The sequence below is a fragment of the Anoplopoma fimbria genome, chromosome 15 (assembly GCF_027596085.1).
Source record: "Anoplopoma fimbria isolate UVic2021 breed Golden Eagle Sablefish chromosome 15, Afim_UVic_2022, whole genome shotgun sequence".
Classification (NCBI taxonomy): Eukaryota; Metazoa; Chordata; class Actinopteri; order Perciformes; family Anoplopomatidae; genus Anoplopoma; species Anoplopoma fimbria.
In genome coordinates this window covers 5,013,570-5,133,757 of record NC_072463.1, presented here as the reverse complement: position 1 = coordinate 5,133,757, position 120,188 = coordinate 5,013,570, and the positions used below count along the sequence as shown (strand labels likewise).

General features: G+C 37.6%; 5 protein-coding genes across 11 annotated transcripts in view; 1 reads left to right on the top strand and 4 right to left on the bottom strand.

Moving 5' to 3' along the window:
- The window catches only part of zfyve21 (zinc finger, FYVE domain containing 21), a 12,155-nt gene extending 10,220 nt beyond the window's left edge, over positions 1 to 1,935 (bottom strand). The window contains exon 1 of the mRNA XM_054614423.1: positions 1,748 to 1,935. Coding sequence (XP_054470398.1) covers positions 1,748 to 1,873 — 126 coding nt within the window. The 5' untranslated portion in view covers positions 1,874 to 1,935. The remainder of the gene's footprint in view (positions 1 to 1,747) is intronic.
- Positions 1,936 to 9,465: 7,530 nt separating this feature from the next.
- Positions 9,466 to 52,191, bottom strand: klc1a (kinesin light chain 1a). 4 transcript variants are annotated; one of them, XM_054613364.1, is made up of 16 exons: positions 51,771 to 52,191; positions 44,496 to 44,763; positions 42,375 to 42,605; positions 41,746 to 41,824; positions 36,764 to 36,992; positions 35,590 to 35,677; positions 32,428 to 32,529; positions 28,572 to 28,745; positions 28,018 to 28,117; positions 27,589 to 27,641; positions 26,965 to 27,032; positions 25,939 to 26,047; positions 24,194 to 24,355; positions 15,200 to 15,333; positions 11,900 to 11,966; positions 9,466 to 9,723 (listed from the first exon to the last, which is right to left on the bottom strand). In XM_054613364.1, exons 2-16 carry the CDS (start codon positions 44,760 to 44,762, stop codon positions 9,658 to 9,660), a joined length of 1,929 nt encoding a protein of 642 aa, XP_054469339.1. In that variant the 5' UTR covers position 44,763; positions 51,771 to 52,191; the 3' UTR covers positions 9,466 to 9,657. The 4 variants fall into 4 exon arrangements, with proteins under 4 accessions (XP_054469339.1, XP_054469340.1, XP_054469341.1 ...); XM_054613365.1 differs by lacking the exon at positions 51,771 to 52,191 and adding an exon at positions 47,654 to 47,660; XM_054613366.1 differs by lacking the exon at positions 11,900 to 11,966 and having other exon boundaries at positions 9,641 to 9,723.
- A 1,392-nt stretch (positions 52,192 to 53,583) lies between these two features.
- Positions 53,584 to 61,281, bottom strand: LOC129103115 (cytochrome c oxidase assembly factor 8). Its single transcript, XM_054613395.1, has 5 exons — positions 60,982 to 61,281; positions 58,668 to 58,865; positions 56,164 to 56,227; positions 55,139 to 55,229; positions 53,584 to 53,814 (listed from the first exon to the last, which is right to left on the bottom strand). Exons 1-5 carry the CDS (start codon positions 61,123 to 61,125, stop codon positions 53,691 to 53,693), a joined length of 621 nt encoding a protein of 206 aa, XP_054469370.1. The 5' UTR covers positions 61,126 to 61,281; the 3' UTR covers positions 53,584 to 53,690.
- On the top strand, positions 59,698 to 72,594 carry bag5 (BCL2 associated athanogene 5). Of its 4 annotated transcripts, XM_054613392.1 has the most exons (4): positions 59,698 to 59,755; positions 63,793 to 63,836; positions 69,176 to 70,075; positions 71,725 to 72,594. In XM_054613392.1, exons 2-4 carry the CDS (start codon positions 63,805 to 63,807, stop codon positions 72,263 to 72,265), a joined length of 1,473 nt encoding a protein of 490 aa, XP_054469367.1. In that variant the 5' UTR covers positions 59,698 to 59,755; positions 63,793 to 63,804; the 3' UTR covers positions 72,266 to 72,594. The 4 variants fall into 4 exon arrangements, with proteins under 4 accessions (XP_054469367.1, XP_054469369.1, XP_054469368.1 ...); XM_054613394.1 differs by lacking the exon at positions 63,793 to 63,836; XM_054613393.1 differs by lacking the exons at positions 59,698 to 59,755; positions 63,793 to 63,836 and adding an exon at positions 63,019 to 63,357.
- A 27,714-nt stretch (positions 72,595 to 100,308) lies between these two features.
- Positions 100,309 to 119,944, bottom strand: trmt61a (tRNA methyltransferase 61A). The gene is made up of 4 exons (XM_054613352.1): positions 119,796 to 119,944; positions 117,440 to 117,786; positions 108,399 to 108,665; positions 100,309 to 101,001 (listed from the first exon to the last, which is right to left on the bottom strand). Exons 2-4 carry the CDS (start codon positions 117,768 to 117,770, stop codon positions 100,706 to 100,708), a joined length of 894 nt encoding a protein of 297 aa, XP_054469327.1. The 5' UTR covers positions 117,771 to 117,786; positions 119,796 to 119,944; the 3' UTR covers positions 100,309 to 100,705.
- Between the last annotated feature and the right edge of the window lie 244 nt (positions 119,945 to 120,188).

The following is a 120,188-nucleotide window of genomic DNA, read 5'->3' as shown; positions in this document are numbered from 1 at the left end:
TATTTGATGTTGGTATTACTACTTTAACTTGTGTAAAGGACTTGAATACTTCTTCTAATACTGTATAACCCATAACTTATCACCAAGCACTAAATAATGTATATTCACATTGAGAAGACTACATTACATTACAGTCATTTAGTGGACGCTTTTATCCAAATAAAAAATGTTTAAGTGTGTTTTGATGTGTTTTTAATTTTCTGAAAGACACATTTTCCATGCAGGACAATAGAGAATAGCACTAAACTTAAACATACACAATGCACCACTTTTAGATCAGGAATATAAGAAAGGCATGATGTAGAATAAGTGTTTTACAAACTTTTTTCTTTATGCACGTCTGACTTTTTTCTTAAATAATATTCTGAATGCAGGACTTTTACTTGCATAGTGTTTTTTTTTTTTATTTTGACATTGCTAAAGGCCATTAATATTTATTCTCCCACTTTACACACAGTTATAATCATGCATATTCCTCTTATACCCTGGTTACATGTTTGTCTTTGAGCAGAGATCATTAACTTTAGCTGGCAGTGGTTCAGTGTCAGTCTGTGTTTGTCTCTCTGAGCCTCCTCCTGCAGCTTTACTGCACTGACACAAACAAACACAAAGCTATTAGCATAACAGCTAGCTACAATAAGAGAAGCTAAGTGAAGCTAGCTGTGAGCTAACAAACTAACTAACAGCTGTTTTGTCACTTTAAGTATTTTAATTGGAGATATGACATCATAACTGCTTCTGACAGATAGTTGTAGCAGTTAACTAGTTGGTTATGTAAACAGGTTAAGTGTTAGCAGCAAGGCTGGCCGTGCAACGCCCAGTCCTGGGGCCAGCTAGCTCCACATCCAGCTAGCCACAGTTAGCACAGAGGACACCGGATGTTAGGAGGCTTTACAAAATAAGAGCGCCTCACACACAGCACCTTCATGAGGAGTCACAAACCATCAGAGAGGGAAAGCAACAAAGCACAGTACCAGTCAAACGTTTGGACACACCTTCTCATTCTATGGTTTTTCTTTATTTTTATTTTTTTATACATTTTAGATTTTAGATTCTTCAAAGTAGTTGAATGAGAAGGTGTGTCCAAACTTTTGACTGGTACTGTACATATCCAAATAAACTCTCTAATATAGTCAAATCAAGGTGTTTAATGACGTGATAAAAGAAAAAGTAAAAAGGGATGATTAATATTACAATTTGTATGTTTAAATAAAAAAATACAGGCTCTTATACATAAAAAATGAGTTAAATTATACAGGAAAAATATGTTTATAGCCAAGGTGCTTCCTTATATACAGTGGGTACGGAAAGTATTCAGACCCCTTTAAATTTTTCACTCTTTGTTTCATTGCAGCCATTTGCTAAAATCGAAAAAGTTCATTTTTTTTCGCATTAATGTACACTCAGCAACCCATCTTGACAGAAAAAACCAGAAATGTAGAATTTTTTGCAAATTTATTAAAAAAGAAAAACTGAAATATCACATGTGGCTTTATAGAACAATCATTTAAAAATATAAATACTTAAAAGTCAAAAAAGAACCACATAATGTTTATTTAAGATCACTGTTGCATTATAATTTTGTTGTTTTTTAACTGAATTTTGTTATAAAGTTGTTTCAGTTCACAAACTTTTATTTTGAAAATCTCAACCGGACCAGCTGTGTGTGACGTCATAGCTAGCTTCTCGCTAGCTCCGGTAGCTCCTCGCTGTCAAACTCCCCCCCCACCTCCCCGCACCGCCTCACCTCTTTATCCGGGACCCACTGCGGCTCATCCAGGGAGAAGGGGCTGTTAAAGGCGCCGTTCTCGGGCACCATGCGCAGACCGCTGGGGCTCCGGACGAGCTTCTTCCCATCAGGCACCGCGGACATGTTTCCCCCGCTAGCAGCTGACTCTCCTCCCGCTACGGACTCAGCCACCAACTCCTGTCTGGACACGCCCCTCCATGAATGATTGACAGGGCGTTGGACGAATCAGAGCTCGGAGCTGATGTCACGTGGTCACTTTGGGTTCGGAGCATACGGTCTGGAGGCAAATGGAGTGTTTTGGTTTTTACAACACTGGAGAGAGGGAGAGGATTACAATTTATTTTTCATTATTTTTAAAAATAATGAAAATATATATATTTGTACAAAATGTTAAATATATATATATATATACAAAATATTTTTTTTAAATTATTTTTTTAAATAAAAAAAATATATTTGTACAAAATGTTAAATATATATATATATATATATTTGTACAAAATATTTTTTTGCAATTATTTTTTAAAATAAAAAAATATATATTTGTACAAAATGTTAAATATATATATATATTTGTACAAAATATTTTTTTAATTATTTTTTAAAATAAAGAAATATATATTTGTACAAAATGTTAAATATATATATATATAAATATATATATATATATAACATTTTGTAAAAAATACATTTTTTAATTATTTTCTCATTTAAGTTACTTTTTTATATTTTTTATTTATTCTTTCTTCCTCATTTTGCTATGTTTTATACTGTAATATCTGATACTCTATTATATTATATCTATAGCTGTCATAAATGCATTGGAATAAAAAGTACAATAGCTGATGTCACGTGGTCACTTTGGGTTCGGAGCATACGGTCTGGAGGCAAATGGAGTGTTTTGGTTTTTACAACTCCCCCAAAATAAACACTGGAGAGAGGGAGAGGATTACGATTTATTCATTATTATTTATGCAAATTTTAAACTTTTTTTTTTTTTTTTTTTTTTTAATAATGACAATATATATATTTGTACAAAATAAATATATATTTATTTGTACAAAATTTAAATATATATATATATTTGTACAAAATTTAAATATATATATATATTTGTACAAAATATTTTGTACAAATATATTTTTTGATTATTTTAAAAATAATAAAAATATATATATTTGTACAAAATGTTAAATATATATATATATATATATATATATATATATATATATATATATATATTTGTACAAAATATATTTTTTAATTATTTTTAAATACTTAAAGAAAAATATTTGTACAAAATGTTAAATATATATATATATATTAATAATTTACATTTTTTATATATATATATATATATATATATATATATTTGTACAAAATATATTTTAACATTAAATAAAGAGAATGAAACATTAAATAAAGAAAATAAAACATTAAATGAAGAGAATAAAACATTAAATAAAGAAAATAAAACATTAAATAAAGAGAATCAAACATTAAAAATTAAAATTAAAATTAAAATTAAAATGTGCATACCGCCATCTAGTGTGCACTGAAACTTAAGCTCAACTACAGAGAAACAGATAATAAAATATTAAATAAAGATGATAAAACATTAAATAAAGATAATAAAATATTAAATAAAGAAAATAAAACATTAAATAAAGATAATAAAACATTAAATAAAGATAATAAAATATATAAATAAAGATATAAAACCATTAAATAAAGAGAATGAAACATTAAATAAAGAGAATAAAACATTAAATAAAGAGAAAATAAAACATTAAATAAAGAGAATGAAACATTAAAAATAAAATAATAAAATATTAAATAAAGAAAATAAAACATTAAATAAAGATAATGAAACATTAAATAAAGAATAAAACATTAAATAAAGATAATAAACATTAAATAAAAGAATGAAACATTAAATAAAGTGAATGAAACATTAAATAAAGATGATAAAACATTAAATAAAGAGAATGAAACATTAAATAAAGAAAATAAAACATTAAATAAAGATAATAAAATATATAAATAAAGAGAATGAAACATTAAATAAAGAAAATAAAACATTAAATAAAGAAAATGAAACATTAAATAAAGAGAATCAAACATTAAAAATTAAAAAAAATTAAAATAAAAAATAAAATGTGCATACCGCCATCTAGTGTGCACTGAAACTTAAGCTCAACTACAGAGAAACAGATAATAAAATATTAAATAAAGATGATAAAACATTAAATAAAGATAATAAAATATTAAATAAAGAAAATAAAACATTAAATAAAGAAAATAAAACATTAAATAAAGATAAAACATAAATATTAAATAAAGAAAATAAAACATTAAATAAAGAGAATGAAACATTAAATAAAGAAACCGCCATCTAGTGTGCACTGAAACTTAAGCTCAACTACAGAGAAATAAAACATTAAATAAAGATGATAAAACATTAAATAAAGATAATAAAATATTGAATAAAGAAAATAAAACATTAGATAAAGAAAATAAAACATTAAATGAAGATAAGAAAATATTAAATAAAGAAAATAAAACATTAAATAAAGAAAATAAAACATTAAATAAAGAGAATGAAACATTAAATAAAGATAATAAAACATTAAATAAAGAAAATGTATATGTATGAACAAATGTCTCAATAAAGTTATTGAGGAAAAAATAATCCATCCTACTCTAAAGAACCCTGTGTTCAGTGCTCTCAGGGACTGCACTACCTTCCCACCTACACATACAGAGACTATAATATGCACCAGGGTCAGTTTAAGTGAGTTAAATACGGACATTGTTTTTTCGAGTAGGAGGGAGGTCAACGTAACAGACTGTTAGAGAACGAGCAGCTTTATCATCAATGAGTAGATGGTGAGTTCCCACACACAGAGTAAGAAAAAAAAGTAACAAAAAAAATTTGGCAGTACATTTTTATCTCTCTGCATTGTACTGAACTGTGTTTTATTTGCATCATGAATAAAAGCTTTCACAGAGCACCTTCCCAATTACAACATTTTCTCTTCAAAAATATGTATCTGGTAATTGGTTCTTGTATATGTGGGGCAGATGGACACCCAGCCGTTTCCATAAATTATTCCATGAATAATACAACAGGTTGAATGGTGTTTAAAGATGAGGGTTGGGAGTAAACAGATCAATATCTGATTAAACCGCCCAGGATGCTGCATTCCCTTCTGGGTTTACGCTGCTTAGAAATCCATCAACCAACACCAAAAACCTTAACCTCTTGTATAACAAACACACAATTTGCAGCCAGGAAATGACCAATTATGCGGTTTATGATTCACATTTTTCATGTCTGAAACATTTGGGAATTTATTGTGATCTGACTTGTTTGATCAGCCTGTCTTCACATATTAGTTGGGCATGAATTGAATATTCCTTTCAAGGAGGAACGTTAGCTTTTTTATTTACTCTATTATATTCTATCTATAGCTGTCATAAATGCATTGGATTAAAAAGTACAATATCTGCTTCTGAAATAAATAAGAAGAAGAAATATGAAATATCTTAAAACTCAAATAGAAGTACCTCATAATTGTTGTGGCTTGAGTTCAGAACAATAAGTTCCCCATCAGATCAAATATCAATAATCACAGTACAAAACGTCATAAATTTGAGCGTTTTATTTAAACACAGAGGAAAACCAAAAAGAACATCAGTTTGCAGACAAACGTCCTCACAATTACAATGAAGTTAAAGAGTGAAAAACAATATTTTGTACAGGTTTCTGGTGAAACGTTGCAGCTTTTATCAGTTTCTCCTGAAATGCTGATGCTCTGTTTTACTATTATTACTCTCTAACAACACCACAATAGGAGGAATGTGCAGTCAGCCCACACGTCTGGGAGGACGAGTCATGAAGGCCAGTTTCATCCAGGAACATTTTCTGAATTTGAGAGATTTACAAGCTATTGAACACGGAGGGATACGAGGCTGCCTTTCAGGAAGCAAAACGTCCTTAAAATGATTTCATCTCACACACAAAAACAAAAACAAAATCAAAACAAAGGAGGACAACTTGACATTCAATCTTGTGCCTCGTTATTGTGCCCGTAAAAATGTAGATTAAATAAACCGGACGTCACTGTGTGGAGCGGTGCATGAGGAAAGCTGCAGAATCCAATATGTTGCCATGGTAACCAGGCTGATAAATAAATACCTATGTGGATTTATTATGTGATCTCATATGCAACCAAACAGTCCACAGACAGAGAGGAGAAACAAAACAAACGCAACAAACAGGACGGACTGAGCGGTTTTTTTTACCTTCAAGAAACACATAAAGATCCATAAACTCTTCATTGATTCCTGCAATTCCATAAAGCCATTAAATTTACATTCACGTCATCATTATCATTCAGAAAAACAAAAGTCTCGTTTGTTTATTGAAAACTGATTAGAAGTAATTTTAAGTTCTTATAGTACAGTACATTATATACACACAAACACACACACATGAGATATTGAAGATAAAAAAAAGACTTTGACCAGATGATGGATTTTATCATTTTATAAGTTTCCTATTGAGAGCAAATTGTAAAATACTTTGAAATCAATAAAATGTAAAAAAAAAAAGAAGTCCTATTTTTTGTCTGAATATGAAATTATTACCCCAAACAGTAAATTGCATGAAATAACTACGGAAGCAAAAAAAGGACAAAATAATTTGAATCTGTAAAGCAACTTATTTAAATTTAGTCAACTGAATATTTAATGTGTGAATTTTCATATCACAGAATTATAGCATTTAAAGTTGTTTAAGTTTTTTTGGGACATATATATTTATAATTTATATAAACGTATGTGGTTTTTATGTGGAATTCTAAACATTGAAATTTCCAAAAGGTAATTTCAAGTTAAAAACATGATTTTATTCACCAATTCAGATAGAAAATGCATCCAAATATTTATAATAAAACTATATTCAAGTTTCCCAATTTGAATTTTTCACTTTTTTCTATAATTTAGTAAAAAAGTAATTTATATACTATTTCAACAACTGTTCAATTCCACATATTTATTATTTCGGCCGTTCTTTGCTTCCATATAAAACTATTTTGCATTTTATTCGTGTGTAAACTACATTCAGAACATCATGTTACATGTTTACATATGTCGTGAACAACACTTTGATCACTTTGTTGCCAGTTGCTGAGGGTGTTGCCTGTCTAAACGTTGCCCTAAATGTTGCCCAGTTCATCAAAATCAGCAGACCTAGTAAAGTTATGTGCCTCGTTACTTTGTGGAACAGTAAGACAACAAGGATTAAAAACAGACTGATCAACAGTCGACAAGAAGCTTCAACTCGATAATAAAATCATCGCCATCAAGGAAAAAAAAACCAAGAAGCTCATTCAAAAAGTTACATATTTAACATTTTAAAAATCACTTTGACTAAATTATTGCCGCCACAGAAAGAAAAATAACTATGAATATTATTCAAGTCATTAAATCTATTCAGCTTTTATATATTTACATTTCAGGGCTTCATCTTTGTTCTTTTAATAGACGGGAAAAAAGGGGATTTATAAAGAATCATTTTTTGGACGGAAAGCCTTCATTTAAATTCTCTACTTCTTTTTATTATTCCAACAAAGGAGGGGTAAAGTCAAACAAAAGCTTATTGCACATCCCTACAAAACAACTGCAAAAACAAAGAATTTGCAGTAAATACATCACATGATCTGATCTGAGTAAGTCAGTACAATAATCAAAGTTTAATGTTTGTAGTGCAAATATCTCACGACACATGAGATTTCAGATGTAACTTCATTCCTTTTTCTTTTACAAGCTTTTCTGTTGTGAGGATTTGCAGCTTTTCTTTCTCTTATTTGACAGTAAATTGATTATTTTTTTAGTTTTACACAGTTGCTTTATGTTTCCAGTCCTATTCGTTTGACGCAAAATCAACTTTGTCATCTGTGTTTTGGATCCAGCTGCTGCTTGGACAGATGTTTTCATCCTACTTATTCGGTTAGCAAATTTATTCTACTTTTAAATAACACTTTGGATTTCAAAGTGAATCGCTGATATACATTCATATATATTTGTTTAATTATATGTAATATAACTAGCTATAGGATAAATAGTCCCTCTTATTTTGGTTAAAGCAAATATATATTTTTACATTTGCAACTTAAATCTCTGGAATAATTCTTGCATGATAATAAGTATTTTTTAAATAACTCATAATTTGCACTTTTTGGTGGATTCTTTTCGACTTTACTCACAAAGTAAAGTGTTGTCTTGAATTAACAATAACATACCTGGAAGTAACAATAAATGCTGTAACATTTCTCCGTTTAGTGTCGAGTGGCTTTAGCTCTGCGGTCAGTGTGTGAAAGAACAGCGATCGATCCTGAGAGTCGGTCGGCCAATAAAATGTCGTCGTCCTGCTTTCGTTTTTTCAACGTTTACGACGACAGCGCTGCTTTTCTCAAAGCTTTTTTTATTTTTACAGGAAGATATTAAGATAAACTCTTCAGATCAGCGCAAAGACAGAAAGTAATTAAAACATAATTTACAAAAAAACCTAATGTAAACATATAACTTCATACAAATAAAAAGTAAAATCAACACAGGACAGAACATTTAAGGAGAGAGATGTGGATTCCCTCCACAGGCTTCCAACGTTTTTGTCTTTATAAAGGGTTAATTAATGCAGAAAGTTATATTGTCTGTATATTTATGAGGATGTTTTTATGTGCATATCATAAATATTACTTTGCTACAGATCTTATTTGCTTAATTAATCCAAAAAACCCAGTTCAGTTCAGAACCTCCAATAAGAAAGCTGCAGATTGAGCGCGATGCTAAGCTAACGTCCGGGTCGGTCCGACAAAGAGACGTCATCACTGGACAAGTTCTCTGCAGAGTCGCTGCAGTTTAAAGTTGTTAAAAACATTTTTCTTTGAGTCTCAGTTAAACTTCAGTGGGTGAAGCCAAAGTGTAAGTTCATAAAAGTATCAATAAATCATTCATTGCTTAATGAGTTCAGTATTGGTGACCATTGTACGTCAACTGAAATCTGACTTTTGAAATTTGCTTTGATTTCAAATTTGAAACCTTTTCTTGACTAAGTTAAATTTACTTGATTAATGTCTACGGGCTAAAATTTTAATAAATACAAGTGAATTGAGAAGTGATAAATATTTATCGATGTCATGTCAACTATCAGGTCTTTTAAGTATTTTTCTCTTCGATTAAAAACATGAATAAGAAGAGTAAAGCTGTGACTTTTTTCACTCTATTGTTGACTAACAAACAGCCATGTTTCTGTCCAAATGTGACATAAATGTGAAGCAAATTTCTATAAAAATCTGAAGATGCAAATAGTTTCCCTCTATTACCATAATAAGATTAGCATAAAGCATCAGAGCATCAATATATAATTCAACTAAAAACAGCTGAGCTCATCTTTGTTTTCACCCACTTTTTAACTGGAACAATGAGTTGTGAGAGAAATGTTTGTAACAAAACTGAAGCTCCACTCTGCAGTAAAGCGCTAGCATTAAATATAAAAAAAAAGGACTGATTTGAGATCAATCCCACCAGCACACATGTAACAGTTATACAGTACACGCACATACAAATTAAAGGTACACACACACACACACACACACACACACACACACACACACAGCAGCTCACTGTGTGTTCCTCTTGTTGTGTATTCATTTAAGAAACAAAAAAAACACCACCAACCTTCACAGAAAAGTGCAGTTACACATATAAACCTGTACAAAGAGCACTTGATGGTGTGAAGCTGAATTAGAAAGGCTGGTTTAACAGGGAGGAGGGTCTGGACAGGAAGTGACCTCGCAGGCTCCTCCCCCCTCAGCCTCCTCCAGGGTTCCGATCAACCTTCAAAGTGCCAGGTTGGTGGTGCTGGCACTCAGGTCGCGGTTTTTGCTCAGACGATTATTTCGTTCCTGGAAAAAAAAAAAAAGAAGAAGAAGAAATTAGATGTGGAACAATAAAAAAAGATTTAGTTTAAGCTCGACCAACATGACTTTTAGAATTAGTTAAAATAGTTTTTCTGGATCAAGTTTGATTTTCAAATAATGACTGATATGACCAGTGGTGGAAGAAGTACTCACACCTTTTACTCAAGTAAAACCACAGTGTAGAAAAGTAAAAGTATCACCATCAAAATAAACTAAAAGTAACAAAAGAAAAAGTTCTTATTATGCTCAATAATGTATATTACGTAACTACATTATAATAATTTATGCATTAATGTGTTTCTCTCTTTAATGTTGCAGCTGGTAAAGGTGGAGCTTGTTTTAATAACTTTATATATATATATGCTGGGATATTTGTGAATTCCCCCACTGGAGATCGAAAAAGTTTTTCTTTTTAACATATATTAATGGATAAAACTTTACTTGTTGATTATACTTTGTATTATTAATCTCATTGAAGTAGCTAAAGGTATTAAATAAATATAGTGAATGTAGTAATATCAGTGTAGAAATACTCAAAAGTAAACGTCCCACATTTAAAAAAGTATTTCAATCAAAATATACTTAAAGTACCAAAGGAAAAAGTAATTATTATCCTCAATTAAAGTATATTATATTACTAGATTATAATAATAGACGCATCAATGCGTTCATCACTGTAATGTTGCTGCTGTCAAAGGTGGAGCTCATGTTAACTACTTTATATTGATAAATTATGGTTATATATATTAATACGTCATATTAGATTGTTAATTATATTTTATAATATTGACCTAAATTTTCAAAGTAACTAAAGGTATCAAATAAACGTAAATTAATTGTAGTGGAGCATAAGTGTAAAGTTGAAAAAATGGAAATCCTCAAGTATAGTACGAGTACCTCTAAAATTGAGTAAATGTACTTTCCACCACTGGATATTACACATAAAAACTACATTTATTGCAACGAGGTCGAGACTATTTGCTTCTGTCCTGTTAGCTTTGTTATAAAAGTCTGTGAATACTTTTTTTTAAAACATTGAATGTGAAATAAAAAGAGAATTTGTCGTCATGGTAACAGTGGATTTGGGTTTATATAATTATCACATCACACTTTGATTTTCTTTCTGATAACAACTCAAAGTGTCAAATAAGAAAGAAAAAAAACCACTCTCCCTGTTAATAGTTTGTGTTGATTAGTCAAAAAATAATGAGGGTGTGAAGTTAGTGTGTGAGTCACACTCCTGTTGTGTTATTAGTGAAAAATGTGAAAAACAAATTCTGCGGTTTGGACCCAAAAGTAACTCAACAGATCCTCAGGTGACAGTAGAGAGTAAAAGAAAATACCAAAGTTCTTCAGTGGTTTGTTTTAAACCTTTAACTTCTAAGTATTTTTATATAAATGTCTATTTTTGGTTCATATCGAGAGCATTTTTGTATTTATTTTGAAATAAATGTTATAGTTTTTGTTGTTTTTCTTTATTTACTGTGACTTTTGTTTCATTTTTTAGTTTCAAAAAGTTGAAGAAAAACTTTGTAACTGTTGTATTTTATCAGCAAACTGTAAAGGTTATTTTATGTTCATGTATTTAGAGGTAAGAGAACCGGGTTAGGGACAGAAATAATTTGGATTATTGATCCATCAGTTGATTGTTTATTTTAGTAGTTGATTATTTAGTCTAAAAAATGTCCGAAAATACTTAAAACTGCACACAATCTCCCATATTTGATATACTTTATACTACATAAATACTCATACTTTGATTGACCAACGATACAAAAAACTAAATATATTAAATTAACAAAGATATAACAGACAAAAGCAGCGATATTGTCATAATTGAGAGACTGGAATGAAAAGTATCAAAATATCCTTTAGATTTTTTCATAAAAAACTTAATCTTTGTCTTAATCAATAGTTTATTAAATTTATGGAAGACATTAATCCATTAAATTAAAATATATTAATGTATTATTGTTTTAAATAAAGCTCAATAAAAACTTTAATGGGGAATATAACAGTGCTACTGTAAGCTTTAATATTTAAGGAGGTATTTGACATTGAATAGAAGCACTGAACTTTGACCTTTCACATAACAGCTGATCGTCTCTATGGTAACCAGCAGGTCTAAACTCAAACTGAGGGATACTTTTGGACTTCTTACTTGGAAGTGGTCGGTCGCAGACTTGTCCGCCACGTTAAGAACCCCCAGAGAGCTGGCTCGCTTCATGCTGCACCCAGAGCAGTGACATGCAGGGAGGTGGAGGGGTTGAGAGGTGAGGGGGGGGCGAGAGGTCAGAGGTCAGAGGTGAGGAGGGGGGGGGAGAGTCAGCTGTGAGGATTTTAGCTCAATGGAGATGGTTGTTTGTTAATGACATACATTATATTTTCACACAAAGGTTAGATTAAAAAAACAAAACTTCCTGTTGAAAATTTAGAAAGTTAAATATAAAACCTTGGCACCAGTTTCTAATATGACGCTATCTATAATTATAATTTTTCCCATTAATTATAATCAACATCTTCTGGAAAAGTGCTGGAAAACCTTTTGATTTGTTGTTAACATTTATAAAAAAGATGATTTAATAACTTTTACTGCTCTGTTAAATGGGAAACGTGACAATTATACAAGAACTGATCTTCAAAGCATCAATAAATTATTAGTTAAATATTCATAAAAGGTTCTTTATTAGAAAGTGGTGCCAACATTCTAGTTAACCTGAAAACAATCTTTCTGTTGATAAACCTATTTTTATAAGTAAAGTTCATGCACACACCAACATTCATGCTTTAACAAAAACTTAAGTTCAGTAAAGTCAAACTGCAGAAACGCGTCCATCATGACAAGAGATCCAGAACCAACTAAAAATGAAAAAATCCACAAAACGCTTAAAACGCTTATTAAAAGCATTATTCAAAATTACTGTTTTTTTACTGAAGTTTTGTTGCAAATCAACCCTTCTCTCTATTTAAACGTTTCCTGTCTCTATTGTCACAATCAAAAGAAGGCAAAATGTCAACAAAGATTTAAAATGAGTCTCTTTTGTTATGTGATAAAAAAGGGAATCTTTAAGTTCTACATGTTTAATGACTTACCTGATTTTGATTTTAATGTTGATCTGGTAAAAGGTATTTTAATTATCAGATATCCTTATTATTTGCTCGTATCGAAAAGGTACTTAACATTTGTTTAAATGGACATTTCTGCAGTGATTTAACATCACTGATTGGTCCTGATGATGACGATGGTGGTGACATCATCATCATCAGCCACAAAGAGCAGCACAGAGAGGGAAATGGAAACCAGTGAGCACACAGATGAGGCATGCAAGTTCAAACATTTAAATGAACAAATTTATTCATAAATAAAACAAATTCAACAACAACAACAAAAATAACAGCCATGCAGACAAGTTTGCTTTTCAGAGTAAAATTCACAAAAGAAAAAAAAATGAAAATAATAAAAATCCAAAGAAAAAAGATGAACTATATTTCAAAACAAATTGAAATAAAGAGCCCAAAAGCCACAAAATGCAATAAATAGGTCAACTATTAGTGGTTGAAATAAAAAAAAAAAGTAAATGAGTTCCACAGGCATAAAAAGCATCAAAGCGTTTCAGAAGCAGACATTAGTTTGTCTCATTGCAGATTCAACACGTCGCCCGTCACAGCATGCAAAGTCCAAAGTCGATGCTTTGTTTTCCAATTTCATCAGTTCAGTCCTGTTTACGTTCTGCTTATTGTACAGTTACTTTTGTTTTCTACTCATCATGTTAAGGTTTGGTCAAATATTAGGACTGCTGAAAGAAAAAAAAAGATTGAAGCTGAAATATTTCAAGAATGAATCTGTAATGTTTTAGGAATTAAGTAGCAAGGACACTTTTTTCTTTTTTGGGGGAATATTACCCTTTTTTTGCTAAAAAGTAAAACAACTTTAAGATTGTTAGATTTCAGCTTTTCCTCAAAAACTTTTTTGTTGAAATGTTGCAACTTTCCCCCCTAAAATACTATATATTCTCAAAATATTATATTTTTTTCTCTAATTATATATTATTTCTCAATATATAATACATTATTTTGAGAAAAAACATATATTTTGAGAAAAAAATATAATTTTATATATAACTTTTTTTCTCAAAATATTAGATTATTTTATTTTTTTCTCAAAATATAATATATTTTTTCTCAAAATATAATATTTTTTTCTCAAAATATAATATTATTTTTCTCAAAATATAATATTTTTTTCTCAAAATATATAATACAAAATATTTTTTTCTCAAAAAAAATATTTTGAGAAAAAAATATATATATTTTTTTTTTTTTCAAAATATTAGATTATTATTTTATTTTTCTCAAAGTATTTTTTTTTCTCAAAATATTATATTTTTTTCTCAATATATGATATTTTTCTCAAATATTTGAAAAAATCTAATATTTATTTCTCAAAATATATTTTTTATATTATATTACATTATATTATATATTGAGAAAAAATAGATAATATTTGGAGAAAAAATAGATAATATATTATATATTTATTTTTTCTCAAAATAATATATATTTTTTTCTTCTCAAAATAATATATATTTTTTTTCAAAATGTTATATATTTTTTTCAAAATGTTATATATTTCTTCTCAAAATAATTATTTTTCTCAAAATACATTTTTTTTAATCAAAATAATACATTCTTTTTTTCTCAAAATAATACTTTTTTTTTTTCTCAAAATATTATATTCCTTTTCTCAAAATATATTTTTTTATCAAAATATTATATTCCTTTTTTCTCAAAATATATTCTTTTTACTCAAAATATTATATATTTTTTCTCAAAATAATATATATTTTTTCTTTAAATATTATATTTTTTCTCAAAATATTATATTTCTTTCTTAAAATATTATGTTCCTTTTCTCAAAATATATATATTTTTTGTCAAAATATTATTATTTTTTTCTCAAAATATTATATTCTTTTTCTCTAAATATTATATTTCTTTTAATACAATATTGAATGCATTTTCTTCTTAAAATATTGCATTTTTTAACTTAAAATACATTATTACATTTTTCCTCACAAGATATTATTTCATTGTGTTTTTTTCCTTTCGGATTCATTCTTTTTCCAAACAGTATCCAACAGTATCCCAAATACTCAAAGACAACCAAACCAAAGCATGAAGAAGAAAACTTGTACACTGTACTGATGCAGTGAGGACAGAACAGTAAACCAATGAGATGAAAAAGGACCAACGTGTGTGTTTGTGCCAGTGAAAGCTCCCTCCATCATTTCATGTGCAAACAGCTTTAAGTTACTTCACCGCCAGCAAAGCAGAGCCAATCCCTTCTTTCATTTTTTTGGTTAGTACGAGCGTTGTGCCGGCTCGTCCCTCCGGGCCTCCAGTGCATAAAGTCAGAGTCACCTGTCACCTGGTTTGTCCAGGTGTCTGATGGGATAGTTACCCGGGGTTTTTGGGCTCGCTGTCTCGGGACGAGCTGCCGCCTTTCAGCTTGCGGACCAGTTTCTCGCTGCTGCGACGGATCGACGCTCGCAGTTTACTGAAGGAGCCGCTCCTCTTCAGAGAGCCGGAGCCGTCCTGATGGGAGACGTCACAGCGTTACACTCATTCATTACACACCGGCACACACACACACACACACAAACAAGGAGTGTGTAATATCAGCATAAGACTGGTGTTTGTTTTTTGACAAAATTAGACCTTTTTATTAATTTAATAAACGGACTGAGGACTTTTTGTAGTCTGTAAAACGTGAAACATTTAGTATGAAGCACATTATTTAAAATACTGCATTCAGAGGCTTAAACAACAACAGTTTAATACAATTTAACCTTATTCATTTGGATTTTTTGGCGACCATCATATGTCCCAGAAATTCAGGTTATTCTGGATTTAATCAAAAGGTTTATGGGTAGCAGTCTTTAAACGAAAATATACACACAAAAACAGAAGTGCGTGATCTTCCACGCTAAACGTTCCAGTGCATACACGATGCAGTGATGCAGATGCACATTTGCAAATCTCTAAAGTTGCATTATTCACCCATGCTGCACATCTCTAGTCCACCAGAGAAGTGCGACCACTTATTGTGATGCACTTTCATCTTTTGGTGCATGTGAGTCCTACGTGACAACTGCAGTTCAGGCTCTAATAAGCTAGAGTGTGGTTGTGCAAAAGCTTTCATTTAATGTTTCCTGTCAAATGTGTCCTGTTCCAACCAGTCTACTGAACCTGGACCAGTTTTAACAAAGTGTTGGACATGTAAGATTGATAACCTCAACACCAACACAGTGAGGCTGCATGGCAACTTAGGTTGTCTTTGATTTCACTCTCAAAATATCAAATTTTCCCCCCAATCTATATACATTTTCTCAAAATATTATGTTTTGTTTTCTCCAAATATTCAGACTTTTTTTCCTCTCGAGATAATGCGACATTCTCACAATATTACACTTTGTATTTTGGTTGTTGTTTACTTCTCTTTAAGCCTGAAGGATTTGACTATCGTCTCTGAAGGTCAGAACTGAGGTTTTTTTAAGACAGTTTTTAGTTATTCAAACATCACAAAATATGAATTTCAACCTCAATGACTGTAATAAAAGAACCAGTGTTTCTAGCGGAGCAATGTTAGTGTGACGTCCAGTGAAACAGTCAAAGAATGGAAGAGAAAGAAGCTGATAATGAAGCAGAGCATGCTGGGTACTGAGAATAATTATTTAGCCATACTTCTTCAATCTGATTTCTTTTTGAAGACAGTGACGGAAGAAGTACTTTTACTTAAGTAAAACCAGTAAAACCAGTAATACCATAGTGAAAAATACTCTGTTACAAGGGAAAGTCCTGCATTTAAATTTAGTAAAAGTACAAAACTGTCAGCGTCATAGTACTTATTGTGCATATTGTGCATTATTGACAGAGTTTAAGTATCATTAATGTTGCAGCTGGTAAATAAAAACACAAATATCTAATATGAAACATCATGATTTAATAGTTGATACTTAAGATCTTCTTTCATAATCTTCCTCTATATACCCAAATTTCGTGGAGTTTTATTTTTCAAACTTAGTTACAACACTGCAGGTCTTTCTCTCTCCCTCCCTCCCTCCCTCTCTCTATCTACGTCAATGTCAGGTCACATGACATCACTGGATGCAGGAAGAACAACAGATTTTGTAAGTTTTCTTAGTCAATAAAGCTCTGAGGAATTTATTGCTTCAAACCAACTGCATTTAAAATCGATAACTGATCGGACTGCCACACAAAAGAGTGCAGAATTTCACCTTTAAGATCATCTAGTACTGAATGAGAGTAATGACTACTTGAGGATAATTTCTATCATTTGATTGATGAATACTCCTTCTGGGTCATAAATGTGTTTTTTTTTCCTTCACTTTTTTTAAGCAAACATGGACCTGGTGATGTAGAGATCTCCCAGCTGACGTTTAAAGTATTTTCAACAACTGTTTTGCTTCGAGTTTCAGGACCGAGAGTGCTGCTGCTGAGAGTTATTATTGATGTTTAGAGCTCACTCGCTTATGAAAGCACGCACACACACACACACACACACACACACACACAGAGAAGAGAGGGAACACACAAAGAGGCGACAGGCACAGGTTTCAGGTGAGCAAAGAGTTTAGGTTTTTATTAGAAGTTAAGAAAGACAAACTGTCAGATGCACAAACAGGACAGGAAAGGAACACGCAGAGAGATTATTAGCGAGGAGCCGAGGAACAGAGACGAGGAGACTATTTTCAAATTCCCAAATTTCCAACGAATGTGACATATTTACCATTTACTATGTACAGAGATATACAGAAGGTTACAGGCTGGATGCACCATGTCGTCACTTCATCATATGAACTCTATTCTGTTTCAGTTTAAAGACATCGTGCACGAGTCCCGTTACCTTTAACGCGTCCTCTCGTCGTCATCACACAACATGACAGATGACACGGAGCACAGAGTGACTGAACTAATGACTAAACTCTAAACAGAGCCACAACCCACGGTGCTTCTCGATCATGCTGACGAGTTACGCTGATGTTATTTACAGCACGTTAAGAATCACGATGAGCTTTGAGTCACCACTGATGGAGTTTAGGTGTTAAAATGTTGAATTCAAACTGAATGGAGATAAAAAAAAAAGCTTCTAACCTCAATATAAAGAGAGACGGAGAGGTGGGAGGATTAAGTGTTTAAAGCTTTAACTCTGACCATTTAAAACCTGGAATGTAACTGAGAAAAGGATTTATGTGAGTTTAGTTTTTGGTTGATCAGGATGAAATCTTTTTCATGTCTTTGTATTCCTCGTCCTAAATCATGTTAATCACAATCTGATGAGTGGAAACGTTGCCTTTTTTCAATCCAATAAAGTTTTGGGAATGTTGTGAGTGTGTGGATAAATACAAACTAGTATTTTGCCATATTTTTGACAACCTCTGTTTATAGGGGAATATATGCATATTTAACAACAGGCTGTGAAATTTATATTTCCTCATTTTTTTAAATTTATCTTTCTTGTTGTAATCATGTAGGTTCATTCTCGCCGAAATCTTCATAAATGTCGATGTTTGTATCATGTTTGTTTGATGCGTCTGGTCCTTAAATGTACCAAACAAAACATATAATCATTAATAACAATGAACCTATTGATATTATGAACTTTATCTTAATCCATGATATTAGGGATTCATCTGTTGTTTCTTTCTTTGTTTATAGATATCTGTGTGTTTTGTCTGAAAATGCCAGAATACAGTGACAAATGTTACATATTAAATTTACTAAAAGCCCAGATGACAAATTCAGATTGTTGATTTTATCTTATATATTCAGTTTAACATCATTCATGACAAGAAAAGCATCAAATCCTCACATTTGAGAAACTAGAAATTAGTGGATTTTTGCTTGAAAACTGACTGATAAGATTATCTGTTGATCGATTTATCTTTTAATTTCTACATGTGACACATCACCGTTTGTTTTTCACATTATTCTAGCAGCTTGCAAAGAGGGTTTGATTGCTTTAAAACAATAATAATAATTTCTTTACGGTGCTTTTGAAATTTGATTTCTGGAGCGTCCAATCTGTTTTTCTACCATTTTTTTTAAGCTCCAAGAAAACAAATAACTTTAAAGCAAACAGGTGATATTCTGGTCAGACTTGATATGTTTGGGTGAGATTTTAGAAGTTGAGTATTCAGGTTAAAATGGAGAGAGTTCTGCCTTAAAGAATAAAGTATAACTGCCAAATCTCCCCACACAATCGCCCCCCCCCAAAAAAAAAAAAACTATTAAATCTACAGCCAATAAGAAAGTACAGTTTAAAGACACCGGAGAGGGACAGAGAGACAGGAAGTAGAGAAGCAGAGTGTTAAAGGACAACAGGGACAACAGGAGAAGAGTTTAACGTTGCCATAAACAAACATCACGCTGATCCTCTCAGATACACACAGTCAAGAACAACGCTTCACACTGGGAAGCTGAAGTTAGCTTATCGCTGTGGTTCGACCCGGCATGAAGAATCCCCACCAGAACAGAGGTGGAGGAGAACGACAGACAGAGAGAGAAAGCGGGAGAGTCAGAGCTGAAGAAAACTGCGAAGCTGAAGGGGGTTGAGGCGAGGTGAAGCCAGGCGAGGCGTCCGTCATGCAGAAGACAAGTTTTTTTTAAGAACCGTTACAAGGCATCTGGAGTTACGCCTGCCGGTCAGACGGAGCAGAAAGAAGAGAGAAGGAAATACAAAACAGAGAGAGAGAGAGAGATGAGATAGTGAAGGAGAGAGGAAGGAGAGAAATGGAAGAGAAAGAAGAAGGGAAACAGTAGATTAAAGAGGCTGACAAGGTTAATTGAGTTCACAGATCAGACACAGTACTCCTCCACCAGATGAGCATGAGCTTCAGACGGTTTGACAAAAGCACAGAAGGGCTGAGAGATTCAAACAATAAAAAACAAGCGTTTCTTTCATTAAAAAAAGTTAGAGACTTTGATAAACTGTCAATAAACGTAAAACGTAGTTGGCTACTTATTTCCTTGGATGAAACACTCCTAAATGTGACTGAGAGGAAGTCTAATACGGACTGATTAAAAAAGGAAAAGCACAAACTGAAGTTTATCAACTGCAGCTTCACCATCCAATAAAAGCCTTAACAGTCTTAAATACCAGCAATTAGACCGATCCCCTATAATAAGTGGCGAGGCAAACGTAGAAAAGCTGCCACAACAATCCATAACAATATAAAACACAAGACTTGTGTAGAAAAACATGACTGACGTTGTAAAATCAGGACAGAAAGCTAAAATAATATTTATTTCTGTTCCAACCTCCTGAAGTTTCTGGTAAAAACAAAAAAAACACCCAGACTTCAGTATCTCAGCTTCTCTGAGGCTGTCAGCTATTTTCCACAGTCCCGTCCAAAAGGCCTCGGGTCTCGCCCACTGACTCATTAAGAGCTCCAAAACCCGGAAAAACAAAACCCACTGATTTTGCAGAAAGAGGATGAACAGAACCAGTTTTTATCGGTTCTGTCCAGACACAGCTCACAACTCCTGCTTTCTGTTTCAATGAAAATCTAAAAAAAAGGGTCCCAAATTACTGAATGGACCTCAAAATATCAAAATACAGCAATAATTTGGCTTCTGATAGGGTGGGAAAATATATATCTATAAGCTCTGGCTATGGCTATAAGTCTGGTTTACATATTACAAAAGACTTGGACAGGAACAGCCTCTATAGTCCTTGTCTGCAAAAAAATCCAGCTGTTTAAGTTCCTGTCTACTTATTAAAATAGAGATAAATACTAATACAAACATAGCAAGGCATCAGATGGTGATCACAGTACTTTTCTTTAACTGTCTATGCAGAATGACTGTGGTGTAATTCACAGAGTTTGCCACCAGGTGGAACCTTTGCACAGTTTAACCTGATGGAGAGATGCTGTGTCTGTTTTTCTGGAACATTTGTTAGCACACTGAACATCAAGTAGAACAAGGTTTAACTTTGTTAGAGCACCACAGAATAAAACACAGAGGGGATGCAGTAAGGGAGAACATGAGAGCAGCCAGACAGATACTTTGATGATGATTTCATGCAGACTAATAGTACTTTTCTTTCTGTTTGGTGCTTGTATTTTGGGTTATAGAGGAACTAAGTGGGGCTGCAACAAACGGTTATTCTCATTATGGATTGAATTAACAGACAACTGTTTGGACTAAAGATGTAAGAAACCAATAAAAAGAAAATGCATCATAATTTCACAAATTAATTTATTAAAATTGCGTGTTTTGCCTTACCAACAGTGCAACATTTTAATATATTCAATATATTATCAAAGAGATATTTACTAGTTGAAGACAACTAGTAAATATCCTAATTTAAAAAAAGGTAGAAATTGTGTATTTTTGGGCAGTTTTGCTCAAAGAATTACTTAAACAATGAATTAATGAATCATTTAAGTAGTTTTTGCTCTGCTTTTGACTTGATAAATCAACCAATCCTTAGCCCTAAAATGTAGCTGTAATGAAAACAGCACATTAGTGATCATAGTAATAAACTTATTAGAGCTTACAGAGCATTTGAGCCTGGTTAAAGGATCAAAATCGAGGAATAACGTTTTTTTACTTCCTAAACATCCATTAAACAACCTCTCCTTCCTCTCTGGCTGCTAACATGCTGACAAAGCAAGCAAGGGAACAGACATTACATCAGAAAATAAAACCACACTTTACATTCTCCGGCAGCAGCTCGTCACACAGATGCAGAGGAGAGTTTACATATAAACACAGATCACAAACATCACAGAAAGAGTACAGTACAGAGCCCATGTTGAGTCAGATGAACACACTTATGAGTCACGGTGAACCTCAGAGGACTTATTAAAAAATGAAGTGAGATAAAAATCTGTTTTAACACCTGTCTGTGGAGAGAGCTGAAGAGGAAGTGAGGATTTGTGTGACAGGTTGGAAGGCAGAAATTAAATTTGACAGCTGCAGGGAAGCAGTGGAGGGTAAAAGTACCTTGAGTACCATGTTTTTACCCATTTTATATAATTTATAATCTGTAATATAAGAAAATTACAATGTTCAGTAGGGCTGTACTGAATAGTTTGAAGCTTCATTCATAACGTTGACATTTAATTGTATGTTTTGCATGTGTAGTAATAGTTTTTAAGGCCTGTATTTCTGGAAAGTGTTTGTGAACTGTGAGGCTACACTAATATTATGAATATTTCCCTACTTGTAGAATTAGATATCAGTGGTGGCTGCGGAGGATCGTTTCTGACTTTCAGTTATTATTTCCAAAAACTCCACAGCGTTGTAATGTCCAAAAGTCAACATTTATCGAAAAAAGATAGATTTAAATGTTACAAAAAGGTGTTTTATCTGACAAAATATTCATTTTTGTTTGCGTTTAGCCTTTCAATACCTTTTCACTGCAGTCAAAAAACTAGAGCAACTTTCTTGTATTAACGGGGCGGTCTAGCAGCAATCCAACAGCACCATAAACTGCATTTATAACCAAAATGTAAAAAAAACTACCTTTTTTTCATTTTTTGAGGGGCCGATGACTTCATAAGATATGCCATTTGAGGCTTTATTTGAAAACCTCAATAGAAGATTCAAATGTCAAAAGCAATCACATTGGTTACAGCCCAAATACAAGTTCAAATTCTATTAATTATGCATAAATATGAATCTATATATAAATGTTAACTGTATATTTAGTTTTTGTTTTTTACTTATCTGTTTCTATCCGCCTCTCCTGTCACCATCTTGTGCTGCTGTGATGCTTAATTAATAAAGTTTGATCTTCTTTTAAATCTAATTCAAAATATATTCAGTAATGTTTTTAAGTTCGTTATACTTGTGGACTTAATGATGATAATTCAGCTATATGTTTGTTTACTGTTAACAAAAACAGCATTATTAAAATAGACTTCCAGCTAAAGCTCTTTCCAGATACGACAGGCTCCCTCCCTGATATATAAATATAAATATGTCCAGAGATCAGCTGGTGATGTGAGACAAACAGCAGGAGGCTGTTTGCTAACAACAGTGTGTATCTGCACCGATGTGTCTCACACCAAACCTCCCACAGCCACAAGCAGAGGTAGAGGAGGAGATGCTGATTGGTTGTTCAGGGCGCTGAGACTACTGTTGCTACGTGAGCAGGCAGCAGGAAAAAATAAGATGGGAGAGCAGCAGCCTACGGAGAGACTCTACATCTACATGTTCCTGCCACTGCAGTCGCTAGAGGCTGAGAAAATCCTGCAGATACTGTGAAATGCACCGGCTCAGTTAGAAACGCGGCTCTGCAGCAGAGGGAGTTAGCTGGGTGTTGTCTGCATGTGTTATATGTGATGTGAAAGCAGCTTTTTAAGAGTCAGAGTTAGTTGGAAAAGCTCTACGGGAAGAGAGTTTAGTCGTTTATTGCGATCAAAGCACTAAAATGTCAAATTTAAAACACTATGTCAGAGATTTAGGACCCAGCCAAGAGCAGCTTTTCATTTATTAATGAAAGTTTAATAGTAAAGGACAAGCAAAAGCTACTGCAGGAGAGTAATTCTGACAGTCAATCAGCATGATCAGTGTATCACAGATGATCTGTTTCCTGTCTCTTTAAGAGGTGTGAGATGTTTCTAATCATTAACTGAGTAAAGTAACAAACTTCATGGTATCTTTCTTGACAGAAACCACTGAAACCCTCAAGCATTTACATTTGTAGGGTTTAAAGATGAAAACTCATCAATATGTATTAGTACCAGGCAGATAAAACAGTTAAAAGTGAACTATAACTTGTACACAAACGTCATACGGACTCAGAAAGAGCTGTTTTTATTGAGCAGAGTTTTGATTTTAACTGTCATCTTGAGACAGAAATCAAAAATACATCTGTAACTTTAGCTAAGAATGATGAACTGGTCTTCTATGCCTCCTCTGGTTTACTAGTTATCGTGTAGCTGAAATAATCATGGATGGAAAGAGGAACACCTGAACACTGACAATAAACCACAAAGCTATTTAAATGAACCATGAGGGTTTAGGAGAAATTTGTGGTTTGGAGTCAGCGTGCAGGTGTTTTCTTTTTGTCCAAAAACAACATACATCTCTTTCCACCCATAAAACATGAGCTTCCTGATGCTTCAGATTGTATTTTTACTCGTCAAAGATTCTCCTGTGACTTGCTGCATATCTTATTATTATATTTATATTATTTTAATGGAATCAACCTCTTAAAGACGAAGATAAGTGAAGCAGTTGATGCTCCAGAGTTGTGTTGTAAATCTCTCTGTACTAACAGTATTTATACATTTGGCTCATGTTAATCAGACTTGATCTCTCTCTATGTGGCTTCTGTCCTGAAAGAAACAGGCTGCCTGTTGCGTAAACATGTGTGTGGACTCTCAGTAGCGTGTGGAGGGCTGTGTACTGTACTTACCCCGTTCCACTCCACGCTCATACTCACTTCCTCGCCACCGTCCGGCCCGCTCTCGTACTTCACCGTGTCAGAGGTCAAGCTCTCGCGGCTCCGCTGTTTCTCGCGGGCCTCCGGCTCGCTCAGGACCTCCGCCACGCGCTGCTTGTGCACATTGTCCAGACCCTGATGAACACACACAGTCACACACACACACAAGGCAGCAATAAATGCCAGTTCAACTAATCCAATTAAAGCAAAGGCTGAGCACCTCCGCCGCCTGCAGCTTGAGCACACTGTCACACACACGGACACTGTGCAGCTGACAGGAACAAGCACCAATTCATCAAATCCAATTAATGTTAAAGCGACAAGACTTCTACCACCTGCTGCACTGAACCCGGGCCCTGGCACACACTCACACCTTATATCTGACACCAGCAGTATGAACTCATTCAGCAGAGTCAATTACAGACGTAAAACAGGGCAAAACTCAACAGTTTCAGCAAACAGCTCAAGGTGAAAGGTTCACTATCTTATAATGACATTGTTAACAGCTTAGAGATCCTATTCAGACATGTTTTAAGGCATGCAATTTTCTCCACGGATAATAGTTTGTGTCCGATATACAAGAAAACTTCAATTACAATGCTAAAAATGTTTAAATGACATCGTTATTTTCTGTCATCTACGATTAGAGGATATTGTTTATGTCCAAAGTTTAACTACTGGAAAAAAGTCAATTCTCAGTGTTTCTTCACTATCATCGCATTTTCGTTGTATCGTCACAAAATCCATCTTATATGTAAAAATGTTAAACCTTTCAGCTGCAGAGTGAAGCTCAAACAGCCAAGTGAAGGAACACTAAGCCAAACACATATTGGAGTGGAGGAGGATATTAAAAGGTTTCATATGAGAAGATGCTATCTAAATCTAAAAGCAAATTCAGAGGGATTTCTCTTCTTGGCAAGCAGCCTCTGTAATAATTAATACTGGACAAGATTGAGTTACACCTCACTGCAGACAAATGCAAAGACTGTTTCCCTTGACCCAGTCTGAAAAATAAATTATTCAAGGAAGGAAAAACACCTACAAGACAACAAACAGTCTGTTCTTTCACTGTTATTAACGTGCTCCTCCCTCTTAAAACTAAACAGAATTTAAAACTGTACTGCATCTTTAAAATGTAAATCTATTTTTGGACATGTATTATTATTAATGTAAAAGTCTACCTCTTCCTTTCACAATGTGCCCCTCGCTTTTTTCAAACCATGACAACATTTCTCGATTGTCTGCAACTTCAATTAAATGTAATAATATTAATGAGAATTATAATGGAGTGTCTATACATGTATTTATAATTTGATTACCAAAATGTAAGTCTCTCCAGCTGCAACACACAGTGGCACTGCAGGAATCCAGTTTAATTTGGGCATCAAGTGTTACTTTCCAACTGAGAGATACTAAGGACATTAAATCCTAGAAAGGAAATCCTGACTCATGATAAAAGCTGCGGGGCTTCACCACTTCTCATCTCCACAGGAAACCCCTTTAGGTCTCAAAACTAACACACCATTAGAGGCTGCACTCCACGCCTCATCATCTCAACTCTAATTTTACTCTCCATTAAACGCTTTTTGCCTTTTAATCTGCAGTAAACGCTGAGTTGCCACATTTTATCTGCCTCCATCTCTGTTGGGTTTTAACAGTGACGTCTGAACCTCAGCGAGGAATCCTGCGTTATGAGTCACATCATCCGGAGACCACACCTGCTTTCTGGAACGCATGGCAGCTTCCTCCAGAGTCTCGGCCGCCTCGAATTTGCCCTGCCGCCTGTAGAGGGCGCCGAGGTTCTTCAGGGTGGTTGTCACTGTGGGGCTGCAGAAAAACAAGGAGCAGGAATATCTCATCACAGAGAAACATTCTGGTGAAAGAGGAGTAAATCCACTTATTTAGAGAGATCAATATTTCACATTTACTATAAGAACACACTGATTAATACCTTCATTTAAATTAAGTTGTTTTTTTCTTCAAATATCTTTAGATATAGTAGCAAAACAATAACATAGAAGCTGAGTGTTTTCTCTTAAATAACTCAAATAACTCAAATATAATCCATATTAAATGAATCATTTTACATCTGGGATTTGATCCCAGACCAGCAGGATATGTGGTTAAAATATAGTGTTTCTGTGAATAATATTGTTTGTACATGGCAAACCGCAATAACTTAAAATGACAGATTATAATATTTATTAGGAAAAAAGGGAAAAATAAATCAAAAATCATTTTCTTTTTATCTATATAACGTTTGTTGTGTTAACCATCTCAGACAAAAAACATTCCAAAGGGTTATACATGTAAATCACACAAAACTAAGTCTCAGATGTAAACTAGAGCCGTGGTTCCTTGAACTTGAAGGTTCAAAGCTATTTAATTGGATCAATCTAAGAGGTCAGAAGAAGATTCATAAGAAAGGACCCCAAACATTTTTTATTTCCATTACAAAAATTATGTTTTCTTCCCCTCAAATGTGCATTTCTCTAGGAAAACTACAGGATGGTTTTATCCTTTCAGGCCTCTAAGATTTTGGTTCAACTAGTCAGAACCAGTAGTCATATACAACCGGTGATGAAAAGGTCAACAGTAGACTTCACTGAGTTTTAAAGGGTCACAGGATTGTTGAGGAACCTTTTCTGATAAAGGACACATTTACATACATGTTTACTTGTTTGTTAGCTGCTCTAAGCATCGTCCCTCTTCACTCAAACACTGAATCCATCAAACAAACTAACCTGTCAACTTTGCAGGCTTTGTACCAGCCTCCATATTCTCCAAACGGTGAGCCGTCCTTCTGTTTCCCCTACGAGACAAAAACACATTAGTTTACCACAAAACTGCTTCATGTACTTACAGGATTATTTAAAGTCTGAATATGAAGCACAGACCCTTGAACTTAAACGTGAAGTGACTTGTGCATTAAAAGGATGAAAATTAACTTAAACTAAACGCTTTTTTTAACCATCAAAGACAACATGAAGGGGATATTTAGCGGTGGGATTACAGTCGAGTCAGGAAACCTTTTAAAACCATGACGAAAATAAACTCCTCTGGTCGGGGAAGTGAGCGCTTATTAAAGAGACTTAATCTGCTAATCCAACTCTTTGTGAAGTCAATCCTTCCTATTCCATCTTAAATCTGATCATTAAACTGTCAGAGGAGTTTAATGCAGCCGTCAGTGTTACTTAGTTTTTTTTGTCTCGACTTGGCGACGTAAAAAAAGAAATGTGGTTGACCTCTTGAAGTAATTATAAGATCTCAGAGACAAACACTGAATCCACAAAATATGTGTTTATATGAGAAACAAATTACTGGAATTATACTTCACAGATTGAAAAATATGAACAGATGTTGCTCACCTTGCTTTGCTCCTCTCTCTCCTCAGCATGCATCCATATTGGTTTGTTCTCATCTGCAGAGGAACACGCAGTGAAGTGAATCAGTGCTGATAAACATTCACTCAGATAAACAGCAGCAGAGAGGACGAGTTTCTAAGAAGTGCGTTTGCTTTCCAGCTGAAAAGGTCATTTTTGTTTACAGCAACCGAAATGCCTGAAAATATTAACCTTTACATTAGAAGACAAGAACAGCGGGAGATGTCAGAAGTACAGATTTGTTTGTGTGTGTGTTTGTTTAAAGTCAATCTGGATGAAAGGATACTGGATGAAATGTGTGTGTGTGTGTGTGTGTGTGTGTGTGTGTGTGTGTGTGTGTGTGTGTGTGTGTGTGTGTGTGTGTGTGTGTGTGTGTGTGTGTGTGTGTGTGTGTGTGTGTGTGTGTGGTCGTACCGTCAACAGAGCCGAACTCCCTCTCGTGAGCGCGGGTGAGGATTTCTTTATACAGAGTTTCAGCCTGCTTGAACTTGCCCTGTTTCAGGTAACAGGACGCCTGAAGAACACAAGAGAACCAAAACGTTGAGTCAGAATTACCAGGAAAATGATGAAGAGATTGTCCTACAAATAAAACTCTCAGGGGAATCCATGTTTTAATTAAGTTAAAATAATATGTGTAGTTTGTTTATGAGATTAAATCCAAAGTGACAAGACAAGAAAACAACTAATGTTTCCTTTGTGTCCTTCCCCCCCACTTCAAATCAGGGAGATAAATAATTAACATTAGCATTCAGGCCAAAAAATGAAATAAATGATTCTCATCTAAATACACATATTAAAACAACAAGCTTTCATTGCTAAATCGATTCATTTCTGATGGAATTGCTGTGATAAGTGGAGGCTTCAGTCCTTTTTCAAACTAAAATCCAGCCTCTGTTCACCTCTGAACCTGATAAGGCCAATGGAATGAAAACACAAGTGTGACTGTCTACCAAACGGCTCCCTCTCACCAGGTTGTTCTTGGTCTTGGCCACGTTGGGGTCGTCGGGGCCCAGTTTGGCCTGGTAGATCTCCAGCGCTCTCATGTAGTAGTACTCCACCTCCTCGTACTTGCCCTGGTTCTGGCACAGCAGGGCCAGGTTGTTCAGCTGCTTGGCCACATCTGGGTGGTCCTTCCCTAGCACCTGGGACGGAAGCAAGAGGAGAACCGGGGGGTTGAAACAACAGCCACTACATCAAACTAAATGAGTTTTAAGAGGACAAACCGTGTCTCACATTGGGCCATTTGGACAACAGAGCTTTTCAAGGGTGAGAAACTACCACCAGCATGGAAACGGGTGCTGTAGCTGCTCGTAAAACTTTGGAATTCACTGGTAACTGGTCTGTATTACAATTTGCTTCCATCGAATTCCCCTCAGTTTAAACCCTCATGTCTAGTTTCGACATGTTGGATTTCCTGGAAGATAAAGCAGTCTGCCAATATGTCGTCCATCGGCGAGAGTTGTTTCATCTCTTGCCAGGTTGCTTTGACCCTTTCACTGCTTACAGCTTGTTAGTAACATTACTGATGACTCACTCACAACATTTCCCTCATAACCTGCATATTATTAGCTATTTTAGACTAAATAATTCAGGACGCCATATTGGGAATTAAATCTTTAACTCGTGTTCTCACTTTGATCTAACCGACCGAGGCGTCTCCTAAAAGATTTTGACCTTTTGGATTATTGAACTGCTTGATTAAATAAAAGCAGAGTGCAGAGGACAAACAGCCGTTATCACAGAAAACGATACCCTGCTCTCTAAACGCAGCCAAAAGAAGCAGAACTGCCCGTTAAAAAGAAATCGTTCAGAGTGGATGTGTTTGCATTAATGTGGATATGAGAGCGCTGTAAGCTTTTTCTCCTGTGTGCTGAGGCGGCTTAAAGCCACGAGAGGAGAGTGTAGCGAGCGTGAAAGAGATGCAGAAGGAACATTAGAATCTTAGGTGAGCAGACCTGGAAAAATGCAGTGAGGGTTTTTTATCTGAGTCTGACTGAGCAACAGAGAGAGGGAGAGAAGAGGAGACAGGCTGAGACTTTGAATCTCTTTTTCCTTCCTGGCACTTCCTTTTTCAAAAGAGGACGAAGGAGGAGGGAATGCAAAAGAGAAAAAGGACATGAAGCAAGAGAAAGCTAGTACTCTCTGCAGAAACCGCTTCATGGACAACACTGGGGAAAGGGGGGATGTGAACAGAGGGAGGGTCGAGGAGAAACCGAGAAGGTATCAAAGATAAGACGTAAAACCAAGTATCTTGTTGTTCAGATGAATAAAGTATTAATATGTAGGAGGTTTTGAGATCAAACCCAGGAGCGTCTCCCATCTCTCTACCTTCAGTCCTCACCTCCTCCTCCTCCTCCTCCTCTTCTGCATAACCAATAGACAGATTTCCTGTAAACATCATTAGCTGGAAAAAGGATTTCCATAACCCACGCATGACGACCATGTCTGGGTCACTGAAGAATTGATCGTGTTTATTGATAGAGCCCATGTCTTTAAATGCAAAAAGTGCTGCAGTCTGAGGTGGTTTCTGGGAAGCTCTTAGAAACACTTCAATCATCTGAATTTAAGCCTAAAAGCTTCTACTTACCAGGGGACTGACTGAATCCATGTTTTATCCAAATATTTACTGAATATGGGGATTGTTTTGGGGGAGAAATTCAGAGATTTGTTTCTATCCCTATGAGACACATTTAAATAAAGACGCCAGTGCAAAGACACAGCTAGCAGCAGGCAGGGCTTCAGTTTCTTATTCAAGGACATTTGAGCAGAAAAGAAAACTTTGGCTGTTGTAGTTAAAAGACATTCAGGTTTTCTGCTCCTTTAAGCACAGACTTGATTCAATACTTGTTCAGCGCTTCAAGTTTGAGGGAAAATGTTATGCAGTGTTAAAAAAAGACAGCTAATGTTACATATTTATACCTCTGCTAATTTGATCAATTATATCCAATGCAGTGGACTTGTGGGTTTTCATTTTCTTTTTTATTTAAAAGGATGGGCCGACAATAGTATATCCTTTTGCAAATGCCAATTAAACTATTGAAAAGACCAAAACAAACAAGCATTAGTCTCTCTATACTTTGTCCATTGGTTCCTAATGAAGACATATAAATCTTTAAATAAAGGTTAATAACTTCATTAATTTTTAAAAGGATCAATAATTTATTTATAACAGTTGGCCATTGTATTTTTTACAAAACAAACAGCATTTCTTCTGAACTATTTTCAGCGTTGAATGCTCTTGTGAGTATTTAATGTTTTATGTTGGATCGTTTCAAAATAAACTAACAAAATATCCCAGGACGTGTTCATTAATATAGCATTTATGTGCTTTACTGGTTAAGTGAAACACTAGGTCTTTCATTAACTGTCTTCCCCGATCGCATGAAGAACAATATGGCAATTATATTCAATACAGATACTTGTTCATTAAGAAAATATAAAGTGACTATTCATATTGGCAAATCTTGAATATATTCACTTAGATCAGCATCAGATCTGGACATTCATGTTCAAAAATAAAGGACAGAATCAAACTGGATTCAGCATCAGAATGTTTTCATTTCCTCTCGAATAAACTGAATAATCAAAATCTTCTATACCAGTTTATATATTCATCTCTCTGTTCTCCCTGATGTCAACCAATCTCACTCAGAAGCTGAGCTTTCTCAAGCCTCTATAAAAAGGAAAGAAATGCAGGCAAAACAAATCCTTAGGATTCATCCACTCTGCAGCAGCCGCCTCGCCTGTGCAGGAAAAACTGAAATCGTTCAGCCTAAGCGGGAGTATTATCATCTGAGTTTCAGTAGCATAAGAAAAAAAAAAAAAAAAAAAAAAAAAAAAAAAAAAATTGCTCAGCTTATCCAAAGCGGACGTCTCATTCTCGGAGGAGCGAGACGGAGAGCGAAGGAGGGTTTCGTTCGAAAGGCAAGAGCTGAGGACAGATACAGAGCAGTGGATAAAATGTGAATTTTCAGGATTGCTGAGTACCAAACTAGAGGTCAGACAAAATACTGACGATCTCCCCTGAGAGGTACAGGCCGTCCCATGATACACATCTATGAACTACGCAAAGCAAAGGGAGAACCAGCAGGAATGAGTCAAGGGAGAAAACAATCTAAGTCATCTAATGTGACATTTTAATACTGAGAACACAAACATGGTAGTTTTAGGGGTTTTGTTTTACATTTGGATAAACTGTAATTTCTTCATTGTTTTGTGCCAACTACTTAACATCTGACCACTTCTTGAACCGCTAAAGTGGGCGGATTCTGAGAGAACTGCTCAACCGTAAACCCCCCTCCCCCATAACACAGATTGTCCGATCATAGCAAAGCAAAAATAACTGACTTTAGTCCAGCGCTTATGTTGATGTACTCAATGGCGTGAATACTAAACTGTAACAGTGTTTTCCTGCTTGTCCCTGCAATGTTACTGCTCTCATTCACAACACAGTCGTAGCAGCATTTATCTGGAAATGTTACCAATATTGATCCCTGCTCCGATTTACCTCATGCAGGAAATGTTCCAGAACATTTCATTGATAGACTGTAAAAAGGGACTATAGTGTTTGTCCTTTATTCTGCTGTTTTTAGAGCCAGGGACTCGTAGAGAGTGAAATATTCAGAGCTTAGTGTTTGACTGTTCTAGGACACAGAGTTTGTCTGACATTGGAGTGAAAGTAAACTTTAGTTTGAAAGGGAAAGTTTAAAGTCTGGTGAAGAAGAAAATAAATGGTTGTTACAGCTGCTTAGTCGTGGTTTCCTATCATTTGTTTACCTGCTACTGAAGCAGTTATGTCGTGGTGTTTGATGACCTTTGACCTACCTTTTCTCTGATCTCCAGCGCTCTCTTGCAGAGCGGCTCTGCCTCCTTGTACTTCCCTCTCTTCCCGTAGAGGACGGCCAAGTTATTGAGGGTGGCAGCGACCTGTTGGGAACACAAACGCATCCATTATTTAATTACTGGTGATGAGCCTCAATCATCTTCACCCATGTGCAACCGCAAGACTCCGCCACAGCAGCAAAGTGCCATTGATCTGGTGAGAGAGTAATCAACGAGGAGAAAGAGGATTTGCAGAAACAGGAAGTGATTGCGGTGGGCTGTAATTTGATCCAGATCGGATGTATGACGAATCGTGTGCACTCAGGAAGAAGGAGACTAGCGAGGCGCCTGGGGGGGGGGGTCACCTCTGATCTCTGATTCAGACAGGCTCTGGTGGCCATGTGGGCAGAGTGGGAGGAAAGGAAGGAAGGAGGGAGGGAGGGCAGAGGGGTGAGGTGACTGGAGGAGGGGGAGCTCATTCAGGAGTGGAGCAGTGATAGATGGGAGTGTAACAGGAAGAGAGGGGGAGATAAATAAAGGACAGCGGGGGGGAAAAAAAAGCTATCACACTTACAAAACTCTTTCTCACTTTTTCTCACCCTTACTTGATTTTTTCTAAGTATAATTTATGTGGATTCCCCCTTTTCCTTCACAATCTATGAGAACGTACTCCAAAAGAATGAAGATTATGCTGGAGCCATTCCCAGCTGACATTGGGCCAAGGCAGGGTTCACCCTTGACAGGTCGCTAGACTATCGCAGGGCTATATGAGCATAAACAGTATATAGAAAATCAGACACGTCATTATCCAATTTCAAGAGGCACTTGACCCCAGAGAGGTGACAAGGTAAATTTCCAGAGCCACCAGGCCAAGGTCCAACCTTCATCTGTCACCTAGTCAGATTCACTGGATGTAGACTGTGGCTATAAATCTGCCATTGGTGGCGTATTTCACGTGACATTCTCCCCCCTTTTGACTCTCTGCGCTATATATTTTGTACGGGCACCAATGATGCATCCTGGGCTTAACACGCCCAAGTTAAAGTGACTGGTTTGATTTAATACGAACCGGCCAGAACATTTTTCTACTGTAGCAGAATGATAATGGGTGCAGCCATACCCTTGCTTTAGCGCTGTGGTGAGACTACCTGCAGCCCTACAGGCAAAGCTACAGACCACCCAATCAGCTCTAATGTAAACATCATGTACAAAAAAAAAGTGGAATTCAAGATCACGTTTCTTAAGAAATAGTTCCAGTTCTCAATGGCCAACATTCAAAAAATAGTGAAAAGAAAAGCAAATAGAAGAGATTAAGAGATTGGAAATACTGTAGGAGGAAGAAACCATATGGTGAGAGGAATCAGGGTCAGATAACTGTCTATATTGTTGACAAAACTATGATTTTTTTTAATGATAATCACTGAAAGAAATCACTGCCTTATATAAAGAAAGATCAGGGCCGGGTGGCAGGATGAGAGGATGGAGGTTGGGAGAAGGGAGGGCTAACCTCAGCTTCACAAACTGGAGAGTGATGGAGGTCCAGACAGTGGAGACACAGGCCTGCTGGGGTTAACACTGTAAGTCGACCTGCTGTGTGTTAAAGGTCACACTGACAAACAGAAGTTAATGGGGTCTGAGAACAGGAGTGGGTCAATTATTAATGGAGTCTATCGTGTTCACTGTGATCGTCCTGCACTGCAGTCACAGATGCATCAAAATGTGTTTGGGAGAAATGTGAGATCGGTGGACTGAAAACAACCAATATTTCCCAAGAGGCTTCTGGGTGTCATGTGCTACTGTTTTCCACTGGAAAAGCATTTAAATTTAATCAGTAGTTGTTGTTTTTTTTCTTGACAAATGATATTTTAAAGTGGAGAAATGATTCTTAATTCATGTTCTTATATAGAGGAAACTTTCTAAGAGTTCATTGCATGAAACCTGTGCAATACATTGCACATTGCACTGTGCAATAATGGTTAAAAAAGTTAAAAGTAGTTGAAATATTTTTTTGTTTTTTTTTCTCTGTCTGTAAATATAGTATTTCAGTTATTGTTGTTTTTCTATTGCTTATTTATAATACTTGTTTTATTTTATTTTTCATTTTTTATTTTATTTTTTATTTTTATTTTTATTTTTAGCTTGTCTTCTTCTGCTATGTCTCTTGTGTGCACTTTACTCTGCGCTGTTGTAAGTCTGCAAATGTCCCCGCTGCGGGACTAATAAAGGATTATCTTATCTTATCTTATCTCATCCATGAGCACCACTTAGCAATTCTGAACCTTCCTCGTAGCTTCACAGGCTCCTTTAAAAATGATAAATGCTTCAAAACTGTAACTCAAACACCACTTTGGCTGTTATTACGGCTGTCAGTTTTGTTAGATGTGTTACCTGAAGGGGAGCAGGGTAACATATTTTACAGTGAATGTTATGGATCCCCTGAGGGGGGAACCGGGACACTGCAGCAGCCAAAAATAGGTGTAGATTAACGAGTAGAGGGTAATAACTGTGTGAGTCTAACAAGAGAGAGAACTTGATTTTCTTTTCCATTAACTGTATTGATTCCTTTTCAAAATGTTCATTATACTACATCCATTGTTAGAGGTCTTTACATTAAGGGAATATTAGATTTTTAGTGAAATACACTTATTGGCTTTCTTGCTGAAAGAGATGAGATAATCAATACCACTCTCATATCTGTTATGTAAATATGAAGCTACCACCAACAACCGGTTAGAAACGGGGGAAAAAGCTAGCCTGGCTCAAACCAAAATGAAAAATAATAAGCTTGAATAACCTCTCATAACACCACAATTTGTCGTTTTTTAACATTTGGATAGTGTAAATTAAATAAATGAGGAATAATGTGTTAATTATTGATCTTTAGAAGTGCTGGTAGGTGGATTTCGTCACCTTTGATAGAGGAATGCTAGCAGTTTCTAGTCTTATTGCTAAGCTAAGCTAACCACCTAATTGCTGTAGCTTCATATTTACTGCTACTACTTTATGTATTGATTAAATGTGAATTTTTTCATGCACCTGTCTGTAAGAACCATCTGCCCTGCAAACTATTATGTTAAAGTGAGATCCAAGACACATCTATATAATTCAGATAAAACAGGGCCCAGCTGAATGACCTTGGTGTGATGTGGGGACAGATGTACTCACAGCTGGATGGTCCCTGCCGAGAGTCTTCTCCCTGATGGCCAGAGCGTCGTTCAGCAGGTTGGCTGCCTCCTTGTATTTGTTCTGATCCCTGAAAACAGACAGAAGTGAAACAGAGTCAGACAGAAACACACCAGACAAGTACAAGTACACAAAGAAAAGAAACATAAAACTATGCTGACAATTTCCACCAACAGCCCATTCTTTTTCAGGTGACGGGGTCCAAATAGCTTTGCAGCAGTTCCCACAGTCAATGCAACAGTCTGCAGACAACAAGCCAACCCAGTCTCTCATTCCTGACTATTAACTGCACCGACTGTTCACCGGATAAGATTTGTGGGAGTAAGGAACATGGGGTCCAACCGTCTCATGTGTCACGCTTTTTGTTCTTTTCTTTCTTGAGCTGGGAAATTAACACTTCCCCGGTTCTATTACTGTACTGTAAATCTTTGGTTGTGTCTGCTGTGTTTGCTAAGTTCCACTTCTGACCTAGAAAGGCATCTAACTATTATTTGGGAGGTCCTGTAGAGGCCTGCCACACAAAGCTTTGAGGGTTGTTACCCAAAATGAGTTGTGAAGGCGACAAAAAGACTTCATGCTGTAACCATTATCACATCTTTCTCTCTGGAAAAAAAGCCTTCTTTGTTTTTGTTTTTAAAAATGATTTATGAGAGCAAGAAGGTTGAAACAATTCCTTTAAATCATAACTACAAAAACACTGCAAACAGCATTTACAGGCTTCTACTCTTTTCGGAAAACCTGGGAAGGCTTGTAAAATAGTCAGCGTGGCCCAGGACTTTAAGGATTTACAAGCTAGTAAAGAGTTTTGTTTTCATGGTGCTAACAAAGTGATGTAAGAAACAGAAGCGCAATTGTATATTAGTCCTAGTACTGACTGCAGTTCACGGGAAGTTGAAAGAGAAAGAAACATGTTTAAACACTTTAAATAAAAAAAAGATGTATTAAATATGTCACCAAATCTGATTAAATAAACATATTTTTTATTGGTTTGATTTAGGTTAAAATTAGATATTATACTCTTACACAGCTAAAATAGGACGGGGAAGCAGTCAGCCATAATATAAATTCTCAGTTATACAAGACCTTTTGTAGTTTTGCAGGTAAATTCCTGGAACAACAGCTCAGGATCAAGATGAAATCTATCTGACAGACCCACCTGTAAACGAGGGCGAGGATGTTGAGCATGGTGGCCACGTCCGGGTGGTCGTGTCCAGAGGTCTTCTCCAGGTCCTCCAGGGCCTGTTTGCAGAGGGGCACAGCCACCTCGTACCTGCCCTGGGAGGCGTACTGGATCACCAGGTTGTGGAGGGTCCTCAGACGGGCCGGGATCTCGTAGCCTCCCTGCTGAGCCGCCGCCGCCGCAGCGCTGCCGTGAGTCGGCTGGACTGGAGACGCGAGGAGGAAAGAGGAAGAAAAGATCAGACATCAGGACACACACCTTTGTGATTTTTACTTTTTCATTCACGTTTCATATGTGGAATAATCCAGACAGGAAAGAAATATATATTTGATGCAATATAGAGAGGGTTATTTCATTTCATCTGAAACTGTGATATGTGCCCTGAAAGGACAGGAAATCCCAGATAGAGTTAGCATTGTGTTAACTAGTGATTTTTTTAAATGCTAATAGTTTTGGTCCTCTGATTATTTTCTCAAACATCAATTAATCGTTCAATAAAATTGTGAAAATGACACAAAGTCACACTTTATTACACTTATTTTGTCCGACTAATAGTTCAAAACCCAAAGATATTCCATTTTCTATCACATAGGACTAAGAAATGCATACAACCATCATGACAGAGAATTTGTAAATAAGTAATGTTTTGAATTTTGTTAAGAACAACTATTAAAAATTGTTTCGTTTTTCTGTCTTTCAAATTAATTGTTTTTTTCCTAAGATTTCTCTACCTACTTGTACCTTCCTTGTTGGTAATTTAGTATTTTTTCTATTAATAAAAAAGGAAATGATACTTCAGCAGTCTAACAAATGCCAAGTGTTATAGATAAGCAGGTGACATTCTGACACACTTTATTATGTGTTTGAATATGAATCAACCCAACTTATTTACAATCATCACAGCTATTCTCCTGGTTCATTTTAACAATCCTGTGAAACAATTAGTCATTTGAGTTTCTACAAATGGGTCAAAGCTGAAACCACAAACATACAAACACCAAGCTATTAACATATGGCCTTCAAACAAGATTATTCACACATAACCAATGTCCTCATTCTGCTACATCGCACAGCTAATGCGTTTCTTTTACTATGTTTCTTGTGTGCACTTTACTCTATGCTGCTGTAAGCCTGCAAATTTCCCCGCTGCGGGACGAATAAAGGATTATCTTATCTTATCTTATCTTAATGAGGTCAGGAATACAGGATGGTGAAGGTCTGCCCGTCTGTCTGTCTGCCTCACCTGATTGGGTTTCTTATTAAAATGCATGCAGGACTTTATTGACTGTGAAGGAGAGCCGGTGGGTGTTTGGAGTGGGAGCTGCCCACAGCGGTAACAACAAGGACCACAGTGAAATGATACCAGAACCACTCGCACCACAGCAGCCGGTCTCTACCTACGCTAGCTCACCGCAGAGTAAGATGTTGACGGCACAACAGAATAATGTCCAGCAAAGACCAAAAACATCTGAGACTCAATGTTTTCATCCATCATCAAATGCTAACAAGAAAATCACTTTGTTTGTATCCACACATTCATGAACAAAGGGTGTAATCTGCACTGTAGTTAACAATCATTTTTTTAGTGATTATTCTGCATTTATTTTCTAACTTATTATGGTATTTTCTATTTATGATTCTTAAATTTTGCGGTGCTTTCCTTTTCTCTTACTATGTTAATCATTGCACGTAAATACCAAGGCCAATTCCTTGTAGCTGAAAATCTGCTTGGCAATAAACCTGATTCAGACTCTAAGTCTGGGGTTAAAAAATGATCATCTCTTCTTCTCCTGAAGCCCAATATGACGTCCTCCCATTGTTTGCTTTGTTCGACCTTTGTCGTCCAAAATCCAAAGATATTTTCAGTTTATTATCAGTAGAAATTTGACATTTTTTCCTGAAGAAATTACTTGAGACACGAGAGAGATGTAACAAAGGTCACCAGCCAAACTCGTATCACATCAAGGTCAGTGTACCCGTCTTAAGGAATACTTGTTGCAATAAAAAAGCCATCGAGATGCATTATGGGAAAAGTAGGATGCACCATTTTTTAAGACTTTGAACTGTACTAGGGACTAAAAGTTAAGCTATCTCTTAAAAGTATTGGAGGTTTTATGGAGGTGCAACTCCATATCTCTGAACCACACTTTAAAAAATTGAAAATTTAAATAAATGCAGAGCTGCCATCATCATCATTATCTTCTTTCCTGCTGACGGCAATTTACCGAAAAACCCCCGAAAGCTTTTCAGGCAGTCTGAATGAGCTCGAGGAGGAAAGACATCTAATCTACTCCAGACTCACTCACTCACTCACTCACTCACACACTCACACACTCACACACACACACACACACACACACACACACACACACACACACACACACACACACACACACACACACACACACACACACTCACACACTCACACACTCACACACACACACCTCTATTTCACATTGAGAGGATTATGCCAGTGGAAGAGGCATTCGGTGATGTGTTTCTTCACCATACATCGGCCTACTACTGCCTTACCATCCTCTCTCATCCATCCAACGTCTTCATTTACTCAAAAACACACAGAAAGCACTACCATGATTTTGAGTCCGCTCCTCTGTACATTTGATACATGTTCTAACTTTTACTTGATGCCGTGGAAACATGAAGCCAATAAAACTCCTGCTTCTCTCCCCTCCAGGCGACTACCACCCATCTGTTTCCTATTCTTGAGTCCTTTGAGTGTTGTATACACCGTCCTCAAATGTAGCTTGATTGTATTTACTGTAAGCACTGCTGTGGGTGTGTGCAGGAAAGTGTGGGTGTGTGCAACAATGAGACGTGTTTATGTGTAAATGGGCGTGGGTGCATTATTACTTTTTACAAAAAGATAGTGTTTATATCTCAAACCCGACTTATAATTACCAACAGTGTATTGGCAAAGTGCAGTGAATGATTAAGGAATTGAAAAATCATGGAAATCTGACATATTGAGGCAACAAATGACAAATAAAAAGTACCATTATTTCAAAAAATGTACAAATGGATATAAGAATTGTGTTTGTTAGTACCAGAGGCTTTTTTTTTTATGCTCCATCTTAATAACCAAAAGGAGTAATGTCACGTAATTTTATTTGTTTTATTCATTATGCAGTATTGACCTCTAAAGTGACACACATTTCATGGAGATTTAAGATGTAGAAGCTCCATCTTATGCTCCCCCTATTTCTCTACCAAACTCACAGCTATATTTTATTCAGTATGTCTCTCCTGTTTAATTCATAATTCATATCCAGTCTGTGCTGCTCAACACATCAAATCAAAGGCTGATGGGGAAAACAGTGAAAATCAGCATAATGAAGCCAGTTTTCCACCTTAAAAACATGAAGAAAATGTACCCGCTCTAATGTGACACAGTATCCCAAAACCAACCTGCTGTGCTACGTCTGCTCTACAACCTGCACAGCAGTCAGAATTTATGATCAAAGTCTGGATCAAAACGTAAAACTACACCCACAAAGTGTTCAATGCAAAAAGAAAAGTCGAGGACGAGCATCAGACATAAAATGAGCATCAAATATGTAGCTGGCATTATTCCTTCTTTCTACCTCTTAACACTCTGAACCCCCCCCAAAAAAACCCCGGTGGGATTAAAAGGAATGTTTTCTTCAAACAATCAGCAAAACTACAGTGTTTATCGCAAACAGAAGCTATAAAAAAAACATAATTATTGTCAGATTTTCATCTTTCTAATGGTCTTTGAACAAGCAGCCAAAACTAAGCTCCAAATTGTAATTTTTCATCAAAAACATTTTATGTTTCAAGTCACATTTAAATTCTTGTTCCAAATAAACCGTCTAAAGTAACCAGATACTGTAAAAAACATAAGCAGTATGAAATCTCTTACTCCCCCTGCCAATCATTGGCTCGAAGCTCAAGCCAATTAGTTCCCCAAACAACCTGAAAGCTACAGAATATTTCTTTACATTTAGTATATATATATATATATATCGGCATAATAAATGCTGTAGCTCTTCTGGTTGAGGTCTTTGATTTAACTGTAGCTGATGCTTTTGTATTTAGTTTCATAAAGAACAACAGGTTTGTTTGAATCAGAACTATGTGCTTTCAGTTTTTTGTGCCAAATGTTTAAGCATTTAACTCGTATTTAAAGCCAGAGTTCATAACAACACCACTGTGTTCTTTTGCCAAACATTATTCCACCTGACTACAGACACACAAAAAGACCTCTCTGTATAAACCCTGGAACTATATAACACTATTTATAACACCAAACTGGTAGGGAGCTTTTCACCCCATTTGGCCTCCCTCCAGGCCAAACTAGGTCCTGACTAATGGGGCCTTTACAGCCAACACAGCTTTACTGTCTGGGCTGCTGAGCGACTGAAAGACCACCCCCATCAAACACTGAGGGAAAGGGGTGGACATGAAGAGTAAAGAGTTAGAGAGTGCAGAGAGAGAGAGAGAGAGGAAGTTAAAGTAGACAGAGATGAAGAGAAAAAAAGACTCATGAGGCTTCAGAAAAGTTCAGAAAAAGTGATGTATGGCAGGAGAACAAACCCCCATAAATCAGGGGATATATATTCTGACTCTGGGGACATCCACTGACCAGACTTTGGTATATTACAGTGTCACTCGTGCAAAGATTGAAGATTTGTTTTCAGAGGACACATTCATTTTAAAGCAGTGACATTTTCAAAAAGACTGCAAAGAAATACCTGCACATCATTAGTTATGTTATGGAAGATGAAGTTAATGATGTCATTCATATATTCCATAACACATTTTAGGTAACCATCTTTCCACATGAGAGTAACAGCCCCATAATTACATCTACGCCCGAGGCCAGGAGCTACATTTCATATCTGGATACAGGACTGATTATGCTTGAAAAAAGAAAAAACAAGAGTAGAAGGAAGAAGAGGAAGAGGAGGAAGACTTACTGCCTGGGGGTTGGTCGTCCTGGTCATCTGGGAAGAGGTCGTCCAGAGTCTCTTTACTGGAATCAGAGTCCTTCTCCTCCTGAGAGGGGGAGAGAAGAAGGACAATGAATGAACTGACTCAATTGTTTACTAAATTCATAAAAAAGTATTTGTTATTTATCCGCTAATGTAATCGTTTTGTGTCCTGGGCTCAGTCAAGCACATTTTAAAAGTGTTACAATATTTGAGATTGTTTATATTGATTGATTTTTATCGTCTATGCTGCTGATTAAGAGTGAGAACGTATTCATGAACCTGACACAAATAGTTAAAAGGCAGAATGATTTATGGAAACTTATTAAAAGAATTTAATAAAAAAACGTTTCCCGTTTTCCTAAGAACCATTTCGAATTATTGTGTGGTACTTGTAAAAAGTATATGCTCTCTGATTTAATTTCTGCTTTGAAAATTAGACGTTTTTACCAATTAACGTCCACCTTGTCTCCTCAGAAGAAAATAATCTGGATCGTTCACTTCATGGCTGAAACCGATGCAGAGTTTCTTTGTTTTGGAGTCCTTCTTCAGTCATAGGATGTCTTGTCAAACATACACTGCTAACACACTGTGAAGAAGAATTAAAAAGGACTCACCGATGGGGACAAGTCCTCGTCGTACTTCTTCAGCTGGTTCATGAACTCCAGGTGCTTCTTCTCCTCCTCCAGCTGGGCGACGCTCTGCTCGCTCTTCTGCAGCTTCTGCTGCGTCCCGGCCAGCTCGTCCCTCAGCCACTGGTTCTCCTGGCAGAGCCGGCGAACCTGAGCCCGAAGCTTCTGCTTCTCCGACTCCACCGAGCTCAGGTGGCTCGACAGCGCCATCATCACCTGGACAGAGACGAGGGGGGAGGGAAGTTTTTAGTTTTTTTTTTTTAAACATAACAGAGTTGCTTCATAGCTTAACCATAATCATGGGGCATATTTGAGATGTTTGGAGTCTATCTTTGGGGTGATGAAGTAGAGAATATTCCCCGTCTCCCTGAGCTGCAGTCCTTGAACATGATCTCATTTGTATGAGTTGGCTTAAAACCACCTCATTACAATATTCATTCCTCGCTACAATCATCCTGGGCTGTTTGGAAAAAGATTTACACCAAAACCCTTCAATTCCTGTGATATTTAAGAGCATCTGAATATATTAAAATGTCATTATATCAGAGTCATTGACGCAGAAAGGGCTCCATTATTAATACAATCCAAAAATGACACAGAATATATGAATTCTAAGGTGAATAGTGGCAGATTCATGTGTAAATTAGTGTACTAAAACTACCAGTGATAATAGTGCACGCCCCACCAGAACTATATATGTGTACACTAATGTTACTGTGAGGCTCTTTGGGTAAAAGCATCCACCTGATAGCAGGTGGTGTGAGGTGCAATGCTAGGAGAGGTGTAATTAGACAAGGAGTTTGAAGCAGACATTTGAGGTGTTAAGAGTAGGATAATTATGCAGAAACATATGAATCACACTCTGCCTTACAATAACTGCAAGCTGCCCGAAGAGCTGAAGATGGGTATTAACAGTCTGCATGGTGCAGTGAATTGTATATTTAATAAGTAAGGCCTGCTGGGAGATGGAGATGAGGGGCTAAAGAAGCAACAGTGACTCATCAGTGACTCATCGGCCAACTGAGCACCGATACAGCCGACTGGGAGCTTTCAAACTTTCTCTAAAAGAAAATAAATCTACATTTTTTTAATGTTTTATTTATGAGCTGAAAAATCTTTCATTTCTCCCTCAGGAGGATATCTTTGTTTGTTTTTTTCCCCCCCCTGCACCTATAGAAGAGGAACTTTGGAAAACACAGATTTTAAAATAGTGTAAGTATTAAAAATAATTATGTTAAAAAGAGACAGAAAAAGGCAACATTGTGTATGAACGCATGAGCTGAATTTGTGTTTATGCTTTGTTTTTCTTAGTCTGTCTTTATGTGTATCACTTCAGAAAAGACAAATTGCTGTCAACTAAAGGCCAGACAACAAAAGCAGCATTTTTTGAATCGTTTATGGAGCCTTTTTGAAGTCTGTCACTCCTCTGTCTCACAAAACAGACACGCCTAAAGTGTAACAAATGTTTGAACAATGAAGTGTGATGTTAGTCGGCCTGAAGAGGAGAGTTTGTCTGCCTGCTGTTTTTTTAGCCTCCTAACTAGCCTAGTAACTAAATGGAACCTCCATAACAGAGCCTTTATAGCAAACTGCTGCTGCTTTCACTGTTACCAAAGTTTGCTTTTGTTGCCGATTTCAACATAAATTTGTAGTTCGCATGTATCATTATCAGACCAGCGACTAGAAAAACATTCATTTTGAATATCCAGATTGCATATTATTACTTAATCCAGACGGTAAACTGTGTAATTAATTTGCAGTTCATATGAATTCCTGGTATTTTTGTATAACCTATATCGTGACCCCCACAGGAAAGGATTTCGCCTCACACACAAACAAGGTGTCTCACGAGAAGGGTTTTCAAAAGGGCAACAATGCAGGAATCAGGATACCACAGATATCACAGCGTCTTCAGTTCCTTCGGTTCTGAAACCGTGATTTATATAATCCCGGTTACGGCAAAACCAGTTACTCCTGACATCCCTAATTGACTGGTAATTAAAGCCTTAATCAAGACCTCATGTGTGACATTCAGTGAAGACCTACACATAAACAGATAAACCCTGATACTTCAGTTGATAATGATTCACCAGTGACTGTCAGTACCTGCGCCTCGCTCAGCCCGAGCTCCAGCATCTCCAGGGACTTGCGGATCATGTGGGACTTCTCCTCCACCAGGACGCCCTCCTCGTCCTGCTTCAGGCAGCGCAGCGTTCCCAGCAGGCCATCCAGGATGGAGTGGTGCTCCTGCTTCAGGGCATCCAGGCCCTGGATCACCTGCTTGGTCCGGGAGATGATCTCATCCTGGGACAGCTTCTCCCCAGGGTCCTCCTCCTCCTTCACGCACACCATGGTGGACATGTCCTCACGCATTCTGCAGATTTAACAACGGGGAAAGGAAAAGTTAAAGTCAACATGATGTATTAATCCATTTTAATGAGGCTAAAGCTGTTAGAAAGAGAAAGAGTGCAGAATGTTCCCAGAGAAACACAAATCAAACCAAGAAAATTCAATGCCAAACCATTGCGTAAATTGACACTGAAAAAAAAGTCTGTATCAATGTGACAGGAAGGATCTCATAAAAGTACAAACATCAGGCTCTTATGCAGGAGAGCACATTTTTTCTAAATCCAGACAAAAAACAAGGAAACTAAAAGCAGCTTTTTGTCTTCTAAAGACTCCACTCGTCTCATGTCTGAAAAAATAAATTACATTAAACGCAACAATAGGTTTATTCAGGATTAATTAGGATTAATGACCACCAGGAAAAAGGGGAATTCACAGAGCCACACAGTGGGATTCACCAGAAACGTGTGGCATATTGATTACATCACTAATGAGCACGTAATGAAACACGTAACCTTCAGATGTTTCATTCAGAGTTTCATCCTCCTGACCTTTTCTGCTCTCGTTGCAACTACACCGCCTGAGGCATCTCCCTTTAAAAATCAATACTGGCTTCAACAAAAGGTTAAAGCTGAACCAGTTTACGAGTCGAGGTGGTTCAGGTTGAGAGAATAAATAAGAAATGTTTGTGCTTTCCTCTCCAACTACTCTCAAGGTGTCTTTGAGCAAAGCACCGACAGCAGCAGGGTGTTGCAGCAGAGAAAGCTGGATAAACAAAGGTAAAATGTGCATTTTGTGACAATCCTCGTTTGAAGTGCCCTTAAAAAAAATGAGGCGTCGTCACTTCCTGTGCTTTATGAAAAAGAGCGACTTTGGTGATGAAAAGCTGAACCCAAACCACAGAGGATAAACCGTCTGCCTGCTGACAGTTCAAATCCAGATCTGAGGCTTGTGGGCTGCGTGTGGTTTACAGATAACGACAGATATGAGGTGAGAGCGGATCGTTAGAAAAGCTCTGAAGGGAACAAGTGCAGAAACTTGAATAAATGATGAGTGGTAGCTACCGGGCTTTTTAGGTTTGGTAACCACCAAAGGGTTACAGAGATGTCATTTTAGTCAGTGTTATTAGCTTTCAACGTACCTAACCAGTTTAATCACCAACTAAAAACCTACTAAAATATGACACAACTTTAGAAAACCCAGACTTAAACTTTTAAATCCATGATTACAATATCTCCAATATTAATCATCATAATAATAGTGCTGCAATGATGCGGTCAAAGCACCTAATCAGATCCTGGATCAGCCTTGATGATTAATGAGGCAAATTGATAGGAGTAGCAGGAAAAACAGATTTCATAATATTTAACAAACTCCTCATGCACTCCTTCCCACTCAATCCTGACTTTCTTTGCTTTGTATTCACCAAACACACTCTCTATCTCACACTCACACACACACACACACACACACACACACACACACACACACACACACACACACACACACACACACACACACACACACACACACACACACACACTAAGAGGATTAGGACTGAGATCTTCGGCAGCACTTGTAGTGAGCTTCCTAATAAATCTCTGCGAGCACAACAAACTGAAACTGCAAACTGAATAATTAACAGAAACACTGACTGAAGTTATGTTCTTCTGCGTGGCTCCATGAAACAATACAGAACTGAAAACACATCTCCAGTGTGACTCACTAAACATAGTGTTGTCCTTAAAGCTGCAATGAGTCGAACCAGCCTGCCCACCTGAGAATAAAAGATGAAAACAGATTGGCAGACTTGTCCTGAACTGCCTCCGATTTCACATTTCGGTTCAAGCGTGGAAGGAAAAAAAACAGAACAATATCTGTAGACGGGAGCAGACGAGGCAGACGGAGGAAGGGCTATAGCTCCGACCGCTCCATGTGACTCAGCAGCCGGCCTGCAGCGTGTCAGCTGACCAGGAAGCTAGCGTGAAGGAGGCGATGGAAAAACAGCAGCTCCAGGTGAGCGGAGCTGAGCGGCATGAGGGGATTTTCAGTTAAACTTACTTAGAAGACAGGTCATGTTCACCTCAAACTTGTACTGGGAACTCCACCACATTTCTTAAAAGGATTTCCTAATATTCTAGACAAACTGATGAAGACATATTAGCATTATTTATCCTGTTGTTGGTGTTTATGTTTCACTTGTTTCTCAATTTCAGCTTCAGATCCAAATGACACTTGAATAAATATACACCCACCAACACCTACAAATAAAAGAATTAGAGCTGCAACAACTATTCTCTTTATAGATCAACCTGGTGATTGTTTTCTAGATTAACTGACCCATCATTTGGTTAATAAAACCTCAAAGAAAAGGGAAAAACGCTGCCAAAAAACACTAAACCCTTCAAATCCTGAAAGTTAAGAAGCTGGAACGAGGTAGCCTTTTTTATTTAAGCTTTAAGGCGTTTAATTGATTAAGTAGTGGCTATATTTTAAAGACAATACTTAGAAAATAGCTACCAACTCTACATAAGATGAGATTCAACAAGTTCTTCATCTGTTAGTAAAAATAGTCATACCTGTCTGAGAGGAAATTTAAACAGCAACCACCCACACACTTACATTTCTTCATGTAAGCAGGTAACCAAACATTATTTGGAGTTTTTAATTATGTTGCAGAGAACAGATGGGCTGCGTCAATATTAATAGCGTACTGCTGTAGCCATTAATCTATCAAGTCATTAGGAAAATGCACATCATGTCAGTTAACACCAGTGTTTCCATCACATCAATTCAGCTAAAATTGTGTCGCTGCTGAAAACGAGCTGAAAAACTGATTAGCAGATCTGATTGCAAAGCTCACTAAGGGAAAAAAACACACATTTCAAGATGTAAGTATCAAAATAAATGTTTCAAACCTATCAAACTGGATCCTAAAAAGGGCCATGCATTGAGCTGGGTGTAAATCCCTGTTTTGTTCTCCAACAACACGGAGCAAGGTCAACTTTAAACCACTGGAAACATCCCAAAACTGCAAAGAACGAGACGGGCAACAACAACTACCACCACTGCAGGCGGAGTAATACAGAAGTGAAAGTGACAGCGCAGGCCTTTTTTTCATGCTCTGATCTAACAGTCCTTTTTTATTTTTGGCATCAGATGAGTCTCAGAGAACAAAAGCACCACAGGGAAAGGCACAGAAACTACTTCTGAAGTTAACGTTTGAAATGTAAATAGCTGGCTTGAAGCGGAGCGCCCGTGGGGGGGACACTACCGCTCTCTCTTTATGTAAGCAGGTTAAGGCAGTGATATTAGTCGATTGGGAGACTGGTAGGGTACGAAGGAGAGAGGGTGGGGTGTGTTTGGGACCAACGAAGAAGAGGAACAGTGAGTGAGGAAGGAGCCGGCAATCTGAGTCAGCAATGTGGGCTGATAGGCACTAATAGGCACATCCACATTAAAGAGGGAGAAAGTCTGAAAGAGCCTCAACAAGTTTAATTTGAATAACATATACTCATAGATGTGTGTTCGTTTGGCTGCTCTCTATCAAAGATTCAAATGACGCAACAGCTATATAATATATATATATATATATATATATATATATATAGAGCTTTCAAAACGGGGTGGTTAACAACACAAGCTATCTCTACTACAGCTGAAAGCAAAAAAATAAAAAAAGAGCACAACCTACAGAAGGAAAGTACATGGAGCAACATTAGCGTTCTTTAAGAGTGGTGTCTCTGTCCACCTGTTAGAATCCAGTATTCCCTCTCCTTTAAGCTTTATTTTGGGGCTTTTTCACATCTAAATATTCCACTTTCTTCACCAGCTAGTCTCTAACTTTGCCTGTCTACTGCTTGATGCAGGCAGGAAGTGTTAAGTGAGTTCATCAGAGCTTCTTTTGTTGAAAACGACCCTGATGGTAGCGCTGAGAGTAAACCACAGTTGTAACGTTGCAGTCCAGAAAACCAAAAACAATGAGCTAAAATAAGATATTTAACTCTATAGAGCTGGAGGGAACTGCAGATAGAAGTAGAAATAGTCAAGAGACCCATTGTGTATATAAAAATACAGATTATAGCTGCTTGAAAATGGTTGCTTACATATATCTGTCACTGTTCCTTTTAGCAACCCGACACACAGAAGTCTTTGAGTTCACTGTTCCTTCAGTCTTAATAATGAAGCCATTACTAATGTGTCATGTGACAACATAAGTTATTAGCTTCAGGGACCAAGAGAGGGATGAACAAATCAGGCGTTCACGAGACATAACACTGCACGGCTGAAACTCAGGAATGTATGATTGGGATCAATAAAAGGACAGATTTGGTGTTCTGTGTCTGGTGGACATCAGGATTAAACAAATCAACTTTAACCCAACTCCCGACACTGCCTGATTCTGTGTGACTTAATTAGCTGCTGAGTTAAACTATGTGTCATCTCCGAGAATGAATCGCACGCTCACTTCTGGTAAGACCTCACATGACATGAAGAGCGCCAATGACTTGTTTTATATCTCCACGAGGGAGCCTTGGGCAAGAGATTCAGTTTATCATACGAATCAGTGAAGTAGTTTGAGATCTACAGAGACAGCGGAGGCAGCGCTTCATGCTGCAGCATCCCGAAGGCTGAAAGATAACTAGAGAATATACCGGATTTATTACTCATACAGAGACTGACTTTGATTGAGATTAAACAATCTCTAAAATCAGGAAGAACTTGTGCAGACTAAAATTTATTTTTCAACGCAGTATAGATATATATAGATGGAGAGAGAGTGTTTTGTCAGTCCTCAGGGATATGAATAGGGTGAACAAAATATTAGAAACGCCTGTCTGTCTGTCTAACATAGACATTTAACAACCCTAAAGTTACTATTGACAATTTTCATCCTCTTAATTGTGAAAAGATGCCCATTAAAATGTCCTTAAGCCCAGTTTGATGTCTTCAAAATACTTTTTTTGTCCGACCAACCTTATAAACCCCAAAGTTTTTCAATTAACAATAATACAGCACACAAAAGCACGCAAAAACTGGTCCAATTTGAGAAGCTGATTTTAGGCTTTTCTGTTTGCTGAATGGCCAAAAACACGAATCAGCAACTATTTGATCATCATCAAATTGATCAAATTGTGTTAGCTCTAAACAACAGCACAATCTGAAGCCTAAAGAAGGAGCTCAAGGTTAAATCAACACCTTTTCTAAACAATTTCAACAAAGACTGAACATTATAACCTTCATGAAGGGAGTATTCACTGCTGTATCACACTGCATTAGTTTTAGCTACTTCATAAACTGGCAACGGAGTGTATTTTTATTTATTAAAGCTTCTGGTTTTCTGCAGCAAAACACTCGCTTGAAGAAACAGGTGAGAGCCAAAGCATTTCCTTTTCTGCATCTAAAATCTGTATGCTGTTGGTGTCCACCACCCTTGAAGTACCTTTTTGTTTATTCTGATTAATGCCCAACCAATTAGTCAGCCAGGCGGATATTGATCAGCTGAGATCCGTTTATTGCAGATAAATCAGAATAGGCCAATAAGTAATGAGTTATTACAGCACAGAAATGTCAAAAGATGTATAAAGTACTTCAGAAAAAGGGTCTTTGTGTAAGTACACAAACAGGTTAAGGAATCCCTACCAAAAAACATAAAATATTGATGTTTTCAGCTTCAAAAATCAGTACTGTTAGGGCGACAATTCAAATATTTAAATAATGTGTAAAAGTACACCAGAGTACATTAAAAATGCACTACATCTGCAGTGTTTTCCAGCAGGCGTTATGTTTGAGTTGTACGCTGTGCTTCACATGCAGAAGACATCTACGCAGCTCAAGAAAACCCTGCAGCATTACAACCAAAAATCTGCAGCGGCAACACATAATTGTCATTTCCCCACCAGCAGGGATAACTCCAGAGAATGTCAACACACACACACACACACACACACACACACACACACACACAAACACACACAAACACACACAAACACACACAAATAAAAACCTTCTGGGATCTCTGAGCCAACAACAAGCTTCCCCAGGAGAGCAGAGGGGTGTTAGCCCGGAGGAGGAGCCCTGCAGGTTGTCATGAGCTCTCTTCTGGGTGGATTAAATATTAAAGACGACAGGGCGCGGTAAACAAAAACTCTGGGGAAAACTTTGTGTGTGTGTGTGTGTATTCCTGAGATTTCTGTCGTGCAGTGTTGTGCTGTCCTACAATGTCAAAATATTCACAGCTGTGTGAGTCCCCACACTGAGATCCACTGTCCCTCCGAAGCTGTCTCCTGAACACAGGCAGCTTTCACACCCTGCAACCCCGCTGTGAATATCAATGAAAGAGGGGTACGTCCACCTATCACATGACATATGAAAAAACATCAAGACTTTAAGGGTGAATGCAGAAGCCCCCCCCACCAACAAGTGCATGTTTCAGTTCCTGCTGCTTTGTCCAAAGCCATCTCGCTCACAAATGGATTAACCTGCAGAACCAGTTAGCCCAGTGTCCTCCCTGTCACACTACTGTGGTGAGCTCATTCAGTGACAGCTAATGTGCTTAAAGAGTCTAATTCCTGCAATTCACATAAACACATCTAAGGGGTTCATCTTCAAAACCTTTAAAAATGAAAAATAAATAATAATTAAAATGTTGTTTGAGTAGATGACATTTAAAAAAAACAACATGAAGATATATGTCAAAGTGGTTAGATAATGATACAATTCATAGAACTGTACATTCAGTGACAGTTCATGTGCTCACAGCATCTAATGCATCTAATTCCTGCAATTAACGTAAAACACATGAATTGACGTAAACACATCAATTGACGTAAACACATCAATTGACGTAAACACATCAATTAACGTAAACACATCAAAGGGGTTCATCTTTAAAACCTTTAAACATGAAAAATAAATAATAATTAAAATGTCTGACTAGATGACATTTAAAAAACAGCATGAAACATATATGTCAGAGTGGTTAATTAGTTAGATAATGATACAATTACAGGAAATACACGGAGCCATTCCTACCGTTCTCTATGACATCCGTTGCCAAAGTAACGTCCGTTTATCTCCTTTTTTTTTAAAACCCGTCTAAAAATTAAGTTTTTTTTAAAAAAAATAGAGGTTTTGTTAATCAAACCAACAATGTTAGCCGATAAGTTATTTAAAAAAAATAATTAAAAGTAAAAAAAAAAAAATATCTCAAAACTGTTTCCGGTTTTGAGATTCGTTCCGCCGACTGACGTCACCGCATCAACCCGCCGTTAACGATGACCAGCTAAGCTACATAGCTAGCCACCTAGGCTAACTGTCAGAAACACAGGCTGCAGAACCACGTGGTCCCATGGCAGGACCGAGTCCACGCTTCATGAGGGACAGACTAACGAACAGAACGAGTGGACTGGTCTCCCGTGAAGATGACAGCCCGCCTGGTCCACTGGCTGGCTGGCTGACTGACTGACTGCGGTGCGGTGCGTGAAAATGGCGTTACCCGCAAACCTCCTCCTCCTCCTCCTCCAATGACGTCATCCCTGCCCGGGTTAAAGGGGAAGCTGCGGTGCAAGAGAGCAGCCAGATTTATTCTAATGCTTTTAAAGTACTAAATACTTTCACAAGTAAAAATAATATTAATTATAAATGTATTAAAATATACTTAAAGTACCAAAAGTAAAAGTACTCACATTTTATGATCAGTTATTAAATGTTGCTGGTAATAAAGTAAGCTTATTTAATTTATATATATGTTTTTAGTTGATTTGTGTTTTGCATAAATAATTACATCTGCAAAGTAATGTCGAATAAATATAGTGGAGTAAATAAGTGTAATATTTGCCTCTAAATTGTAATAGAGCAGAAGTATAAAGTAGAATAAAATTAATAAAATAAAATAATAAAAGTACTCCCATTTCATAATCAGTTATTAAATGTTGCTGGTAATAAAGTAAGATTATTTAATTTACTCTATATATTGCTGGGTAGTTAAACCTGCAATAAAATATATATATATTTTTAGTTGATTTATGTTTTGCATAAATAATTACATCTGCAAAGTAATGTCAAATAAATATAGTGGAGTAAATAAGTGCAATATTTGCCTCTAAATTGTAATAGAGCAGAAGTATAAAGTAGAATAAAATGTAAATATCTGAGAGAAGTACAAGTACTTCAAATTTGTGGTTGCGTAAATGTATTTAAATACACTACACCTCACTCAAGTGCTGTACTTTTGGTTTGCAATGATACCCAACAACTTATTTCTAAAAGGAAAAAAAACATTTATGAGTTTTAAACTTATTCAAACTTACATCTGCAGAAAGTTAATCATATTTTATGAGCTGGAGAGGTTTTGTGCTTAAAAAAATGTCATATTTCAAGTAACCATAGCCATCAGATACATGCAGTGGAAGGGAAAGTATATTCTAGTAGTAGTGCAGGTATTGCAAAATTGTATTTAAATACAGCACTTATGTAAATGCACCCTGGACCCAAAATATCAGTTAAATGCAGACGCGTTGATATGAAAATAATGTGTCTAATAACAAAGAAAATGTAGGAAATCCATCTGAGCCTGTGTGGGTTTTATATTAAAGTGCAGGCAGGTGTTAATACACTAAATTGATTTGTTTTTTAATACATTTTTAATGGTGAACGTCCTGCTTATGGGAAGCTCCTCAAGATTTACGCCAGTTTTAAAATGTAATTATAAGAAAAGATGGACGGAACAAATCAAATGAGCAGTGGAAATATGAGCAGTGGAAATATATATATTTCAGTGCCTGAATGGGATTTGATTAAATCAACCACACATCAGAAATAGAGACAGACAGAAAAGAGATTAAAATCTTCCATCAGATACGAGAGGTGGTTTTTATAATTACTGTAAGTGAATAAAGAAGTAAACAAAGCACTGAAAACAAAGAAAGAACGGTAGGTGATTTTATTTATTTGTTATGAGCTGGTAGAAGAGCTGTTTTTCTTTCTGTTGTATCTTTCATTAACAGTCCTCCACATGTTCCTCAGGGCGACTCGGGCCATGAGGAAGGTGATGGTGAAGTTACGTCGGTACCATTCCCTGGACACGAGGAGGAGGGAGAGGAAGAGGAAGTATGTTACATTTAAATCCAGTGATACAGTAAGACATACAATATACAGTTTAACAAAAGAAGTTTAGCTCATTTTACTGTTGGAAATTGTTATTTTTTCCCAAAACACATAGAATTTTATTATATTAATACAATGGAGGTACCAGAGATAAAAGGATGAGGGAGCAAGGGGGGAGGCTAAGAAGGATAGACATAAGGAGATAGAGGAAGAAGGAAGGAAAAGAGACTGAAGGAAGAAGAGAGGGAAGGAGGTGAGGAGGAAGGGGGGTAAGGAAGGCGAAGATGTGGGGGAGAAAAGGGGAAAAGTGGTAAGAAGTGGAGGAAGGATGGGGAGAAGCAAGCAAGGACAGAGGGACTGAGATGAAGATGGAGAGGAGAAGCGAAGAAGGAGGAAGGAAGGTTAGGGGGAAGGGAGGAAATCAAGGCTAAGAGGGATGTGGGGGAGGAAAGATAGGGTCAAGGTAAAAAGGTGAGAAAGGTAGAAAGGAAGGGGAGAAGCAATCACGGATAAATGGTTAAGATAAAGATGGAGAGGAGAAGTGAGGAAGGAGAGAAGGAAGGGAGGAAAGGAAGACTGAGAGGAAATGGGAGAGATAAAAAGGAGGACGAGAGGAGACAGAGGTAAAAAGGTGAGAAAAGAAGGAAGTAAGGACAAAGGGATGGCGATGAAAATGAAGGGGAGGAGATGGGGGGAGGAGCTGAGGAGGAAGGGAGGAAAGGAAGGCAACGGGGGATGTGGGGGAGAAAATAAGGGGGAAGAGAGGAGACAGAGGTAGAAAAAACTGAGGGAGCAAGGGAAGAAGCAGGTGAGGACAGAAGGAAGGAGATAAAGATGAAAAGGAGATGGACGGAAGGAGGGAGGGGAGGAGGTGAGGAGGAAGGAAAGGAAAGGTGAAGATGGAGGTGGGGGAAAAAATACGAGGAAGAAAGGAGACAGGGCTAAAAAAGGAGATAAAGATAAGGAGTTTAGGGAAGGAAGGGAGCTGGTGGGGAGGAAAAGAAAACAAAGGAGGAGGGGAGACAAATGTAAAAAGGTGAGGTGGAAAGGAAGTAATGAGGGAAAAGAGATGAAGATGAAGAAGAGGAGACAGAAACACAAAACAGTCTATAGAATTTAACATAATTATGATCATGATGCAGCAGCTGTTAACTTTAAACATGATGTACATTTGTCATGGGAGAGACCCAGCTGCATCATGGGAGAGACCCAGCTGCATCATGGGAGAGACCCAGCTGCATCATGGGAGAGACCCAGCTGCATCATGGGAGAGACCCAGCTGCAGAACAACTCACTTGTTATAATCTGCGTGTCGTATTCTGTTTGTGTCCAGGAAGCTTTTGTAAAACACGGCCATCTCTTCACTGTTCAGGGCCCGCCGGCGTCCTGAGGGGGAGGGGCAGAGGGGGAGGGGGGGGGCAGAGGACAACATTATACTCTCATTCACTTGAGATGTTACATGAATACACATTGTATTTGATGTGTATTGTACAGGGGGAGAGGAGAGGATAAAGTAAGCAGCGAGGGAAAGAGATGAAGAGGGGGGTAAGGGAGAATATAGGAGGAGGAGGAAGAGAGGAGACAGAGGTATAAAAGGATGGGAGTAAGGGTAGATGAAAGGAAGGGCAGAGAGAAGGTGATGAGACAGAAGGAGGGGAGGAAGGAGGTGAGGATGGGAGGAAAGAAAGGGCACAGAGGGAGGTGGGGGAGAGGAGGAGAGAAGACAGGAAAAAGGTGGGAAAGAAGGGAGCGAGGGTAATAGCAGGGAAGGACAGAGAAGGAGATGAGGAGGAAGGTGAGGAGACGGAAGGAGGGAGGGAGAAAATAAAGACAGAGAGGGATGTAAGGAAGAAAAGAAGAGGAGGAGAGACGACAGGTACAAAAGGTGAGGAAGGAAGGAAGAGAGCAAAGAGGAAACAAGGAGAGCCTGAGGGAATGAGAGGAGACGAAAAGAGGTGAGGAGGAAGGGAGAAGAGGCAGGCGCAGAGGGAGGCCGGGGAGGAGTTAGGGAGACAGGTAAAGAGGAGAGAAAGGAAGAAAAGAAGGGAGCGAGGAAGGAAGGAGAGAGGGAAAGGGATGAGACTGAGAGGGGGGGAAGGAGGTGACAAGGAAGGGAGAAAAGTGAAGCAAAGGGGGGGAAGAGGAGGAGGAGAGGATACAGGTAAAAAGGGGAGAGTGAAGGAATGATGGAAGGGGAGACGCAAGGAGGAACAGAGGGAAATTTTCAGGAGAAAAGGAGGGAAGGAAGGTGGGAGGAAGGGAGGTGAGGAGACTCATCCCTCCTCTCATGGTCTGATGGATCAGAGCTGCGTGTCCTCACCGCTCTCATCACGCACAGTCAGGCCTCTGGAGTTCAGCTGTGAAAAGATGTACGCATCCTTCTCCTGCAGAGAGCAGAAATATGTATTTATTTAAATCCAACAACTCAAACAAAAAGCCAAGAGTCAACACAATGAATCAGGTCCAACACAGACAGAAGAATCAAACAATCCTTGAACAAATAAATCAGAAAACTTGAAATGAAACTTTAAATATTCCTCTTTCCTGTCTCTCAGTGGCTGTGCAGCACTGAACTAATCCAGAGATCCTATATTAATTATCATTTCTATGAACAGCTATTTATTATGTTGTTGCTAGGCAGCATAGACAGAAACCTCATATAAAGTATAATGGCAATTTTCTAACTACACAAACCAAAACATTTTGAAAGTAACACATTCCCATAAAATAAAAGTATATTTTATAAAATATTTTTGCTGTTAAATAGTATTAAACTAAAGTTATTAAATTAATCATTAGGTTTGAACACAAATGATCAATAAAGTCTCCTATTTGTTATCTATTGAGGCCTTTAGTTGTGTGATGCCGCCCTCTGCTGGTGAGAATAAGAACTTACAAGCTGAATAAAGAGCTCAGCATGCAGAGGACACTTTAACATTCACTGACACTACAGACTTGATCAATAGTGATGACGCTGATGATGTGATACTATTGCACATGCAGGAGCTCTGCACACTTCCACTGGGAGGTCAAAGGTCAGCGGCTCTGGAGCCCTGAGCAGGGCGGATGTAATGTTTGCTGATTCAGAGGTTTATCAGTATCGGTGTCTTCCTGCTGCCTAAACATTCACACATTTAACTTGGTAACGTATGTAACTGCTGAAACAATTAGTCAATTAATTGAGTGACGGTTTACGTTATTGTAGAAGGGGAGGAGATGAGGAGGGAGGAGAGGAGACAGAAGAAGGAAGCAAGGGAGGTTAGGAGGAAGTGAGGAAAGAAAGGCAAAGAGGGAGGTGAAGGGGAAAAGAGGAGGAGGGAAGACAGAGGTTAAAAGGTGAGGAAGGAAGGGAGTAAAGGAAGAACCAAGGACGGACAGAGGGAAGGAGTTGAGGAGGAAGGAGAAGAGACAGAAGGAGGCAAGGGGAAAAGAAAAGCAAAGAAGGAGGTGAAGGAGAAAAATGGAGAAGGAGAAGAGACAGAGGTAAAAGGGTTTGGGGAAAAGGAAGGGAGCGAAGGAATAAGAAAGGAAGGACAGAGGAAAGGAGATGAGGAGTAAGGAGAGGAGACAGGAGGAGGAGGGGAAAAGAGGAAGGGAGTGAAGAAAGGCAAGAGGGAGGAAAAAAGAGAAAAAAAGAGAAGACAAGTAAAATGGTGAAAGATAATGAAGGCAGAGAGATGGAAGAGAGGAAGGACCTCAAGGAAGGTGAAGAGACGGAAGGAGGTGAGTGGGAAGGGAGGAAAGGAAGGCAAAGAGGGAGGTGATGGAGAAAAGAAGAGGAGTGGTAGGAGGAGGAGAGGAGACAGAGGCAAACAAGGTGAGAAAGGAAGGGAGAAAAGGAAGAAGCAAGGATGACAGAGGGAAGGAGATGTGGAGTAAGGAGGGAAGGAAGGAGGGAGAAAATGATGTGAGGAGGAAGGGAGGAAAGGAGAAAAGCGGAGGAGGCGAGGAGACTGAGGTTAAAAGGTTGGGAAAGAAGGAAGGGAGCAAAGGAAGACAAGAGGAAGGGCAGAGGGAAGAAGAGGAGACGGAAGGAGGTAAGGAAGAAGGGAGAAAACAAAGACAGAGGGAGGTAAGAAAGAAAAGAGAAGGAGAGGAGACAGGTAAAAAGGTAAGAAAGGAAGTAGGGGACAGAGGGAAGGAGAGATGTGAGGAGGAAGGGAGGAAAGGAAGGGGACGGTAAACCTGGTTCTTCTTTATAGAACTGAAACAATTAGTTTATTAATATATTCATCGTTTACGTCATTATCAAGCAAAAATGCTAAAACGTCCACTGGTTCAAGCTTCTGAAATGTTGTTTTATTTTCTGCTTTTATTAACATCATGAAATAAAAATGTTGAGATATCTTATATTTTAGACAAAAAAATATATAAAAATTTAGAGATGTCCCTTACACTTTACAGAGTAATTAATTTATCCAAAAAGTATAATTGATAGATTAATGGATAATGAAAAGCCTCACTATATAGCCCCAATAGATTTAAGTTAGTTGCAGCTTTTTTTATTTAATTAGACACAAAAACAGAAAAATACTGACATTACCTTCTAGCTTTCTTTATTTTGGCAATAACCTTTTTTTTATTTTTTTTAAATGCAGCTAGTATATAAAAAATAAACTGTCTTCTCGGGGTGAAATTGTAAATTAACTTTGTGTGGACAGTGTGGAGTTTTTTTTTTTTTAGATATTATATCAACATAATTCTATAATTGTATCTCTATCTTGTATGTTATCTTGTGGTACATCATCAGAGTTGTTTTTCCCCATTAACATTGAACGCATCACTTCAGGGTCCTGATTAAATAATAAACAGAGACATGTCCACCTCGCTGAAGCTGATGTTCTGTTTGGTCCAGAAGTCGTGGTTCCAGTCCTCCGTCTCCTGCCTCAGGTGTCTCAGTCGTCTCTCCAGCTCTGATTCGTTCTCCGGGACGCTGTAGACGATGGGTCGGAGGTTGGAGAGAGGGTTCGGTGGACCGATCCAGTCGTGTGTGGTGCTGGCTGCCGGTCTGAAGGGAGATCTCTGCAGAAAAATAGAAAACAAGGTCTGATTAGAGGATGTGCGTCATTATCTGCAGTTTTGGGGAACTCAGAAAAAAGAAACCAACATTTTTCATGCTCTGATATCTCAACATTGATCATCATCAGCTTTCTACGGTGGCTCTGAGGGCTCAAACCCTGAAACTTAAAACGAGAACTCCTCAGATTTAACACTGTACTCCTATAAAACTCTCAGATTCATGATGGAAAATAAAAAAAATAATAATAAAAGGATAAAAATCTATGCAGCAGCTTTTCGATTCCACACCTTTTTCTTCCTCATCAAAACCTGGTGCATACATTACCCACAATGCAACTCTGCCTGGTTGGAGATCTAGGCGTGTTTAAAAGTAAAATAAAGCTAAAACAAAACAAAACAATTCTATTATTCTACTAAAGAATAAACTAAATAAAGTTTAATTCATTCTATCAAAGGATTTAATTGGATGTAAAGATAAATGGATGGGGGTTTCTCTTTGTTTAGCTAATTATTGGAGGTTAAAGGAAAAGTATTTACGTTTTCATAGATACTCTAATTATTTCACTGAGCATTCCTACTTGATTATTCTGTATTGACTCATAGTTTTGCTGAGTAGTTTTTTTTTTCTCCACAAGAGAAAGTTGAGTTGAACCAATCTGCCCTCCTTTAAATTCCAAATGTATTTAACACTGCATACTTAAATGCTGAAAGTGTCATGTTTAGGATTTTAACTGGGATCAGATTAAATAGCAGAAGGAGGTAAACAGACGGAGGCCACGTGGTTTAAATAAACAGCTGACCAACAGGAACCTTCTTATCTTTCATAACCAGACTGCAGGATGAGACGAGCAGAGAGGCAGGAACACGCTGCAGGGCTCTAAGACCAACAACAGGTAGAAACAACCGTACTGGTTACACTGGTTCAGAGTCACTGTGGGTAACAAGTTCAGCTGAAATCAGTTAAAGCGTTGAAGTTTATTGTAAATATTTGTGGGAAAATATACAGTTTTATGTTTACAGGGTAGATATGTTGATAGGTCTTACACTTCCTGTAAGTCGCTTTGGATAAAAGCGTCTGCTAAATGACTGTAATGTAATGTAATGTAATGTCTACTCTATGGAAGTAAAGTATATGTACTCAAGTATTGTACTGAAGAACAAGTTTGAGGTACTTATACTTGCATATTCCCATTATACTTCTCCTCCAATACATCTCAGAGGCAAATATTGTACTTCTTACTCCTCTACATATATTTGACACTTTAGTAACTAGATTTAAATGATTAATATATACAAAACAAACATCAACTAATAAATTCTGATGCATTATTATTCATTAAAATACCCAGCAGTATGTAATAACTGCAGTTCCAACAATAAAATGATGAACATACAGTACCAGTCAGAAGTTTGGACACACCTTCTCATTCAACTACTTTGAAGAATCTAAAATATAAAACATATTCTGGTTTGTTGAGCATTTGTTTGTTTACCACATAATTCCATATGTGTTCCTTCATAGTTTGGATGTCTTCAATATTAATCTACAATGTAGAAAAAAATAAAGAAAGAAAGAAAGAAAAAACATTGAATGAGAAGGTGTGTCCAAACTTTTGACTGGTGCTGTATATATATATATATATATATATATAAATAAATATATATATATAAAAATTAAATAAAAATAAAAGTAAAAATAAAAATAAAGAAAAAACATTGAATGAGAAGGTGTGTCCAAACTTTTGACTGGTGCTGTATATATATATAATTTTTTTTTAAATAAACACACATATATATATATATAAAAAAAAATGAAAATAAAAGTTAAAATAAAAATAAAGAAAAACCATTAAATGAGAAGGTGTGTCCAAACTTTTGACTGGTACTGTATTTATGCATCAAAAGTTTACTTCCCAATAAATACTTTTACTTTATTTATACTTATTTATACTTATTTATACTTATTAATTTTTTTATTTATTTTTTATATAATAATAATAATATATAATTATATTTTCTTAAAGCTACTACAATAATACCATTAATAATACTAACATAATATTATATGAAATTGAAAACCTGGCAACCACCCCAGCAACGGTATCATAGCAACACAGACCTTTGGTTTCCGGTCCTGCTGGGTTGCCAGTTTTGTGCTGCATTCCCGCATATTCATAGCTGTTGACCTGCGTGCAGCGTGGAGGGTGAACGTCCTCCGCGTCACGCAGCGCGCTGCTGCTGCCGCTGCTGCTTTGGCCGCCATTTTTAATTAACTGCCACTTAAGGGCTGATTAGAGGAGCGGCAGTGACCGTTACAGCGCAGAGCCGCCTGTTGTTAACGCTCCTCTTCTTCTTCGTGGGAGTTCATGGCGGTGTCCTTCTGCGAACAGCCGTCTGGTCATGTGACTCCTGCAGTGAAAAGAGGGGGCTCGAAAACTCCACCGGCGTAGCGGCGGCATGAGCGAGGCGGGCGGGGTTAACTCCCAAACTATTCTTTTTTTTTTTTTTTGGTGAAAATCATAATAAAAGTCCTGCATTTAAAATCTTACTCAAGTAAAAGTACATAAGTATTAATGTTTATACTTAAAGTACCAAAAGTAAAAGTTGTACAAAGGCCCATTCAGAATTCTTTTTTAATTATATTACTGAATTATAATTATTAATATATTCATGTGTTCATCATGTTAATACAATACACTGTGCAATTATAGTTATAATAGTTTTTCTGTCTGTACATATAATATTTCAGTTATTGTGGATTCTTTACTGTTTTTATTGCTTATTTATTATACCTATAATAACACATCATAATGCATTGGTTGGTTTATATTTAGTATTACTTATCTAATAATCTGCAAGGTAACTAAACATGTCAAACACATGTAGTGGAGTAAAAAGTACATTATTTGCCTCTGAGATGTAGTGTGAGAAGTATTAAATTGCATAAAATGAACATACTTTAAAGCTGCATTCTCTCTACTGTCCATCAGGGGGCGACTCCTCTGGTTGTATAGAAGTCTATGAGAAAATGACTCTACTTCTCTCTTGATTTATTCCCTCAGTAAACATTGTAAACATGAGTTTATGGTCTCAATCTCTAGTTTCAAGTCTTCTTCAATACAGCATGATGTTCATTTAGTAAATTATGCTCCATTTAGAGTCAAACAGACCATAAAGCAGAGTATGATTTATTGACCTCCTCATGAACCTGCAGCAAATCAACCTCACACACACACACACTGGAAAAATACACAGCAGGTTTATTATAACTGCAAACAACGTTACTGTCGGTCATCTGTCTTTCAATTAAGTCAAACTCAATGAAAAAAAACGAAAGGTTAAACTTTACAGACATAAAGCTATGCTATAGGATTAATTAATCACCCTCAATATTGTAGGCGTTACTTGATATGTACAACTTGAAATCTTTTTGTGTTAAATACTTTTTTTTAAGGGGATTTGTTGGAAAATTCCCCTGGAAAATGTAAGCTGTTGATAATGATTATTATTATTATTGTTAAAATTGTTAAAATTATGATCTTTCAATGTTCAAATCAGAAATCAAAACTCACCTCTTCAAAACTGCTTTTAATGTCTGACTCATGCTGTGTGTTTTAAGTTTTAAGTTTTTAGTGTGTAGCTTTAAATGCTGATTTTAAATGTCTGTAGAGCGTCTTTGAGTACTCTGAAAAGCGCTCTATAAATAAAATGTATTATTATTATTATTAATATGTACAACTTGAAATCTTTTTGTGTTAAATAAGTTTTTTTAAGGGGATTTGTTGGAAAATGCCCTTGAAAATGTAAGCTGTTGATAATGATTATTATTATTATTGTTATGACAAATATTGCTACTATTTTTATTATCATGATCACAATTATAGTTATTTTAGCATTTTTACTACTATTATAACTATTAATTAAAAAGATAAAAACTCAGAATAATACAACAATATCCAAAAGTATAGGTGCAATAAATAAATAAATAACTTTGATAACACATACAGAAGAATAAAAGCATTTATTTCAATATTAAAAGAAGAAAAAAAAAACATTATTTTTCATTTGTTGGGTGAATTGTGAGCATGACCCCGCCCTTGCCGCTACGCTCAAACGGGCACAGCCACACGAATCATGAAAATGGAGCGCACTCCTATGTCCTCTGTTGGACAACCAAAACTTGCACTGCGTTAAATACTACTTAAGTCAATCAACGGCAAAATAACACCTGAATCAAACTTCTTCTTTGTCAATATGATTTAACAACACACTAACTAAACATATATGATTGCATTGTAATCATGGAGTGAAACAAACACTCATTAAACGGGTTTATTAACCCCTCATTGAGCGAACACGAACTCCGCGCTAGTTCTGTCGAATGAGCCGGAAAGTAGCTCGTAGAAGGCAGCTCGGAGCGCTAATGTTTAGCCTTAATCACAGGAGTTGCGTACTTTCCCGCGACCTTTCAGATGGCTGTACGGTGGCTATGCAGGTAAGGTTCAAACCACCACCGGGACGAGGCGGTGTTTGTGTGTAAAGACCCCGAAATAAGCTGGTGTTATTCGGCCAAAAAGGTGGGGCTGAGTCAGCTGATCGACGCGGACAATGGAGGCCACGTGGGTGCGGAGAGGAGGAAGAGGAGGAAGAGGAGGGTGTTTGATCCAAAATGGCTGTTTTTTTAATAATCTGATTGTTTATGTAATGCATGTTTTAGAAGAATAGGTGGAGGAAGACACTGTGGGAGGGGCCACAGCAGACAGACAGGCAGTCAGACAGACAGACAGGCAGTCGGTGCTGAAGCTGACTCTCCCTCTCTCTCTCTCTCTCTCTCTCTGTCTGTCTCTCTATCTCTCTCTCTCTCGTATCTTTGGGGGGTTGGTTCGGTTTATCCATCTGGATGCCCCTTGGCTGTGGCCGATGGAAACAGACATCCGCAACAATGTGCGCGAATGTGTTCGGAGTTTTGAAAAGGTGAGAGATCTATATATCTGTGTGTGTGTGTGTGTGTGTGTGTGTGTGTGTGTGTGTGTGTGTGTGTGTGTGTGTGAGATGCAGGAGATGCTTCGAGGTGTTTTGTGCATCCGAATTTAGGAGGTGTGTTGGCTGTCTGTGCTGCAGGAGGGATGCATAGAGAGATGTATATGTGTGTATGTATATATATGCACAGATACCTTTGCAGGTTTTTTTGCATGGTGACATAATGCGCAAATTCGTGCAGGACCGGTGCATCAATGCATGCAGGGAGGAGGGAAGATCCCAAAATGCAAAGGTCTCATTGCAATGTTACAACCAGAGCCTTCATGCTGAGTGACTCATGGGGAGGATTCTTACTAGAACCTATTCTTAGCTTCATCAACATCCAGCCTCTCCCCCCTTTTTATTTTTCATCTTGTCTCTCATGGATCAAATTAAGGGAATGAGGTGTTTGCCAGGCTGGAGTGGATTTTGCAGAGATTATCCTGTTAAATAATCTGATTTGTAAGCTCTGGCTCTCCGGCATGCGTCCATCTACTATTCTGGAAATGCCCAGCCCCTCTTCGTCCTCTTACATAAAAGTACTTTAGGGAACGGCTGATAACATAATCCTGTCTGTTCCGATAAGTGTTATTGATGCCGTGCGTAACAAAAACATCGTAATTTTGTTGTGTTCATACGGAAGAATCACATCATGCTTTCAGGGCTGATAATGACAGCCTGTCTCGTGATGCAGACTTCTCCTTGAGCTATGTTCTGATGCTAAACCCTCAATACGTTCCTTATCTTAATCCGCTGTTTTACAGTTCACCCTGCAGATATAGAAAGTTCACTTTGATGTAGGATTTTACGAAATATTGGGCAGAATTTACAGCTCTTTCCTCTGCTTTTTAAAATCCAAAGTAGAGTTTGTTTTAATGCTGGAGGCTGTGCTTTCTTTCGGCAGACGAGAGGTTTGCAATGTGATCACGGATGGATTACTGATCGGGCAGAGGCCCCGGAGCCCCGAGAGGTCAGAGCCTCAGTGTGAAGTGACTGTGAAGTCACAGAGCTCAGGAATGTCCTGATAAAAGTATATTTCATTGTATAATCTTCCCACCAAATCCAATGCAGTATTTGTTTGTTTTTCTCTTCATATTGCAGCTGCATTCTAGTATTGTGTATAATATCTCTGCTATGGTTTGTCAGTGTGGATCTGTTTGGCAGGAAGCCTTGGGACCAGACGGCATCTCTTCATCTTCAGTGTGAAGTTCTTGAACAGCAGCAGCACCAGACAGTTCTGGTTCACCTGCATGATGTATCTAAACTACAAAGACTAGAAAGAGACACAAAAAAACTACAAATGGATGCAAAATGACTACAAAAAGATACACGACACAACAAGGAAGATGCCCAAAACTAGAGAGTCGCAAATCACCTTCAAATATGCAAAACTACAACAAGACAAAACAACAACACAAAGATGCAAAATAACTACAAGGAGATGCAAAATGATTATACAGAGATGCAAAACAACTACTACGACACACCCAACTTCCACAAAGATATAAGTGACTACAAACGGATGCAAAGCAACTCGAAATGACTACAAAAAATGACAGCATAACTAGAAAGAGACACAAATACAAGAGACGCAAGACATCATAAAGATGCAAAACAACCACAAAGAGATGGAAAATGTGTAAACAAAGATGCGAATGATTATAACGAGACACCCAATGAAGACAACAAAAAGACGCAAAAAACCTCACAATGACGTAAAATGACCACGAGAAGAGACGCAACACAAAGAGAAAGATACACAAAACTACAGAAATGCAAATCAACTTTTAAGACGTAACTACATAAGACTTAAGAAAATAACAAAGATGCAAAATGACTGAAAAGAGATGCAAAACAATGAGACACCCAATGACTGAAAAGAGATGCAAAACAGACTACAGAGAGATGCAAATAAACTACAAAGAGACAACAAAAACAACCACAAAAACCTCCCACAAAACTACAAAATAATGAAAAATCCTTTAAGCCTTTAAGACTACAAACAGATGCAAACTACCACAAAGAAAGGCAAAGTTACTGTCCCTCTGACACACCCTTCCTCTTTGAAACTAAAGACAATGACGTCAAGTTACCGACATAAACACTAATGTCATTATTGAGTAATCTGCAGATTGTTTCCTGAACCAACCATGTAATTGTTGAATCTATAAAATGTCACAAGTTCCCAGAGCTTTAAGCTGACGTCTTCAGTTTTTGTCTCAAAGATATTACGTTTAAAATGAGTCATAAAAGCAGCAGATCTTCACTTTGAAGAAGCTGAGATGAGCAAAGTTTTGGCACTTTGGTTCAAAAGATCATTTAACAACATGATCCCTGTTATTAATCCCTCTAAGAAGTGCTGATGGCGTATTTCTAAGAAGTGTTGAAGAAAGAATACATTTGTGAGCTGGAGGCACCTGTGACGCACTTCAACACACTTCCTATGAAAGCTGAACTGTTTTCACATTTTGGGTGTTGGTCACTTTCTTTCCTCCTCAGTTTATAAAAAGCCAGAGACTGGAAACGATGATGTGGATCACAGAGCGTGATCGCCGTCATGTCGGCCAATGAATCTGATAGAAACGCTCGGCAGTGCTCTGAGCCGTTGTCATGTGGGCTGTTCCTCTTGTTCGAGGCGAAATGTAGGTTAACCTCATCCATTTTTCTTGCGTGATCTGCGAGGGGTAAGAACTCCATGTGAATATATTATGTGGGCGTTTGATCTCGTCTTAAGCTGGTTTGTCAAGATTCAAGACGGTTATTGTCACTCTGGTTATACAGTAAAGTCCAGGAGTGTCGGATGATTTTGCAGAGAAGAAAAACAACAAAATATATATAGATTATACAATATAACAAAATATAAGAAGCGATATAAATATGTATTACAGAAAAACAGTATGGAGTCTAATAAGTGAATAAGAACAGACTCAACCAAAGATGTTTTCAACTCGCAAATCATCTCTTTTGGTTAATTTTGAGAGCATGTAAAGGGACATATTTACAGTATCTAACAGGCAGTGTATTGTTTATATCTCTGTTAATGTAAGTGAGGTAACCAGTTTAACAAGCTGTACATTTAGGCCTAGGTGTAAAGAGTAACACAAAGTTTAAAAAGGACTGAATTATTTACCTGGTTTGGTTAAATGATTCAAATATGTTTCACCTGACACCACATTTAACAGGAAAAAAAGAACATATTTAATCTCTGTTGAGACATTTCCTGTCAAAATAAAGATATTAATGGTGCTTTTCACGTCCAAAGAAATCCATAGTTGAATAACACTTTCGACTGATTCAACAGATTGGGAAACTGAATTTTCCACAATGAATCACACAAAAGCAACAGTTTAAATCCTGTGTTTTCTAATAATGTGTGAATACGTTTCTTAGAAGTCATTCAGCTTGAAAAAAAAAAAGCATAGAAAAAAACAAGTAAAAGAGTAAAGAAATCTTAGTCAACCCAGACCAAGAAACGACTTATTCAGGGTGTTTCACAGCGATAAAAAGTCTTAACAGAGATAGCAGATCTGTTTTCACTGTTATTTATTGTTACAGGTGCAAGAAAGGTTCTCTGTTAAGGCATTTTTAATTAAACATTTTTTTCACAGTTGCTAACATTTCACTTTTTTTGATTTAGCAACTCCGTTAGCTGCTAGAGCGATTGATCGGCTTGGTTGAAATATGGCTGATATTAGCTTATTGCAGATCGATAGATATCGGCACAAGTTTTTTTAAGAAAAGTTTGTCCTCTAGAGAGCATTGACAAGTTTATATTCAAACTGTAAAACACCTATTTATTTTGGTCACAATACATTTGTATAAAGATGAATATTGTGTGGTATATTGGTATCAGAAATATCCTCAATTGTTGATTTAAGTATCCGCTTTAAAAATCCAGAATCTGTTTATCCAAAAAAAAAAAGGCCACAAGGAATTGGAAGCGAACCTTCTTTTTACAAACTGAACCCACAGATATTGGGTGACGTGTCGGTTCCAGATAGATAAGGCCGGTTAACATTTCCTGCAGCAAGTTGCAGAGTGACGGCACAGTGGTAGACGTCAGGATCGCTCACACATAAAGTGGATTATTTTCATGTTTAATGACTCTTCAGCCCCCGGGCGGCTTTTTCTGACATGTTAAAGATGACAGAACTGCCTGCAAATCGGAGATACGACACTTTATCCTTGGCTGAATATTCGTCTTGTGATTTATTTTTTTATTATTTAAGGTGCCAGTGGGCGACCGTGTCCAACATAACAGCCATGGTGGTTTTATCAGGTCGTGTGTGTGTAACTGTAACGCAGGAATGTTGTCGCTTTTGTTCCGAATGGAGATCCAAAGATTTCCAAAAATCTTTTGGTTCCCTCACAGAAATGCCACATTATTTACATATTAAGAAGCATGTGAGCGCGTTGTTGTAAACGCCTCTGGAGTTGGTGGAGATTTAAATGGTTGGCTGAGGCTGCAGAGTTTGTCTTCATGCCAGCTGCTTTGGCAGATATCCACACATTAGTTGGAGGTCCCATTCAACCAGTGCTGGCTGTTAGTAAATCCAGTCATTCAGGCCAGTGAACAACAATGACTGTGTTTACATGCACCAGATATTACAGTTTTTTGCCCCTTAATCTGAAAAAGACAATATTCCTAATAAGCTGTGTACATGGCTAATGGAAATGAATATCCCCACATCGACTCTAATATGTAATTAAATATATTTTCAAAGTTTTCTACTGGTGGCAGACTTGTTGGATTGTGTGATCACAGCCTCCCTCTTTCAGTCCTTCAACCACTTTCTTTGAAAGGTTGGCGTTGTGATATTTGTGCATATCCAAAAATCTGCTGATATCCAAGTCCTTCATAATGCTTTGAAGAGTCTGTGTTTCTCCATCTGACCAGAAATGGCTTTTCTTTTGGGCATGGATCTCTACTTCAGCTTTGCAAACTATTGGCTCGTTGATATGCATACAACGCACGAGCGGTATCGTAAACAGGAAAGAGGTTGTGTGTCAAAAAGTGAAGTAAAACCCCCCCGTTAAGATCAGGCTGCAACCTCCAGTTTTGCCAAGTGAAGTCAATGCGGAAGTGTCTTCAAGCTGCATTCTCTCTACTGTCCATCAGGGGGCGACTCTCTGGTTGTATAGAAGTCTATGAGAAAATGACTCTACTTCTCTCTTGATTTATTCCCTCAGTAAACATTGTAAACATGAGTTTATGGTCTCAATCTCTAGTTTCAAGCCTTGAAAGTCTTTATTGTTCCGACTTTCCCTTCATGCATCCTTCTTGTTTCCTGCAGCCTGTTTGGGAAGCCCTTTGATGGTGGGAAGAGGATGGACCATGGCGGCCCACAACATCAGCAACAACAGCATCCGATGGAGCAGCAGCAGCAGGCCTACCATCAGCAGCATCCCGCCATGATGCGGCTCTACGAGGTCCACAAGGAGGGGACGTCTCTGGGGCCCCAGGTGTGCACCTTCAGCGGCCTGCCGGACGACCGCGACTACAAGCGTCTGGAGCGCGAGCTGACGCGGCTGCTGCTGGAGGTGGACCAGGTGGACACGGAGGGCAAGCCGGACCTGCAGGGGGCTCGGAAGAGAGCGGCGCAGGAGGTGGAGGGCCTCCTGCGCTACCTGGAGGAGAACGCCAGGCACCCGTCCCGCGGCGCCATCGAGGAGCTGAGCAACGAGGCGCGGCAGCTGGTGGACGACCGCGTGGTGGCGCCCCAGCGGTCCGGAGGGGTGGCCGAAATAAACGACGAGCTGGTGGACGCCCTGCAGGTGATCATACTGAGGCTCACCCAGGTCAAGACGGAGGGGAGGGTGCCGCTCCGCAAGGCGCGCTACCGGGCCCTGACCCGTTTGTGCGCCGTCCAGGACGTGATCGAGGGGCGAACGCAGCAGCAGACGCTCTCGCTGCCGCTGCCGGGCGACACCCACGAGGCCGTGCACCGCATCAACCAGGTGATGGTGAAGGTGAGCGTGGCCCGCGGCCAGCTGGTGGCCCTGCTGATGGGTCTGAGCGGCCGGGACAGCTGCGCCCACCTGTCGCGCATCCTGACGGAGATGCAGGTGGAGCTGGACGCGCTGGATGTCTCCGGGAACACGGCGATCAGAAACTACAGGAAGCAGGTTGTGGAGGAGATAAACGGGCTGCTGAAACATCTGGACCTGGAGGTGGAGGGAGAAGACACGCGCAGGTAGGCTTCACTCAAAGGATGGAGATGAGCAGCTAAAGGCTACAATCAATTGTTTTCATTTTTGATTCATTTCATTATCATTTATCAAATAGTTTTGGTCTATAAATAGTCAGGAAATGGGGGGGGATCCAAGATGAAGTCTTAAAAGGTCTTGTTTTGTGCGAGCAACAGTTCAAAATCCAAAGATATTCCATTTTCTAATCATAAAAAAGACTAAATATTAACATTTTAGAAGAACTTTTGTCGCTTTTGCTAAAAAAAAACCCACTTAAAAACGATTATCAGAATAGCTGTTGATTTATATTCTATCGGTTGATGTTGGATTAGAAGATGTACAACTTTCCCAGCAGGAAGTACCACATAAACATTTTCTATTCCTCAAAGTATGACGTTTACACTTTGCACTGCACACAAGCTGATGTTATTGTTCATCACCAGGAGCCTGGGTGGTGGATTGGAGGAGGGACTGAGTATTGTTGTTGAATATTGATTTGAATCATGCTGCACAGTCAGAAGTGAATTAGAGTCACATCACCAGAGAAGCACTGATAGCAATAATACGCCTACAGAGAGCTCATCATGTAGAAGTACCACTCCATTCACATGTTTTTGTCTTTTTGCTGCCTAATTTTGGGATTCACTTATGGTGATAAAAAAAGGTTGGTTGATGAAGTTTGTTTGATACAGTATTCACTTAAAATAAACATCTTAATAGTATATATAATAAAATAGATTTTAATGTTTATTTTCTTGCGAGACCAGCCAGAATAAAATATAATTTAAAAAAAGAGAAAAGGAAGTTTTTGCAGAGTATCAAAAATGTACCAACTGACTCCTGAGCATCCCATAGATTTATAATGATGCTACATGACTTGATCTTTTATTTTGGTGGGATTAATTGTGATTTTTTTTTACTGGCTGCTGTGACAGTGCTTTCAGATGCCTCAGCTTGGCAGAGCTGGCGGCCTTTTGCCTTCTGGTGCAAAAGCATTTTACCACAACAAAGTCCAGCTCATTCAAACATCGAAATAGAGATATAAAAGCAGAACATCAAACCCGTTCAGAGGCGTTTTGAATGGACTACTGTCTGTGTGAACAATAGATGTAAAACCTTTTGAGACTTCAGTAGTGAAAGAAGAACAGTTTGTCTAGCTGCTCCAAGTAAAACACACTTGTTGCATTGTGGGTAATGTAGGCTCCAAGTGTAGACAAGGTAATGGATGCATTAAAAGAAAAATACAATATTTTTGATTCCGCTGCATCGATATATAATAGTTTATTTTTTTACCATCCATCATGAGTCTGACTGTTTTAGGAGTACTGTGTTAAATCAGTGGAGTACTCTTTATTATGACCACACTTTCACCCAAAAAACTAACAAAATTGGTTATTTTTGTGGGTTTTAGTTTGACATATATTAAGATTTTGATCTCATGCATTTTGTAACGCTGAATCAGTTCAGAGATTTAGTTTAAACATCAATATCATTTCTTATTCTTCATATATTGATATAAGAAGACATCCATATTAATATAGACTACTAAAGATACTAATACTTGGTACTAGCATCAGAGTACATGTTGTTTGTTATTACAGGTTTGATCTTTCAGCAGTTTTTCCCCGCAGTGATTCAGTTTTTGTTTCCTCAGGTACGACTTGGCTCAGAACAACTCCATCCGTGAGATCGAGGCGGTGCGCGCTCACGTCTCCCACCTGCGAGACGGCGTCCTGCGTCACTGCGTGATGGGCGACCTGAGCTTCAGGCCCAAAGCCGAGCTGCAGAGCCTCCTCACCCACCTGGACCAGGTGGACACGGCCAAGAACCCGTGCATCCGGGAGGCCCGCCGCCGCGCCGTGGTGGAGGTCCAAGCCATCATCACCTTCCTGGACCTCCGCGAGGCCCTGGCCCGCCGCCAGCCGGGCCCCGGCGAGCACCCGTCGCACCGGGCCGTGTGGCTGGTCCTGGGGAGCCTCTCGGACCTCCAGGCCCAGGCGCTGGGCTTCGACGGCAAGCGGGTCGACAAGAGCTACATTTTGCTGGAGGAGCTGCTGACCAAACAGCTGCTGGCGCTGGACGCCGTGGACCCGCAGGGCGACGAGACCACCAAGATGGCGCGGAAGCAGGCGGTGAAGTTTGCCCAGAACATTCTCAACTACCTGGACATGAAGACGGACGAGTGGGAGTATTGATGCATTTGGAAAAGAATAAACATCATGGCGTGGCGGCCATGTTGTTGAGGGGGGGACACCGGATGGGACGTCGCTGCACGAAGGAAAAGGAGCTGATAATGTTTGTAAATAAAACTAAAACAAAAACAAAACTGGTAATCATTCCACGGGCTGTAAATATTGACTCAAATCCCCAGAATGCACTGCAGCAGCGCTTTTTCTTTCGTCTCTATTTGTAGTAGTTGTGGCCGAACCTGCTGAGAAGAACACAGAACTCCTTTTGTGAAACACTTTGAATTTCTTTTGTGCGTTTGGACGATTTTCTTTTTAAGAGTGTGTGTGTGTGTGTGTGTGTGTGTGTGTTGTCTGTGTTGTCTGTCGTTGTCGTGTTTGATGTGTGTGTGTGTGTGTGTGTGTGTGTGTGTGTGTGTGTGTGTGTGTGTGTGTGTGTGTGTGTGTGTGTGCCTGCGTGCCCAAGCACTAAAATAATGCCTGTTAAAGTGGTCGTATCCTCCAGACTGCACTTGTTATCGATACAGTGTGATGGATTGCTTCGCTGTGGCTTCCCCGTCTGGCCTGATTAATCTGAGTTGCTAATGGAGACGGTCGGTGCATGTGTTAAATACCGTGACCTAATTAGAGCGAGAGAGTCGACCGCGGCTACCGGCTCGGTCCAGATGGTGATACCTGTTGGTTCGACGAATTTGGAAGTAAAAAAAGAAAAAAAAATTCTGGAATATTTACTTTGGTTTTTGCTGCAGTTTCGTGCAGAATTCAAACGCGGTCTGATTCTATTTGGCAAAGCAGATGGCGTGAATTTTTTTTTTAAATTTACTCTGCAGTGAAAGATTTTTGGACACCAAAAAAGGTGAAACATTAGAGGCGGAGCTGAGGCGTTTCCACAAAACATCCTGCTGGTATTGAAGCCAGACAATCTGTTTAAACAGTTGGGAGTGTTGTTGACATAAAGGTCATGACCCTGTCTTTGTCCCCGTCCATGTCTCTGGTAGCGCTCCAAATTCAAACGCCCTGAAAATACAGATAACAGATAAAAGTCTGCAGAAGAAAAAAAGAAAAAAAAATCAGTGTCAAGACGCGAGGATGTTTGAGAAGATAAAAGCACCGTTCCCCTCGCTGCTTGTGTAGCCGCCCGTCTGTTATATGTTTCAAATGTTTGTTGTGACTCCGTATGATCGCGCTAGGCTATAAATGGATCGAGTTTTTTTTTAATTCAGAGATAGAAGAAGAAGAAGACGAGGAGGAGGAGGAGGCGACATTCTTTTGCTGCTGCTTTTTTTTCGTTTCTTGTTTCTACCCACTGCTTTCTACTGAGTGCAGAAGTGTGACTGTGAGATGTCCCCATGGGGGGGGGAAGAGGAAGAGGAAGATGGTTGATTTCCTCCGGACTGACACATCAAGGCTGAAGCTCACGGGGCCAGCAGTCGTGTCCTGTGCGGTGGAGAGTATTGATGGTGATCGCAGTCGACGGAGCCTTCTAGAAACTTCTCGGAGCTGCTGCTCGAGAGTCGGAGGGGGGGAGGGGGGGGGGGGGGGGGGGGACTGGAAGAGAAAGTCCAAAATATCTCTGTGCCTTTATTTTCACCCTTCCCTGTGAACTTGTTTGTGTATCGGAGAGAAGTAAACGACGCAAGCGGCCGTCCATTTTGAGACGCACCAACGCTAAAGCAGCGAATGTGTTTGTGGAGCACCGAGAAGAAAAGATTTGCACTACTCGTCAGAAATTGAGGCTCTTTGTCGAATCAGTATTTGAATTAAAGAGGTGGAGGTGTGCTGGTCAGTCATTTTGCGGTGACACATGAATGACAGAGTTTTTTTTTTTTGCAGCCCGGCAATAACAATGACCATGATTCAGACCATCTGTGGCTCTGAAAGACAGTTTGACGACAGGAGACGTGATACAACACGATTAAACTAAAGTAATAACCCGACTGAATTACTTCACCGCTTTCTGCGGAATTTAAAATAATACATTATAGAAGAGTTGTTGTTTTTTGAGGCATTCATTTCTACAGAAAATTCAAAAAGTTTAAAGTTCAATCTTGACTTTGGAAACCGGTAGTTGACAAAACAATCACACCTCATTTAGGAGCTCTTCTGGAGCTTTAATTCGTATGAAATGATCTTTTTCTGAGCACTTTTAGGAATTTGAAGTGGCTTTAATCAATATCTTTTATCTTAACAACGGATCAAATGACTTTAACGTAAAAAAGAGAGTTGCACTGAGAATTATAATCTGACTGTGCAGTTCCTGTTTAGCTTCTTTCAGCTAATTGTTTTGGTTTACCGGCAACTTTATTGTTTTGGTTCAATCTCTGATTTCAGCAGAAAAAGCTTTTCTAAAAGCCACTGAACACTACCTGCTCAGCAGCAAAAAGCAGACAGACTCCGTTAGAAACTAGCTGGTGAACATAGTGGAGCGTTTAGCAGCTAAAGAAACAGATATTTACATCAGGAGGTGGTGGAGACCAAAAACAGAGATATAAAAAAAGAGAGAGAATACTTTCATTCATCAGGTGACAAAATGAGAAGTCTAAAAAATGACTTTGAATCTAAATTTTAAGCCAACATGAACAAGAAGTCCTTGAAGTTGTCAGAGAAAGAATGAAAATTCCCGTCGTGAAAAGTAACTAGTTACATTTACTCAAGTACTGTACTTAAGTGCAATCTTGCGATACTTGTTCTTTGAGTATTTCCATTTTACACTACTTTATACTTTTTCTCCACTACATCTGAGAGGCAAATATTTAACTTTTTATTCCTCTATTTTGCAGCTCCAGATAATAAGTAATAAATGATGATTCATTATTGCAGATTAAACTACCCAGCAGTATTTAAAGCAATTCAAATTAGCTCCACCTTTACCAGCTGCAACGTCAAAGAGATGAACACATTAATGCATCAAATATTATAATCCACTCATATATACTATTCTTAAAAGGAAACATTCCCCGTGATGAGTACTTTCACTTTTGGTACTTTAAGTATATTTTGATGCTAACACTAAGACTTCTTCCACCGCTACTTAATGGACCTCGAGGTGAAGTGGAGGATTTCTTTGAATTCAAAACACCTCCGTAGTAAAGAGGAAACCTTTGGTTCTGATCAGATTGTTCTCTTGACTCTGTTGGTTCTCCTCTGACTTGTTGTCGCTGGTTGTTCGTAGAGTAAAAACACAAACTTATAAGTGATTAAAGCAACAGAAGGTTAAGCAAATCTTTGTTGCCTAGACGGTTGTAAAAACACGTTCCAGTGAGCCCTCTTTATGTGCGTTAACCTGCTGTTAGAAGCATTTTCTGGAACCAAGCCTGCAGCCGGGTTCTCCTGGGTCTGAATATGACTCAGACGGGAGACAATTAAATGAAACCAATGTTCAGTAAACATCGTCCGCCCGCCCGGCTGTCGTTGCATCAGATGCTTTCTCACACTAAACCTTATGCTCTGTCAGACCAAACCAACCCGGACACACCTTAAGTTCACACGCTCGTTTCTTATATATGCAGTAATTAAACATTTGAATAGTTTTATCACTGTACAAAGACATTATACTTTTTTTTTTTTTCTGTCTTGTCATCCCAGTTTCTAGAAGCTTCTTTTTGTTTTAAATTCAGTGTTCGTGGCACATCCATGAGTGGGCGTTCAGGCAACCATGCAAATGAATTCTCTGTGGTTCAAAAGTACAAATCTAAAAAAAAAAAAAAAAAAAGGAGGATGGCCGTGAGGTAAAGCACCGTTTTTTATAAATGTTGAGCTGAAGCTGTTTTTTTGTCAGAGAGGAAGCAAGTTAGCTGTGTATATATGGACCCTGGTTCAAGGTAGATTTACAAAAACAAGATGGCCTCAGATGGTCGACTCCTTTCTTTAAAATGATGCTTTTTAAAAAGATTTCACCTATTTCAGAAAGCAGCATTTGATAAATCCCCTCATCCTTAATCCTAAAATAAGGATGAGACGTCTTGTATTCCCCGACAAACACAAACACACACAGTTGCGATGGACGGCTAAAAGCAGCTCGAGGTCGTCCAGAGTATCCGAACTTAAACTGGAGTCCATTAGTGAAAGAGACTGAAAGGTTCAGACCCGGCGGGGGATTGAGAGGTTGTCTGTCTGACGTCCTCGGTCCTTTACGAGTGCGTTACCTGCAGATCTTAAGGTTTGGTTTTCCTGATCCTAGATTGAATGTAGTCATTGAGGAATGTTTTTGTCTTTGTATTCATTCTACCAAAGTTGATTTACAGAGACCCAAAAAATGAGGAAGGTGGAGGGTTGTACACATCTGAAGAACTGGCTGACAGAATCGGCATTTAAAGAGCAAATTAACAGCTGAAAATGTTTTTTCTTACTTTACTCAAAGGTAATGCTGGGTGTGTTTGAAGTGCAACAAACACCTTTGAGCTTGTTGTTAAGTTACAGTTTAAAAATCAGCAGCCGGTTGCACCAGCTGAAGTTTGATTTTCAGTCAAGATGCAACATGATGCTCGATCCAGCAGCTGATTGTACAACGCAGGACAAAGGTTGATTGTTAAATTTGGTAATATATGAAGAAGTGGAAATGTTAGAATGCAAAAAAGATGATTTAAGATAGTAGAAACCACCAGAAGGGAAACGATCTTCCTTATTGAGCTTTAGCAAAAAGTTATTTATTTAAGCGCACTTTTTTTATGTTCCTTAGTCTCCGTCGTTTATTACTGCTTTGCCTTTCTTTCTGCAAAATGACAGAAATGTGTTCTGTGTTGGGAAACAAAAGGGTATTGCATTTGTTTTATTTTCTTAAGTCGCCTTTAGCTGCATTGATTGTGACAGGCTTTTGCTGTTTCTCTTCCGAGGCGCGCTTGTACAAAAAAAAGCACACTGAGACTGGAATAAAAAACAAAAGACAAAAAAAAAAAAAATTGTGTGAATGCTCCATGGATGGTTGTGTTTTGAATTTGTATTCCCACTATGAAATAAAGCAGCGTGTCTTGATCAGTGTTATGTTAATGTGGTTTTTTTGTTGTTAATGTATTCCTGGCAGAGTTTCTTTAAAAAAGGCGATCACAAACTTTTAAAAAACGAAGACTCAGTGTAATTTAAAGAAAACATACGGCTGGATAGAAGACGATTTCATGCGTCACAAACTCACTCTGCTGTAGGATGGGCATTAAAATTTCAGCTGACGCTCTCATCCAGAGCAGGTGGAGGTGGGGGGGGTTAGTGTCTCGCTGAAGGTCATTCTGACAGGACACAATGTCTTCTGCAGGAATCAAACCTGTGATCTCACAGCTACACACTGTGACTGAGTGATTCTGAGTCAATTTAACCATCAAGCATTCACTGAAAAAGTGCTCAGAATAAGTTGTGTGCTATAGACATCACACGCTGCAGAGGAAGACCATGTTATGTAATGGAAAGTTCCAGAACAAGTGCAGCACGTTAAAGTGTCAATCTAGACGATTTATATTTAAATAAACGTTTGTTACGTCAATGAAGGTAACACAATGGTGCTTGAGCCTATGATTATATATTTGCAGTATTATGAACTGAATGATGCTGCATTGCAGTTTTTCTCTATAGTATACACTCAAAAAATATGCACACTATTCAGAAAATTTGGAATTAAAAAAGATCTGGAATTTCAGATGCAGCCAAATATTCCAGACTGATATCTTAAGGATTGACACTTTAACATCCAAAAGTTGTAAATAAAATGGCGACTATTTCCTCAGTTTGACCAGCTGAAACTATAAAAACCTACTTACACCTGAAGGCATCATTATCTAGGGCTGTCACAATGTCAGATTTTCCCTACAGGATTATTGTGGCCAAAATAATTCATGATATCTATAAATAATTTGAAGAAAAAAGATATATAATCAGTCATATATAAAGCTTATGGCTCAACATCAGTCTGAAATGTCCTAAAAGAGAAAACCTTTTGATTTAGGTAATAAAAAGCAATCCTCTGGCAAAATCTTTACATTTGTGATAAATAATCATCTGATATTTTCATTATTTCAAGCTAGACCAGTGGCAGGAGGAACCCCTTAGATATGCAATGAATAAAGAAACACTTTAATAATCAATAGAAATGAAAATGTATATTACTCCTCCTTCTTAAGCTAAATAAACTATTAATTTCTATTTCTATTTAATTTATTTGTATTTATTCTTATAGAATATGATCCATTGCTGTAGATTAAGGAGATAAAAACGACAGCACTCAAATGCAACATTCACATAATAATGTGTAATATTATATTAGTATTATTAAGCCTGAAACATAACTTTTACTGAATTAAGGTTTTGAATGCAGGATTTAAACTTGTAGTGGAGTATTTCCACAGTGTGGTATTAGTACTATTACTGCAGTAAAGTGATCTGAATACTTTTTCCACCCTTTGAGGTTTGTGGGGTTTTCCCAGTGATGATAACACCAGGGAGAAAACTGGACTGGGACATGACCGCCGTCACGTTTTCCGGTCTCTGACCGCCGGGCCGCCTCCACAGAAAGAATCCCTGTGTGTGTGTGTGTGTGTGTGTGTGTGTGTGTTTGTGTTTGTGTTTGTTTGTGTGTGTCTATGTATGTGTGTGTGTGTGTGTGTGTGTGTGTGTGTGTGTGTGTGTGTGTGTGTGTGTGTGTGTGTTTGTGTGTGTCTATTAGTGTGTGTGGATTAGGTGACCTTTCACCAGCACTGAGTCTCTCTCAGCTCGAGATCACGTCAGAGTTACCACAAGGTCACGTGCAGTACAAGTACCACTGTGAAAATACTTCAGTACAAGTAAAAGTCTTGTAGCATTATAATTTATTCTATCATTAGATTATTATTACTCGTGCAAAAAAAAGAGTTTCACTGTTACTAATTGGTTGAGGTTGAGCTCATTTTTAAGTGAAATAAATTCTTTTTTAAATTATGGATTAATCTGTTGATCATTTTCTTTATTAGTCGACTGATGGTTTGTAAAAATATTGAAAATCGAAAAGAATTCCATCACAATTACCCAGAACACCTTCACTAATTTTCCTTTTCATCCAAACCTCAACATTATTACTTATACATTAACATTGTTAACACATTTTAAAATGAAAAAAAGCAGTTCTTCACATTTGTGAAGCTGGAAACATGAAATGTTTTTGCATGAAAAATGACTAAAACGATCAAAAAAGTTGCTGTCAATCAACTAATCATTTGTACCACTGTACAGTATCACTGTAATGTATCGTATGTTTAGTTAAGTAACTAAAACCATCAGATATTTGTAGTGAAGTAAAGAAGTACAATATTTTTACCACTGAGATATGTGACATGAGATTAAAATACTCAAGTAAAGTACAAGTATCTCAAATACTCAGATAATCAGATGAGGGGATAAACATCTGCAGGTGTAGAACAAAAACAGGAAGCATTTCAAAATAGAAGTACAAAAAAATGACATAAGGCATCAGATAATTGCAGTGGAGTTAAAAAAAATACAGCTGTTTCCCTTCGAGATGTAGTGGAGTAGAAGCAGAACGTGACATGAGATTACAATACAATATTTATAATAGTTGCTGTCTGTATATATAATATTTCAGTTACTGTGGATTCTCTATTGTTCTTTACTGTTCTTTACTGTTCTTTATTGCTCATTTGCTTATTTATAATACTTATTTTGATCTTGTGTTTTTTTTATTTACTATGTCTCATGTTTGCACTATCCTCTATGCTGCTGTAATCCTGTAAATTTCCACGCAGCGGGACTAATAAAGGATTATTTTATCTCTTATTTTATCTTAAAATATTTTTCCACCCCTGATGTTTCAAATTCTTGGAACATCAGCAGAGAAACAACAAAAGGAGGAAGAACGTCAGGAGTGCACACCTACTGAATCCCTGCCAGCTCCTGAGTGTTGTTCTGACCTCTGACCTTCCTGTGGAGAGCAGAGAGAAGAATCAGCCTCACATGGGACGTCCCAGTTTGAAGGTCCGACCACCAGAGGGCGCCACGGGCTCGGCTCTGCAGGCAGCCTGTCAGAGAGCAGCAGCAGGGGGCGTAAAGATGGAGCTGATCTGGGCGAGGCTCCAATCACACACACACACACACACACACACACACACACACACACACACACACACACACACACACACACACACACACACACACACACACACACACACACACTGCTGTTGATGACAGCAGACAGTGGCGTGTTATCGCTCTGTGAGGCTCTGCTGGTTACATAATCTGCAACATGGAGGTGATGAACACTCTGCAGAGCATGCATCGCCACGGCAACCACAGTACCATGAAGGCTGTGATGGACCTTTAATGAATCCTTTTACAGTGGTGGAATGTAAATCTCATCCCCCTCCTGTCCAGTGAAAAACCACTTATCTCCAGATGTGTCTGATGTTACATGTTTGTCCTTTATGTGATGATTTGGCCTTTGACAGTATTTTCTGATTTATGGAGTAGGACAAATAGATATCCAAAACTCCCTCCGTAAAAACCTCTACTACATCAACAAAATGAAATAACAATTTTGAACCTATAGCGTTATTCAAATGTTCAGATTTCTGTTCTGGAAATGTATGAAAATTAGCACATATTTGATAAGATAATGCATAATTAGCATATCTTTAAACATACAATTTCAGAGAACTTGTAGTAAGTATATCAACACTTCACATCAGTTAAAGAAAACCCATATATAGACTATTTCAAAGTGTTGAAATTAACTCTGTGTTATTGTGTGTTTGCTGATGAAATTACTGATTATATCATCTTATGGTAAGAGGATTATTTTGCACTAAAAATCATCTTATTAGACGAATACTTACCACAAAGTCTCAAGTCTTTAGATTCTCATCAGGACAAATGTTTGACCGTTTAGACTTCATCACCATATAATGACACCAAACATAGCACACCTGTGATGTTTACTGCAAGTGACACGTGGGAAATGTAGTCCATCATAATTGTAGTTTTAAAGAAATATGTATGATAGCATTAAATCAAGATGAATCAGAGTCACAAAACTGTTGTTTCAAGATCAAGAATCAACAATTTATATATATTTTCTGGATGTTTTAATCGGTGATGAATCTAAAGAGCACCAGGAGGAGGAAGACATGCAGAGATAAAAAAAAAATGGAGGGCGTTGTGTTTTACTGACATCCAGCATGAATCACAAAGAAGCATGAGTCGCTCTGAGCAGCGAAAGAATGTGTTGCAGAGCCTGAAGATGAATTCTATTAATAAACTGAGTGTATGTCTGACTTTATTCAGCGTATAAATAGTCACACAGTAGAGAGCGATGCAGAGAAAAACAGAGATGAATTAGACCAGTGTACAGTGGGATGTGTGCAGGGTTATGTCATGCAGTATGCAGCAGTGTCCCTGCAGCTGTGCAGCGGTGCACAAACAGAAGAGGAGGCGTGTTATGTAACGCTCCCAGAGCCTCTTTAAACTGGGTGAGAAAAAGCCTGCATCGATTAGCGATGAGCTGCCGTGACTGCAGGGCTGCATGAAGGGGGTTAAAATGAAATGTTTTATTTATAATCTGTTTGACCTGTGGGGTAGATATGAGGAGCTACGGGAGACGAGGGTGGGAGGATTCAGCTGGTTTTACATTGGTTGATGAAACGCAACCTTGTTCTCATTGAATGATCAGTTATTGATTGTTGAATAAGTGGACTACATTTCTGCATGAGGTGGCCTGTATTTTTTAGAACAGAGCACCTCGTGATCATCTGTCTACAAAATACAGACAAAACATGTTACCCAACAACGTCTGGATGGATTACATCACATTTTGTGCTTTCATGGTCAAGTCATTTTTATTTTTACAGCAAAATATCACATATTTTGCAACATTTGTCCTTTTAAACCTTTGCTTCTGATAAAGGGAATATTAATGCTTTCTTGTTTTGTGGTTATTCAATTTCTCTTTTCATAAGAAGCAATTGTTGTAAAGTAGGCCAACTGAACATTTGCATGAAAAATCATTTTAGAGGACTTTGGTTGATTGATATTTAATTTGTTATGCTATTAGTTGATTTTGGAGCTCAAGGTGCTGGGACATTTTTATATTTTTTGTATACTTCTGTATTTTTATTGTTAGTGATTTTTACACATTCTTGTCTTGTTTATTTATCTATTGGTTTGTTTTATTGTTCATTTATGTGTGCAATTTGCTAATTATTATATTAATTTAATGTTTTTTTTTTTTTTTACAAAATATGTATAATTAATTAGGGTTAATTAATGAATTAAAGCCGCTACCAGAGACGTCAGCATGTAAACAGTGTCAGTAAGTGCAATTCCGTCCATCAGTTTTTATGCACACTTTCAAAATACGCATAAAAATGGGGCAAATATGAAAAGAAAACTGAATTCATGTTAGAAAATATTTTTGTGGGTTTTAAACTTCATAGTACTTCACAAATGGGGTCAGTGGGAGGACTGGGGATAAGGGCAGCATTCCAGCAGACTGAGCTGGAAATACTGGCTCCGGTCCGAGTTCCATCTGTCTGCTGAAAGTGTGTTTTATGGTGTCTTCATTTTGCTGGAATCCTTGACTGATGATCATTCAGATCTGGTTCAGGACAACAGCTGGAGGCTCATGTCGGTCCTCTGAGACATTCAGTGAGTTCACAAAAATGTATGCAGCTGCCAGTTAGTGAAAAGAGACCCATTTCAGACAGGGAAATGCAGACGGGACAGTGGTTAAGTTTGTATTTATGAATCAAATCCAAGCTTTATTGATAAAATGACAGGTGGATACTCCCATATCAGTAAAATAACAAAAATATGAATCTTTTATTGGGTGCATTTATGTGTATATATGACCCTTATTTTTCTGTGAGAAAACTGCTTTGATATCCCGATATAATGAGATAAGTAACCTTTAAATAATGCAACCTTTGCCTTTCTCAGATTTATAGAATATCCTGCCTCACAGCTTGTAATCAATTTTATCAATTCCCTTTTTTATGTCTTTTTAATTCATCTTTACTCTTCTTTAGTCTTAAACTTATTTACTTGTTTTAAGGGGGGGGAAGTGAAATAATTGCTAATGAACTGTCTCAATTTCAATTAATTTCAAATGAATCAAAACATTTCCAGATTTTTTTTTACAAAATACCAGAAATAAAAATAGATTTCTGTCAATGTTTTTGTAGTGTTCATTATTTAACAAATTTCAGGTATTGCTCAGTCCTTATGAAACAAATGTATATCATCTAATAATTTAGGCTTTGAATAAACCCCCCAACTACACGAGGGATTCAAACAGGCAACCCTCCACTCACAAACCCGACTTCTCTGTATTTTCCGGCTGCTGCGACCTGACCGCCTGAGGACGTGAGACATTTGGAGAACGGACATTATGCTCCAGTTGAGACAGAATTTACATAACTTCATTTAGTCCAGGCCAAAGAGTTCTACCTAGTTTAGAAAGGCGAATAATAATAAGTCTCTTTTCTTTTTTTGCCCCCATGCCACACAGATACCCTCTCATTTTCTTTTCATGAAACGTTAAGTTATCAATCAGTAGCTAAAACACTTTAGTCAGCAAGCTAACACAAAACAAAGCTAGCTAGCTTAATTGTAAGATCACAGTGGAAATAACTCTTTGACTTGATCCTTAACATTTTGTAGATACTTGATTTAATGTCTCTTTTCTCATAATGTCAAACAAACAAACGCAAACCAATGCTTGATTAAAGACTTCTAATTTCCGTTAAGTGAAATTAAGATAAAGTGTTATAGGTTGTAAAACCTTTATTTATACTCTTGTTTTTGATGATATTGTTAAACTAAGATACTTAATGTTTGTACAATCTAATTAATCTAAGCTAGCAAGCTACTAGCAGAGATGAGCGTGTCGCTTTTCTCATAATGTCAAACATTAGCTGTACTTCTTTAGCGTTAGCTCACCAGCGAAACATTAAAACAGATGTAAAAAAGTCAGATCCTGGTCTAAATTTTGACCAATACTTGGTTAGTGTGTTCTGGTCTTGTAGGGCAGAGTAGATAAATATTAGACAACAACCAAAACAAAACAAACAAACAAACAATAATATAGTACACATGACTAAAAATACAATAAGCTAGGAGATGTATGTATACATCTTAATATCTCTTTTAAATAAATTTAAAATATATATATTATCAATCAATTCGAAATTTAAAAGATGAAATTCAAGTTTCATTAACACTGAATGAAGACCTTTAATGGCTAATGATGCTTTAAATGTGTCTGGAATTGGAATGGTGGATAAATGTGGCAGTAAAGTTCATCATTGACTCCAAATATACTGGATTTATACTGATACTACTGATCTTTCTATGAGATGTGTTAAGGCATCACTGGTGTTGTCTCCTTGGCTGTAACGCCGGTACCTGACAGGGATGGGGCCGGTGCCATATTTGGCCGGTTGCTGCGGCAACAGCAGGAATTATTACTCACTCTCCACCGCACGGCAGCTGGCCCTTCTGTTTGGCCAGCGGATATTACTGTGTGTCTCCACTCCCACGAATTACATCTGCAAATTCACTCTTGAGCCAAGGACGGAGGCAGAGTGCAAAGGGGAGTTACCTAACGTGATTGTGAAAAATACGTCACAAAATGACTTCTTATGTGGGAAAAATGGCACTTGTATTTTCTATGCATTCTTGCATGTACAGATGCACAAGAATAGCATGAGTGCCTGGATGGGTGATGGATTGAATGTCATGTTTTATTCAAATCCATAAACTCTCATGTAAAGTGCCATTTTCTGCAACGTAGAGCCAATAAAACAGTCCACTCAGAGAGCTGACGTCTCTATTTCAGGAAAGAAAGTACTGTTAACAGTGTTGGCTGAACCTCCGTCTGAGCTGCAGGGGGCAGCCGATCATCGTGCCTCGTCCAAAGTCTCTCTCACCTTGAACAGGACGTGTGCTTTGTTTGGGATTTTAGGACATTTAGAACTACACAAACTGTTGTCCCGAACCCTCCCCTCCTGTGGGAATCTGTGCAGTTTGTTCCCAACCTGTGACACAAATGTGTTTTACTGGAGCAAAAGGACGCAGAATGAAAAATGAGCCTTTACTAATTGCACTTGTTTCAAGCTGAGTCTGAGCAGGAAGTTTGAGAAGCCTAAAATAAAAGGGTTAAAAGGTTGTAAGTAAGTTAAAGGCTGTCTGCAAAAAAACAATAAGGAAGTGAGCTATGAAGTACATCCTCTTTTTGGATAACGATTGCAAGGAAACTAATCAGCTGCTCTCAAGAAACAATAAAATCTATGTTTACAGCTCCATAGAAAAAATGGGACAAACTCCTGCACAGTTTCTGCACCTTGAAACCAACTTAGGTGGAGTGGAAAGTCTTGTGAAAGTCGTATGACTAAAAACGTATTAAAGCCACCGGACATTGTGTCTATGAAGCACCGCATTGATAATCTTGTTTTGTTTATATTTTGTTTTCATTTGCACTCTTTTCCTGCTGTGCTGGGGGGAGAAGGGTCAGGTGACTAGTAGATGTGTTAAACTCTATACGGGAAACAAGTGGACCGATGATGAATGACAAAGTCTGGAAAGGTCCACAAAAAGGAGCCTCTTTTTGCTTGTAGTTTTAGTTTTACAGCACACTTCCTGAATTCCACCTGCTCAGCAGCAAACAGCAGACAGACTCAGTTAGAAAGAAGAAGAAGCATTTAGCAGCTAAAATATATTTCTTTGGAGGTGGAGACCAAAACTAGAGCTAAAAGAAGAGTGGATTTTGGACTAAGAATCATCATGAGGCTAGAAACACGACTCCTGCTGAATGCTAATGTTGCTCAATACCTGCTAGATGTGTACAATAGACAAATATGCAAACATGTTAAGCCATAATAACTTAAGCGATAATATGTTAAGGATTTGTCGCAAATGATCATTAATGTAGGCCAGCCCAGTAAAATGGCAGGTGGTTAAATAGTCACAAAATGCAATCTACTGTTTTCCTAAACCTAACTGATGGGTGTTGTTGCCTAAACCTAACTTTTGTAACGCATCGCCGCCCAAAAAGGAAGCCAATAAATTACGTTTTGTGACTATATAACAAACTACCGTAAGACTGTATTGAGTAGGCAATCTGTGGAGGAAATATAGGTTGTTAAACAAAAACGCTGTACAAATGATTACTTCATGTGGTGCTCTAAATGAGCCTCTTTTAGCTCGTAGTTATGGTTTTACAGCACACTTACTGTATTCATCTGTTCAGCAGCAAACAGCAGACAGACTCAGTAAGAGAATAGCTGGTGAAGAAAGTGAATATGCATTTAGCTGCTTAAGATACAGATATTTTTTGGGGGTGGAGACCAAAACCGGAGATGAAAGGAGAGTTATATTGAATATTATCATCATGAGGCTGGGATTTCTGGCTTTTAAATCATATTTATTAGTTTACTTTTTTCCAGACTATAGGATTCATCAGTTTTCAGATCCAACCTCTTTTGACTCAAGTATAAATGTATGAGGAATAAATATATATATATTTATAAGCAACTATATAGAGAGTTCAAGAGAGGTTCAAACCAGTTTACCAACTTTTACTTTTGATTATCACAAAAAATCTCCAGCTATTAAATCAATCAGTATTATATGATCTAACCGCATGGAGCTGACGGAGTGAAACGTCTGTGCGGCTTCCTGTATGTTGCTGCAGAGCTGCTGCAGTGTTGCCTGTTTGGCCAAAGTACAAAATGCGTATTCATGTCTGTCCTTCCTCGCTGCACGTCTCACACAGCTTAGGACAAACACACTCTGCAGCAGGAATGTGCCACACCTTTTTCTCACCGCATACACGAATCACACATCAAGATACAAAGGCTGCACCCCTGCAGACCGACACAAAAACATCACAGGATGTTTTAACTGTTGCACCACCTTGATCCAGACTAAAATATCTAAACAACTGTTGGGTGGATTGGCATGAAATTTGGTTCAGACATTTATGTTTCCAATATGAGGAATCCTAGAGACATTGAGTTATTTTCTGACTTTTCAATTAGCGCCACCATGAGGTGCATATTTGTGGTTTTTAGTGAAATTTCTCAACAACTATTGGATGGTTTCCCATGAAATTTGGTTCAAACATTTATGTTTCCATCAGGATGAATTGTAATAAGTTTGGTGATCCTCTTTTCATCTAGCGCCACCATCTGGTTAAAACTTTATTCTGTCCAATTCGGATTATGACTAAAAACTGGCCAAATTAATGACCTTCCTATCATATGTTGTTTAGTGCTTATTAGCAAATGTAAGCATGCTATACTGCTAAACCAAGATAACATGGTCCACACCAGCATGTTCAATTTATCATTGTGAGCATGCTAGCATTTAGCTTAAAGCATTGCACTAATCAGCTTTTCCTTATTGCCAATATTATACTTTATTTGCATCCTTATCATTTTTATTTTCTTTATACTTTTATTCTTTAATGACCAAAATTCGAATGTTAGCATCTTTAGCAAGAGTAGATCAAGGTACAATGATCAAAGTCTTTATAACCTCAAATGATTTACAAATAATTGAATGGATTAGAATAATCAACAAAATATGGCCTCATTAAAACTTTTTAAAGACCAGTTCAAAACAATGCATGATGGTCCAGCTGAAAATCTGAAATCTGTACAAAATCCTAAGTGTAAAAACTAAAATGTTTTCCTTACTTATAGGCAGATATTACTGATTTTAACAAATAAAGAGGGCATCACGTTTAGCTCTGTAAAAGAAACACATGATGTTTTAGGCGGCTTCCTTTAATATTTGAAAATGCACCAACAGTTTTGACTGTAATCAATGTAATTTTTTCTTCCAGCCAGTTGGGATTTAATTCTTCTTCTTTAGTCTCTATTGTTAGCCAAATGTCAGCTGTTTCTTCATGCAGTTCATCCGTCAGAGCAGACTCGTCCTCATGTTTCCCATTTTCTGAGAAAAGCACAATGCTCCCAATGCTTCTCGATGCATCCCATGACACAGTGACTCACATGTTTGCTGCACGTACTCGGTGGAAAATATAGATCTGGTTATAACTTGTTGCTCAGCTGGGACCGCCGGGATGTTGGAACGTGTACAAATAGAATTCAGAGATATTTAAATTTGGACGGGATGGATACACTTGAGGGTAAAATGAAGCATGAGATGAACTATTGTAGTGAAGAGGGAGCTGAGCCAGAAGGCAAAGTTATCCGTTTACCGATCGATTTAACCCTCACCTATGGTCATGAGTTTTGGGTAGTGTTTGAAAGAATGATATAAGCAATTATTTTACGTTCGGAGGCAAATGCATTTATTTCAAAATCTGAACAGCTATTGGACGAATTGGCATGACATTTGGTACAGACATTTATGTTTCCAATATGATAAATCCTAAAGACATTTAGCTATTTTCTGAAAAATGCATTTTTTTCCCCAGATGTCTGAAGAATGAAATATTTATTTCTTAACAAAGTCAGCATCCGAGGTCGGAGTGGCTGGAGGAGTCAAACAAACACAGGACATTCACCAAGGAAACCGCTGTTCATGTCCTTTGTGAAATCAAGTCTGCAGTAACTTCATTTGATTTACGTCCGTAACTTAACGTAACATAATTAAAGCCAAACCATGATGTTGAACCTAACATTACCAAGTAGTTTAAATGTGTTTTTGTGTGTTTTGTTTCATTTTACCACTTGTTTAAAACAGCAACCGTAATCCGGGAGAAAATATGTTTCCTTCAAAACGTAATTAAGAAATCAGTTTAGTGAAACAAAAACTTAATTTAATGAAGACAGGGTTGCCTGGTGAGACATAGTCACCAAATCTTTCTGGAAAACCCTTTGGACATCCTACCATATTTTATGGTTATATTAATGCATATCATCACTACTTGTATGTGATACAGGGGTCAATCCACAGCGACGTATCACCTGACTCTGTTTTCCAAACACTTTTACAGCTTCTAGCCAGCTATCATGCAACATGCGGTCCTTGTTTGATGCCTTGTTTAAATATTCTTTGGCACGAGGACATTGGGAAGCTGCCAACGCTGCGACTATAATGGACAACCTGCTCTTCCTCCTGAACCAAAGACGCTTTGTTTCCAGCAGCTGCAAGCAGCAAAAAAAGCTCTTGAAAAGGGACTTTACACTACTTGTTAAGCAGTAAAGAGGAACCAACGCAGTTAGAGACTAGCTGGTGAACATAGAGGAGCATTTAGAAGCTAAAGATACAAATATGTCCCTCAGGAGGTGGTGGAGACCGAAAACAGAGCAAAAATAGAGAGAATAATGGACTTAAATTCATCAGTTGGAAACAAACACGACTCCTAATGAAAGATAATGTGCTGTGATTGCTCGATTTGTAAATAAGCAACTGTTTTCCACAACAATATAAGATGATAAGATGCACTGATCTGCCTAAAAATAATCAATTTGTACAGGTTAATATGAATTATTCCTCACCGATTGACTGGAGACATGCTAACATTAGTACATAAAGTAAACTTTAGGTCAAGTCAAGTTTGGTGGAGACCAAAACAGAGCAAAAATCGAGAGAACAGTGGAGAATATTAGACTTAAATTCATCCAAATGATGATAATGGTTCCCTGGTCCTTCAAACATGCTGAACTGGTTCAAGTGCTACATTCAGAGACAATGAAAGATAAATAAATGCTTTTTAAGGTACATTTAAGCAACCAGAACCCTTAGCTAGAAAAAGAAAGGAAATCTGAGGCCTTCTGTAGTTTATATTTTAGTGTTTTTATATTTTAGCTAGTTTATAAGCTAAGTTGAGCTGTTTTGTAAATGCATGTATTGTAGTGGTGTGTTCATAAAAGTACAGTTTCAGTTATTATGAGCTCCACTTGAGTCTGTTGCCCTTTAAATAAACTGTGTCGTCGTCCTGTTTTCTTATCAGGTTATCAAGGTTGAAATGTGACTGTCAGTATGTAAAGACCTGCAGCGATTAACACTGAGCCAACATTCAGGTCACCGGGTCCTTGTCTCATATCACCTTTTTATGACTTTTAACTTCCTCAATGACGAGCTCACCAGCAGCCAATCAGAAAGCCTGTTAGGATTCCAATACTGTTTTTTATAGTCACCTGATAAACTGACGGTTAGTTAAAATGAACATGTTGTATAACTGAGTTTGTCAAAGCTGAATTTTTCATTTTCACAGATGAAATATGTCTTCTCTGTCTTATTTGTTCATTTCTATCCTTTGTTATCAGACATTATTGTGGTGTATTTTATTCTTTTTAACTTATTTTGTTTGTTTAAAATCATAATTGTATCTCATTGAGATTCACGAGACACAAAAACTAAAATGTTTTTTCACCTGTAGCAAACACACCGTAAAAAAAGTCCCACAGAAATGTAGTGGAATTTTCTCATTTGGACGCTGGGCAGGAACTGATAGATTTAACATGTATCTTCAACGCAACAGGAAAACAAACATTTACACGTCGAACCAGTAATAAGAAGATTGATTCAAAGCATGAAAAATGATCTAATGCGTGTCCTGATGTAGTTTCCTTCAGACCATGATGTCACCTTTTCTTTGACTCCCTCACAGTCACCTCTGCAGGACTGTGATTAAAGATAACAGCCTGCGTTCATGCAGCATATCTGCTCTGATATGTACTCTGTGTCTGCAGGCAGAGAACAGGCTCTCCATTTACGCTTTGTTCAGATTAGATACTGACGGCTGCAGTACTTTTCCTTCAGCTCCTTCATGTACAGGGAGTTCGCTCATTGACAAACACAAAGCAGAGTTTTCTTTTTCCAAAACTGATTCTCGCTCCTTCTTTTAATTGTTCTTGTATGTAAAAATACATGTTGTTAGCATCATTGTTTTTTGTCTCTTGTGGTGGTCATGATTAATACTGTAGCAGTGCTAGGGTTGCATAAACAAACTAGAAGATACGTTCCAAATAATCAGAGTCATAGGAAGACTTAATTTGCAGATGTCTTAGGTCAGAAGTTTCTTGTTCCAATGATTGAGTTCAGAAACTGTCTTTGCATATTAAAAATATAGGTAACCATCACAGCTTTAGGTCAACATATTGTTCCTAGTTCTACGTTATGTGATAGAACTTGTAATGTTTGTGATGTTATTGCTGTTTGTCTTGGAGTCCTTTTTTTTATGATAATTTAGGTGTTTGGTTCTTCTTAAAAAAATGGGGAAACTGACTTTAAACAAGACTCAAAATTGCAACATCTGTATGAAGCTGCAAATAAAAGCGTGGTAACACCGTTCAATCGGCTCAGAGGACATCCATACCATAATAACATCACTTTAAGAGCAACAGAAATCAGACGATCCACGTTTTTTGCACTCTGCAGATTACCACAAGTGCTAAGAGAACTACGGTGGCCTTTAGGTAATGTAAAAACGTTAAAAAGTCTCTCTCTAGAGCCTGTGTTTGGTTTGTCCGTTCTGGGCTACCGTAGAAACATGGCAGAGCAACATGGCCGACTCCATGAACAGGACCTGCTACCTATGAAGATATGAAGGACTCATTCTAAGTTAACGAAAATACAACAATTGTTAGTTTCAGGTGATTATACTCTAATTAAAACATAGTTATGAATCTTATACTACATTTCTGCCAAGAGATCACTCAAAATACTAATCACCAGCTCTTTAAGCTTTAACTGCAATTCAATTACTACATTTAATGTGAATGTAAAACTGTATTTTCTTCACTGAAACCTCTACAATATTTTGTAATTGTATCCCACCCTTCTGCATGTTTTTTAAATTGCAAAATACAAAGTTAGTACTAGTAACATGAAAACAGCTGTGGAAAAAAAACATCATAAAGTGTGACATTGGCTTCTCACCATGTTACATAAAATGTGTCGAGAGGAAAAGAGATAAGTGTGGATTAAGCTGACAAGAAGAGGGAATTGGTCGTCAACTTTTCACATGTATCAGGAATATTTAATCTCCTGCCCTCTTTTAAATCCCCTCTCTCTCTCTCTCTCTCTCTCTCTCTCTCTGTGGTTTGTGAAGAACACAGGATCCATTTTCAGAGCTGCAGAAAAACTGCAACAAAGACTCAGCTGACGGGTCGGTGACGTCAGAGCGAGGCAGAACAAAAGCCGCCCAAAAAAAAAATCTCCATTGATAACTCAAATCCACCAGCAGGCAGCCGGAGACACAAAGACGCTCAGCAGCACGAGCACCACGCATTCAGACACTTCCTGTCTGCAGATTTACATTTAAAAGATTTCCATAATCAGGAGGAGATACTGTATGTGGTAGTTCTAGTCGTACATTTTGTTACTACACATAACCAGTGGTGGAAGAAGTACTCCCATCTTTAATTTAAGTACGCAAAAGTAGCAATATCACAGTGTAGAAATACTCTGTTACAAGTAGAATTGCATTCAAAACTTTACTCATAAAAGTAAGAAAGTATCAGCATCAAATTATACTGGAAGAACAAAAAGTAAAAGCACTAATTATGCAGAATGGCCTGTGTTGGAATCATTAATTTATTATATTACAACATTATTAGAATTAAAATATGCCTAAATTACCAAAAGTTAAAATGCAACAATTTAGAATAATGTGTATAATATTGTTAAATTATAAAAAAAATAGTTCCAGAAATAGTTCCAGTATATAACTCTTTCTAAAAAACATAAATTATTGTTTCTATACTCTGTTTTAATAACAGATTCAACAAACATATACAGCTTTATTTCCACAGCTTACTGTCTTTATCACACAGAAAATTGTTGTTTGTTTTTTATTATTGATTTAATTTTTTACCATTTCAATCTAGAAAAATCCGATTGTTTCTGAGTATTTTTCAGACTTATTTTAAAAAATACCACACTGTGTCTTTTCAAGGTTTTTCCAGCGTGTTCCTCTTGAACAAACTCCCCTCAAACCAACACAAGGAACCCCTTCTTTTCCCAGAGCCCATAATGGTCCCCAGTGTACCCGCTGCTGAGTGCCCATTTTGAGATGGTTGGACCGCTGCCAAGCCGGTCCATCCATTAAACGAAGACGAGCAGAGCATCGCTGATTAACCCTCCATTGTTGTGCTGCTCAGTGGGCGACCCCCACACCTCAGAGAGGAAGACGATTGGCCGCGATCCAAACTGTGTGGCAGGAAGGTCGGTGTTGAAGAGGGTGGTGTTGGTTTTTAATGAGGCTGGTTCCCATGGAAGGAATAAATGTCTCCTTAAGCTCGATTGGTTGGAAAACAGTGAAACTATCCTTTAATTCAACAGTCCACTTAAACATTTTATTTTATTTAGTGTTTCCCCAATTTATGAATCATGTTTGATGGGCATTAATCCCATAAAACAAATTTAAATTTTGAGAAAATGTAGTCTTTTCTGACCTTCATGTGATGGAGGAAATACACTTTGTGATCCATTTTTAAATATTTAGTAACGTTTGAATAATATATGCGTTTATTGAAATAGTTTGGTTGATAGACAGAAAGAGAAAACAGTCGTGATGCTCAACTAATCTAAAGGCTCTGCAGCTCTGTGAGGTTAGCGCTACTTTACTAAATGCTAACGTCAACATGCTAACATGCTGATGTTTAGCATAGATTTTCTTTTTACTTCTAGTGCGTACTGCCTTTATAAAGAATGTACTGTTGCATGCAGGATGCATTCAGTTGGGATGTACTTCATCATAACATGACACCTTGAACTTTGACCCTGTGCTCATATAGCTGCTGTGCAAAGGATTGTGGGTGAGAATAGCCAGAAAAAGATTCTGTAAAATGTGACCGGATGTCGTAGAACATCCTGGTATTTTTGGCATCTTGCACTTGACGTACTGTGTATTGGGAAATACTAAATATTTATATGGCATACTAAATAGTATGGTAGTATGAATATTGGAACCCACAGCATGTTTGCTATCTTGGTTTAGCGTGTTAGCATGTTCACATTTGCTTATTAGCACAAAACAAAGTACAGATGAGGCTGATGGGAATGTCATTAGTTTAGCAGGAATTTAAAGAAGGTGAGCAGTCAACTAATTATTTTAATAAGCGATTAATGTCTTAATTATTTGTTTAATTAAAAGTTTTGTCAATAAAATATCAGTAAATTGTGAAAAAATGCCCTAAAACATGTTCCAACGTCCCAAGTTGATGTATTCAAAATGCTTTTTTTTACCAACGGTCTAAATTTTAGCTCAATTATTTAATTTTCCAAATTGTTTAGTTTTGCAGGTTTTTGGTCTTAAACCAAACTACCGGACAAATTAAAATGTTGACCAGATGATGTTCAGGAAAGTTAAGGGATCACCAAAGTTATTAACATTCATCCTCTGGGGATCATGAATGGTTGTACCAAATTTGATGCCTATCCGTCCGATTATTGTTGAGATATTTCAGTAAAAATGGCAAAATTCAACCTTGTGGTGGCGCTAGAGGGAGAGACAGAGGATCACCAGAGTCAGTATGGTTCAACCTCTGGGCTGTGAATGTTTGTACAAAATTTCATGGTAATGCTGTTAATAGTTGAGTAACAACCGACTGACATTCATTAACTAAAATTGTAAAATATCTAATATATATTGAATGTGAGATTTTTAACAAGCAATTTGAAAACATCACCTCTGACTCTGGGAAATTGTGAAAGACAAGTTTCATTAATTTCTTTGTAAATTAATGAATTAATCAATAATTCATGATCTCCATTCCAGCCTTATTGATGAGGTTGTGGCTTTCAAAGATGGAAAGTGAGTAAATTATTAATTTACACACAAAAACAAGTAGAAAGAGGACTTGTTTTATACCCAAAATACATATTGCAGATTAGAAACATGATTATAAAACACGACACGGAGCAACATCGGCTTTCCATCCAAAAACTGGTCGATAGTAATTCAGGAGACGACAGGTTCAACGGATTCAAACAGGCTGCTCATCAATATTTCATTCGGTGATTAGATCACAGAGGAGGCCTCTGGCTCTGCAGTGTGGAAACATTTGTCCCTCATGGAAACTGGGTCACAGACATTTAAATATGATCATAATTATTATTATCATTATTTGTGTCACTGGTGGATCCTCTAATTAAAAGATTAACATGTTTCTGTCAGACTGAGCTGCAGAGAAATGATCATGTTTTTCATTTGTACACACTTTAAACACTTATTTGTTGGTTTTGCATGTCAACAGGTCTCAGTTTTAGTCCACTAGTCATGGAAATACTTAGGATTCATCCTCAGGAGACCATGAATATTTAACTTAATGCTGTAAAAGCTTTGAGACAGAGTTCATCCTGATTTTTTTGCTCAAACAAACACAAAATACCTGAAATCTGAGAAGTATTTTTCTGCAAATACAGTTTTTTAATGTGTCTTTTGGGCAATTTATGACAAAAGTATTTTTTTTTTTCAATTCTTGGACTGTTTTTATTTTGAAGGTGCAGTCAGACAGGAAGCTGGATGCACAGCTTTTTCCAGAAATAGAAACGCACACCATGTGTTTTTATTATTACTATGATTTAGTTATTTTATTACTGCTTTTTATGTTTTCATTTAATGCTTTTGCCTTTATAAACGTATACAATATATATATATATATATATATATATATATATATATATATACTTTATAACACACATGTAAAAGGATGCTATTATTCCTCAATGCTTTTTTTCCAGGTGTTAAAATAGATTATATACTTTATTATAAAAAAAAGTCAACAGATTTTTCTCTTTGTCACAAAATTACTGAATTCTTGTCGATCACTTTAACTGGACAACCAGTTGCACAAACCCCACTTCTCAAGTGTCCTTGAGCAAATATCATTGACCTCTGACTGTGGAGGTCATCCTTTTAGAAATCTGACATAAATACCTCGTACACTCCCAAACTGTCAGGCTCACTTTGATAAACGCTGTTATTGATCAAATGATAATCACTTTCTGTTGCTGTTGTTCAGCGAGATGAGGACTTGTGTAAGAGGTTTATTGAAAACCATCGAGCAGCAACAGAAGCTTTAACTCTCCGAGTCTCTTTTCAGCCGCTAATCTCATCATCTCTGCTTTGCTCTGCTCCTCTTCTAGTCCCACCAGGATTAAAGGGTTAAAAGACAACTGTGGTGGTAAAACGGTGGATCACTGTCAAGGAAAAAAAGAACAGCGAACCATCAGCTCCATTAGTGATAAAAACAACGATTTTCGTCTTGAAAACGTCTCCAAGTTGTCTTTTAAATCCTATTTTCTCTTTGTATATTATTATAACAATATTTGTGTAAAATGTAAAATTTGTTTCTATAGTTTAACATTAAATCACTTTATCTCTTTTAATTCCATTAGAAACAAGTTTTAACTCTAAAATATTTGAGTAAAAGTAACAATATGTGTCTTAATATTTATTCACTTTATCCCCTTTAAATTAATTTAGAAACAAGTTTTATCCGTATACTGTTTGGGACAAAATATTTTGTATAATTTGTTTCACATTAAACCACTTAATCTCCTTTAATTTGATTAGAATGGTGTTTTAACTAAAAATATTTAAAATCAGCTAATATCCGCTGAACTTATTGGAACGTTTAGCAGCTAAAAAGACATAATGAAGGTAAATAAAAACACCTGAGTTCAGTGCCCTCTTCTCTCTCCACCAGTAGCTCAGTTCCTAAGATAACCTGCAGCTATTTTAATCTTTAAAGCGATGACTCTGAGTCCTTGCGTCCATTGGAGACCCGACACGCCCCCTCGCCGTGATCTGGTGGCGTGCCGCCCCGTCACATCTCGTGCTCGCTCTCTGGCAGCGTTGCGTCAGGCCTGGATGTTGGCCCGGCCTTCAGCACTCGGCTCAGGACGCCAGAAGACAAGCTGATTAAGCGGCAGGATTTCCAGCAGATCAGAGCGGCTATTCCCGGCCGCGGCCCCGAAGAGATTAAGACCCTCGCTGCTTCTGGTCCGCTGGTGGGCCGTTTATCCAGCTTTCACTCAATTACATGACTCAGTTCTCTGGAAGCTGACCAGAGAGGCAAGTGTTTGTTTAATGGAGGGTAGAATAACATTCTCATCAGCCTCCTAGTGGTGGTTATTAGACGCATGTGGGGCATTTTTTATCTCCCAGAAGAGAAGCAAAGTGTCAGCTTTACGTCTTCAAATGCATAGATTTTTAAAAAAAAAAATGTATATTTCCTGTTCCAGGCGTCCATTTGTTTCCATTTAGTCCAAAAATCAAGTGTTAAAACTTCTGTATATCAACTTTTGTCGCACAGCATTACCTCAACAAATATGATGCTAACAAAACTCAAGCATTTCCAGTGTTTAATAACAGGTTTTTGTTCGATTTGGAAACGATGGAAACCAAAGGATTCCTTGACTGGTAGAAAAAGTATATTTAAAGTTATACAACGAGTTATAAAAGCGCTTAAACACAAAATATTATGTTAATTTATGAGTCAAATAGACCATAAAGCAGAGTATGCGTTAGGGCGGGGCTACACAATGATTGACAGGTCTCTAACAGAGCTGTATACAGCACCAAATACGGTCATGTTCACTGGTTGCAAAAAAACAAAGATGGCGACGGCCAAAATTCAAGATGGCGGTGGCCAAAATGTGGAACTTCAGGCTTTAAAACTGCAGTTTACAAACCAATGGGTGACGTCACCATGACTACAGCCACTATGGTATGAACACATATTTGCCTTATTAGATAATGAATTGATTAAATACTTTATCTGACGAGGGGAAGAAAGGAAAATAGAATAAAAAAATGTGAGTTTCCCCATCAGGTATATTTCTAATACTTGGTGTAAACAGACGGAGACTTCCACAAACTCAATCATCTGCCAGACTCACTGTTGACATTTTCTGTCTCTTTTAACACAAGAAGATGAATATGAAGGTTTAATCACAGCAACACCCACCTCCTCGATAGGGAGCGTTACTCACTTCCCCCACTTCACACACACACACACACACACACACACACACACACACACACACACACACACACACACACACACACACACACACACACACACACACACACACACACACACACACACACACACACACACACACACACACACACACACACACACACACACACACACACACACACACACACACACACCTCCTGCTGCTGATACCTGCCAACACAAACCAGAAAAACTCAAATCAGTCATTGCTCCAATTTAAACACCTCCAGCGTTTCTACCGGTTACCAGCTGGGGTTTAATTTATGATCTGTGATCTTCACACAACAACTTCAAGTGACAAATAATTTTCTGCTCTCAAGTTTTTACTAAATTTTTGGTTGATTTTGCACCATTTTGCAGCTGAATATTAGTGATGTATCGATAGTAAAACATACTGATTGGCTCTTTCAGAAATCTTGCAACCGGTACGATAAATACAAGGTGCTGGAAGAAAAAAAAGCATGTATGCATTGATTAAAACCAGAGAAGAAGAGCTGTGGTAATGATTCAATCTAGTCTGGACAATCAAGTCTTATCTCATATGCGGACTCTATTTTTCCCGGCTGTGATTGGTCTTTGGCCTCGTTAAGACGTGTACAACTGTGTGTTCTGGCTCGCACACGCACACACACACACGCACACACACACACACACACACACACACTCAGATGCAGCAACCTGTCCAACACAGCAGACTTAAAACAGCCTCAGTGCTTTTTATAACCCTCGGTAAGCCCCAGGGGATTATTCCGTTAACAGGCCCCTGTAACGTCCCGACCGCCTCTGAATGCAGCAGGAGGTTCTGACTAATAACAGCAGCAGCAGGCAGGTTGTGAAAAACGAAAAAACAAAAACAGGGCCTGATTAATGAGATGTTATCAGATAGAAATGTGTCACAAAGTGAGCATCAGATGTTAAACTCTGCATATCTTCCTGTGAAGCTTTGGAAAGAAAGGCGAATGAGACCTCAGGGTCCTAAATCAAATACAGCAGTAATGATTTTCCGGTGCACCGGATCTCTTTTTGTCACATGGGGGGGAATGGGAAAGCTCACGTTTGGTTTTGGTTATGTGAGAATCTGATCTGGGAGGAGGACAAAGTAGAAGCTCCTCTGTGTCTTCTGTGTTTAACTGCAGACGTTTCTTCTGCCTTTTTTGGTGCCGAGCTTCAAAGGAGGGAGAAGCTCGAGAGACAACGGGAACATTAAACATGTCGGAAACAAGATGATAGTTTAATAAAAAAAGGTTTTAGTGTGCTGCAAAGACTTTAAAACGGCCATTGTGGTTGGATTAAAAGAGTTGGATAAGAGGATTTATTGTGTTTTTGCTATTAGTATTGTCTGTATTTATTCGTAAACATTGTCTCGCTTTGTGGGCAGGTCTGTCTTGAAAAGTTAAGCTTTAACTTTCAATCTGTTAAATTAAAAGGATAAAAAGAAGGCTTTGATTTAAAGTAACAGTTTGGCATTTTTGGGAAATGCAATTATTCACCTTCTTGCTGAGAGTTTGATGATACCATTGTTCAAATGATCTACAACCAGAAGCCAGTTAGCTTAGCACAAAGACTGGAAACAGGGGGGAACAGCTAGCCTGTCTCTCCAAAGGAAACAAAATCCACTTAGCAGCATCTCTAAAGCGCACTAATCAATACGATATATATATATATATATCTCGATATACATCGTTTGTTGAATCTATTGTTTTCCCAAAAATGTCTATGAATGCTAAGCTATCAGACCACTACTCATCCATCTGAGCATACAACTCACGAAGTTAACACATTTAAAACTATTCTTTCCACTGAAAACATTAACATGACAATAAAGCTTTTACCTGCTGAAAATAAAGAACTTCAGAATCAAAGTTCATTCTTAAAACTTGAATATTAACTCAAGGTCCACTTAAATGGATGCATTTGAAAGCTCCAGAAAAAGGATTGTAGGGATACAGGGAAAAATCAAGGTTACTAAAAAAACCTTGATTAAAAAGCAGTTAGCTTTATTTATTGTTGTTGATTGATGTCCTGCTCATGGGCACTCTGACACGTCATATAAACTGGTGAAAGGCTTAAACCTTTGACCTTGTTTATTTTTCTGCTTGTGGTGCAACAGAGTAAAGACAAATATGAATCTTTTCACACATTTATTGTATTTACTTGAATACAAAGAGCAAAGAAAAAGGAAAAAAATATATATTTGTTCCACAAACAACTGAAATAATTGATTAAAAACAGGTTTTTCTTATAAAAGGGGAGACAAAGCATAGTTTAGTATACTCTTCTCAAATGGAATCAACTTGATTTTTCACTCTTGCTTGATGCAAGCAACAAACCGGTGCCAAGTGACAGGAGGATAAAATTATGTAACGCAAAAACTGTAAATCCTCGTGGTGCTGCGGTGCCAATCGGGACCTGGAGGAGCCTGGTGGCCCCGCTGGATTATCACAGTCTTATTAATGTTCATGGAAAAATACACAGAGTACAGATTATAAACCACAACCCTGTTTACTGGAGCGGAAAAATATAAAGAAAAATCACTTTAGGTTCTTGGTTTGGTGGCGAAGGTGAGGTACCCTGTGTGTCCTGGGATTTCTCTGGGCAGGGTCGTGGTCTTCAGGCTGATGGAGGTCTGAGGCGGATGCTCGGGGGCGTCGGTTTGAGTCTGAGCCGACGGGTCGGGGCCGAAGTCCGGCAGCGGCATGTAGACTGTTCGCACGTCGTGGACTCTCAGCAGGACCTCCAGGGTGCTGATCTCCTCAAAACCCTGATCCGCCAGCGCCTCACACGTCTTCTGAACCTGCTCGATGCACGGAGAGAACGAACACACCCGACCTCCTGGAGAGAAAGAGAGAGAGAGAGAGAGAGAGTTAACGGTTGTTATCGTGCTCCCCAAAATATAATGAAGACCAGTCGGTAACAAATATGTCTTCACCTTCTTCTGAGCACCAACTGTTCTTTCTGGCTCATTTTAAGCAAAACTACGGTCGGTCTTTGAACCACTTTGGTCCACGCTGAAATAACCGAACAACTACTAAAGATTGCGAAGAAATTTTGTACAGATATTCATGGTCCTCTGAGGTTGAATCCTGCAGATTTTGGTTTTGGATTGACTTGTGAGATTCATGGTTCCCAGATGTACAGTTCAACGTAAATGTTTTTTAATTCACCCAAAGTCAATTTTTACTTCACTTACAAATTGTTTTATTTATTAGCCATCATCAAATAATAAAGACTAAAGTTAATTGCCATGTTTAATCTTTATGTAAGTAACAGAATCTGGAGTTTTGCCCACATCTTCTAACTCCAATGAACTAAAATCCTGTTTCCAGGATAATTGAAATGTTCGCTCGCACTTAAACTCATAAAATTTGTCTTTACGTTCCACCATTTTCCGATCAGTACCGAGAATCTGCAACTATCAACAGAGATGAGACGCAAGTGAGAGGGCTCCTTAGCTACTTCCATCATCAAGTCCTGAAAGAAACGACTTTCAATTCAATCATTATTCTACCACTTGCACGATTGGGCCAGCAAATTGCTAGATTTACTAGCCCTGGGGCAAGTGGTCAATCCGTTTTTTAGAGAAATGTCTTAGATCTATTGGATGTATTGTCCTGTAATTAGTACACATTAAAAAACTCTACACTTTTCAACCAAATGTGTATGTGTTAATGTAAACATCTGACTTGTGCATCAGCATTAAAAGATTGAAACTAAACAGAGTAGCAATGTCGAACTCCTATTTCAGCTAATGTTAACAATAAACAATAAATAAACAATTTGAACAATCTACAGAGTCATTTCGGTTTATGACCTCATTTCGGATGTCCCAACTGTTATCAAACATGGTTGATATCTTAGTCAGGTATCCTCAGGATGGAAGTTATACTGGGTTAATGTGAGATGTCTGGGAAAATGCCAGAACCACTACTACCACCTGAAAGAGAGGATCGCTCCAAAGTGTTGAAGAGAAACATGCTAACCTGCAAGATTTACTTTAAAATCTTCTGCTGTGAAAATTAACACCAATTAGAGGCAATAATGTTTGGTCTTCCAGAAAAACGTGCATGATCTGAACCATAATTAGAGACAGACGTAGCAACAGGAGTCACCAACAGTTGTAATTATCTCCAAGTGATTCTCTTAAACATGAAGACAAGATCACTGCAGATCCACTTAACCCAGAATCTGTGTTCACCTGGCCCTCTATAAGGGGCTGTTTGTGAAAATAAACTGAAGGTTTATGAATAACTACTCTGAAATATAACACAATTTACCATCCTAACATAAATATTGTGACACTGTTGGACAAAATCAAAACTTCCTCGAAGCATCATCTCAAAAAGTTATCTTGACCCTTAAAAAAAACAGCCGTGGATAAAAGTAAATAATCACAGCCAGATTTATAAACTTACTATGGACTCATGAGACATTTAGTCTAACAAGGGAAGACTGTGATACTACAATTAATAATTTGTTTTTCTTACACCCAAAAGCCCTTTTCAAAGCATATCGTTTTCCTTAACAAAGCAGCCCTGGGACCTATTGGGCTCCAGGCCGTAGTTTGTGGATCATCAGGGGATGAACCGGCGCTCTAATAAACACTGATCACATCTCGGCTCCGGCCTCTCGTCTCTAAATGAAACCCCCGCGGTGATTGTGCAGCGGGAGGTCGAAGCACCGAGCCAAGGAAACGTTCACTGGCTGACCTGAAGAGCGAAGAATGTGACTCTGAGCAGAACAGCTGGGGAGGGGAGGGGTTAACGAAACAAATCAAGTTTATATACGTTTTCAACTCAACATCTCAAGGGATGAGAATTAAAACTGTTTTGCTTATTTAAACATCCTTCAGCTAAATAGCAACTGTATCATTCATTTAGAGTCGTGTTTGTGTCACCGGATGAATTTAAGTCCAATATTCTCTCTGATTTTGCTCCATTTTTGGTCTCCACCACCCCCTGAGGGAAATATCTGTCTCTTTAGCTAATAAACGCTCCACTATGTTCACCAACTATTCGCTAACTAAGTCGGTCTGCTGTAAGAAGGTAGAGTAAAGTACGTTTTAACAGCTTATTTGGTGAAAACAACGCTATGAGAGCAGTGAGAGTGAAACAGAACAGTAAAGTTGCAGCCGGACGGATAAACAACGAGCTGAAACTCATTATTAAGCTCTGTAAAGCTGCAGATTCAGCTGATAATTATCTGTATATTCATCACTTTGGGTGATATCTTTCACTTTGTCATTTCATTTATTTCTACTATAAAATATTTATTATCTATTGTATGTATGTTTGTTGTATGCTGTAAAGATTACAAAACCCTTTGAGGCAACGAGAGCTAATTCCTTTTAGACGACTAATCGCTCATTTTGGTCGTAGTCTTCTAAGATTTCTTTAGTCGTATTGTAGTCCCCCCCCCCCCCCAAATTTGTAATTATTTTAATGTTTTTTCTTTCTCCAACATGGCATGATTTTGTGATTTGTCATTTTTTAAGTACCTAGAGAAGTCCAACTTTGTATTTGAGGCACCACAGAAAACAGTTAACTGGTAAAAGACATCCATTCCTGTTCAAATTCTGCTTTTCTACCTTCTTCTAGCCACAACTTTTTGTGTTTGTTCACCTATTGAGCCTCAGAGTGTGACAGCTGTGCTTTAATCTGCTCATTTAATCTCACTTTAAACTTCAGAGGGGGAATAATCTGCAGAGAGACAAACTGACATGCGTCCCTGATCAAACCCAGTTACAGACTGAAATAAAGAACAGGTCTGCAGAGGGCAGCCTTGTTGAAGAGTCCGTTTCTGTCTGATAAACTTCGGGATGTTTCAGATAGCAGGCGTTCCTTCAGCCAACAGGACCAGTGTTCTCCCTCGAGACCTCAATAAACACAACTCCTAGCAACCAGGACCAACTCACAGGGAGGAGTCGGGTTGATGATTACACAAAGGCGTCTCGAGGCATTATTAATAGCCTCCAGTGTCGACAGTACGTCCACCACTAATAACTATACATGCGTGAAACTATGATTCCTTATCGGGGTCGATGAGTGTTTGAGTTCATGGGACATGTTTGCTTAACGGTTGCATAATAAGAGTCTTAAAGCGAGCAGGGAGGGAGGGTTAGTCAGGATCCTTTTCTCAGAGACCAGGACGGGCTGCAGGCCAAAACATTAGAAGAATTACATTCTGTCCGCTGCAGTAAACCGGCTCTCAGCAACGTTTTGTTTTTTCTCCTCTTGAGCCTGAGAACAGATCTGGAGTCAGTCAACAAGGTGATGAATTTGGGCTGCTGGCGATACGTCTTGCCTCCTGTCGTTTCCACTCTGCAGACAACTCGTTTGCTAAAACTGTGGCTGGTTTCCATAACTACACCATGTGCAATAGTACTTTTAGTTTATTTTTAACATGGTGCTATATTATTTTCATTTATCTATATGCAATATAACTTTCTACTATGTTATCAATATCATTGACAATATCTCGCTTTTCAATTTTAGTTTCCATTAGGCACCGGTATTAGTATCAGTTCTTATTATAATTATAAACATATATTATATTTGTATAGCACTTTAAAAAAAAGGTACTGAAAAGGCTATAACAATATAAAGGCAGAGAGATAACAGTAAAAAACAAAACATACAAACAGATTAAAAGCAGATTTAAATAGGGGAGTTTTAAGTGTAGCTTTATACACTTTGTATTTTTACTCTTGTATTTAATCTTTGCTGTTTATTTTTACTTTTTCTATTTTCTTTGAATTTTTTCACTTTTTCTATTTTATTTTATTCACTTTTTCTATTTTATTAAATTCTTTCACTTTTAATATTTTTGTTACATTATTTAAACTTTTTTTTTTACCTTATTTATTTTAGTTACATTTTTTCCCTTTTTATATATTTTAGTAAAGTTTTTTTAACTTTTAAAATTTTTGTTACATTTTTTCACTTTTTATATTTTAGTTACGGTACATTTTTTCACTTTTTATATTTCAGTAAAAAGAAAATCACTTTTTATATTTTAGTAAAAAATTAAAATCACTTTTTATTATAGTTAAAAAAAAAATACTTTTTCTATTTTATTTACTTTTTCTATTTTAATTACTTTTTCTATTTTCTTTGAATTTTTCACTTTTTCTATTTTAGTTAAATTTTTTCACTTTTTATATTTGAGTTTAATTTTTTCACTTTTTCAATTTTAGTTTTTTTTTTCTTCATTTTTTCTATTTGTCTTTTTTCACTTTTTAGTTATTTTATTTCACTTTTTCTATTTTAGTTACATTTTTTCACTTTTAATATTTGAGTTTAATTTCTTCACTTTTTATATTTTAGCAATTTTTTTTCACTTTTTATATTTTATTTCACATTTTAGTTAAATTTTTTCACTTTTTATATTTTAGCAAATTTTTTTCACTTTTTATATTTTAGTTATTTTTTTTCACTTTTTAGTTATTTTATTTCACTTTTTCTATTTTAGTTACATTTTTTCTATTTTAATTAAATTTCTTCACTTTTTCAGTAAAAAATTTAAATCACTTTTTCTATTATAGCTACATTTTTTTTACTTTTTCTATTTCAATTACTTTTTCTATTTCAATTACTTTTTCTATTTTCTTTAAATTTTCTCACTTTTTATTTTTTGTTTAATTTCTTCACTTTGTTATTTTTTTGCCTTATTTATTTGAGTTCAATTTTTTCACTTTTTATATTTTAGTTGTTTTTTTTCATTTTTTCTATTTGTCTTTTTTTCACTTTTTAGTTATTTCATTTCACTTTTTCTATTTTAATTAAATTTCTTCACTTTTTCCTATTTTAGTAAAAAATTAAAATCACTTTTTCTATTATAGTTACATTATTATTATTATTATTTTTACTTTTTTTTCACTTTTTTTTAGCTGAAGCATCTTTTTGGGGGGGCAGTGGTGCTCAGCGTGCCCATGGCTCTCTGGAGAAAACACCCAGTGTAGCAGTGGGAAGTAAAGTCTTTCCTTGTGGCGCCACAGTCACCATCTCTCTCTCTCTCTCTCTCTCTCCCTGCAGCATAACCCTGTATGGTCATGGGACTGCTTCTACAATGGCTGCACTCTTATTTATCTGGATCTGTGTGTGTGTGTGTGCATGAGAGGGTGAACAGCTCATGAAAGGAATATGGAGCAGTGGCACCATAAAAGGGATTCATAGAGGAGGAGGCAGAGCAGCATTCCTCTTCATATTGGGGCTTAGATCTTTTAGATCATGCTTCATTAATGTGCTGCAGGAACATGAGCATGCACTAATAAACAGCTGATCCTGGGAATCTTAACTGTGTCGGGTCACTCAATTTTTTTGTCAGTTTATTGGATAAATAGGTTTGGTGGCAGCGTATGATATTGCTTTTTCTAAACCATTGAAACATAAAATATTGGATTGTTTTCCTTCCATCAAAGACTAAAACACTGAGGTTAACTAACGTGGTCACAGATACAATATAGCGCCATATATACATGCCAATTAGTGAATGCATGATATCACATTTTCACTACACGATTATCCTAAAGAATTCACCATAACGACATTATGAAACAAAACTTATTACCTCAGTCAAAATTCATCTTTCAATTTCTTTATTGTGCGTTTGTCTCTTTATTAAGCAAACGTAGTAGACTCAAAATTCAAGTGTAGGGAGATGAAGAGTGATTCTGTGACCATAACTGTTAAATGATTCAAGACGCGCTGGATTATTTACATGATATAAATATTTAATTTTTAAATATCTCGGTTAATATCAATGCCGTTATATTCCGACACCCAATATAGACCTTTTAAGGTAGATGCATATGACATAGGATGCCACAGATCCACATTTAATACAGTTTTCTTCATCAATGTTATAAAATGAAGTGTTTCCACTATCAGTTACACCACACAGTAATGAAAATTGGCTTACAGTTTTCACTCCCTGTACTCTAATCAATGTTACACCATGGTCTACAAATACTTCTGTGTGAACAGTACTTCAAATACCTGCAGACACTGAACCAATAAATCAGCTACGTGTTCTTCCTGTATCATATTAAACGCTACTTCTGACCACCCTTCAGTGAACGGCCGACCTGCCCGGACTTGCTGCTGTTTCAGGTCGTCACAGTAACCCCGACATGAGAGTTTATTCTGTGACCAAGAACAAACCGTAACACAAGGTCACAGAGTTAATGAGAGCTGTGTCGGATCGATGGTCGCTGTTAGAGTGCAGAGAGAGGCGACAGGGCCGGAGGGGGGAGGGGTGATAGATTCGCTGGCTGGTATTTTTAAAATGTGCTCAGTCACAGTCATGTTGCTGACGAGTCACAGGGAAGTCAACATCAGGGGATGGTGAATGTTTCTTGCAAAAAACACCCTATGCATATATATATATTTACACATATTTAAATGTTATCAGGAGACTTCAGTAACCTCCAGTCATTCATTTACCCAGGTGTTTATTTAATGCTAGTTTAAGTAGCGCCTTTTGTCCAACCAACAGTCCAAATTACCAAAGTAAAAGACAAGGTAATGCAGCAAATGCTCACATTTACACACCAATATTTGCAGCACTCATTTGAAGACGTCCCCTTGGACTCTGGGAAACTTTGGAGGGCATTGTTACGCCATTATCTGACAATGTAGAGACTAAATTACGAATTCAAATAAATAATCGACAAATGCTCGTTTCTGCTACTTCTCTCTTGATTTATTCCCTCAGTAAACATTGTAAACATGAGTTTATGGTCTCAATCTCTAGTTTCAAGTCTTCTTCAATACAGCATGATGTTGATTTAGTAAATTATGCTCCATTTAGAGTCAAATGGACCATAAAGCAGAGTATGCAGTGTCTCTAAATCACTCCTTATTCCAAATATGGTCACTACTGTTCATCGGTTGCAAAAAGTCAAGATGGCGACGTCCACTTGTTATATACAGTCTATGAGGCGAACGCATGTTTGTTCTTTTTGGACGCGGTAACGATACTGAAGATCAGTTTAACAGAAACCGTTCAAGTAACAAAAGCAGACCCATTGAATCACACAAGGGCCATAAAGAGTAAAACTTATGGTAATTTTAAGCACATTTTCCAGCTACTTATTACACATTCCATTATATTTAAAACTGATATTGTCACCTCCAAAGTGCTTTTTTTGGTAAAAACACACAGGAAAAGAAGGCCACAATGCCAATAGAGAAAGACTCCATTGGTGGAGAACTAACATAAAAGAGTCCTACCTTGTCTCTTCATGGCGGTCTTGGCGTGTTTCACCGCCTCCCATGGGCTCGGGATGTCCAGGAAGACGGCGTCCGCCACCCCGGTCACCCCGAAGCCGTCCTTGCACACGTCCTGGTTCCTGACGGTGACCAGGCGATCCACGCGGTGCTCCTTGAACTCCTCCGCCGCCTTCTCCGCCCGCTGCTCGTGGAACTCCACCGTGTGCAGGTGACCCGTGGGGGCGATGGAGCGCAGGATGGCGTGGGAGAGCGAGCCGCTACCGGTCCCTACGACAGAGATGCCAACAGGGAGGATGAGTCTGAGAACAGCAGGGACTACAGACACTTTGATTCATATAATTAAATAATAAAACAATGGGAAACAAGAGGATAAAAGGCTTTGTAGACCTGGAGAGTTGGGCACCAATTCTTGAGTGGGTTTAGCAGTATGTGTCATTTAGAAAAACAGAACCCAAATTCTCCGGTTCAAGTTTCTGAAATATTAATTGATTTCAATATTTTCGGCACTTTTTAGTCTTCTATGATGGTAAATTAAATATCGTTGGGTTTTGGAGGATTGAAGATGTCACAACAGTCTTTGAGAAAATGTGTTTTTACTATGTTTTGACAAATGAAAGGTCAAATAATTACATCAATAATGGAGGAAATAATCCACAGATTGATCATTTAAATAACAGTTACTGGCAGCCCTATCAAAATCTCAAAAGTCAACACAAAGAACTCAGACAAATCCACATACTATTCAAAATGACCTATATTATAAGTCAAACATTTTGACTGACTCATGTCAACCAGCCGACAAATCGTCCTAACAGATTCACTCATCAGTTAGATGGATAGCTGGTCTCTGTAAAGGCCGATCAGAAGAGATGACGAATCAATTCAATCAAAGAGCAAGGGAGTAATCAGACAAACAAGTACTGTACTTGTTTGTCTGATTACTCCCCTGCTCTTTTTAACTCGTTCCGAGAGCGACACAGCTGGACACACAGACACACGTTCCGTCCGAACAGCCTAATTGGTTGATTTGGGCGCCAATGTTCAATAAACCTATCGATTGTAAAATAAACCTTTGGACTGTAACCGCTCATAAATATTCTCTGTGGTTAAACGATGAATTGTAAACAGCTGACATCCCCACCGAGGACATGTCCAAATATGTCTTTGTTCTCGAGCTGCTGCAAGATTTCATTTTAACACATTTGAGATAATACTTTCCACTGAAAGGTTAGTACAAGCATCCAGAACGAGGATGGACAAAGTGACACAGATGTAAACTCTGAGTATGAACACTCTGGACACTTTCGTCACATATCATGTCTTCAAACCAGATAAAGAAAAAGGTCAGACTCTACTCTAATGCCGATATAAAAGAGTGTAATCTAAGAAAAACCTTAAATGTTGTTCTTGTTGTGTCTCTTAAATATCGCTTGTCTGAGACAGTCTACACAAAGAGCTCACAGCTGCAAACACACTCTGGTTCTCCCTCCTCTCCATTGATAAGTGGACTCTTCATTTCTGAGTGTGCAGAGCTCGGGTTGGTCCTTAACGCCTGTCGCTAATGTGCAGTCAAAGAGCGATTTTACAAGAACTAGAGTAACGCCTGTCATGTGACTTGCTGTTAAGGAGGGAGGGAGCACAGCTAGAAGCCAGCAGATCCGCCAACCTCCCCCCCCACCTCATCCTCTTTCTTCTTCTTCTCCTGATATTACGTCACCGCCGCCTTTGTTCTCGTGGCGACAAAGAGGGCAATGTTTACCCCACCGCAGCACTTTGACTTGCTAAAACCTTCGCACTGCTGAGCCGGATACAAACGGCAGTAAATAAAGAAACTGTGGATGGATGTAATAAACTGAAGGAATGAGGATATACAGATGTGAATATGCAACAACAACATCTGTCTGTTACCAAACCACAGCGGAGAGAGAGAGAGAGAGAGCGAGAGAGAGCTTTCTGCTTGAATTACCTCATTAGGTTTTATCATTATGGTTGAAGGACTAACTGTGCCGATTGTCCTCACTCGATTGTATGTTCATATACAAGCAGTGACTATCATAATATAAACAATGTAATGTAATCGAATACAGAATACCTTAAACTAAAAGCTTTGTCGATGCCATATTAATGGGGATGTGGATTCATTTGAGTGGCAAAATCTGAGGTTGTGTTTTTGGTGTTGTTTTATTAGGATTGCATCATATTTCCATGAAGGAAGTTATGTTTTCATTCCCATTTGTTTGTCTTTTAGAAACAACATTTATCAGAAACCAGCAGACAGACTACAGGCGCCTACAAAGATTAAGGATTTTTTTCATCCCTCTTTTTAATTGAATGCATCTTTGGTACATTAAATGTTTGGATGAGACCAATTATTTTATATAACTGAATGCGACATGAGTATGTGTGGCATATTTGACATAAACTACTATAGTTCTTGAATGCATCGTGCAAAAGAATATTGATTAGGACAACTTGTATAAGGCTGCAATTAACAACTTTTTTCGTACAGATTAATTACCAATTACTATCGATTGTTCAATGAATTGTTGAGTCTATAAAACGGTGAGAATTACTAAAACGGTTTGATGTCTTATTCTGTCTGATCAATACCCAAAAACAGAAAGATATTCAATTTACAAAAAGAAAACAGAGAAAATGCAGTAAATCTTAACAACTGAGTGGTTGGTTTTTGTTTGTTTAATGGTTAAAATGATTTATCGATCATCAAAATAACTGCTGATTTATGTTTATTCTATTGACAGACTAATCGATAAATTGGTTTCAGCCCTAACAAAGTCAAGTAGCAATAAACACATTGGTGTTTCATGTATATGTGGCGCTACAGCAACATGACAAATGTAAATGGGTATGCTGGAGTTGTAATCCAATACAAACTACAGCTTCACTTTGTTAAACAGGCTGAACACATGAATTCTCATCTGTAAAGCAGTTTACTGTCGAGAGGAAATGGCTCTGCATCTCCAGCAGACTTGTGTCTGACTGATGGTCGAGCCCAGAGCTCAAAACATCTGAACTCGATCTGCATTAAAACAAACGATCAATCAGGACAGAATCCCACTCTGGACCTCAGGCTTCATGCCAGCGTGCTGACGGTTTCATTTTCCATCCATGTACATCGCCAAGTCCACCAGAAATACACTCAGCGTCAGCAGATTTGTGTAAAATCATGTCAGAAATTTGTAAATACTAAATGAAATGTGATTTTAGAGCACAAATGTGTAACCTTTGTTCTGAAACTGGCATTTTTATTCATAATCAGAGAGCAGAAAAAATGCATTTTGTGGGAAAACACTCATTTGATAAAAGGGATTTGTTGTTTCTTGTCTGTAACTGGAGACGAATCATCACACTGAGAACATGAGGCTGTTGTAAAGTCAAACTTTCCTCTAAACCAGGACTGTTGGTTGTTGGTTTGAAATGAGTCAAAAATAGGTAGTGAAGAACTTCCGATACAATCTGATTTGACGTATTTAGAAAAGCAAACGTGTGATAACATGTCAGTTATGTGGAGATAATTTAAACTAAAAATGGGGGGAGGATTCAGTGTTATACTTGGGAAATGTATCATGAAAAGGACTCTGGTGAAGGAGTTTAAGATCACAAGTGTGGGAAACAAGAAGATAAAAATGTATCTGAGCAACAGTGAATCAGGAAACACAAAGACCAGTGTGAGAAACTTTTTCCGAGGTTAGAAATGTGATATTTTGATGCAGAGTCTGAGACGCTTTTGAGTCATGTTATGACTCAGTGTTCTCATTTGAGTATTTGACCTTTTCTGTTAAATGCTTATAGAGCTTGACAATGCTAACATGCTAATTTTTAGCATGTATTATGTTGGCAAATTGGAAAGCTAACATTTGCTAAATAGCACTAAACACAAAGTCGTAAGTTTTGCAGGTATTTGCACATAACCTGAAGTATAGGATACATAACAATGTGTGACCTGGTGGTGGTGCTAGAGGAAAAGTCAAGAAGATAATCGAAGTTATTACAATCCATCCTGAGGGGAACATGAATTAATCCATACAGTAGAATAAAATTATATAATATTCCACTATTTCTCTGGATTTGTTCATCTTTGACCTGATGTTTGCGTCACTGGAGTTATTCGGATTCATCATCTGGGAACTATGAATGTCTGTACATTTGCCCCAATTCATTCAGTAGATGTGGCGCTATTTCACTGGATAAATTGATCTTTGACCTCATGGTGGCGCTAGAGGGAAAGTCAGAGGATCACTAAAGTTATTCAGATTCCTCATCTGGGGATTATGAATGTCTGTGCACAATTTAAATCCAATAGCTGTTGAGATATTTCAGTCTGGAACAAAGTGGTGGACCGTCCGGTTGGCCTTGCCTTCCTCAGAGGCTTGTTTCTGGCATGGCTAAAGATTAAGCTTTGTGTTAGTATCAGTATTGTCTCATATTTGTTGTTCTGCTATCTGCATTGGTTCATGAAATAAAGAAGTGGTGTCACATGCGCTTCAGAGTTTCATAAAGAGGAAGTGCGACTCTGTCTGAACCCTGCTACGTGTCAGCTAGAGGACGTGTTGGCCACATTAACCACCTGCTCTTCAGTAAGGTTAGAAACTAACGGAAATCTCCCGTCAGCGTCTAAGTTTCCACGACAGTTTGTCGTAGGTGAACTGAGGGGCAGACTATTACACAAATGATGACAAACTTGCCTTAAATGAGAGCACTGCTTTGATGCAAATGTTCAAGGCAACCCGCGACTCATATCAGCGTTTCTAATCTGCTCACAGAACTAGACGTCAAGTCAACGGGCAGCTACTGTACGGGAGGAGGAGGAGGATGATGATGATGATGGTGGTGGGGGGAGGAGGCTTTTGACCTGAACTGTAGGTCATGATTTCCAGTGCTATCAGATACTATCAGGGATGTTTCCTGGATGAAAAGCAGAAAACCAGGCCAGATGTCAAAGAACTGAACTTCCCTTCAGGCAAATTTGCAAAGTGAAAGTAAGAGAGCAGCGTCCTCAAATCGTTAACCCACTTCAGTCTCTGTAGACTTCAGTAAAGCACTCATGTTGTAGGACAAATGTAGGTGGTTCTGGTCCATCTTGAGAGGGACTGTTTGCTGCTATGAAATAAGGTTTCATCAGTGTGCTTCTTAAAGCTGGTTGAACAGACAATACAAATATTCCTGTATTTAGGCTGCCATTTTCTAGGCCCCAAGAATACCACAAATCTAATTAATATCAAAGAAGGTTATGTCAATACTGAAACACTTATATAACAGCAATTTGACTGCCAAAAGCTGAAACCAGATTAATGATATTACCTCAGGGTTAGAAGAAAACTGGCCCAATATATTTGGCTGCAACAAAAGCTTAGTTTCATTTTTGAGCATGAAGCAATAACTGGGTGGCCAAAACATTATGCAATTTGCTGCAACAGAATGTGAGGCAAGCTGTGGACGGACACAGAGGTGCACATTCACTCACACCAAAACCCAACAGATCACATGATCCTCTTGGACAAGATATCAATTTCTGTCCAAAGTAGCAAACTTTTCAGATCAATTTCTTAACGAATTACCATAATCTTTCAAGTTAAAATTCATATAAATGGAGCTGGATTTTTTTTTTTTTGGACACACATTTTAATGGTTGATCTATAATTATGGATGCACAAATAACACTTTTTTTCAGACCAAGTACTTAAAATTTGAGTACTTGGTGATACATAGTACCAATACAAGTACTTTATATATACACAATGACAGTTCTAACAATAACTGTGCTGCTGACATTTTAACATTCAACGTTGTGTTTTCCTTTAACAAACAGAGCAGTGTTCTTTGCAGTAGGGATGTTAATAATTAACCGTTTGACTGTGCTATCAGTTAAACAGCTAAAGGAAAATATTAGCAATAAAAATCTGAGCCAAACTCAGAGGAGTGGTTGTCACCTTTCGGGGATTGAACTGGTCCACCTTTAGTGACTTGATTTTGGCTGCTAACTCTTGTGGACAGATAAGGTGGGGACTTCCTGTTTTAATGGATTCAACCTGTTTATGCATCAGGTTATCGATGGAGCTGGGCGGCTTATTAAACTAAATTTACGAGAGTTTAACGTATGGGTGCGGTTGTATCTGGGTAGTTTTGCGATTACTAGTACATGGACACAGCGTCGGGCCTGATACAGATATATACAGAAATTATACATGACCTCTCACTAGTTTCCTCATCGTCAACACCGCAACTGGTTTTATAAAACGCAAAAACAAGCCAGAAGCACAACCACCTGGGTCCCTTTCTCTCTCCTCGTTGATGGATTTGTTCCTGTACCAGCTGTGAAGCCTTCTGGCCATCTGAACTTGTCAAATCTGTGCAACCTCAATACTATGACTCCAAAGCCCTTGAGTTGCAGTGGGACTTTGCTGAGTATACTGAATCACTGATACAGGTGGGGGAAGGAAAAAAAATAAACCCAACATACAGTAAATATCCAGCTTCAAACACTAGGTCAAGGTGACCGGATGCTCCTTCAGCAAGTGAGAACAGCCTATAAAATTATCGCCTCCTAATCGCTGCATGTTTATACAGCTCACTGACAAAAAAGAAATCTCCCCTCTGTAGGACAGCATGTCCTGGTTAAAGACTATCAGGCTGAGTCACCAGTGTGACGAACCAAACGCCGATTAGCACCCCAACGACACATAACGATACTCAAGTGCTGGTATGTGCAGCTAATAAAATGCTGCATTCATGAAGTAAATTAATAAACCAACCGATATTCAAACCATTATTCCTCTGAATTTAATCCTGATAAGACGCCAAGTGGTGGTTTTAATCTTATGCATGTGCAAATGTTAAATACGCATTAAAAAAGGCCGGAGTAATGTGATGCCGATGCAGATGCAGATAGTGGCCTTGTTGCTGACTAAACTGATTTCCTACTGGGCTCATTCATCACCCAGGAGACCCTCCAATCTCTCTCACACACACATACACACACACAATTTCCACTGAGCACAATCAATAAAGTGACATGCACAGGGCTGGCAGCAGTAAAACATGATGGAGCACTGCACCACAGCACGCATTTAAACATCCTCGCCCATCCCCCTCCTCCTCCTCCTCCTCCTCCTCCTCCTCCTCCTCCTCCACTACCATCACTGCCCTTGGCCTGGAAGAGAATGGAGCTAAAGCTAGCCCCGGAAACACAGCGACACACTCTGAGTGATTGCAATTAAACAAATGGAGCTGAAGGCGAGAGACAGAAAGTGACAATGTCAACAAAACACTGGATTACATAATTGTCTGGGGCACATCTGCGAGCCATCACATGATGTTCAATATCACCAGCTGAGGCTCTGTGGAACAAAACATGTGACTCAAACGGTGTGAAAGGGATGATTTATATCAGGCACTTCTTAAAGCTGCAGTGGTAAAGATTATATAGGAGAATATAGGCTGCAAGAGCTAAAGATCCCATCCCCCTACTTGAACCAGGGGAGGGAGTATTCAGATGCTCTACTTAAGTAAGAGTACCAATATAGCACTGTGAAAATACTCTACTATGAGGAAAAATAACTGCAATGAAAACCTTTCTTATGTAAGGATGTAAGCATTATCAGCAAAATATAATTAAAGTACGAAAAGTAAAAGTACTAAATGTTCCATTTCAGTGTTTTACTATTATATCTGATGTTTCTAGATTTATACGACAGCTGCATTAATGTATATTGCATGTAGTTTAATCTACATCAATGCATAATATTCTATAAGATCATCACATCCTGTGAGAACGACGTATCTTTTTTAAGAAAAACATCCCTGTTTTCAGCTTTTTGACGAGGCATTTTCTAGCTGATCCAAGAGGCTTTTTTAAGGGTTTATTTAGCTGAAATATTTTGCTTGCGGCTTATTCCAAATATTGGACTATTTCTACCATTTTGTCCGGCTGTTTTTGTTTTTGGTATAAAGCTTCACAGTCTAGCCGGGCTGACTCATAATATCATGCATGTTCGCTGTTGACCAGACAGTGTCCTCTTGTTGACATTTACAACCAGAAATAATCTCATTAATCCTTCAAAATTCAAGCTTTCACTTCTTTTTTTCCACTCAAAACAAGCAACCTCCAGTTCTGAAAAGTTAAGCCAATGCTTCATGTCTCAAACCTGTATAATCTCTAATGGCCATCAGAGGGGGACTTCTCTAGTTGTATATAGATCTATGAGAAAATGACCCTTGTTGTCACTTGGTTTATTCCCTCAGTAAACATTGTAAACATGAGTTTATGGTCTCAATCTCTAGTTTCAAGTCTTCTTCAATACAGCATGATGTTCATTTAGTAAATTATGCTCCATGTAGAGTCAAACAGACCATAAAGCAGAGTATGCTTTAGGGCGGAGCTAGCCTGTGATTGACAGGTCTCTCTCTACCAGAGCCTTTTGTTCACTGGTTGCAAAAATCCAAGATGGAGACAGCCGAAATGCCCAACTCAAGGCTTCATAAAAGGCAGGCAACAAACCAATGGTTGACGACATGGTTAAAAAGCCACTAATTATATACAGTCTATAATTAAAAATAATTATTTTTTTGTTATATTTAATGCCATTTTCTCTAGTTCTTTTTCTATTGTTTGTGTGTGAATCCATCATTCTAGCCAAATTTTTTTAAATATTCTGAGACTGTTTGTTTATATTTGCTATCCAGCCAATGATGGCTCATGAGCTATATTGGTCTCTATATTGGATTTTTAATATTCATTGATGGATGTATTGTTTATTGGATGTATTTGTGGTGGCAAACAAAGAGCTGCATGTTGTTTAACAGTTAGAAATAAGTATTAGCTATATGGCTAACTTGCTTTAGCTTCCCTGCTTGTTAAATACATTCTTTATACAGATCATTCTTTGCCAGAATCAAATTTCTCAAATATTGTTGTTCATGGGTAAACACATTAGGTTCTCTCATACCAAACTATGTGATGCTTTTTGCTTTTTTTAAATCATTGACCAATTCCTTTGTCTGGAATCTGAAGTAACCCTCACCTGACTCGCAGACGACGGACCCCGGCTTCAGCTCCAGCATCATGGTGATGGTGGCGATGTCGGTGGTGTAGAGGATCTGAGTGCGGTGCGGCAGGGTGACTGTCCACAGCTCCGGCGTTGGGTGAAGCACGTACACCCACCCGCCTTTGCTGCAGGTGACCTTTGACCCGTAGCGCTGACCGATCAGGTCCGAGGAGTGGCGAATGACTCCATAGCGCGTCTGCGTTTGGGCGCCCTGTTTGACCTTGACAGGCATCATGGATTCATGACCCAGGTAGACGATGGCGACGTCACCGTCCTGAATGAGGTCTGAGTACTCCACAAAACTCATGGTGAGCACCGGGAGTCTGCAACAGGGAGGCAGGATATTAACTCAAAACTCTTGACAGTGTATATCCTAATAAAATATTACATTTATGCAGCCTGTCAAACAAAATGCATTTCATGTTGCTTATTTGCATTTGCTTTTTGTGCGTCAATTTGATGTTCATTTTTTTTACATTTGTCGTAATTTGTGGATGGCTCAGAGGCATATTCCTTATTAGACCTGAAATAGTTAATCTACTAGCCAATTAACAAACCAATTAACCAGCTACCATTTGGACAATTAATCATTGAAGTCATTATTTTACCAAAAAAAAACAACCGTTTGCCAAAACAAGACATCTGAAGATTTGATCTTGGTAAAAGAATTGGCAGATTAATAAAACATTGAAATACCAAGTCATAAGTACAACTAGGAAACATTTGTTTCCTTCAAGCTTCTATTCATCTGACAGGACAGTTAATGGCATGAAGGTGCGATTCAACCAAACAAATATGGACGCCGCATCATGGTGATGTGTTCATATTTGGGATTATATTGTCAATGCAGTCTTTAAAACCTCACACAACCAACTCTGTAATCCTACAACCGTTGGGATGACTTGGACACTCGCAATGGATTTACCTGGGAATCTTTCCCATTCCAACCATCCATCCTATATGATGTGAACAAAGAAATATGACAACTGCTGCAAATGTAGCCTTGAGCCTCAAGATAACTGTCTCCAAGACCTGTAAACCAGTGTTTTTTCGCCTTCATTTTTTGTCTGTTGTAGACTGTATACAAGAAGTGGACGAAGTCTTTGCGACGTCACCCATTGGTTTGTGAACTTCAGTTCTGCATTTTAACTGTCGCCATCTTGAATTTTGTCTGCCACCATCCTGTTTTTTTGCAATGGTAGCCAACTGTCAATTCCAAGGTAGCCCCAACCTAAAGCATACTCTGCTTTATGGTCTATTTTACTCTAAACAGGACCATAAATTACTAAATTAACTTGATGTTATAATGAAGAAGACTTGAATTTTGAAAGTAAATGTAATTTAAAACCATGAGTAATATACAAGTTGACCTTTTTCTCATGGTTCTTTGCTTACTTTCTGATTAGTTTTTTAGGATCTCAATCAAACACAGGTTGGTGGGGTTGGACGTTTACTACAGTAGTTTATTGTGTCAAAATAAATAAATATACTAAAGATCAGCATCACTGCAATTTGTTGACATATTTGTGATGTGAGGAGATATATATATATAAACTATATAAATAAACATATATAAAATTAACTATATATAAGAAGACTATATAATAAATAAATATATATACATAAATAAATATAAATTATATAAACATAAATATATATAAATAAATAAATATATATATATAATTTGTTGACATATATATAATATAAATATATATATATATATAAATAAATATAAATATATATATAAATAAATAAATATATATATTTCAGTTAGCTGTGTGACTTGATCTTGAATGTACCCCATTGGTTATGTGTACCCCGAATTCTAGAATGAATAGCACGCTCTACAAACCGTTACTTTTTGAAAAATGACGGTTTGTAGCACATTTCAAACTTTAAACTAACGGTCGTTTAACGGTCGTTCGTCAGACTTCACAGACAGGAGGACGGTTCACTGTGATTCTACACAACAGAGAGAAAAGGAGGAAAACATGTCGGACAACATAGAGAATATGTGAGTTAGATGATTATTGTTACATTTCTGCTGTTTATTAGGTAGGAAAACACATTTATTTTTCATTCTAAATCAGTTTCTCCATCAAATATTTTTAAAGGTATCAGGTCACATCTTTAAGGCATAAATAATTATACATTTAAACTCCACATGAAAGGTCACAGTGCATGGACGTCTGTAAGCTCAAACCGAACGCGACTAAACGTTGTGTTTGAACGTCTGGACGCCTGCTTTCACTTTGCTAACTAGCTAGCATGCTAACTAGCTAGCATGCTAACGCTAGCTGCCGTTGCGACCGTTGGCGGACAGCCGACCTACCGTCTCGTGAGGTGTGAGGTTCAAACGGAGACAGCCGTTGGACGGTCGACGGTCAACGGGCGGATCGGGCGGTTGGTTGCAGGAGGACGGCGCTGACAGCTAACCCCATTCATTCAACACACACACACGTGGTGTTGTTTTCAGCGGAAGTCGAGGAGGCAAGACCGGATGTAGAACTACGTCATGGACCAGTGAACTCCCACAGCTCTTCAGAGAAACATTTCATCCTGATGTGCATTTTAATTAACTAATATGTCACTTTGTTTGACTTGTAGAAAGGTTGTCAAAGATTTTATAAAATAATTTATTTAGCAAAAAAACCCCAATATTTGTTATATATATATATATATATATATATATATATATATATATAACAAATATGTATAATTGTAT

What these genes read in the sequence shown, in the direction of transcription:
- klc1a (XM_054613364.1), bottom strand. Translation starts at nt 44,762, where the DNA reads ATGCGTGAGGACATGTCCACCATGGTGTGCGTGAAGGAGGAGGAGGAC. An exon ending in TCGGCAGGGACCATCCAGCT is followed by an intron (nt 32,530 to 35,589) that starts GTGAGTACATCT and finishes TGTTCCCAACAG; the next exon opens with GTCGCTGCCACCCTCAATAA. An exon ending in CCATGCGTTCCAGAAAGCAG is followed by an intron (nt 24,356 to 25,938) that starts GTGTGGTCTCCG and finishes TGTGTTCATCAG; the next exon opens with GGTCTGGACAATGTGCACAA.
- LOC129103115 (XM_054613395.1), bottom strand. Translation starts at nt 61,125, where the DNA reads ATGGCGGCCAAAGCAGCAGCGGCAGCAGCAGCGCGCTGCGTGACGCGG. An exon ending in AGAACATCAGCTTCAGCGAG is followed by an intron (nt 56,228 to 58,667) that starts GTGGACATGTCT and finishes TGCTCTCTGCAG; the next exon opens with GAGAAGGATGCGTACATCTT. An exon ending in CGACACGCAGATTATAACAA is followed by an intron (nt 53,815 to 55,138) that starts GTGAGTTGTTCT and finishes CCTCGTGTCCAG; the next exon opens with GGAATGGTACCGACGTAACT.
- bag5 (XM_054613391.1), top strand. Translation starts at nt 63,763, where the DNA reads ATGCCCCTTGGCTGTGGCCGATGGAAACAGACATCCGCAACAATGTGC. An exon ending in GTGTTCGGAGTTTTGAAAAG is followed by an intron (nt 63,837 to 69,175) that starts GTGAGAGATCTA and finishes TGTTTCCTGCAG; the next exon opens with CCTGTTTGGGAAGCCCTTTG. An exon ending in GAGGGAGAAGACACGCGCAG is followed by an intron (nt 70,076 to 71,724) that starts GTAGGCTTCACT and finishes TTGTTTCCTCAG; the next exon opens with GTACGACTTGGCTCAGAACA.
- trmt61a (XM_054613352.1), bottom strand. Translation starts at nt 117,770, where the DNA reads ATGAGTTTTGTGGAGTACTCAGACCTCATTCAGGACGGTGACGTCGCC. An exon ending in GTCCGTCGTCTGCGAGTCAG is followed by an intron (nt 108,666 to 117,439) that starts GTGAGGGTTACT and finishes TCTCTGTCGTAG; the next exon opens with GGACCGGTAGCGGCTCGCTC. An exon ending in GACCGCCATGAAGAGACAAG is followed by an intron (nt 101,002 to 108,398) that starts GTAGGACTCTTT and finishes CTTTCTCTCCAG; the next exon opens with GAGGTCGGGTGTGTTCGTTC.